The sequence below is a fragment of the Filicampus tigris genome, chromosome 1 (genome assembly GCF_054856515.1).
Source record: "Filicampus tigris isolate MCC_2025a chromosome 1, RoL_Ftig_1.0, whole genome shotgun sequence".
In the NCBI taxonomy this organism is placed as follows: Eukaryota; Metazoa; Chordata; class Actinopteri; order Syngnathiformes; family Syngnathidae; genus Filicampus; species Filicampus tigris.
In genome coordinates, this window is record NC_141217.1 from 12078596 (window position 1) to 12210000 (window position 131405).

The 131405-nt window shown below is 41.2% G+C and overlaps 11 protein-coding genes across 18 annotated transcripts in view; 6 read left to right on the plus strand and 5 right to left on the minus strand.

The window, feature by feature from the left end:
- Positions 1–518: 518 nt before the first annotated feature.
- Positions 519–5292, minus strand: LOC147152782 (insulin receptor substrate 2-A-like). Of its 6 annotated transcripts, XM_086042877.1 has the most exons (7): positions 5100–5291; positions 4534–4699; positions 4276–4389; positions 3739–3991; positions 2682–2931; positions 2163–2592; positions 519–998 (listed from the first exon to the last, which is right to left on the minus strand). In XM_086042877.1, exons 2-7 carry the CDS (start codon positions 4683–4685, stop codon positions 737–739), a joined length of 1461 nt encoding a protein of 486 aa, XP_085899003.1. In that variant the 5' UTR covers positions 4686–4699; positions 5100–5291; the 3' UTR covers positions 519–736. The 6 variants fall into 6 exon arrangements, with proteins under 6 accessions (XP_085899003.1, XP_085899776.1, XP_085898181.1 ...); XM_086043650.1 differs by having other exon boundaries at positions 2877–2931; positions 4276–4699; positions 5100–5292; XM_086042055.1 differs by having other exon boundaries at positions 3739–3934; positions 4276–4699.
- Positions 5293–6578: 1286 nt separating this feature from the next.
- On the plus strand, positions 6579–12647 carry cyp4f3 (cytochrome P450, family 4, subfamily F, polypeptide 3). Its single transcript, XM_086045972.1, is given in 15 exon segments — positions 6579–6708; positions 6842–6877; positions 7899–8102; positions 8210–8354; positions 8442–8495; positions 8855–8982; positions 9587–9708; positions 9787–9933; positions 10034–10148; positions 10576–10642; positions 11490–11662; positions 11665–11824; positions 11916–11980; positions 12140–12222; positions 12304–12647. Coding segments are annotated over 15 exon segments (1716 nt in total). The 5' UTR covers positions 6579–6705; the 3' UTR covers positions 12518–12647.
- Positions 12648–13088: 441 nt separating this feature from the next.
- On the plus strand, positions 13089–18424 carry LOC147152784 (uncharacterized). Its single transcript, XM_086049048.1, has 12 exons — positions 13089–13414; positions 13504–13583; positions 13814–13969; positions 14049–14174; positions 14959–15122; positions 15580–15670; positions 15749–15847; positions 16267–16287; positions 16371–16391; positions 17368–17394; positions 17469–17519; positions 17592–18424. Exons 2-12 carry the CDS (start codon positions 13532–13534, stop codon positions 17609–17611), a joined length of 828 nt encoding a protein of 275 aa, XP_085905174.1. The 5' UTR covers positions 13089–13414; positions 13504–13531; the 3' UTR covers positions 17612–18424.
- Positions 18425–18706: 282 nt separating this feature from the next.
- slc19a1 (solute carrier family 19 member 1) lies at positions 18707–28085 on the minus strand. 2 transcript variants are annotated; one of them, XM_086047175.1, is made up of 6 exons: positions 27998–28085; positions 26756–27320; positions 24847–25633; positions 24067–24259; positions 21355–21496; positions 18707–19837 (listed from the first exon to the last, which is right to left on the minus strand). In XM_086047175.1, the coding sequence occupies exons 2-6, from the start codon at positions 27029–27031 to the stop codon at positions 19646–19648; spliced, it is 1590 nt and encodes a 529-aa protein (XP_085903301.1). In that variant the 5' UTR covers positions 27032–27320; positions 27998–28085; the 3' UTR covers positions 18707–19645. The 2 variants fall into 2 exon arrangements, with proteins under 2 accessions (XP_085903301.1, XP_085904118.1); XM_086047992.1 differs by lacking the exon at positions 27998–28085 and adding an exon at positions 27757–27968.
- A 2452-nt stretch (positions 28086–30537) lies between these two features.
- arpc2 (actin related protein 2/3 complex, subunit 2) lies at positions 30538–41465 on the plus strand. Its single transcript, XM_086052694.1, has 10 exons — positions 30538–30814; positions 32637–32671; positions 33344–33456; positions 34499–34544; positions 34639–34825; positions 34904–34997; positions 36265–36391; positions 36470–36570; positions 39002–39102; positions 40647–41465. Exons 1-10 carry the CDS (start codon positions 30741–30743, stop codon positions 40666–40668), a joined length of 900 nt encoding a protein of 299 aa, XP_085908820.1. The 5' UTR covers positions 30538–30740; the 3' UTR covers positions 40669–41465.
- A 58-nt stretch (positions 41466–41523) lies between these two features.
- On the minus strand, positions 41524–46376 carry LOC147152787 (keratin, type I cytoskeletal 18-like). The gene is made up of 8 exons (XM_086050272.1): positions 45912–46376; positions 44908–44990; positions 44087–44243; positions 43858–44019; positions 43661–43786; positions 42983–43203; positions 42647–42681; positions 41524–41910 (listed from the first exon to the last, which is right to left on the minus strand). The coding sequence occupies exons 1-8, from the start codon at positions 46269–46271 to the stop codon at positions 41675–41677; spliced, it is 1380 nt and encodes a 459-aa protein (XP_085906398.1). The 5' UTR covers positions 46272–46376; the 3' UTR covers positions 41524–41674.
- LOC147152788 (intermediate filament protein ON3-like) lies at positions 45957–51737 on the plus strand. The gene is made up of 10 exons (XM_086051532.1): positions 45957–46334; positions 46962–47162; positions 47860–48068; positions 48143–48203; positions 48703–48798; positions 48866–49030; positions 49104–49232; positions 50156–50376; positions 50805–50830; positions 51363–51737. Exons 1-10 carry the CDS (start codon positions 46329–46331, stop codon positions 51557–51559), a joined length of 1311 nt encoding a protein of 436 aa, XP_085907658.1. The 5' UTR covers positions 45957–46328; the 3' UTR covers positions 51560–51737.
- A 3815-nt stretch (positions 51738–55552) lies between these two features.
- gpbar1 (G protein-coupled bile acid receptor 1) lies at positions 55553–59118 on the minus strand. The gene is made up of 2 exons (XM_086045383.1): positions 58958–59118; positions 55553–56759 (listed from the first exon to the last, which is right to left on the minus strand). Exon 2 carries the CDS (start codon positions 56707–56709, stop codon positions 55654–55656), a length of 1056 nt encoding a protein of 351 aa, XP_085901509.1. The 5' UTR covers positions 56710–56759; positions 58958–59118; the 3' UTR covers positions 55553–55653.
- Positions 59119–63124: 4006 nt separating this feature from the next.
- On the minus strand, positions 63125–67658 carry aamp (angio-associated, migratory cell protein). Its single transcript, XM_086042761.1, has 11 exons — positions 67132–67658; positions 66454–66588; positions 66225–66344; positions 65687–65826; positions 65420–65564; positions 65107–65190; positions 64651–64766; positions 64250–64344; positions 63763–63853; positions 63526–63680; positions 63125–63457 (listed from the first exon to the last, which is right to left on the minus strand). The coding sequence occupies exons 1-11, from the start codon at positions 67220–67222 to the stop codon at positions 63382–63384; spliced, it is 1248 nt and encodes a 415-aa protein (XP_085898887.1). The 5' UTR covers positions 67223–67658; the 3' UTR covers positions 63125–63381.
- A 6540-nt stretch (positions 67659–74198) lies between these two features.
- LOC147152791 (histone deacetylase 4-like) lies at positions 74199–124815 on the plus strand. 2 transcript variants are annotated; one of them, XM_086054690.1, is made up of 28 exons: positions 74199–74446; positions 78340–78395; positions 78496–78563; positions 90363–90431; positions 101409–101689; positions 103309–103459; positions 104090–104213; positions 105909–106027; positions 107948–108076; positions 108196–108305; positions 109332–109466; positions 109552–109735; positions 110400–110635; positions 114563–114781; positions 114864–115059; positions 115708–115841; positions 115913–116015; positions 116098–116144; positions 116260–116367; positions 117044–117099; positions 117279–117366; positions 117438–117557; positions 117666–117763; positions 117844–117962; positions 120092–120225; positions 120577–120661; positions 121567–121711; positions 121927–124815. In XM_086054690.1, exons 3-28 carry the CDS (start codon positions 78539–78541, stop codon positions 121964–121966), a joined length of 3255 nt encoding a protein of 1084 aa, XP_085910816.1. In that variant the 5' UTR covers positions 74199–74446; positions 78340–78395; positions 78496–78538; the 3' UTR covers positions 121967–124815. The 2 variants fall into 2 exon arrangements, with proteins under 2 accessions (XP_085910816.1, XP_085910036.1); XM_086053910.1 differs by lacking the exons at positions 74199–74446; positions 78340–78395; positions 78496–78563 and having other exon boundaries at positions 90093–90431.
- Positions 124816–125990: 1175 nt separating this feature from the next.
- The window catches only part of LOC147152792 (ribose-phosphate pyrophosphokinase 2), an 8996-nt gene continuing 3581 nt past the window's right edge, over positions 125991–131405 (plus strand). Inside the window, exons 1-3 of the mRNA XM_086055952.1 lie at positions 125991–126332; positions 130699–130882; positions 131144–131242. Of these exons, the coding sequence (XP_085912078.1) occupies positions 125992–126332; positions 130699–130882; positions 131144–131242 (624 nt within the window). The 5' untranslated portion in view covers position 125991. The remainder of the gene's footprint in view (positions 126333–130698; positions 130883–131143; positions 131243–131405) is intronic.

The window sequence follows — 131405 nt, forward strand, 5'->3', positions numbered from 1 at the left end:
GTTTTTTTTCTTTTACCCATTTTATTTATTTAACTCGTCCTAATTTATTTAATATTTTTTTTAAATACCTGAAGTGTGTGGTGTGAACGTGTGGTTGAGTGTGTTGTTCGGGTACAGTATGACAATTTTTTTTTGATGTTCTTTAACTCTGATGGAGACATACTTTGCTTCGCAGATTTGTACCTGTTGAAAAGTTTTTTCTTTTTTAGTATCTCCTGATAACTGAAAAATGTCAATAAAAATATTTGGAAAAAAAAAAAAAAAAGTCATAGAGAGTAACCAACCTAAATAAATTGAAATCTAATGACTCACTGCAAATACTAACCCGTAACTGTTCAAAATACTTGCCGTTCCACATGACATACCCAAAAAGTACCAATAGTTACCAAAAAAATGATACCCATTCTTCAAAACACATCCAGTTCCAATTGTTTTCCATTTCAAAGTATAGTGTAGTAGTTTCCCAACCATTGGGCAAAGCACATTACCAAAGAAAAGTCACAAAGTGGATACGACAGTTACATTCAAGTGACTTTAATTCATACATACTGTACATCCGTGAAACAATCTTCCAATGAAAGCCACACCCTGATGGTGATCAACTACTTTACAGTGTTCTGCACTCATTCTAAATGTGACCGCGTTCATGTTCATGGTATGACACGTCACATGGCACACTACTGTGACAATGTGCCAGGAAGCGTCACATTGAGAACACAAAAACGAGTGTTCCGCATCAGTCGTCGGCTTGCAGACACGACAGCAGACATGATGCGAGTCTAGACCTAACGGCGAACCGTTCTTCTGCTTGCAAGTGACGAGAGTGGGTACTAGATTGGAGCGGGGCAGTTTGGACAAATGGAGTCATTGGCCCAGAGGTATCCGCAGGTCCTTTGGCTGAGCGAGTGGATCCAAACTGCAGTGGGAGTCGTCCATTGAGGGTTGAAGTGCGCTGCGGCTGGTCGTTGGCTTGACAATGTGACGGGTACTGAGGAGATCTGTCAGAGGCAGAAAAGTTGATCAAATGTAAATTAAATGCAAAAAAGCTAGTCAAGAGGTTGTCAGCCCCTCCAAGATTTCATGGGTTTTTTTGTTTTGTGACTGATTGTGGAAATAAAACGATTTGAGAGCAGGATTTTTAAGAGCTTTTGCTGTGATGAAATATTAGCATTTAACTAGTTTTTCCTCCACTTCCCTCTGAGAATTTTCACTCTCAGGCGCCCCATCGCTAATTACATTACGCATTCAACTCAATATTTTAGCGTCATTCCATTTGAAAACATGCTCGTAAAATGCTGGTAACATGGTGGCTAGCACATCTTAAGAGTAATGATTCAGTAAATAAGTGGATCGGATAATGGATGGAGAATTTACTACACAATGAATGTGCACAGCTGATTATCGTCACTGTCCTGTGGAAAACACGCATCTCCAATTTTGGAAACTTAATTTTCACATTAATGCGATGTAACGCAGAAACACCATGTAAAAATAAGAAAAAAATGGAGATAAGTGTTTTTCACAGGACAGCGACGATATACTGAGTAGACGAGTGGAAAAAGAGTGATGTCAGTCATCTTCGTTGGTTTGATGGCAACATACAACCATTTCATTATATCATTTAATTATCTTGGGGGCAAACGATAACATACAGTACATACAGTTATACGGTACATTTAATGCAGTCCTTCTCAAATAGTGGGGTTAGGGGAGCGTGTGTGACCCCAGAGAACATGCATTGTACTTTGCCATACTAGAGTAAAAATAGTAGCACATCCACTGCAGTAGGTGGCAGTGGTGCTCAATTTCAGGGAATGTTCAAGAAATGTTTTCTTGTAGGTGGGGCGCAACAGAAAATAATTGTGAAGCGTTGACTGATTGCAAAAAGTGTAAAAGATTTTAATTAATTAAATGTCTTTTTATGTTTAACTTGCTAATAAAATAAACAAGTGTACATTACACACTTAATTTATTGTACGAAATCATTTGAACTGCAATGTTACAATCATGCAGAGAACAGCTATGATTGGAGGAAAGCTGCACTGATTGGTTTAATTCACGGAAAAGTCGCTCTGACTCACTTGCGTATGATTCACACCGGTCAATTGAATTTGCAACCATGAATTCCTGGCGGGACCACGGTAGTAAAATTTTAAATGTACCTGTTGACTCCACTTTGATGTGAAATGTCGGCTGGCAAGTCTTGTTTTTGAGGGCTTGACATAGCAGCATAAGCATCCAGAGGCAAGGCGCAAGAACTGCGGCTGACCTGTGGTGACATCATCATGTAACCCACGCCCTCCCCCTCACAGCATTCACCAGCACAGGGCTGCTTCCTCATGTCCATGTAGCGGTCGGGTTCAGGCAAGGCGATGCTATGCAAGCTGAGAGGAGATTGAGGTTCTGTTGTGTTGGGCTGTTGGCACTGCGTTGGGCCCGTCTGTACGTCCGGATTTTTTCTTTCTCTGCATTTGGGTCTGCAGCGTTTGGGGACCAGGAGCAGATTGCGGTTGGAGGTCGGGGACCGGCTGAAATCTGGAAGCGCCCGCAGCGCTCGGACCGTGTCCCGAACTACTTCGTGAATGTGCTGCGCTATCAAAGCAGAGGAGGAGGCAGGGTCACGCTCCGGTGGTGAAGCAGCAAGTGGCGAAATATCAACGCAGCGTGACGCTCATGAGCACCTTGGTCTCTCGCTTCAAACCAGAGCTCTCCAGGGCCGACTGGTGCCGATCGACCGAGCTCCAGGAAAAAGGAGCCCTCCAAGTGGCCGAAGCGACGGACGGCGAGCAAAGGTATTGTAACCGAGGGCAAATCGGTGCACACGCCCACTCGGAACAGGATGAGCGAGGTCGCGGTGAGGCAGAGGCGGAGCTCACCTGCCAGAGACTTGGAGCGACCCAGACCTCGCGGATTCACCGAGACAGGCCAAACCTTGAGCAAAACATGTTTCATGTTTTCATTGCTATAGGTGAACTTATTTTACACACTTGCACAACAGTGCAAGCATTTTAAACAGGTCATTTAAATCACACCTGTGCAGTTGGTTTTATAATGGTAGTTGACAAAACCGTTCCATTATTTGACAATGAGATTTTTAACAAATAAATTGAAAGCAACACTAACATTTTTTATTTGATTAAATTGGTAAATTTGTTGCCAATTAAACAGCAAAAAAATTGTATCACGTTTAGCATTGTTAATTATTAGTCTATTTATTGCCTAAATAAAACTAAAATATATATTTTTTTAGTTTTTGCATTTTTTTATTAAATAATTGAATATGTTGTAAATACAATTTTAAATAGGGAAGCAATAGTACATACACATTCATTTTTAATGTATTTGATTACACTGGTTAATTTGTTACAATTAAATCATAATCAAAAAATATAATGCAATTAAAACCGGAGAATTGATTGGACAATGTAATTCCCCAGAAATGTTTAAATGATCATTTGAAAATGTAAACACTTGCAGATATAAGTATTGCATATTGACATTTGTCCATTTCCTACCTTGTTAAATCCATCCATTCTCTGTACCGCTTGTTGATAGTGAGAAAAAAAATCAACACATGTTCAGTGTCTTCACACAGATGAACATCATTATATAATAATGATGATTAAAGGTAATGTAAGCAAATTTGTTGTCCTTCAGTAGCTTAAAGTTTCAAAAAGGTAATTAATTTACCCTTTGACAAGAGGGACCGCCGTATAAAAAGTGACAAGTTGATCAAACCTCTTTGAAGAAGGCTGCAGGTGTTAAAGTGCAATAACCATCATCCTCATCATCGCACGCCTGATCTTCATCTCGATGCTCCTCCATCATTTTCTTGATGCACAGGTACCACGCTTCTTGATCCTGCTGGTTATCCGCCACCAGCACCATCGTCTGGTCCTGGGCATACAGCGCCACCGTGAGGCCTTTCCTGGAACTACCCAGGCAGCCCACACCAATGCAGCACCTCAGGTAAATCACCCTGGGAAAGAAGCTTTATTTTTTTTAAAGCCAAAATGTTACCATTATCATTGTATCTTGAACAGTAAACCAGTACAACTGATTTGCCTTGTAGGTTTGAGGTTTCTTTTTTTCTGACAATGATCTTATTTCAAATAACTTCTTTTTTTTTTTAAATAAGGAGATTGTCAGAAAAAAAGAAAAAACCTACTTAACAAATAATACGACAAGTAAACATCATTACATGATTTGCCTTGTGTATGAATGGTGTTATACAACACCTGTTCTTGAAAAAAAAAAAATACAAAAAGAACAAACCCTTGCTTGCTCGGTCCAAACAGCGTAGCTTTTCCAGACAACTTCTCCATTGCTGCAAACTTTTCCTGAGACTTGTACCACTCAAGTCGACTGGGTCCGGTGTGACTTCCTGCTCTGAGGACAAAATATCTTCTGTGGCTCCGCTCAAGCTTGCCCAGGTAACCTTGTTTCACTACATCGCTGCGCTGCCCTGAGTAAGTCACAAGGGCACTGACCAGATGCATGCAAGTTTGGCCGCTGCAGAAGAATTCCTCGTACGAGTCAAAAGGTGTCACCTGCACCCCAACGTGATGGCCCAGCTCACAACCGCTTACTGGTGTCTGGCAGTCACTGTAGGAGGGTTTGGTCACCATAAGAGCTTGCTTTGAGCCAGCAGCCCTTCTGCTGGACCCGTCGACCATCTCCTTCATACTCTGAGAGAACCCTGCACAATTTTTAGGGAAGATGACTAGTCAGCAAAACAATACATTGCTCACAAATGAGTCACCTCCTATCATTTAGGTCTAAGGTCACCTTTATTTGTTTTTTTGCTAAATATACAGTAGAGAGTAAAGGGTCAAAGTTATTTTTTTTGCTCGACCATATGACATAATACTGAAACCATTGTTGTGAGTTCATTTAAACAGCATGCAACTAATTTGAAAGATTACAATTTACTTTATTCTGCTCCATCTCATGACCAACTTTGTTGGATATTTTCAAATTCAATACCGAATACAACACAAAACGATAATTTACGAAAATGTAACGTTAAACTAAAACTAGCTAGCGAACAAGTTAGCTAACTATGCCGCCTTCGCCCAAATTGTTGCGCTGAAATTTACCTGACTTGAACAGTTATGAATATTTCTGAATATATCCGTTTTCGTTTCATTTGTGGCTGCATGTAGAGGTCAACCGAGAATATTTAAAACGAGTTTTTCACACCAACATGTCTCAATTGTGGTCAGGTGTATCAGACCCCTAATCAGCGGTGGACTCCCCCACTTCTTCTGCTTCTCCTTCTTGTGGTTGTGGTTGACACATTTAGACGCATCCGTGGCGTATTGCTGCCCTCTGCTGTCAGCTCTTGGCATGGCAAGTTATTTCGATGGATAGATAGATAGATAGATAGATAGATAGATAGATAGATAGATAGATAGATAGATAGATAGATAGATAGATAGATAGATAGATAGATAGATAGATAGATAAATAGGGGTGTAATGGTACGCTAAATCAATTTTCGGTTCGGTTTTTGGGAAACTTGGGTTCGGTATATTTTCGGTACAAAAAACTGATTTTTTCCTTTAATATGTTTATTTTGGTGTCACTGATGGTGTAGTGGTACACACACCTGAGTTGTATGCAGGCAGTGTGGGATCGGTTCCCGCTCAGTGACGGTGTCTACGTGTGGGCCCTGCGACTGGCTGGCGACCAGTTCGGGGTGTAGTCTGCCTTTCGCCCATTGTCGGCTGGGATAGGCTCCAGCACCTTCCCACGATCCTGTACACTTGTACAGGATAAGCAGCTTGGAAGATGACATGTTTATTTTGAAAAGATAACAAATGGTAAATTTTTTTGAAAAAATAAAAGCGAACCATTCGGGTGATATTCTAAGGAATTACACCAGAATAAAAAAATAGTAACAATAAAGATCTCTTAATTTTGTAAATTATTAAGACACTGCAATCTTTAAGGCTGCACGGTGGTCGACTGGTTAGCACGTCCGTCTCACAGTTCAGAGGTCGTAGGTTCGATCCCAGCCTCGTCCTCCCTATGTGGAGTTTGCATGTTCTCCCCGTGCCTGCGTGGGTTTTCTCCGGGTACTCCGGTTTCCTCCCACATTCCAAAAACATGCATGGTAAGTTGATTGGACTCTCTAAAATTGCCCGTGGGTGTGATTGTGAGTACACATGTTTGTCTCTGTGTGCCCTGCGATTGGCTGGCAACCAATTCAGGGTGTCACCCGCCTACTGCCCAAAGACAGCTGGGGTAGGCTCCAGCACGCCCCGCGACCCTTGTGAGGATAAGCGGTATCGGTAATGGATGGATGGATGAAATCTTTAAATACTCAGCAGCAACAGCCTCTGACTATGATACATCTAAGTATTCAAGTTAAAGCCAAGTTGTCATTACAGTACATAAATACACTTTTTGTGTTAAAAAAAAAAAACCATACAATAACAGTTATAATTATTGCTAACTATATTAAAACTACTTTTATAATGAAAAAAATACAGTAACTTTAAAAAGTCTTTATGAAGTTGTATGTGTTGTTGTTATTTGTGTGTTGCTGAGTTATTATGTTTCCGAGGTTCATAAATGCATCGTACGGTAACGGCAAGTGAGTGGAGCAGCCAAGAAAGAAAAGCGCGAGCAGTTGTACTTGTAATAAAAACGTAATGATTAAACTACGTCTGACGGCGTGTTCCTGGAAGACGCTACAACATGGTAAATCTCGCTATTTAAGTTTGACGTTTTTGCTCCGTCGTCTAAGAAACATTCACAGTCGGATGATGCCGTACATGTTAGACGTGCTACCTGCCGCCAATCTCATGTAGCAATGTCGGAACTTAACTTTCAGACTCCTCCAAGGACGGACGGACGGACGGAGGCTCGGGTAAATGGCAGAGCGCTATAGCAGGCCAGGACAAGACACGTACAGAAACGTTTAAATTCTACGATGTATTTTGTTTTACACATGCCTTCAAGAGCTAGCAAGCAGATGACAATATCAAATGTGTGCATATCAAATATGTTTACATACAGTATATCATTATCATATGTGTATACACCAATAAATTATATACAGGTTGACCAATTAATTTTTAAGAAAACAAAATGTTAACAAGTTGGGTTCAAACCATCATTGAATCATCCTGTATTTATGCCAGTTGTTTTCGCAGTATACACTAGACTAGAAGTCCGCTAACCTGCTTTCAGGTCACGCTATATCACTATACCGGTAGGTGAATTTAAGGGGCGTGGCTTGATGAGTGACGTCAGGAATGGCAGTCAGGTCTGCCATTTGTTCTGTTCTGCCATCTAGTGTGGATAGACAGTCTGTCACTATGCGTCACTGGCGTAGATAGATGAACAAAGAGACATTGTTTGCAGGGAAAGAAATGTTCCATTGTAGTGGAGGTATTCCATCTATCCATCCATGTGGATCCTACCCCAGCTGACTTTGAGGGAGAAGCGGGCACACCGTGAACTGTTCGCAAGCCAGTCACAAGGCACAATGTGACAAACAATCATTTACACTCACACATACACAACTATGCACAATTTAGAGCCGTCAGTGAATCTAAAATGCATGTTTTTGGATTGTGGGAGGAAGCCGGAGTACTGAAGTCAGACCTGTTGAGCAGCTTTGTGAATTAATTGTCCAATGTGCCACCATCAGTATGGACGCATTTACAATTAATTCAAATAACATCACCATAGCCAATGTCAACCAAACGCTTAATTTTGAAACTAACAGCCACAACAGTAAAAGGAAGTGGTGTGTGTGACTATGATTACAAAGGAGGATGTGCATGTCCAAATAACTGCAAAAAACAGGTTTACCAAACAACATTACATAACAACATCTGTCGTTGCCGATCGTCACAAAACTGCTCTCTCTGTCTGGTGCCAAGATGTCTCTCCTCTTGCGCATCTCCTCTCAGGTGTTCTGCTGGGCCACCCTTTGCCAGGTCCTGCAGGTGGCTGCTGCAGGACTGGTTGCCATGGTTACAATCTGGACCGCCAGGTTGTTGCTTCAACATGTCTGGTTCACTCGTAGGCTGTCTTGTTTCAGCAAGCCTCATGCGGATTCTTGGCTGATAGGCCATCTGGGTCAGGTAGGTCACGCTGCTGTTAAAATAGATTCCTTGTAAACTTATTTTTTTTCGACCTCCATGATCAGTACTTCTACAACTGAGCTAATTCTTAATTGTCCGTGTATCAGATGCAGAGTACAGAGGAAGGTCTCCTCCAGGTGGATGAGTTAGTGCAGACATATAAGCATTCCTGCAGCTGGTTCCTCGGGCCTTTTTATCATCTGGTCAGAGTCTTCCACCCAGACTATGTCAAACCTCTGCTAATGGCACCTGGTAATGTAACATCTTCACTCTGATTGTTTATTATGGAGGAAAATATAAATCCATGCTGCGACAATGTATATTTTTCCCTCTGCGCAGCCAATATTACCATGAAAGATGAGTTCATATATGGTCATCTCCGTCCATGGCTTGGTGAGTCAAAAATGAAGAAGCTGATACAACATGTGGTAAACTGAGGTCATTTCAAATTTCAAAATACCCAGGAAGATATTGTCGTAACACAAGAATATATTTTTTCCTTAGATAGTTGTCTAAAGTGTCCTATCGGAATGTATCTAACCGTATTTTGCAACCAAAACATAGGTCAAAATGGACTTCACACACCTCATAAGAGAACGTCTCTAAGAAAGTCAGGAAAGAAAGATAATAACAGGGGCAATGAAAATGTTACATACCTAAGTATGATGATATAAGAGTGTATTATACTAGTATATCATTGTCCATCTATGGGTCTTGGGGATGTCCATCATCTTGATTCTCTTGTCTCTCAGGGGAGAGTCTGTTGCTCAGCAATGGCGAGGTGTGGTTCCGCAGGAGGCGTCTTCTAACCCCCGCTTTTCATTTCGACATACTGAAGAACTACATTGCAAGATTTAACACTTCAGCAGACGCCATGCATGTAAGATTAAAGACATTGTGATTAATCATAGTCTCTAAGTTGTTGCTTTCGGCTCTATAGTCACAAGGGCGAGTAACTTTTATGCCTTGTACAGCGTAGTTTTGACAGACCAGATGCAACCCTCCCATTTATACGGGCTTGGAAAGCTCCAGTGGCAAGGTTCTGGAAGCGGGCCAGGAATCAAACACCTGTGCCATTTACATGATGGACAGTATCTACCACTACACCAGTGATTCCCAAGCACAGCATCACAGCACATTAGTGTGGCCTGAGAAAGAGAAATTATCCAATTTCCCTTAATTCTGATCGATTGTATCGTTGTTCATCTATCTGTGCCAGCGATGTATAGTGGCAAGCAGAACAATTACTTACTCTTCCACTAGATGGCAGAATTGCATGAGTCGCCCCTGTGCCCACTACAACTTGAGCGCCTTGGTTCTCATCAGCAGTCATCCAGCACAGTTGTGACGTGTAGTTAGGTAGCTAGCTAGCCGCCTTATAAGATAAGACAAAATAAGACAAGATAAGATTTATTTTCACTTTACAGGGACTTTCATCTGTCATTTAGAAACTTTATGTGTCTTCCTCTCCACGTGTCACACAGGATAAGTGGCGGCGTCTGGTGGCCGAAGGCAGCACAAGTGTAGAGATATTTGACCACGTCACTCTGATGACATTGGACAGTTTACTGAAATGTGCCTTCAGCTTCAGCAGCAACTGTCAGGAGTGAGGATGTGCCAGTGTTCCATTATATTCTTTTGACATTTTTAGTTTGGTTGCTAACACATGGCTGTCTCGCTTCAGGTCAAGCAGTGAGTACGTGTCCGCCATAGTTGAGCTGAGTGATCAGATAATAGCGCGGCGCCAAAATATTCTGCACCACTGGGACTGGATTTACTGGATGACACAAGAGGGAAAACGCTTTAAGAGGGCTTTAAACATTGTGCACAGGTAACACACATGCACGGGTGGATATATTCAAGGTCTGTCAGAAATAATGCTGGGTCATCACTGATCATGTGACAGAATGACTATTGCTGTATTAATGCAGTTTTACAAGCGAAGTGGTTCAAAGGCGCCGCGCCCTCCTCAAGCAGACCTTATCTGATTCCACGTCAACATCTCGGAGGAAAAAGGATTTTGTGGACATCATTCTGCTGGCCAAGGTGTACATTGCACAGTGAGACAATTAGAAATGATTGTAATCCCCTCCAAAATAATTGGAAGAGTAAGGTCAAGTTATTTGTTTTTGCTGGAGATTGAATACATTCAGATTTGACATCGTCTTGTATTTATCTTTTCAGTATGAGATGAGAGATCAATATTTCAGTTTTCATCTCCACATAGTGTATTCATTTACATCTGGATCAGACACACAACACAAAAATAGGACTATTTCCTTCAAAACATGTTATTAGAAAAATATACATTTTATAAGATGGTTGTGTATCAGATGTAGATCTACTCGTAAATACCTGGAAATAAAAATTGAAATCGCGGTCTTATATTCATCTTTTGAAGTCAGAGCTAAATGCTTTCAGTCTACAGCAGAAATAAAGAAAGAGCATTTAAACATTGCATTAATCATTACAGGATGAAGATGGACAAGGCTTAACAGACGAGGAGATCGAAGCTGAGGCTAACACCTTCATGTTTGCGGGTAAGACTGTCAGAGGATGATGTTTGGGAATTGATAGTTCCTAACAACCAAAGGTGGGCATTTTACTAAAGTTTGCCGGTCCATCATTCGTCAGCAGCCTGGGTCCCCACTCCGTCGATCCGTCTATTTTTCAAGCCGAACCGAACTGTAATTGTGTCTCGGTTAGTCCGTCATGTTATTTTAACCGTGCTTCTGACAGTAAACATCAAAGGTCCGCCAGTCTGTCTATCATAAATTTTAAAAAAAGGGGCCAATAGAGGAAAAATCCATCCATCCATCCATCCATCTTAACCGATTTGATTAAAATGGTAAATGGCGTGCACTATGTACATCATGTGACGGCTTGCTGCTCAAACAGCCTTACACTCATACATGTTACATTTCACATAGCCTACACTTATTTGCCAATCTATTGAACTGTTAAGTGGGAGCCTTTAACTTTAACTATTTCAATTATTGAATTTTTTTTTTTCTTTGAATTTGTCTTCTCGTTCTTCTTCTTCTGTCTTATAGCGGTTGGCAAACAACTTTTGGTGCATTACTGTCACCTTCTGAAATGGAGTGTGGGCCTGCAAAACACCGTTTGACAACCTCAGTCTTAACCCTACTGTTTCTAAAAATAAAATACAAATGTAAAACTTAACTCACAAAAACTCCTCTGTAAAACTGTCTCTCTATGCAAAGCTAATTTATTACTTCTTATCTCATTAATAGCAGAGATGGACATTCGTCTATGCTTAACATCAGCAAACAATCAAGCGTCCGTCAGTGACGGACAGATGGACCAGTCCGTCTGCCAGACGAAATGCCCACCTCTGCTAACAACCACAGCCATGTATCTCTGCAGGTCACGACACCACAGCCAGTGCCATTTGCTGGACGCTTTATAATTTAGCACGTCATACACACTGCCAAGAAAAATGCAGGAAGGAGGTGTTGGAGCTCATGCAGGGGCGTGAAGGACAGCGAATTGAGTGGTCAGAAAGGACACAAATACTTTCTACTTTTAAAGTCTATATGTGATTTACTCGCACATGTTAATCCCCAGGGAAGATTTGTCCAACCTTCCTTTCACCACCATGTGCATCAAAGAGGCGCTGAGGTTACACTCGCCGGTCCAAGCCGTGACAAGGAAGTACACCCAAGACATGCCATTGCCAGGGAACCGGACAGTACCAAAGGGTGAGGCAGAGACAATCGAAAAGCTGAATCTGATGAGACGACTTGTGGGTATCCACTTGTGTGAAAGTATTTTTTCAAAAACCACCCACAGGTGCCATCTGTTTAGTCAGCATTTACGGGACACACCACAACCCTGCAGTATGGACAAATCCACATGTAAGAAACAAAATACAAACCTTTCTCATTACTGTTCATTTTTGTATATTATTGATTGTTACTGTAATTGCCACGTGTTAGTTGTGTTGTTAAGAGGTCAGGTAAGTCCGTTCTGAAGGCCAAGGTACTGGTTGACTGTGTTTGTGTACTCTCTCACAGGAGTTCAATCCTGAGCGTTTTGAACCAATTAACCAAGAGGGCCGCTCTTCCCACGCTTTTATTCCCTTCTCCTCAGGCCCCAGGTGCTGCTCTGTCCTTACCTCAGCTAAATCAGAGAACACCTATCTTGTGTTAACAAAACATGCGTGTTTTTGCCTCCACAGAAACTGCATCGGTCAGAAATTTGCGCTGGCAGAGCTCCGTGTTGTTGTGTCACTGACATTGCTCAGGTTCCGCTTGACACCAGGGGTGAACCCCAAACTTGGATCCGGTGAGGTTCGCCGTCTACCCCAGCTCGTTCTGAGGGCAGAGGGCGGCTTGTGGCTGCAGCTGGAACCTCTGACAACACCCAATTTGGATGCAATACAGGATACATGATGCTATTTTATTGCATTGTTGACCAAAATGGTTATCTTTAGTTTAAGTGAAGCTGAATGTGAATGCAAAGAAATTGTTTTTAAAATGCATGCACAGCTGGGAAAAGAGAAAAAGACCACTGGAAAATGTTCATTTGTCTGATATTGTTATTCATAGGTGCAGTATATGTTTGAGTAAAAAATCAAAAAGGTCCAGTGTATTCAAACCTCAACACACACGCACACAAAATATGTATTTTTGACGCTATTTAAACAACTTATTACTATTTTTTTCACTAAGGAAGTGTTTAGAAATCAATATTTGAGGGAATAACTGGACGGCAGTAGCTCATCTGTAAGGACTTGGGCTTTGGGGACAGAGCATCGTTGTTCATATGTTCTGCTGCTGAAAAATGTAAATATGGGAACTATTGTTGGAGAGATCTTCTTTCTGGGCACTGTGAGCAAGGCACTGCTTCCTCGCCCTAAAAAATGATTTCCTTGTAAAATACACTAATCTTAAAATTACATAATGTTATTATAATTTATTTATTTGTTCGATATTTATTACGGAAAGTCCATGCGTCGACATGCTACGTTGTAATTATGCGTCGGCGATGACGTCCCCGGAAGCGGCTCTATATTGTTCCAAAACTAACTTCATATTGTTCGAATGGCGAAAGGAAATAGTCCAAAACACGCCATAGTGGTCGGTTTGTAAGAGAACGAGTTAATGCTTCCGATACAATGTTTGGAGGATGATGCGGTGCTGGTTTAGGATTTTGGACTTTGAATTTGGCGCGTCGGATGAAGCTTCCAGAAAATTTCTTCAAGGGGATCTCTTGGAAAATTGGGCGGATCGTTTCCGGCACGTTAGCCTCCACGTTCCTCACTTCCTGAACCGTCCACCAGTGACAAGGTGAACATCTTAAACATTACCAGTGACTTATTTTTACGGTTCAAGAGTTTTCCCCCCCATTTATTGATTTATGACTACAATGTTTTCAGCTTTGTGGTGCCCTAACTGACGAAGAAGATGCAGCTGTGCCTGTCGATGATTCCTGTGATCCTGGCCGCTTGTTGCTCTGGTATGGTCAAGGGTTTTTTTCTCTCGAAAGCTTGTAAAACGCAGAAGTCCAGTTGAAGTAACGTATTTGCAACGAAATATGTTTTGCGTAGTTTATTGTATGTCGTATCGATGCTAGTTTCATTTTCACAGTGTCAAGGCTTTTAGTTAGCTTAACATTTAGCGTGCACAAAATAAATAACACAAGTAGCACAAGTACAGGTTGGTCAAGCTATTTCCCAACCTTTTCAGGCACAAAGGTTTACAGGAAGGTGGGCGAAGACGTTATCCTCAAGCCCGATGCAGGCCCTGATACCGGCCCATTCACAAGCATCTTGTGGAAGCACGGTTACGACATCGCCATCGAGTGGGACGCGGAAGGCGTGGAGGCGTATCGTCAGTTCAAACGTATGGAATGAAATGGAGAAGTGGTTGTAGGGTCATATCGTTTGCTAAAAGCTTCTTTCTAATTGGGCCTCTCTTTTAGACCGCACTACGCTGAACAGTGTGAGTGGGGAGCTGACCATCACTGGGTTGACTCAAAATGACAGTGGCACATACACACCTGAGATCAACTTTGTCTCCACCACTCCAATTCATCTTGTCGTTATTTGTGAGTGTATTGACCTTGTAATGTTTGTAAATAGTAGGCGCCAGGGTACTTCGGGGTGGCAGCAAGCAAAAAAAAAAAAAACTTCAACACTCAAACCTGTGTTTGAGTTTGTGCCAGCACATATAGCCCAAAAGATTTCGAATTTTTTTCATTTAAAATTGTGAAACATTATGACTAGCCTGCTAGCTAACAAAAGAGCTAGAGGACACAATCAATTTCAAAGGAGGTCTGTGCCATTAATCTGAGAAACAGAGAAGTAAATTACAGTGCTGCCTTGAGATACGAGTCAAATTTATCCGGTACCATGCTTATGACTCGAATTCTTGTATCTTAAATCATCTTTCCCTATTGAAATGAATGGAAATACCATTCATTTGTGAAAGGTTCCCCACAAAGCCCAACATGTATTTTTTACCTAATGTGTATTTAATAAGGAAAATAGCATTCCCATGTACTTTACTTAATAAAAACATTGCAATAAATAGTGCGTGTATCAAGATTAAATCATTGTGGCTTCTTCTGGTGTGTATGACATGGCCACCAGGGAGGGAGTATAATACACTCATACAGATGCTATCAAAAAAGTTTCACAGCTACTGTAAGTGACTCAGTAAGATGCAGTATTAGTCGTTTTTTGTAGACGATAAAGAATATATGCCTTTGAGTATTATGTCGTAAATGTGTTGCTGCCCCGTTTTTAGTCAAATAGTCATTGTTTAAAGTGTTATAACGCCGCCACATAAATGCTACAACAACCGTCATCACCCTTTTGTTCCTTCATCAGTGTCTGTTCCCGAGCCCACTATCTTAACATCCTGTGATGCTGAGAGGACAATTTGTGCTTTGACATGCGCCGGCAACACCACGGGGGCAGAACCTGTCACCTATACCTGGAAGTTTGGCCATTCATTGGAGACCAACTCATCCATGAAACGCATCATTCAAAAGGTCTATTGCTGCGCTTGTCAAACTTTTTACACCAAGTACCACCATCGTAACCATCATTGAAAAAGCATAATAGAGCTTAGTGTTCATCAACTCTGAACGGGAAATGCCGTCTTACTACTACTTACTGTACATGATTAAAATGTATTGCGCATTAAAGTTAAATAGAATTTGTAATTAAATGTTTAAAAAACAGTTTGAAAAGATGAAATGCAAATGTATTTTATTTCAAACAATCACTCGTCTCATGCTTTTAACTGTCTCTGTTTGTGGACACCTTTTGGTCGTGATGAGAAAATGAAGCTTCAGTCACAAGCTGAATGGTCTTAAACCAAGAGTGCCATTTCGAGGAGTCAAAAATGATCACAAGTGCTTCATAAAGCTTCATTTGTCCATCACTAACTTTTTGTCAGTATGAAAATGTGTCAGTAGGCTGCTTGCTCCTTCGTTCACCTTTCAGAATACTTCAAGCGCAGACGAGTTCATGTGCGAGCTGCGGAATCCAGTCAGCTTGAAATCCAGCCTGTCTTCACGCAACCCATTCCTCACTGGTAAGTTTTCACAACACAGTGTTCAGTTCAGTGTGTTATTTAAAAATAATTAGAACAATAATGTTTTTGTTTCAACAGAGAGCGAAGAGGGTCTGAAGGTCAATGCAGGCCTGACAGTCTTAATCTGTCTCCTGACTGCAGTTGTGGTGCTGGTGCTCATTCACAAATGTAGAACAGGTAACAGACCAAGTTCAAACCACCATCATTATTATTTTTTTTACATTGTTTTTTAATTGTTAGATGCAATTGTCTTGCGTTTTATGTTCAATTTGTATTTATGTACAGCGCCTTTTTTCAGATGAGGTTGTTTTTTAAGTGATCAATAAGCAAAATTGAGTTAGAGTTAAATACGCTTCTCAGTATTAGCCCCCCTGTTTTGCTTATTACTTTGCTTTTTTTGTGACGATTTCATCAAATTCAAAATGTCCCTCTGCACAGTGTCAGTCATCAACTTTAGTGCAATTTATAGTTAATAAAGGTTCTATGGCAACAGTTTGACCCAGATTAATTTAATTTCCATTATTTCCTGTAGGGGAATTGTATTCACAATGTATAACTTGTTTTCTGAGATTCTAATATCTGCTAATCTCACACAGGGATGTGGTTCTTTCAAAAAGGTAAGCGTGGAAGTTAAAATTGAACTTTGCATTATTCTTTTTTATATGGTGAATGAAAACATTTTTTTCCTTCCAATTCCTAGCATCGATGCCGTGGGAAGTAGGTAAGTATAAAGCAGAACGCTTCAACGTTTTGATATACCGTATTTTTCGGACTCTTAAGTCGTACTTTTTGTCATAGTTTGGCTGGTCTTGCAATTTATACTTAAGTGTGACTTGTATATCGTCGCTGTGCTGTGGAAAAAAAAAACATCTCCAATTTTGGAAACTTTTTTTAATTTTCACTTTAATGCGATGTCTGTAATGGGGGAACATGATTCATGTAAAAATAAGTGAATGAAAAAAAAATGGAGATAAGTGTTTTTCACATGACAGCGACGATATATTAAAATTAGAGCTCAGACTGGCACTCAAAATCTCCATTCCCTGATCATGTTGACGGCAGCGAACCAGTTCTAGTTGGATTTGAAAAGCCACTTCCAAGTTTTTTTTTTTTTTTAGTTTAAAACGTGCCGCATTGTGGCCAAAGGTAGAATCCTGGTTGGTTATTGCATCATTTGTTGCTGTAAATAGTAAATCCTTGTTGTGACTGATGCTACATGCTAAACTAGCGATACGTCACACATTAGTTGCCACGACTAGTACTTCTTGCATTGCTTCTTTTACCTTCTTTTGACGGTTTGAAAATACTTTTGGTGGATTACCGCCACTTTATTTTTACATGCATCATCTGCCAGAACAAGGATTTACTATTTTACAGCAGCGCGATTCTACCTTTTGGCCACAATGCGATGCAGGATTGTAGTTAAGGTAAGCCAGTTTCAATTAAAAAGAAAACCTTTGACTTATACTCCAGTGCTACTTGGTTTTTCTTTTTCATGATGCATTTTTGACTAGTGCGACACATACTCCAGAGCAACTTATTGTCTGAAAAATAAGGTAATCGGTCCCCAAAATTGAGGCTAATGGCCACATTACTCTTGTTTGAAATTATATTGGGGCCTATTTAAGTTTCCTCTTTCATAGGAAAAAATGCTGTGCAATTACATTTTGTGTCTCATGTTTTTGTCTCACCACCAGACTTCTGGAGGAGGCAGGAGAGGCAATGTAAGTGTCTCTCAATATATTGATTACAAACTTTTAAACAGTGTTTGATTAAAAAAAAAATACATGTTCTGTAGGTCGAGACGCAAACGGCACTACAACTCATCAAGAGAAAGCACAAGCTGAAGGTACTACTGTAAAAATCACCACTTTAAACAAGAGCTGTCACAACTCGATTCTTTACTCTTTGTCTTTTACAGAGGAAACACCAATGACGTAGACGAACCAAAACCCAAGACCACTCTTTTAGCAGTTCCACATGATTTTGTACACGTCATTTAGGATGTTTAGTGTGTGTCTGAGTGTGTCAGTGTCCACACAAAGACAAAAAAGGGAAAAGTGAACCCTAGACAATACCAGGAAATCCTCCAGCGTGTGCTATATTGTTGGCCAACGCGCCATGGGTCTGCACCGGGTGTGTCATCTGAGGATGTACTGTGGGTTGGAGCACCACTGTGGGGAGGGAATGCACTGATTAGAAGGATGGATTTTTTTTCCAGAATATGTTCTATGCAGGCCCACTAGTTGAAACGCGGCATTCTTATTGAGTTAAGCAGCAAAATCCATCCCTTTTTAGCCATCTCAGGAGCCGGCCATTTTGTCACTTCTGTCGACTCAAAATGACATCACAACTGCTCAGGTAACGACCAATCACGGCTCCGCTTCAGAAAACAGGTCAGCCGTGATTGGTCGTTACCTGAGCCCTGAGCAGTTGTGATGTCATTTTCAGTTGACAAAAGTGACAAAATGGCGCCCACAGAGATGGCCATAAATGGGTGGATTAACTCTTATTCCACAAATGCAATATTTATCAGAACGCCTTTCAACTAGTGGGCTTGCATAGAACATATTCTCGAAAAAAAATGCTTGGGCTGACTTCTACTTTAAAGTAACGCCACAGCAGTTTTTGTAGACTGCCTTGCCGCACATTTTCTTTTGTTATTCAATCTCATTTTAGTTTGTAAATAAATTAAAAGTATATGCACAGTATATTTTTCACTGTCTAATAAAACACCAAAATATCGATCTCAAAGCGTGGTGCATCAATTTCCACTTGAACCACTTGAGGGCAGCCAGTCAACACATCTTGCACAATGAAACTGCTTCAAACAAAAGAAACGGCACCAAAAGCTTAACGATTACAAGATGTATTGCCACATGTGGTCTTGTAACTGGTGATGGTTTGCCGTTGGGACATAAACTCGTTTGCACGGTTGAATGTGTTTTTGATAGTCACGTAAGAACATCTGATTCAAGCCTGCAGCTGCAAAAATAGTTTAGACCCTTCAAAAACTAAACAGATACTGTGGGGTGCTCATCAAAATAAACAAACAAAAATTTTATTACAGTAAAACAGTGTAGAAAAAGCTGACCAAACAACCGTAATGTACATGCCAGCTCACAGTCAGACTGAGAATTTGAATATTAACTACTTTCTTTAATCGTACATACACAAAAATACTTAAAAAAATAAAAAATAAACACCTGATTAAGTGTCTTTCAACATTCAGACAAGCTCACAGAAAACTATCGGCTATATTGTAACATTAACTCAAATCTCACACTACAGGTGAGTACTGTATAATCCTACTCAAAACCAGTCATATCATATACTCAAGTCATTGCTTGAAAAAAATAAAACTTGTTCCTGTTGCATTTGGCAACACTACATTCTGATAATTGTCCAGCACAAGTTCTTGTGGGAGTAAGAGCAGTGATTTTATCTTACAACCTTAAGCCCGCAGACTAGAAACAAATGCAAATTTAAGTCTACTCTACATAAAACAATGTCACAATTTCTTCCAGAGCATTTTCGTCTTACATGTTTTTCCTATATCATTGCATTTTTTTAACCCCCCCCCCCAAAAAAAAGAATAAAAATATGTGCTACTGACACCATCAATGCTGGGATGACACCGAAAGGATCTTCTAAAGTGACGTGAATGTTTGATTATTGATACAGACTGAAAAGAAACTCAATAGAGTGATTTCGATAGGTATAAACACATCACACTGACAACAGCAGTGCCATCATGATCACATTGGAATCATTAATTTGCTGTCGCTGAATCAAGGCAATCAAACTTGGCTCATTCGGGTCATCAATTGAGTGGTCCCACAACACTGAAGTTCGTTATTAAGTGCATTGAATTAAAAAAAAGGTGAAACCAGGCTCCTGCATCAGCCAGCAGTGGAGGCACTTCAGCATTCTTAAGGCTCATTAAAACAATTTGATGATATTAAGTGGTGCTCGCTATGTCTTGTCATTTTTGCCAATGGACAAAGGCTCTGCCTCGGGTACCATGTCTCTAGGTTCTGTAGACTTGGGCTGCTGGTCGATCTCTTGCCTCCTGGGCTGGTTTCTAAAGTGACGGAAGATGACGACAGCAGCACTTGTTAAGTAGATGACGGTCAGCAGGGCGAAGTAAATAAAGTACACAAGGAACTGTAAAAGAAAAAAAAAAACAGAAATGCAACAATTATGTGGAGCCTGAATCAGTCAAGGTTACAAGAATAGGTGTCATGTTGCATAAATAGGGCAGCATGTCAAGTTACATCAAGGAGGGCCAGGGTTTGAATCTGGGCTCGGACTTATAGTAACAGTCAAAAGTTTGGAAACACCCGATAATTCAGTGTGTTTTCATTATTTTAAAAATTCCCGACTTGTAGATTAATTTTTAAATTAACATTGTGAAGAAATATTGATGGAATTATTTGGTAAACAAAAAATGTTAATCAAAACAGATTGTTTTATCATTTTGATTCTTCAAAGAAAGCCCAGATAACGGCTTTGCACATTTTTGAATTTTTTTAGTCAGCTTTATGACGTGGATGATGCTTTATGACCTGGAATGACATTCAGTTCAGATTATTACGAGTTAATATCTTGAATTTCTTGGCCTGTTAATGTGTTTGAGACCATTTGAATTTGAAGATGTTTCCAATGTATGAGAAAATTATAGCAACGTTTAGCTACAAGAAAAATAGGATGTGTTCACAATCCCAACCATACAAGCTCATCTATGAAATGAAGGTAATGTCATACAGTCCTGCTCACAGTTATTGGCATCCCATCATTTTTTTGCATGATCTCTACAATATCTTCTGAAAAAAAAAAAGGAAATGTACCAAAACGTATATTATCATGATTTTTTAAATTGGATGTTCAAAGTAATTTGACAAAAGGAAAGTATTTTTTCAACTTACATATTGTAATTCCAAAGAAGAAACAGAAAACACAGCATGTGCAGCAATAATGGCACCCCACTTTCATATTTGGTTGCAGACCCCTTGGCAGTGATGAGAGCTTCCAAATGTTTTTTGTAGCCTTCTATCAGCTTCTTGCGCTTATCAGCTGGTGTTTTCTCCCACTCTTCCTTTGCAAGTTGTTCAAGTTCTTGATTGTTTCCAGATTTCGTTTCCCCAATGGCAGATTGCCGCTCATACCAAAGATTTTCAATCGGATTTAGACCAGGACTCACTGCTGCCCATTTTAAAATAGTCAATTTTTCCTTTTTAACGATTCCAGCATGCTTTTGGATGTGTGCTTTGGGTTTTTGTCTGGCTGGAGGTGTTTTCATTTTTTTCCTCCCATTGTTTGTTTTAAACTGTTGTCTATCATTTGCTCTTTCATATAAAACACGAGTTCTATAGAAAATAAAATTAACTTTTATCAATATCTTTTTGTCTGCCAATTTTTAGAAAAAAATGCAACCAAATTGATTAGGAGATCCTGCATCATATAGCTCCAAAACAGCAAAGGAGATCACTGGGGCAAGAAGTGGAAGGTTTTCGATCGGCCAAGTCAATTTCCAGACTTAAACCCTACAGGGACTGTACTTTTGCCCAGACTTAAACCCTACAGGGACTGTACTTTTGCTGCTAAAGAGGACACAGTGCTGGAACAGAAAATAGCTTGAAATCCACGAACCATGTAATTCAAGTCGTTGCTTGTCCACATACCTGACTGTGTACATCCAAAGCCAGCCCCCTCTTGTCAGAAAAAATCAGGTTGATGATGCTCTTCAGGATGGTCCCCAGGAAGGTGTTGATGCCAAACACCAAGGCACAAAGCTCCTTGGTGAGCGACGATGCTATCTGGAAACTACACATTAAATCAAACCATCAGGCCCAAAGGTTACACATAGTATTTCATTGAAATGTGTTGTTTAGTCCGCATTCAAGAAAACTGAAAACCCATAGACCTACACAAGGCTCGACATAAGCGGTTTCGCATAGCAGTTTGTGGGGCAAAGTTAGCATTTTGCGCCTCATTAAAACACAGTACATAGCAAAGCTGAGAATCAACCGCCAAGACATCCCAAAAAGCTTCGCAGGGCTGCCTCGCTCACGTCATGCACCGCATTTAGTGGGAGGTTCAGAAACAGCTCGATGCTACTTAGGCTGCGCCAGCTAGTTAGCAATAAGCGTATAATACGTTGCGGAGTCACTCCGAGGTCAATAACCTTTGCCTCTGTGAGGTTGAATACAGTACATTTCTGGCAAGTATCGTTCTGGTGAAGGGAGAAGCCATGCAAATTGCTATGCTAACCTAAGATTTGACACGTCTAGCGCGTTTAAGACTGGATTTAAGTGCTTGGGTGATTGAGTCCACTTTTCACAGACGTTTGGCTGGAGCCGCATTAAAGTGGAGAACTGCAAAATAGCAGGCAAATTAATAAGTGTCTGGGCTTTGGAGAGAAAATCCACTCGCAAAACAGAACTGGAAATGAATTACAGTACACTACGCCGGATGTCAGCCAGGAGGAGTGGACTATAAGGTTAAAAGTATTATATACTAATATACAGATCTGGGAATTTTACTACAATTTCCGTTTAGCGCCTTCCGCCTGCAGCCGGGGTACCCTTCCGTCGTCCGTCAAACCGCTTTTTGTCCGGCCGGAACAAATTAGTGATCGCCCATAGGCCGGTCCGCCTATCACGAGAGCGCATAACCGTGTTCCTACCACTACAGCCAGGAGCGCTGTTGCATCATTCTACCTTTAAAGCCGGGAGAGCGGATACGTCGGTGTCTTGTTTTTAATCCAATTCTCCGTCTCTTAGCCCATTTAATGCATCGGAATATACACGTGATGGTATATTGGCCTAGTGGCGGACGCCGACGATCGGCGGGAGCTCTGAAATAAGTAACGGCAGTGATATATAGACGACGCGCTTGTGGGCTTTGAACCAGTGGAACCAATCGAACGTGATATGATATGGTTTGTAGACAATGACGATATTGACGTCTTTGTAACAGAATAGAGGATGGTAATTACCACTCGATTTTTCTTTTAATTAAAATAGTGCTTCTCTTACACTGACACTATTTTTACATCTTTGATTGAAACAATAAATAATAATTTACTTTGCCTGTGTGAAAGCCACACGTCTAAGCTCCCTAATTCTTTTGGAATTATGTTTCTGTCTGCTATAGGGTCTGAGATATTAATTATTTTGTAAGTGTCGAATTTCTGGGAAAACACCAGGTTTTTAAGGGTAATTCCAAAGGCGACCTTAGGTTTTGGGGAGCTGTTGAGCCAGGCGCTTTAGGCCTTAATGGGTTAAACGGGCTTCTGTTTGAGTTTCTGTCTACAGACTTGGACCAACTACCACTCGCCCCCACCTAGTGGTGGGCGATAAAATCACGATCATGATTTTATCATGATTCTTTTTTTACATCATTTTTTTGTCTAATTTGATCGTTTTGGACGATTTTCCCCATGTTAAACATATAAAACATATTTAAGAATAAGACAGCCTTTATTGATCCCACAATGGGGAAATTTTCATACATTTAAAATGTATATAAAACCCTAAAAGAAAAAAAAATGACATCTTAAGCTTTCTGAACAGGTTTTGATTTGAATAGTGCCAATTTTTATCAAAATGTGCAGTGAATGTAAACATAAAAGGTAACATAACATAAACATAAAAACACAGCTCGTAACACGGGTCTAGTACTTTGAAGAGTCTTTTAAACCCCTCGTTTTATAATAAGTCACTGCCTCAGTTACTTCTTTACACTGCTTGCTTGTTTTTTCATATGGAGTGCCCTTGTTAAATGACTGTGTTACCATGGGTTGTGTTAGCTTGGAGCTAGCGGCTGCCTCTGGCGACCATGTGTCTTGATCCCCGTTTGCTAGTAGTTTTTTGGGTGCTGTCTCCGCAAGTGATTACGGTAAACAGGTTTGTCGTGTTGCCATCTGACATCCGAACCGAGTCGCTGCAAACTTTGCAAATAACTGGTTTGCGCTTTCTCCTCCGAGGAAAAGCCAAACTAAATCGACACTGTGGATGTGGAGTTTCTTTTCGGGACCAACTCCGCTTCATGGTGACTTTCCGCTATACAAGCAAACAGGGAGGCGGGGAGTGTCATGTACGGTGCACTGTGCGCGATGTGATTGGTTGGTCGGGTATGCGTCAGCGCCATAGAGCTAAACTGTATAGAATGTGCCCTGTAGACAATCAAACGATCTTTCGGCTTTATGAGATCGTCAACACGTTAAAGCCCTTAACGATCTAATATCGCCCACCCCTACACCCACCTAAAACCTCATGCGGAATCTTAATGGGGACTTACCAACTCATGGAACAATGAAACAAGGCAAACTGATTTGGAGATTGGCCTTGGGCCCGCCCCTTTATATGCAAATATGACTGCCGTGCACTCACGTGGCAATGGGCACCAGGAACTGGTAGAAGCTTCTGAAGAGGACGTAGGCCGCGTAACAGACCCAGATATTGTCAGTGGTGCCCATGAGCAGCAGCAGGCCAGCCTGCAGAGCTGTGATCACACCAATGACAAGCTCTGACCAGATATTCCAGCGGATTTGAACAAAGCCTGCTATGAAGGAGGCCAATGCACCTGCAAAGAGGCAAAAGATTTCAATTTCTTTTCTGGGGGAAAAAATAAATACAGTTATGACAAAGCCCATATTTATTATTCTGATTTGTATCACAGCGTTTATTCGTGGTTTGATTTTTACAAATTTATCTCTTAACTTTTTTTTTATTTACTTTTTTTTCTGTACTGCGCTATGATGCCAAAGCCTTGGCTCAAAAAGAAAGAATAATTGGTGTCAAGGAAGGATGTTGAAGCTATAGAGTCTTGGCAGTACATCAAATAGTGCTACAAGATGGGTTTTATATATTAAACTGGTTTGGTATCATAGTTTGTAGGCAATTTAGAATATTTTGAGGAAGTCTATTACTCTTGATTTTTTTTTTTCTGCAATTTACTGCAGGGCTTGGCCCCTTGAGAATAGCGTGGATTTATTGCAAAGTATCGTTTATAAAGTGCATGCTCATTAATTTAAAAAACATTGCTCTCCAATTATTTTTGTACTGTGGCGATAACCTTAAATTCAATTCATGACGCAGAGGGTAAGACACTGGACCCTGTAATCTTTAACGGCGACTCACAGTGTAACACGAGGACTTCAAATTACTCACTGAGTAAGGTAGAAGCAGCCTCCACGGCGCCATTGTAAACATTCTTGTTCTCAGTGGCCGGGTAGACTTTGCTCCACAGGATGTGGACGTAGAATAACACCAGGTAGTATCCTGTGGAGTTGAAGACCCACCATAGGGACCACAGCCGCATGTTGGGTCTTTTCACCGCACTTCTCAGCTCCATCAGCATCTGCACAAAGATAGAATCCTTCCAGCGGGAGGCGGAGCACGACGAGACTGCTGTGGTCAACTCGTCATCCTTGGGGTTCATCTTATACAATTCCGCCTTGGTGGCTACTTGAGCGGCCACTTCGCTGGGCTCCCGTTTGCGCATCTGGTTGAAAAACAAGGAGCGTTTCGGCCAGGGCAGGCACAGCGACAGCACCAGACCAAAGCTGACAAAACCCAAAGAAATTGCACTGAGGGTCTTGTAGCGGATTTCTCCCACTGAAATGAAGAGCTGGCCTAGCACAGAGCTGGTAAACACTCCCAAGAGGACCGAGGCGCGTGAGTAGCTGGCCACGCGCTGATAGAGGTTCAGGCTGACCAGGGAGAAGATATAGGAGGAATACGCCACGCGGCACGCCATTGTGATCCCGTAGAAGAATTCCATGAACTGCATCTGAAGGAGGGAGGTGCCTAGGAGCAGAATGAGCCAGATGACCACCTGGCTGATGCCCTGGATGACCAGAACTGGCTTGTAGCGCAGAAGATCAGTCAGCAGGAAGGCAGGTACCAGCACTGCCATGTAGGAGTACGTCAGCACAGGAGTAATCTCGTTGGTCACCTAAAAATTCAAAAATGAAAGACAGCTTGAATCAGATCCAGAAACGGTTTACCTCTTTGGAGGATTGTAAGAGTTATTTCAATGTGTTTTATAGGACTCAATCGATATGGTTTTTTTTTGCATGATACAGATTCCCATATTGAATCTAAAAAAAATGTATCATGAATAAGTACTTTTCTGGTCCCATCCCATAACGCTTCCAACAATAAAGATTACAATTATGAACATTAGATTGTTTTACAATATTTTATCCTTTAGTATTTGTTTAGCTTTACCACTGTGAAAAAATAGGGGGGGGATGTTTGAATGCTATTATCTTTGTCTTGAAGTGGTTATTAGATAGATCCATTAGAAGATGTATTTTCACGCCCATACAGTAAACTATTTGTGCATATGGAATATGAAATTCCAATACATGACAGTTGTTGGATATTTACTTTATACTAGTCACTCACTTGGACAGTTTCCATTCCAATAATCACTGTTACTTCGTCATTTATCAATACAAACATTTAACATTGACCCACTGTGAGGAGCGTGAGCCTTAATTGCGATAAGGCGGACCAGTTAAACCCATCATAGGACAGTTAATTTCACCATGTCACAAAACGGCAAAACTTTCTTGGGTGTTGTCTTACAGACTTCTGCACAAATAACTTTTTTTACATCCTTAAAGTTGAAGTCAACCGTGAAAAAATTATTTGTAATAATATGTTCTATGCCCCTTCACTTGTCTAAACATGGCATTCAGCGGCCGACCATTTTGTCACTTTGTCAACTGAAAATGACATAACAGTTGCTCAGATAGCAACCAGTCATGACTCAGCTTCAGAAAACAGGTGATCTGTGATTTGTCAGTACTTGAGCCCTGAGCAATTGTGATGTAATTTTCAGGCGACAAAAGCAACAAAATACCTTGAGATGGCTAAAAACGGCTGGATTTTGCTGCTTAACTCACACAACACAAATGCAATATTAATCAGAATGCCATGTTTAGACTAGTGAAGGCCCATAGAACATATCATTGCAAATAATTTTGGGGGGTTGACTTATGATTTAATTATTACTTCAAATCAAATGCAAATTCAACAAAGTTCAATCAACCCTGAGGGCACAACAAACCTGCTGCCTGGTAAAGTTCTTTTCAGTGCTGAGTAGGTAAGGCGTGATGAAGGGTTCTCCAGGCTTGATGGATGCCATAAACCCATAGAAACACAAGAAGATTACAGCCCACATCCACTTTCTGGGCTCCTCTGGGAGACTCTGAGAGGCAGGAGGCTCCTCCGAAGTGCAGACAGCCATCTCTAAATCTCCATCCACATTTCCTTCAATGGCTTCAGCTGTAGGCAACTTCAGGTCCATCTCATTTTCTTGCTCTGCTGCGCTATCTGAAACCATTGTGTCAGCTGATCGAGGGGCACTCCAAAGTGAAACTGCACTGTGGAATCACCAAGTGTTTTGGTGTCAAAACCACTCAAACCCTGAATGGGTCTGGATCAACTGTGTGGGTCCTTGTCAACACATCAACCTTCCTTCCGTCCGTGACAAACAGCTTAAATAACGTGTTGGCAAATTGGTTAAAATGCTACTCGCTGTCAGCTTCACACAGAAGAATGTTGACCTTTGCTCCATTATGCACTGTGTCAATGCGCAAGTGTGCAGTCACTGGGCTTTTTTCATTGTCCACCTGAAAACACACAGTAACAACCATTCAGGCAGTGCTTGGTTGACTATAAGGAACTGGTCTATTAAAACTTTTAACGCTTCTGTCATGTTTGTTTCTTGGGCATACAAAAAATGTTAATGGTACAATATAATCTGCATTTTCTTTCCCAGGCATTTCGGCACCATTTTAGCCCCCTGTGAAAATTCAAAAATGTTTTAAACAACTATAGGCCAGTATACATTTTTGTTAATTTTGAAAACATAAATAAATAAATAAATAAATAAATAAATTATAACAATTTGACCAGGGGGTTAAAAGGTAAACACATTGTCAAATTTGTCACAGTCAGTGACATACTGGAAATAATAGGCGGGGTAAACAGGTTACACAAGCCTAGGCACAAGTGTCTTAAAACGGCAACTTACAACTCTGCCAATGTGGTCTTTCTGACACTTACTTCCCGCATGGTACGAACCCAGTCGTCGATTATCGAATAAACAGTAAATAAAACAGCAGCTAGCTGTCTTGGCTAACAACGACGTAAGAAAAATGCTACATTTATATTGTTTGTTAATACAAATGCACGACACGTTATTCACGGCAGGATACTTGCAACAAACACATTTGCCAAATAGTTTAGCATTCCGCTTTTAAATCACAAATTACAAGTAGTTTAACTTAAATTAACGTCTACATACCTCGTGCGTTACAGCAGAATATGCATCGCCCATTGGTCGAACGCCCTACTTTTTCATCGCATTGACTTCTGGGAATTGTAGTATAAGAGTGTAAAATGGCCGCTCGAAGACTACAAGCGATACATTTGATACAACTTTCGCTGGGTGGCAGCAGTGTAGCGTGACTCACGCACACACTATTATTAACATAAATTCTCAATAAAAATACTAATAAAACAAGATAATATGAAATAAGCAAAAAGTTCGAATTTCTGCTCTTTAACAAAGTATTTCCCTTGCAAGTTACATTATCGTACAATCACCTCCCTCCCCTTCTATTTTTCTTTACCAGTTTTAAAATTAGTGTTTTTGGTCAAGGTTCTTTTTGATAGCTGATGCTTTAAATATTTACGTCAGCTGTTAAATACATGAATCATAAACTGACATAAGATACAGTAAAAATTACGAGAAAGTATGGGGAAAGCAGAACAATTAGAAGGAATTACTGTGTCACTGTCAAAAATAGCCTCTAAAGCATGCATTACCTTTGTGTGAACATGATAATTGCGTGGTTGAAAATGAATAATGTAAAATCAAATGAAACATCCACATTTCTCAGCAATGGTCTTTTCTTTTGTGGGAAATGAAAAAACAGAGTACTTTGTCTTCTCTCTTTTTTAAAATCAACAATGTAGACAACTGCAAAGCAACTGTTTTCTCAGTCTGAATGATTTTAGTATAAAAACATCAAAAGTATTTGTTTTTGCTCTGGCTCTTCAACTGAGGGTGGAAGTTGTGTTTGCACATTGCTTTCTCTTTCATGCTGCAGTAATACTCATATTGGAGATTTCGAGAAACAAGATATTCCCTATTAAGGCATGATGACTGTTGTATCTTGTGCCAGCCTAAAGAAAAACAAAGCTCCAGCAGGATGCCAAATCTCTGTCTAATTTGAAAAATCACAAACAAGTAAATTTTTTTTCAGTTTTTATTATTTGCTAGTGTTTTTATTACTTTTGTTTTGTTGCAGGTTGTTTTGATCGCATATAAGTCGAGCCCATGCTAGCTAGTCCCACTTTTAAAAAACAACAACATGCAACAACACGATTATTTTTATATCCGATTCTCGTTATGAGCACTATGAGGGAAACTCATTTCAAAGAGGGAAACTATTTCAAAGTGGAATATTTATTTTTATTGTTGCGCCATGTTGTCAAAACGGGTATTGTATATAAAATGCTTTTTTGTCCGTTTGTTTGTTTGTTTGTTTTTGTTTTTTTACTTTTGTACTTAGGAACATTTTGAAATATGTACTTTTTCTCTACTTTTACTTTAGTACAGGAGTTGGATTAGTATTTGTGCTTTTACTGGAGTCTTTTATTTTACACACTATGTACTCGTACTTCTACGTAAGTTCAAAATGTGTCATCGGCTCATCCATTTGATGCAGATTCTTTCCATACAAGACATGGTACATGGACCCCTCTAGTGGTATGAGAATCACTGGCCAAATACAGTTCCGTTCTTGACGTTTGAATTCAACACATTTGCATTGACCTTTAAAAACGGTTTCTTTGTAAACATTTATTTATGTAAAGTAAGGACATTTCGATTAAGTGATAACTAATTGATTTTGAAATGAATCGACAAGCATTTTGATAATCGAATAATCGTTTAGAGACCGTGTTTAATTTAAAATTAGCCAAATCCTTAGAATTAAAGCCTTTCAAAAGTTAATATTCTCAGATTTCTGTATTCTTCTATGAAAGCAGACTGGTTATCTTTGTGTTTAATCAAAATACTGTAAAACAGAGGTGTCAAACTAATTTTTCACACACACATCGTGGTAATGGTGTCCCTCGGAGGGCTGTTATGACTGTGAACCTATGTAACTTCAAGTTCGCGTTATATTATCACATATACAACAACAAATTAATGGAAATCTAGTTTTGAAATCAGAAGCCAGTGAGTAATTGTTTGTTCGGCTATTTTGAAATGTATTTTAAAGGAAGGAACAAAAATGCTTGCAATATCTAATATCTCAGAAACATGAGGTCAATGTACATGATTTGCCTTTGTGTCGCGTGCCGGAAAACATGCAATCATCTGCCTTTATTTTGACAAACAATGATGAACTATTTGCCTATTTTCTGACATGTTACGGCCCAAGCCAATAACTGAATCATTATCAATTTCTGTTTGTGCATTTTCTGCATTGTTTAATAATTTGTCATTCCTGTTTTTTTATACAAAGGTATAGAGATTAAAATGTTATTTTATCTGAATCATTGATTATTCAAAAAACAATCAACAGATTAATTGTTTATCAAAGCAATCAATAGTTACAGCTCTTGTACAATTTTTATTATAATTTTATGTCCAAGACATCATAAATAAATTTTCAGTACTGTTTTTATTTTCCTATTATGTATTAAGTCAAAGGGTGTACTTTTTTGTGGTTATTTTACGTGTTATTTATTTTATTTTTTGTTAAAGTGGAACGGGAAAAGGTTCAAGAACCATTGATGAATCTGCTTCTGCCTTCTGGATGAAATGTCATCCCAAATTCATTACAGGCAACAGTGCGGACTACCATGGGGTCCAGAGTGCAAAATACGCGGAAGTGACAGACGGACGGAGCCTCGGCGGAAGCGGTCTGCTCTGTCAAGGGAGGAAACATTTAGCACCATTTAACACAAATACCGTAACTTCACAAAATTGCAGCGGTTATCTGTCCTCTTCGTCGACGTCACCATCCACTGCGATGATCCTGTTAGAAATCAATAACCGCATTATAGAAGAGACGCTGTCGTTGAAGTTCGACAGCGCATCAAACGGGTGAGAATCATTGTTACACCTGGCTAGCCTTGCTAACTCGCGCTAGCTTCCCTTGAGCGGCTCCGTAATTGCCCTAGCGGTAATTAATGGTGCAGGAAGGGGAGATTGGTGGGGCCGATGAACGCATACAGACCCGTAAGAGTCAGTAATATAGCGTTCTAGTGTGAGAAATGTCTAAATAGACTCTGATTGACCGTGCCGATCGGCTCCGACTGCTTTGCCTCTAGCTGGGGTGTGTCTCAACGATCTATGTGTCAACCCCGCTAACATCAAACCTCCTCGCAAGCATCTTAAAAGAGGAAGCATACATTCTAATTTTGTATCCGTTTGACATTGCTGGTTTGATAAATAAGATGTTTTACAAAACAGAAAACATAATACGTCACTTGTGATGGAAGCGATTTGATGCAGCGAGCTAACTGATTTCTTTGACGAAGGTTTTTTTGGGGGGCGGGGGGCTGTTTGATGTTTTGTGTTGATACTTAAACAAACACCAAATACGCTTTATTAACTATGCTTAGCTGTCTCCGATAAAAAATAAATAAATACAACTGAACGTACATGCTTTGCCAAAGCACCAGCAGACGTATTAGCAACTGGATGGTATTTTGTTTAAGCTTCCGCATTCCTGTAGTCAAGCTCAGTCAAGTCCGCTACAAAGCCAAATTCAGTCTCTTGGAGTCCTTACTGCGCCTAGGCACATATTTTACTTTGTGAATGCCCCCCAAAAGTTATATATATATACAGAAATAATAATGATGATTTCCTCTCAAATTCCTCACAAAATGCACGTACTCTTTGTAACATTTGGGCCTGTGTAGTTAAACACAACAAAGATGCTATACTTGCAGGAATGAAAGAAAGAAATATGCAGATAACCTAAATCGTTTTTGGACCAATAATGTTTGGGAATCACTGTCTTGGAATAAATACAAATTTCAACGTGGGCCAGCTGTAACAGCATCCACCTCTGTATCCTCATTATCCTCATCTGTGAGTTTTTTGGGGTTTTTTTAACCGAAAACAGCTGTGGTATGTTATAAGCCAGGAAAGACACATTATGAACATTCAGTGGTGGAACATTGCAGCCAGCCAGGCATTCTGTGCTGACCTGACCTTAACACCATCAGAAGCCATGACCAACATTTAACCCATTCACTGCCATTGACATATTTGTCGTTTCACAGCCCGGCCATTCAATCCCAAGAATTTGTGTATATTTTTTTCAAATTTTTTTCAAACGTTAGGGTAAAAGAGGGTCTGAAAATTTCTGGCAGGGAATGAGTTAATGTCTGTTTAGTGAAATTGTTTTAGTTGATTTTCTCGTCCAAAATTATGTTCCCTCCCTTCCATAGTGTTTTTCTTGTTCACTGTTTCCATTACGAATATGTGGATTTTTTTTTTTTTTTAAATTTTTGTCCATTCATAATGGTATTGCAGTTACAGCTTGAAAATGTAATATTTTAACACTTTAACAATATTTTATCTTGAACACGCTCCGGTTGTACATTGGAAAATGTATAAAAGAGAATAATCAATTGAATTTTTCTTAGTAAAATTAAAAATGTAGTACAACAGATATAAAGGCGTCACCGCTCTCCTCTACTTTGTGAAGTAAAGACAGAGCAGAAACAGTAATATTTTATATATTATAGTCTATTTTTTTGTATGACTGTAAAGTGTTGCAAATTGATATTTATCTATTTCATCACTTGTCGAAACATTGCTGATTGTTATTGTGATAAATCTTTAACATTATCAGTTCATTAATATAATATTTGCGGTTGGTGAGCCCTGCTCTAACGTAATATCTTCCTTGCAGAACAAAGCCCGAGGCTGTTGATGTGACGTTTGCTGGTAAGTTGGTGTTACGTAAAAGTCATCAAGTTATCATACCCCAAAATGGTGTGAAATAATATCCATTAGTGTTGTACACATTGTTTGACATCTGTGGAAAGGTATGAATCTGTTCATGGACACATTATCAATCATACATAATAAATGGAATCTGTCATTGGCAGCTATTTAGGTATATTTTAAGAATCCGCCCGTTATGTAGATAAGGCTCCGTTTTGGGTAATAGTAGCATGTGTTTACTGTTTTGGCTGTGTTTTGCATTGCAGTATTGTCGAAATGTATAGCGGCATACTGAGAGCAGATTCTAATATATTGCTTACCTAATTCAGCTACATGACAGCATCAAAATATAACATGCAGCTCTCAGTTTAACCTCAGCAATGATAATTACGTCTCGGATGGTACCACTCAAAGCTAAAATGAATGTGCCCACATTCATTAAAGACTCTAAACTGTCCATAGGTGTGAATGTGGGCATAAATGCTTGTTTATGAATAATGAACCCTGTCATTGGCTGGTGACCAGCCCAAGGTGTACCCCGCCTCTCGCTCAGCGTCCAGCTCACCCGTAAATCCGAATGAGGGCCGGGCCACTATAGAAACTGGATGGATGGTGCAAGACGTCTTAAGGTTGTGGCCGTTATGTGACAAATGTTGTCCTTCTCTTCCGTAGACTTCGATGGCGTGCTGTACCACATCTCCAACCCTAATGGCGATAAGACCAAAGTGATGGTCAGCATCTCCCTGAAGTTCTACAAGGAACTACAGGAGCATGGGGCTGACGAGGTATAACGCGCACACTCTCATAGCGGCACTGCTTCAATGGGGTTGCTAGTATCAGAAACAGTCGAATGAGGTCTACTCTTCATGTGCTGTGAACCGCCAAGAGAGATCTGCTGCCATGTAAGGAAAAAATGCAGCCACAGAGGCCCCTAGTAGAAACAGGAAGTGCGTTTGAGGCACACTCACCACAGGCGAGGAAGTGCTGACTGTGACTAGCGGCAAGTGTGTCAAGATGACTGTGACTAGCAGCAACTGTATGAATGCTTTGTCTGGAGTCGAGGCACTTTTTTCTTCTAAAGCCTGGTTCACACGGAAAGATTTTAAAATTGTCGTCCGACTTCCAAACTCTGACAGAACCCACACGTGACTAGAAAAGAATCACACGTACAATTTTGAGCGTAACAGTGTGTGGCGTGCAGACGGAAAATCTCGCAAAACCCCGCGAGATTAAACGAGACTTCGGAGTAAACAAACATGGCGGATGAAGAGGCAGCGGGGATCTCAGATCGTGTCTTGGCTAGATTGTGGCTTATTTTTGGTGGGAAAAAAAAGAAAACATCTTTTAATACTGACAGATTCAATTCAGGTTTATGTGGTGCGTGGCTGCCATATCCACATTATGTTTTGCATATTATGATGTGCTCTTCCGCTATTAATTTCAAAATGACATTTAGAGGGGGTGAGGCTTGGCAAAAGGCAGGATGAGAAACGGCAGTAAAATTCAGATGTGGGTGGGTGAGGCAGGGCAAAAGTTGCATCCCAAAGTATAATGATTGCTCTGAACTTGTACACAGACATTTTGAGGTGTTGGACTCTGAAGTAATTTCCCCCATAAACACCATAGAACTAAAGTAAAGTAAATTGTTTCTTATACCTTTGAAATGACTACAATGGTAGGTTTTTTAGCTTATAAAATGAAATAAAATAAAATAAAATGCTTATCTTTGAGCACACGATTCGGTTCCTGATTTTCTGGGCCAAATGTACCGTTGTACTTAGCCACTGTTCAATGATTTTATGTACTAATGCATGTTTTTGTTCTCAGCTGCTGAAGAGAGTGTACAGGAGCTTCCTTGTTTCCCCAGAGGCTGGTATGTTATGCACATTATGCTCATGTTAGCTTCATGCTAATGAAAGCGCTGTACCTGCTGCAACCGAATATCTATTTCCCAATTTTGATTTCAGGCTACAATGTGTCACTCCTCTATGACCTGGATGCCCTACCAGGCAACAAAGATGAGGTTGTGCACCAAGCAGGGATGCTGAAGAGAAACTGCTTTGCCTCCGTGTTTGAAAAGTACTTCAAGTTCCAGGAGGAGGGTAAAGAGGGCGAGAAGAGGGCTGTGGTCCACTACAGAGATGACGAGTCCATGTGCGTGCAAGAAAATTTGGAAGAATTCTCTCTTTGAACACTTCCCGGGGATTTTAAATAACTCTTTGATCGCCTCAGGTATGTGGAGGCCAAGAAAGACCGGGTGACGGTGGTGTTCAGCACGGTGTTCAAAGACGACGATGACGTCATCATTGGAAAAGTCTTCATGCAGGTTTGTGTGGCCACATGTAATCGATCAAAATGTCTTCATTTGTTGAGTGAGGTACAATGTACAAAGCTCACTATGTAATCAAGCATGGAAATAACATTTTATGAGCTAATTGGAATCAATAGATACATGGCAACAATATAGCCACTCAGATATGATTTGCATATATCAGGCAGACTTAGTTCAGTGGAAATACAGGTTTTGTGTTTAATCATCTGCTCGAAACGCTATCGGTGCTTGGTTGATTGCTGAAGTAAAGCGGGTCAATTTGCCGAGGAAAAAAGTAAAAATAAAGGTCTGAGGCAGAAGTACAGTTAGACTACTGTATATGACTCCGACAGCAAATGGAGATGAATCCGTGAATAATTTGTTGTTAAAACAAAAAAGAAACTTAAAAAAATGAAATAATTACTTGTTTTCTCAATATTTGTTCTAAAAACCATAATTTAAAAAAATGGTTAATGACTCGTTCTCTGATTTCTGAAATGAAATTCCAAATATTGGGGCAATCGTTCTGATGAGTTCTGAGCTTCAAGGGGGTGTCCACGTAAATTCTGGTGACGTTTGTTGGCAGTGTTCTGGCATTACGCATAGATTTAGGCTGTCCCCGTAGAGATACTAGTAAATATCCACTAGAGGGAGCCTCGCCATCTTGAACGGCGAGTATCCCAGGCCATTTCTTGCAGTCACTTGCATCGAGGGTGAGTTGTTTGGCGCCAGTAAATTCATCATAACTCGTTGAGTTCTTTACCGATTTTGACACGGATTGTTATTGTTAGAAATAACAAACACACATGCCGTAATCATACTAAATATGTGGGTACGTTTCTAATCTAGGCTTTCGTGACAGATTGCATCCATGTTTCCATTCAAGTGCCTCTAAGGTATGGATGGCGTCATTGTATTGTCTCTTACACGGCTTCAAGGTCTCGCCTGTTAGGTAATAGTCACCGAGGATGTGCTTCTGCAGTGCAGGGGGAGCCGGAGTCATTTGAAAAGACAATACCGTCTTGACAACCACCTTTTTATGTTGTTGTCATTGGTTGTATCCACCTTTTAGCAAAATCTGACTGCACCACATTTCAAAACTGACATCATTACAATTACAAAGTGGCAGCACTAGGACTCAAAAGATGGACGAAATGGTGCTATTTCAAGAAATTTACTGACGTGTAACAATGTCATTTGAAATTGGAAATCACATCAATCATTTGTCTTTCAAAAATATGCTGTGCTGTGTTAATTGTATTTTTGTATTCTGTCCATCTAGGAGTTCAAAGAGGGTCGGAGAGCAAGCCACACGGCCCCACAGGTGCTGTTCAGCCACAGGGAGCCTCCTCTGGAACTCAAGGACACAGACGCAGCTATCGGGGACAACATCGGATACATCACTTTTGGTCAGTTAGCTGAGGAGTATCTCCTCATGACATCACTGACGGATACTGACGTACCTGTTGCGTTTGTTTTTTTTCTAGTCCTTTTCCCACGTCACACCAATGCCAATGCCAGAGACAACACCATCAACCTCATCCACACCTTCAGGGACTATCTGCATTACCACATAAAGTGCTCCAAGGTGAGTTTGAATGGAGCACACTTGGTGATCTCACCAGAAGCCTTTTTTTTTTTTTTTTCCTTTTTTTTTAAATCTAAGGTCTGGACAGTGTCAGAGTTTTTGTTTGGATAAGTCACTAGTTGACAAACTGGGGCTCACGAACCATAGCTGAACTATTATATGGTGGTATTTCAAAAATTTGCCCGGAGCTGAGTTTACATAATTTGTTTTGTGACCACATTTGCAACTCAAAAACCCTTTCATCTGCCCTTACAAAGGAATGGAAATGCCATGAATCCTTCCAGCGCCCCCAAAAACGGCAACAAAATCTTTTGCGTAGCGTTGCTTATAAGGTTTACCGCATCATCAGTGCTAATTTCTTTAGCCTGTCCATTGTGCTTTGTATCGTGACTCTCTATTAAACTAGTCGGCTTTCGGTCGATAAAACTCACTGTTTTGTTAAATACAAAATGTGTAATTCTATTTGTTTTATGTTTAGTTTTACAGTCAACCTCAATAGGGAGTGCGATTTAACAGCTTGAAGCTACTTGGCCTATTTGTGAAGAATTGTGTTGCTTGTTCGCGGTAGGGGTAAGATCGGGCCTAAAAAATCCAGCCCGACCCGACCCAGCCCGAGCCCGACCAATTAACTTGCTTTGAAAGCCCGAGCTCGAAGCAATCCCGAAATTTCATACTTTATTTGTGAGGACTCGGGAGGAGGACGGGTGATTTATGATAACAAATGAAAGGCTATCTTTTGTAACGAAATCTAAGTTAAACAAGACTGTATAAACATTTACGTCTTTTATATTTCTGTGTCTGCATTAACCGACAATTTTCCATCATTGACAGATTTTTTTAATAGTTGACGGGAAAAATTTAAGGCCGTCCGTCATTTTGACGGGTTGAAAATTGGGCCATAAACCACAGCAGCAGTATGTCCTTAAGAATGTAGCGCGGCACTTTGAGAGAGAGAGAGAGAGAGAGAGAGAGGCAGAGAGACAAAGAAGAACAATGACGGGTGGATAATAGACAGAGACAGGAAGGAGTTCTTTGAATTGTCATTGCAAGACTTTTTTAGTACAGTATGTGTTGTGATGAGGCGACTTCTGTTTTTTTGCGGACCTTAGTTTCCTTACTTTAGTATCCACACATTGTTTTAGTATACATTTTTCTAAACATATATTTATTTTTTAAAAAAAGGCAGCGAGAGAGAAGCCCGACCCGACCCGAACGTAATGATTGACATTTTCGGGCCGGGTCGGACTCGGACTCGGGCTGAAGATATTACCGCTAGTTCGCAGGCGATATTTAAAAAAAAAATTTTCTTTCAATAGTAAGAAAAGAACCTACCAAATCACTAAGTTGGCATCGCCGACCTGTTTTTGTAACCTAGCTCCATTCTGTTGATAACCATGTTAGTGGAAGCTGTGCACATCAGCTAGCAACGATAGATCAATATTGAATTAAATTAAGAAAGAAAAAAAAAGTTTACACCGATCAATATTTAGGTTGAAACAGTATAAAATGAATAATTGCTGATGTGATTTAGGGCTGCGTGTGCTAGTTTAATTGAACTGGCGTTGCCATTACAAGAGTTTCTCAGAAAAGTTAAGAGAATTCCTTTTATAGTTAGTTTCGGACAAAAGTTGAGGAGTTGCGCCATGCGGCAGAGTCTCCGTTTGTTTCACAATAGAGTTTCAAGGGGTCATCTGTCTCCTTTTAATTACACACTTTTAAAGAGTCACTGTCATGGTATGTTCCATCCGCCACTCTTCTCAACAGAAAGTCCCATCCGTGCTGCCACACACATTCATCATACAGGTTTCGGGGCGGCTGATGGGCGTTTGAGTACACATGACTACAACTTCCCTAATGGACTTTTTGCGATCGTAAATGCTACTCAGACATTTTTGAGCAACTTTAATTTCAGGCGCATATGTTTGGCTTTTGTGAGCTGGTCCGCTGCTAGATAATGAGGTAGGATGGGTTTTTTTTGCGCAGACAGACGGGAGTCAGTGTGGGCAGGTTTATGGATGGGTGTGTGTCTGTGTGTGTGTCTGTTGAGAAACAGGAAGGTAAATGCACAATACAGTGTTTTCTTTGCATCCTTATCTGCACTGTTTCCCAATCGTGATTGAGCTAGCTAAGGCACATATTTTGCATGAGTCGAAATCTCACAGCACACCACCTAAGGAAAACTGTCACAAAAATTGAAATGATGATCTGGTCTCAGTTTACTCTGTGTGAAATCATTTAATTGTTCTGCCTGTCACTATTTATCACTGGCATAGATAAATAGATAAAGATAATGTACATTATTTGTTGTGAGTAAATTATCAGTCAGAATGGCGTTTTGTATGTAAATGTAAGTTCGTTAACATTTGTTTTGCACAAATAAATGACGCTAGAGGGAAACTGATATTTAATTGTATACTTTGTCCTTCTACAGGCCTACATTCACACACGCATGAGGGCCAAGACGTCAGACTTCCTCAAGGTTCTCAACCGTGCCCGACCAGACGCTGAGAAGAAGGAAATGAAGACCATTAGGTACGTAGCCTCTACACTACCTTTCCTCATAAATGCCAACGGTTGTCAAATTTACAGATAGGGCAAAATGTCTATAGTTTTAGTTATTTCTTTTATAAGAATTAAAGAGCAAGTCAAACCAAACATATTTTTTTTCCCAGAATATGTTCTATGCACCTTCACTAGTCTAAACATGGCATTCTGATTAATATTGCGTTTGTGGAATATGAGCAATTCACCCAATTTTAGCTAACTCAGGGGACTGCCATTTTGTCTGACTTTGACTTTGAAGTTGCTCAGGGCTCAGATAACGACCAATCATGACTCAGCTTCAGAGAACAGGTGAGCTGTGATTGGTCGTTATCTGAGCCCTGAGCAACTTCGACGTTATCTGCACCCGACAGGAGTGACAAAATGGCAGCCCCTTGAGATGGCTAAAAGCCGGTGAATTTTGCTGCTTAATTTATATTCCACAAACGCAATATTAATCAGAATGCCATATTTCAACCAGTGGGCCTGCATAGAACATATTCTGGAAAAAATAATAAACATTTTTTAAATATTGAAATCATGATTAATAAAATGATTAGTCATTGATTTTAACACAATGTATTTATTCAGCTACTAAAATTCAACTACTCAAAACTACCATCGTAGCCTCATGCCTATTCATCCCTGTACATTGAACACTTGGCAAGTACAAACTGACCTTGTATATACCATGTCAAATTCAAGCCTCTTATATTTCATTCTGCTGCTCAACACCTTTGCTGCATGCCTTGCAACATTTGCATACATTCAAACCATAAATAAGCATCTCCTTTATCAGATTTGTTTTAATATTATTCTGCTACTTTTTTTCACAAGTCTTGGACCTTGGAGATCATATTTCATGCCATATCTTGTGGGAATATGTATTGCTGTGTTAGAATTCCTTGGATCCTTGAAAACGCCACTTTAAATAACTTGAAAGAGGAACCAGAAATTCATTCATTGACTGCAGTTGTGTAGACTCATCACGCTTTGCTTTTTAGCCAAAGGTAGATATCGTCGCTGTCCTGTGAAAAACACTTATGTCCACTTTTGAAATTGTTCTTATTTTTACGTGAATAGCGTTTTCGCGTTACAGACATCGCATAATCACAAAAATTAAAAAAAAAAAAATAAATTGGACACTCACTGTTCCCATCACTCGCTTTTGCAGCGGGCCCTTGGTGCAAAAACGCAGATTTTATAAGCTTCAGTTAGACAGTGTTGTTATCGTTGGCTAAATATTGTGGCAATGTCATACTTAGAGTTAGTGTTGTGATTCCCACCCCTAGTTCAAACTTGTTTTCATTGGCTAAGAAGGATTTTTTATTGGGGGAAACCCTTCAAAGTTGCAAAAAGAGAGCAGATCCTTTTTATGCTGTTAATGTGTAACTGAAGCCCATAATTCCTTTCAGATTTCTTTTGTCCTTAAAATAATTTCACATTTCTCAAGTAATCAGCAGAAGTTAAATCCTAAAGGTTAAATGTGTGCAACACACCGCTAATGTGAATTCTTTTTGCTGTTGCGTTCTCAGTGGAAAGACCTTCTGTCGCTGATGGCCAGCCCCAGGACAGTTCAGCTGAAGCCACGGTCTGTGGCCACACGCTAACGCACCACGCCGCGACTCAACGGCACATTGGACAGACCTCCAGGATGCCGCTAAACGCCCCACACAGCCCACTCAAAATTGTCACTTTTTTCTTTCTTTCTTTCTTTCTTTTTAACAAATAATAAAGTTGACATGAAAAGCCAAGGCTCAAGATAATGAAAACAGGGCATTCCTTGCTTTGCATAGTTTAAGAGCACTATTAGTCCTTATTATATATATATATATATATATATATATATATATATATATATATATATATATATATATATATATATATATGAAAAAAACATTTTTGATACAATATCTTTTATTCCATTTGGTACTCTTACTTGACCTCCACCTCTTAATTTTATGTGATGGTTTCAACACCCTTTCTGCGCTTTCATGTCATTGTCATTTGAGGGAAAAAAATAAAACACTCAAATTATACCACAAAATTTATCTTTGGTTGTGTGTGTATAATATACAGAGGTGGAAAAATTACTTGCACTCTGTACTTAAGTAGAAATTTGGTGGGGTTGAGGGGGTGTATTTTCCCAGGCAGAACAATTAAATGTTACAATTAAAGTTGACCTGCATATCTGCCTGTTGCCATTGAATAATGTCTTTGTGTTCAGGTAAACAGGCCAAAAGTAAATTTGGGAGGGAAATTATATCATCTTAGTGTGTATATACTTTTTGTCATTTTTGTTTGGTGGATTTAAAATATGTGCCTTGGCTTAATAAACGTTTGGAAACACTGAATTAGAGAGATTGATGATGAGACTCAAACCCAACAAATGTCACGCTGAAGAAAAGGACATTTGAGATAAATTGAATTCTTTATTTTGAAAACGTAAGAGTGATATCAACCAAGAACAATAGCATTTATCATTCTTTATTTGAGCAGAATTTAAATTTGCAGGTTCATTCATGTGACCGCAAGAAACCACTGGCTCAAGCTTTTTCCTCATCTACTGTTTCTTGGCTTTCTCCTCGTCAGACTCAGAAGAGGAGGATGAGGATGATGAGGAAGAGGAGCTCTTCTTAATTTTTTGTTTTTTCTTGACAGCAAGGCCGTCAGCTGGCTTGGTGGAAGCTTCTTCCTTGACTTCAAGGCTTTCTGGGGGAGCTGATTCATTTTCTTGCTTCAAAACTTCTCTTGCAGCTTCCTGTTCGTCACAGACCTCCCTGTCAAGCTTTTGCTGATCTTTGGAGGAAAACAAATACATGGTCAGATTACCTCTCACACCGGCACAATATTCCTCTGGGTCACCCTGCTTGCTAATTCTGTCCCAGGAAGTATTCAAATCATGTTGCATGCAGTGACACAAAGTGCACTTAAAGGGGAAGTCCTCCAATTTTCTTTAAAATATGTTCTATGTAGCCCCAATAGACTAAACTTAAACTAACCAAAACATTCTGATTAATATTCAGTCAAATCCACCTGTTTTTGTCCATTTCAGGGTGGGGGTGGGGGGGGGCATTTGCCACTTTCTGTCGACTGAAAATGACATCACAGTTGCTCAGGTGACAACCAATCATGGCTCAGATTCAGAAAACAGGTGAGCAGTGATTGATCGTTACCTGAGCAACCGTGATGCCATTTTCAGTCGACAGAAAGTGACAAAATGGCCGCCCCTGAGCTAGCTAAAAATGAGTGGATTTCTCATATTCCACAAACTTATTCCATTAATCAGAATGCCGTGTTTAGACTAGTGGGGGCACGTAGAACATTTTATTGTCAAGAAATTTTGGGGGTTGACTATCGTTTTAAGTTTGATTAAAACAAAAAGTTCACATGCACATGAATGGGTACCGGACCCCCAAAATTCTGAACTACTTGTACGTTTCGCTCGGCTAATGTGATGAGGCTTAGGTTTGCTCTAACCAGGGATCAGGTCACTCATGCTTAATTTGCTCTACCAATTGGATCCAGGACTTACCGTGGGGCAGCACATCCTCGAAAGAAAAGTCCAGGCTGTCAACAAAGAGGATACAAACAATAATGCACTCAATGTGAAACACACTAATCCCATCACATAAAAATTACAGCCACGGGAAATGACACAGGAGGAAAACATTAAAACTGTGACCACAAAATAGATCAAATGTGCGCACAAAATAGTCATTAGTGGCCATGAAGTAGGCTTATCACAAAAAAAAAAAACGTCAAATCCCCGCCCACCCCGCCCCGCACCGCCAAGTCATGTCTGGGGTTACATAGAAACCCGTGAGTGTGACTTTTTTAAAAAAAAAAGACGTCATCCTACCGCTCCCACCTGTCAACAATGCCACACATCAGCTGCTGGTAGTTATTGATCTCGGCCTCCAGTCTCATTTTGACGCACAGCAGGTCCTTGTTCGTCTCCAACTGGCTCTCCACATGTGCCCTCACCTTCCTCAGTTGCTGCTCCAAGTCCAAGATTGTCCGGTTGAGCGGGCCTAGCCGATGCCCGTTCTCCATCTTGGTGAACCTCAGGCTTTCCTCCACATTGTAAATCTGCGCAAACTCAATCGAGGGTGAGGGTGTTCCAAAAATCATGGCAGTATACACTTCCTTTTTTCCATTTCACTTGAGGTATTATTCAGACAGACTTCAGGCCATCATAATTGACAGCATAGGCTTTATCTCATCTTTAGCATATCATCACTGAAACAAAATAGAAAGAAGTGAATGGTGACTTTCGGGATACTTTCTGGAAATTGGACAGACACATAAAAGGTTAGAGGTGTCATGATGGGGCAATTAAGGGATGTAGTGGGGCGTACTTAAACATCCCTGCTGGCCTTTTGACACTATAATCAAATGTGCTATTATTTTGATTTTGGATTTATAAATGTCCTGTGTGCGGTTAGCGAGGAGTACACAGTGTACCTAAAGTCACCTAGCATAAGCTTCAACTCACCCTAATGGGAAGAAACACTTTTCTGGATCTTTGAATTTTGGAATGGCTCACCGTGCTGTGCGCAGCCTGAACCTTGACCTCAAGATGATGTTTCTGCTTGAGCAAATCTTTGAGCTGCGTCTTGCCCGACTGCAGCGCTTCAGCATTGTGAGCCTCTTCAACTTTGATGTTTTCGAACTGAAGAGGAAGCACACAGTGAGGCGAGTACAGCTACAGAGGAAGGGACTTCGCGTCTGGATGTCAGGTACCTTGCTCCGGTACCACTCCTCGGTCTCTTTCAAGTTCTTTGCGGCAAGTTTGTCGTACTGCTTGCGGATATTGACGACAATCTCGGGCAAGTTGGAGTTTGGAGTTTCAATCTCCACATTGACTTCAGCGTTCTTGATCTGCTCAAGCAGGTGGTCTACTGCCTACAAACATGAGGCACAGGAGTTACAAAGTGGTTTCAGCCCTTCATTTGTGGATGTTGAAACTGACATTTTTGTGGTCCCGCTCAACGATGGCCAGTTCTTCCTTCACCAGATCAATCTCCTTCTGCGTCTCCTTGTTGCTCAGCTTGGTGTCCTCGATGTTCTTCTGGAGCTCATCCAGGTCGTTTTCAATCGCCTTCCGCGCCTTCGTCTCATCGTTTAGCCTAGCATTCAACAACGGGAATGGAATTATTATTACTTCAAAGTCCGCAAAAGTTGAGTCAAGGCAACTGAACTCCTCTTGGATTTTTATGACCTTTCTCCTTTAATCCCAAAAGTCTTTTTCAAGTCTACATTTTAGATACATTTAAAACTAATGAAGCCAAATCAAAAGGAACATCCAAACAGCTTTTTGAGGTAGAGAACATTTTAGAACTGAAGAAGCCTTTTTGACTAAAGGTTAAAACAATCAAGAAGAGTCCAGTTGCCTTGACTCAATTTTTGTGGATTATCTGACCTGGATGACTGAGAATGCATACGGACATACTTCATTTAATTTTATTTTCTATTTTGGCTACACCAGTGTTTCCCAACCTTACTGGGCCAAAGCACGTATTTCACATATGACAAAAAATGAAAAACAACTCAGTTATACTTTAATAATGATCGTGTCTTACTCGGCGTGAAATCTGGATGTGTTTAGTTTGTCACAAAGCTAGTCTGCTGTATGACTGCAGACACAGGTTCATTTTTGCTCCTTCCATATCGATGACCAAAGATACATGACTAGTTTTCAATCAAATTTCGTAATAGTGGCTCATTCTCTGATGAAATCTCACGGCACAGTGATTGGTTGGGAAACACTGAGGTACACGCCAGGAGACCGACTTGTTCATGAAATCAGCGTTGGCCAGTTTGGTGTTGTCAATTTGGAGCAGAAGCTTGGCATTGTGCATGGTGACGTCCTTTATCTGAGGAAGAAAAGACACATTAGATGAGGTACTTCAAGACAAACTCAAAGCAGTGATTTTGAAAACCTGCGTGGAAAAGTATCCAATTTTGCAAAAGTGGTCTGAAATTTGTAATCAATTTGGTACAAAAAAAAACCGCCCTGCCGTGAATAACAAAAAGTAACGGACGCCCGTCACGGGTTTATCATTGTCTATAGATGCCACAAGATGGTGGTAAAGCACTACTTTTGTCTCAGTGAAGCTCCTCAACTCACTTTAGAATATGCACAGTAATTCGTTGGCGCCAAGATGCCACCAAACAGTGACAAAGGAATACTTTTTACTGCTTTGGCCTCACTAAACCTGTGAGATTTTCTGCGAAGGATAGGGGTTTATGAAGGCAAATATGCGGGGGTCCATTATATCTTTTTTTGTTCATCTGTCTGTGCCAGCGTGTATAGTGGTCACAATGAAATACTCTTCCACTCTACGGCAGAAGTAAATTAGCCGCTTATTGCCAATCATACACAGAATAACAGCTGTGTGTTCAACTACACGGGCTGAGATTTCACATCGAGTAAATAAAGATTATGATTTTATTTCAATGTACATACAGGTGATGTGAGATTCTAATAATACAATGTAGCTGCCGACACCAGGCTCCTTGTAAAGAGAACGCTAGTTTTGTGCAAAAAGTAGTCTTCTGAAACATATTGAACGGCTTGAAATGAAGAAGTTTAGACAAGATGACAGTCAGTTTAGCTTTAAAGATTGTAGTGCAAATCTCACCCTTTTTTAAAGTTAGTAGTGCACATACAGTACTTTTTGTGACATTTTTGTTTGGTGGTGTGCCAAGAGATTTTTCTATTGTAAAAGACGTGCCTTATTTGGCTCAATAAAAGTTGCGAAACATTGTACTAAATATTAGAGAGTGACGGTCACCTTATTCTTGAGGTGATTCAGCGGCTTTTCAAGATCTTCCCAGTCGCGGCCCTCTGCTGTTTGCCTTCTCACCAAAATCTCATTGATCTCTTCCTTCAGCTGCTGGTTCTCCTTCTCCAGCTGCGTCACTCTGCCCAGGTAGCCGGACAGCCTGTCGTTCAAAGCTCGCAGGGTCTGTCTGTCATCGGCAGGGACCACGAGGGTCGTGGCAGGAACGGCGGCACGGGCCGGAGCCGGAGAGGAGTCCCGCTCCGTCTCGTTAAGCAGCACATTGCGCAGACCCTCCAAGCTGGCCACCGACGCCCTGGAGCCTCTTCCGCCCGCCCCACCGAACATGCTTGAAGCCGTGTTGGAAGGCATGATGAGATGATCAACTAGTGAACGTACGCGACGGCTCGGGGACAGCAACAAAACTTGATGCAGGTGACGAAAGAAATCAGGTGGGGTTTTATAGCACTTTTGCGCACCAATCCAATCCGCCCCCTGGTGATGCGATTGGTTTATGGATAACAAGGGTTCAACACTCAAATTCAGGTATTTCTATTCCGCTCTTTCTGTTTTTTTCCATGATCAGTGGGAGTAAATAACGAAGTATACTGCGTTACTCTAGGCTACTTTATTTTATTTATTTTTTTAAGCTTTTTCAGGTAACTTTACTTGCGTACTTATTTTTCTGTTGAATTTCCTTTTACTCTCCGGGTGGGCCTATGGATTTTTTTTTAAATCACTAGCTAATTTTCTTGAAGAAAATGTCATATGCAACATGTAGTAAAGCTTTTACATCCACAATAAAAATAATTTCACTTTTGCATACTTTTCTTTCTTTCTTTCATTACATCTTTACTTTTGTACTTTTACTAACGGAGTACCAGCCTTTCCCCTGTTTTTTTTTAAAAACACAAGTATCTGTATTTCTACTTTTGCCACCTACACTCGTTCCTCTTTGGATTGGATGCTGGCAGAGCTGGAGGGAGGCAAGGCAACAAGAGTGGCCCTCCCACGCTTTAAATGGGGGTGAGCCGGTGATCTCAACCCATTCTGCTCCGATAGGTTCTCACTGTGTGGTCATTTCACTGTCCTCGGCGCCTCACGATGTCCAGAGGCAAAGATTACAGCAGCCAGTCGTACACCCCCAGCGGCAGCGCGACGCCGGCCAGTAGTTACCCGAGCAACGACGTCTCGGCGGGCAAGTTCAGAGAGAAGGACGACATGGTGGGACTCAACGACAAGTTCGTCATGTTGATTGAAAAGGTCAGTTATGACAAATTGACATTGACATACTTCCAAAGGAAGGAAGAGGGGATCCACAATCAGCCTGTGTTTAGGAAACGTGCCAAAACCAGCCCAACAGACGGTATAGGTCAATATATGCCAATCAGTTAAAAGATGTATTGAAAGAAAACAAAATAGGATACGTCTCAGCTTTCTTTGTTTCAAAGCAAAAAAAAAGTTATTAACAAGACACATAGTTGATTTCGATATTAAAAAAAAAAAGTGATATAGTTAAATTCAAAATTTCAATTTTTTTTATTCCTATAAAAAAAGGGAAACTTCAACTTATTTTTTTTACATTTTTACAAAATATTGTACGATGTGTGATCTTGCAACATCATCCTTGGCGTTTGATAAAAGTAACGAAATGATCTAAGAAAGTAAGGAGGAGAACTTAAACATATAAAGCCATTGTAAAATTGTAAAAAACGTTTATCACAGTGTAAATCTACTGTTCTGGACCGTACGTAACCAAAACTCTTGTATACCGTGTTGGATTTTATTGTGGAAGTGAGCATCTGTAGGTTAGTAAGTGACATTTTCGAAACTTCTTATCAATCTTAGTTCAGATAGTTAAGTCCGTGTAAAAGAGGGATTGTTTCTGTGATTTTGTGATTATTATTGAGACATGCGTATAAACGTTTATTACCAATCGTCGCCTCCCTTGGTGTGTCAGGTGAAGAACCAGGAGGATGAAAACAAAAAACTGGACACGAAGTTGAAGATCCTCAAAGACCATGAGGCTTATGAGTCCAAGATTGAGGGCGTCGTGAAGCAAATGGAGACGGCGCTGAAGCAACAGATTGACAAATTATTCAGTGACCAGACAAAACTTGAGGATGAGCTCTTTCAGAACCAGGAGGAGGCAGAGAACAGCAAGAAGAGGTGAGAGTCGCCGGCACGTCCTGTCTACTACTACACAGGAGTGAGATGCAATTCCGATTTCATTTTGGCCTCAGGTATGAGGATGAGTTGCTGAAGAAAGCAGAATTGGAGAATGAATTTGTTGTCACCAAAAAGGTACGGTAGATACTCCTGTTGCGTCTATATTCGGACAGTGCTCCCCAACCTTTAGAACACACATGTAAAACGTACTTTGTATTTGAACACAAAAAATTGCCAGAACAAAAATTGAGGAAAATACCGTACGGTGGAGGATCTCAGAGTGGTAAGATGAGCGAGACCATTTCAAGATTTAAAGACAAATAAATAATCTTAAAATGAACTCTAAAATATACAAGGAACCACATTTGGAGTTATGAGCTCCCTCATACAAGCTCTAGTTAGGAGGCGAACAGCAGCATTTTGGACCAACTGGAGATGTTTGAAGGAGGTTTCTCTGACTCCCAAATAAAATGCCTAATCCAGTGGAGCCGAGTGCAGGGGCGTTTATTTGTTCTCCCTGTCACTACTGCACACCTGATGATCTACCACAGCACCCTGGTTGGGAATCACTGCATTAGGACACTAATGGAGAATAAGTCCTGAATCTTATTTACGAAATTGTGCTTTACAAAAGGATGCAGATGAAAGTCACTTGGAAGCTGTCAACTTAGCTCTGGAGTTGGAAGATCTGATAGGCCAGCTGGATTTCCTCAGGGTTGGCTATGATGAGGTAACAAGGAAGTATATTATTCCCTGTTTTGTTTTTACCCCCACTAACATTGCGACACCGCTCGCAGGAGATCAAAGAGCTGGAATGTCAAATCCAGAACGAGACGGTGGTTATACATGAGAACAGCAGGCGGTCTCTCGACATGAATGAGATTGTCGAGAGTGTCAAGAGTCAGTACGCCAACATCGGTGCTCGCACCAGGGAGGAAGCCGAGCACTGGAACCAGAAGAAGGTGAGGAGGAAGATGTTACAAGTTAGAAGATACCTGGTTATTAACACTATTGATTGATTTCTCTTGCGTTTAGATGGATGTGATGGTTTTGAAAGCAGGACAGCAAGAAGAAGAAGAAATGAGGGATGTACGCAGGGAGATCTCAGACATGGTGCGCTGCATCCAGAGGCTGAATGGAGACTTAGATGCTCTCAAAAGAAAGGTTTGTTTCCAGATGAGGCAAAAGTACTCACAGAGGACGTCAACCCCAAAAACGTCTTGACAAGAATATGTTCCATGCAGGCCCACTAGTCAAAACATGGCATTCTGGTTAATATTGCGTTTGTGGAATATGAGTTAAGCAGTAAAACCCATCCGTTTTTAACTCATTCTACCCCAAAGACACATTTACAGTTTATGTAATTTCACAGAGGGTCTGAAAAAGTCTGGTACTGAACCATCTCAGGGGGCACTTCCGGCGACTGAAAATGACATCACAGTTGCTCAGGGCTCAGGTAATGACCAATCACGGCTCACCTGTTTTCTGAGGCTGAAGTGACAGAAGTGACAAAATGGCCGCCCCCTGAGATGGCTAAAAACGGGTGAAATGTTGCTGCATAACTCATATTCCACAAACGCAGTATTAATCAGTCGACTTCCTCTTTAAGTAGAAGTACACATACAGAAAAAGACTGGTCAAAGTAAAGGTACAATGGACAACCTTTGTGGGTTTTGCAGGTAACCCCTCAACTGGTGGTTAGAATAGAGGGTGCTGCTTGTGCACTTCAAATACACTAAAAAAAAGTACGCTCTTGGACGACCTGCTGATTGCTTCAACTGACACCGTCACTGAACACCAGAGTGGTGAACTAGCCAATTAACAGCCAGCCTATTCTATAAATCACATCAACATGCCACAATTGTCGCCCAGACTACACTACAGTGTAGAATGTGAGGATGGCGACCCCAAGTGGGCAAAAATAATAGCTGCACCTCAAATGCTTTCTGCGTAGTATTGGCATTCTGTGTGAAGTCTCAGATAGAAAGATACATTCTTTAAGGACCTCTCAGCCCAATTCTAGAAAAGCTTGAAAGAGCGGGTTTGTGAGATGGACTACATCCATTTGCATATTGTTTTGCTTGTAGGAAGAGTCTCTTAACAAGGACATCAATGACGCAATCATGGAAGGCGACGAAAGCTTGGAGATGGCCCGCAAGGAGATCGTCCAGCTGGAGGAGGCCCTGAGGCGCGCCAAGCATGACTTGGCCGGCCAGCTCCGCGAACACCAAGAGCTGATGAACCTCAAACTGGCCATGGATATTGAGATCGCCACCTATCGCAAGCTGCTGGAAGGCGAGGAGCTGAGGTACACTTGAGCCGAGGGGAAATGCAGCTTGTTTTAAACAAAGGCAAAGATTTCAGTGGTGGAAAGTAATCAAGTGCAATAGAGCTGAATGATTTCGAGAAAACATCTAATTCCGATTTTTTTCTTTTTTCCCCACACAATATTGCGATTTAATATATGATTATTTTCTCAAGGTCCTCTTCCCATGTGTTTGTGTAGACAGGATAGTCAACATTCAAAATTTTTCTTCAATAGTTGGGTGGGTGGTGATGCCCAATTTGTCCCCCTCTTAGCATGTCACTGACTTTGACTTTTATGGCAGTTTTTTTTTTTTTTTTACACAAATCTCTGTACTTCTATTTAAGTACAGAATGTGAGTGCTTTTGCCATATCTGCTGAAAGTTGAAATGTAGCACTTACCCCAATATGTTTGCTTTGTTTCTTTGCAGGATGAACAAACTCATACGCAACTCAGGTGAGAATTCATCGAGAGAGAGTGTCCAAAATGACAAAGAGTCCTGTGCAAATTCACACACTTTGTATTTTAGCAACCTATTTCTATTACCTTTACCTACTAAATTGTCCACTTCCACTTAATTGTCCTGAAAATTATTTTCTCCAATTAATGTATCGTTGTTCCTCAGTTGATCCTCATGATACAGTGACCACTATCAGCACGAACATGCAAAACTTTTTAATCTGTGAAAAGAAGCCAATACAATTTAGGGGGAAAAAAATAATTAAAGTGGATGACAGGAATTATTAACCACCATTTGATTTGTCGCTGAAATTCATAATGGCACATTCCAGATGACCTTTGCACTGTACTCTAGTTGAGGGGGAAATCATTCAAAGAATTTTTTTGAGTATAAAAAGGAATAAAACAGTATTTTAAACAAATCCTGCATTCATTTTATTCCAGCATTGTGTTCCACTAAATCCAAACCTCTCTTTTGCTCAGATTTCTAAAAACAAACCAACCAATCCACCTCCTTACTTGCACGCAGACCTTCAGCTGCTTGCCCAGCGAGCAGAACGTGAGAAGCCGAAAGCCCCAAAAGCAACCGCTATCATCACACCTCACCTCACCCAAGCAGCAATTCCCCAAGCCGAGAGACGACTGCTCATCCAAGTGCACGTGGAGGCAGGGAGAGTGGTGTCCCAAAGTTCCCATTATGCAGATGATTACAAGAGCCAAATGTGAATTTGGGAATCATCATGCAGCAATGTCGTGCTACAAGATCAAATTGACATTTTGGGGAGTTTGTGCATTTGTTTTTTAATTATATATTGTCATCTTCAGTTTTTGCTTCAGAAATAAGTAAAGAAAAGTTTGTGTTCATGTAAATTGATTTTGGCAGTAAAGCAGTACTTGTTTATGATTATTTTTTATTTGGCTAACTGTGACATATGGCTCAATAACTGTGGCAGTACCTTTTAGTTGCTTCATTATGCAATAGGTAACATTTGTTAATTGGCAGTGGTTTGTCTTATGGACAATAAATAAAGAAGCTGACTGACTAAAAAACAAGTTTGCGTTATATTCAAACAGACAGCAGAAAACAAGCCAAGTACTGTACTGCAAATCGATATAAGTGGGTGTTTTCAATGTCTGTGACAGTCTGCTGGCTGTGGATGGGTTTGAAAACCTAACCCTAATTTAAAACCCTTCTGTGAAACCCTCACCCAACCTGAAACCCTAACTTGAAACTCTAGCTCTAATTTAAAACCCTACTTTGAAAAATTGATGTGGTGTAAAACCCTACTTTGAAAATCTAACCCTACTTTGAAACCCTACTTGGAAACACTAAACCAAGTTTATAACTCTAATTTGAAACCTCAAGATTAGTTTAAAACCCTACTTTGAAATCCTAATACTACCTTAAACCGTACTTTCAAATGCTAACCCTAATTTGAAAGCCTAATCCAAGTTTATAACCCTAATTTGAAACCCTAACCCTGGTTTAATGAAACCCTAACTCAAATTTAAAACTGTACTTTGAACCTAGTACCTATTTCAAAACCCCAATTTGAAACCCTAATCCTAGTTTAAAACTCAAATTTGAAACCCTAATCCTGGTTTGAACCCCAATTTGACATTTAGACCCTAACCCTAGTTTAAAACCCCTGCTTAAAAACATTAACCCTAGTTTATTACCCTACTTTCAAACCCTAATCCTACTCTGAAACACCTACTTGGAAACTCTAATCCAAATTTCTAACGGTAATTTGAAGAAGAGGAAGAATTGAAGAAAAACAAAAGAAGAAAAAAACCTAGTAACCCTATTCCGAAACTGTACTTCAAAACCCTAACCTAAATTTAAAACCCCAATTTGAAAGCCTAGTGTTTGAAATTAGGCAGATGGATGTTTCCAAAGTTGTTGTCCCTCAATCCCAGCCGGATGCCCCTTCAACTATACTATATCAAATGTGAAATTTCATGTTGATCGGGGGTGGGTGGTGCGGACAGAACTTTTCCTAATTTGTGGCCATTGGTAACAGCAGGATTAGGCTGACCTTCCAACATGCCCTTTCATCTACAATCAGAGACTGGCATGCCCCAAAAGGCAACACTTTGTGGAGTTGTTGGGTGAATTTAAATCAAAATGCTTGTATTTGTTTATGACGTCCCCCAGGGGTCAGTGTTGGAACCAAAATTGTTTATATCATGTTTGTTAATGATTTATGCAATATGTTCCATTTATTGGAATTGGTGTTGTTTGCAGATGACACTAATATTCTGCTTCTGGTGAGACAAATTCCTCAAAGTGCAAGGAAGTTAGAACATGGTTCGAAAGAATATAGAATAAATAAGACAACCGTAATTGTCTTTGGAAATGTTGAAAAAATAAACCACGTAAGACCACATATAGACGATGTGAACATAGAAAGACATTCAATTCCCAGGGGTAATTGTTAGCAATAAAACCTGCTTGAAAAAGGTAATATAACAGTTTGCTCCTTCGATATATACATGGTGGAAATAAGCAAAGGGCGGGCGGGGGCAACTAGTTGTTGAATGAAACTCATATTCCCTCCAGCGTCTCAGTCTTTGTGACATGTGTTCTTCCTATATGGAAAACATATTTGTACATGGACTAAACATGCTGGAAGAACACCCAGATCCCACGAGGGCATCCCATCTCTCCTCACGCCATGCATAATTTCAGACCTTGTTTGCAACTAATTTCATTCATTAAAGTCTGCTCTTCCTCCTCGCTCCATCTTTGTGCTCTGTCTTCTTTCCACCCACGTGCTACATGCTACACATTTAAATGCCCATTTTCAGTCAGGAAAACACATAAGACGTGCATTATTCCACATTTATTTCAACATGTAATCTCTTCCTTAAGGGCTTTGCCTTGCAAGCCAACACATCTTTGAAGCAACAAAGCTGCGGCCCTTATCGTGACATTTCTAGCCTCCTAATAAATGTCTGCATGGAAAAAAGGTCAATGTTATTCCTTGTGTCTTCTTACAGTAGATGGGCTATCCTAGGGAGTGTATCCCTCTCTCCTCTTCAGCTTGCATACCAGTACATAGATAAACACTGCTGGGGAAGTGGGAGTAAACAGTGCAGGCAGGAGGTAAAGGGAAAGTGGTTACAATCATTTCAAGTGAAGCCAAAATCACAAGAATATGGCGCTCAATCGACATTATGTGACAATTAATTGTCATGAGTAGGTTTTCCTGCGTGAAATGTAACAATGCCCCAGTCACATTCGCCCTGCCATTCATTGGCAACCTGTCCAATCTGCTACAACTACTACTATTACTGGCCTACTATTTCTACTACTACGACTACTACTGCTAGATGAGTGTTTACGACAAAAAAAACCCCAAAAAAAACTGTGCAAAATATTCAATTCAGACACTGGAAACCTGCTAGTGAGCATCCAGTACTGTACAGCATGGGTTTTCTTTTTTTTTTTTTTTGCTCCAGGGACCCCTTACACGAGTGAAATCTTTCCAATGAAACATGACTACGATGTGTACCCCTACATGCTATAGGAATGAAAAAGTTGCCTATTTTCAACCAAAATAAAAATATGTCGGATTTATGTGATATGTAACAATCATATGAGAAATTTTAATTTGGCTAAAGCTTATGTAGGGAGGATTCATTGGAGTTTTTAAAATTGGCACGAAAAGCCTACTAGAACATCTGAACTGTACCTGGGGGTTAATAAAAGGCACTTTAAATGATGGCAGGTGTGTGCTCATTCCCATTTAGCATGAGTTTGAATGTGATTGGTTAATTCTGAGCACAGCGCATTCCCATTTATGAGGGTGTGCACACTTGTGCAACCACATTATCTCAGTTGTTTATTTTGACTTCTCCTCTTGAAAATATTTTTTAAAAAATCTATGAGGTTACATAAAAAAACGTTCTGAAATGATTCATCTAGGTGACACTTTTTATATCACAAAAAAATGCCTTTTGACCAGGGGCGTGTAAACTTTTGAAATTCACTGTAGATGTGCAATTCTTGAAATATGACACAACCATATGCTGTAAATTATCTCTAGCACCCCCAAGCTAGCGGACTCCATTTTGAGAACCACCGCTGTACAGTTCATGACATGAATTGACGAGAACAAAAGCGGACAGGCGTCATTTAGACAAAAGTAGAGCCACGTCTACGAGCAGACTGTCTATCATCCTTTCTTGGTGTGGTTTAGTTTTATGATGAAATGAAAGGCTTTTTCAATGAATGTTTCCACATTAGCCTCCCTGGAATCAGACATGAAAAAACAACAACCTCATTTTACTTAAAGAGGAAAACACCCTAAAAATTGTCTATACAAGAAATGTAAAAAATGTAGCCCCACTCGTTTAAACGCGGCATTCTGATTAATATTGTGTTTGTGGATTATGAGATACTAATTAAAATCCATGAAAATGACATCACAGTTGCTCAGGGCTTAGGTAACGACCAATCACAGCTCAGCTTCAGAAAACAGGTGAGCCGTGATTGGTCGATAACTGAGCAACTCTGATGTCATTTTCAGTAGACAGAAAGTGGCAGAATGGCCGCCCCCTGAGATAGCTAAAAATGGTTTGATTCTGCTGGTTAACTCATATTCCACAAATGCTATATTAATCAGAATGCCGTGTTTAGATTAGTGAAGGTGCAAAGAACATGTTATTGAAAAGAAATGTTTTGGGTTGACTACCTCTTTAATTCGCCAAAAAATGGAGATGTCTATTTTGCTTTTGAACCCTTCAATTGTTTTAAGCAAAAACCAAATGTTTCCATAAATAATGTATTTCTACAGATGCAACTGCAAGAAGAGCTACTCAATATTGTCATTGGTATGACTATTTTCCCTGACTGCAGACTCTCTTGACATGTGCATCTTCTGCCTCAACCTGTCTCGAAGTTTCTGTTGCAGCTTGTACGCCGGTTCCGTGTACTGCCTGTTGGCGAGGCCCAACACCAGCGGCACCACAGCCATGCTCCCGATACCGGTGCAGGAGAGTACGATGAGCGTGTTGGAGTTCCATTTGGTGTCGCTGATCAAGAAAGCGATGCACACGTGCATGTAGATGAGGTAGGGAACCCAGCACGCAAGAAAAGTCAGAGACACGGCCACCACGCAGCGAGTGTAGCGCATGTTCAGCCGCTGCTCCCGGTCCGAGGCCTGGCCGCGCTCCACCGAGCGATGGAGCCGGCAGATGTCTTTCAGTTGGCCCCGCGTGATCCACAGCACGCGTCCCGTCATGGCGGCAATGGTGAGAATGGCGGGCAGGACCAGACCGTAGACCTCCAGGTAGATGAAGGCGTTGGGGAACACGCGTCTGTACGAGCAGCACGCGGTGACATTGGCGGAACAATTGGACGGCAGGCTCGAGTTTGGGCCGCGTGCGCAACAGCCGTTCCAATCCGGGCCGCTCCAGTTGTTCCAGCCGAAAGCGGGCAGCGACGCGTACAGAAGAGGCGGCGCCCACGCCAGCAGCAGGGCCAGGGGGAAACTTCGGTGCATCCACAAGTTGCTGTAGCGCAGCGGTTCGGCGATACAAATGTAACGCTCGTAGTGGACCATCACCAGATTGAGCAGAAAGGCCAGGAAGAGGAAGTTGGGGAAAATGTGCGCCACCAGGCAAGAGCCGAAGCTCAGCTCGCGGTTCAGCCCCATCAGAGGTATGAAAGGCAGCGCCACGCCCGTGCACAGGTCCGCCACTAACAGGCTGAGGAAGAAGTAGTTGGGCGTGTTGTGGAGCTGGCGGTTGCACGCGATGCCCAAGATGATGACCAGGTTGGCCAGGATGATGGAGGTCGACAGCGGGACCGTGATGGCGTAGATGAGGTGTTCCCGGCCGAGCAGAGCGCCAGGGTTGCCGCAGTCCATCGTTGGCGATATGAACACGGCGGCTCCGCTCCCATCAACGGGTGCTGACCCTGCGGGACGCCCAAGTCGCACAGATGTTGACACCGCAATTCAAGTGTGAGTGAAAGTGTCTATCATTGCTTCATTTTCATTCTGCTTTTCCTCTTCTTGGCCACAGGGAAAATAAAGCCAATGCCATCTTACTTGTGGGAGGTGGATTTATTAACCTCAGACTAGAGACAGACAACCAACCATCAATAGTCGCATTCACACCTACGGACAAAGATTTAGCAGTGGAGGGCCGTACATTTGGTACCTGTGCCTTTCAGTGGGGACAGAATTCATCTCGTAATACCACAAACATCACGTCACAAGTATAGAAACCATCAATACACTACAAACATACAATCTATGGATGGAGCAGTGAAAATGTTAGTCAACACAAACATATTTTTTTCAAGAATATGTTCCACGCAGCCTAGCCATTAGTTGAAACAAGCCATTCTGCATTTGCGGATTTAAGAGTGAATCCAGCAGTTGTTAGCCATCTCCGGGGGCGGCCATTTTGTCACTTCTGTCCACTAAAAATGACATCACTGTTGCTCGGGTAACAACCAATCACAGCTCACCTGTCTGCTGAAGCTGAGCCACGATTGGTCGTTGTCTGAGCCCTGAACATTTGTGATGTCATTTTAAGTCGATAGAAGTGACAAAATGGCCACCCCCCAGAGATGGCTAACAACACGTAGATTAGCTCTTATTCCGCAAACACAATATTTATCAAAATGCCTTGGTTCAACTAGCGGGCCTACATATTCTTGAAAAAAATATGTATGGGTTGACTTCCACTTTAAGAATCAATATTTATTTATTAACATGAAAAAAAGTTTAAAAATGGAAATAAATACTCACCAAAGATGCTGATTATTAAATGCATTCATGTGTGCAGATCGTGACAGAAACTTGGCTTGTTCTGATCAAATAATCAGATGACGGAAAAATGCTGAAGTTATTTTGAGTCTAATCTGATTGGTAGAAGAAACAGTACAGCTGCTAATAAAAAATCCTATTCAGAAAGTCTGATCTCATAAACTTAATAACACCATTATTTAACCGCTGTGAAAAATGTCAAGGTGTCGATGTGAGATGAAAAGGTGCTTCCTTTCAAACATAGGAAAAGACAGCCCTGTTTAAAGAGGGAAGTCAAGTCGAATTTTTTCTTTACAATAATATGTTGTGCTGACCCATCTAAACACGGTATTGTGATTTATTGCATATGTGGAATATGAATTAAGCACCACAATCCATTCCACAAATTCCACAAATGCAATATTAATCAGAATGCACAATTGGGGCCGCATAGATCATATAGAACATTTTTGGGTTGACTTTTTCTTTGAAATTAATTTGGCTTCACTTTTCCTGTCATAGCACGACGGCGAGTATTCGTTCAATCCTTGTTCTTTGTCGTATTGAACTCAATGGTGCTGTTGACAACAGTGAAGAGTACGAAGGAGGCTAAACTTAAGGTGATGTGGAAATTAACTGCTACCATTATTCCTTCTCTTTTTCTCTGCTTCTTACTTTTAAGAGTCTTGGTCAGGGGCGTGCGGTTAGGGCAGGCAGGGGAGGCAGTGCCGCCCTTGTATCCTCAGTTACCTGGCGCGCGGGTAATTTAATAACATTGGAGGTAAGCGCAAATATTTTTTTTTACAATACAAAAAAGAAAGGTAAATCCAAAAGCAAAAAAAAATAACAGAATGTGTAGAGGCCCGTTGTTTCATTAACTTCGGCTCGTGCACTACTGGTTCTGTGATTGTGAAGGCAGTGGGTAGATTAGATTGACATGAAAGTGCATATACTAAAATCTGACTGGACAGAAAAAAAAAAAATCTAATATCCACTTAACATTTGCTGCGAGTAGTGCAGCTAAAAGAAACTATATAATGAAGACAATAGACAAATACTAAATTCATAGATTTGAAATGTAGCTCAGTGCTTATGACCGCGTTATGTCCATCAAAAAAAGATCCTCACATAGCCTCCTTTTTATTTTTAATTATTGAATCAAACTGCAGTTTATGAAGCAGGGATGATGTTTGCAGAACCTGTCAATAAAACCTCGCTTCTGCCATCTGCCATCCAGTTTCACACCCGTCCGTCCATTCACTGCCGTGTTAGCTTAACCTGTAAATCGTCAACCTACGCAATGTTACGCAGGGAACTTTTTGAAACAAAACGATAGATCAGTGAAATCAATCACGTTTACCTTTCAGTTTCAGTGATCCGTCCGGTCTTATCAAGTCAGCTTGTTATCATCCCTTTGCCTGTCACATCTGCGGTCAGACGATCATTGCTGCTTCCTTTTTAATCCTTTTAGTGGATCCCAAATTCTGGAAAGGTCACAAGACAGTGCACGCGAGCAGCCGAGACGTCTCTCTGGCTGTCCACACGCTGCAAAAAGGAAGATGAGGAGGAGGAGGAGGAAGAGGAGAGGCACCAGTCTTCTGACCCACTGACTTGCTCTCTCAGCCCCTTGCATCTGTTTCCCCCTCCCATGCAGGGTGTACATTTGTTCCTCTCATAATAAGATTCCGGCTTAAGATTGGTCAGCAGCCAGTTTTTGAAACGGCTCCGAGCTACACCGCAATCGAAAGTCGCGTAATCGAGTTACAGGTGGATGCACACTCGGAGAACACTCAATTTGTGGAGCAGATTACCGGAACACGGAGAACCAAACGGAGGTGGGAAAAGGTCCTCACTATTTGTACTTAAGTAGAAGTACACGAGAGGAAAAAAAGACTGGTAAATGGAGACGGTGAAATTTAGGATACTTACAAGTACAAATGTATGAATGATGTCATTTGTAGACGCTCTTTGATAACTTGGCACAATGAATAGAATTATGCACATAACAAAAGTTTCCCTCGTATTAACTTACAGAGTGCTTGCATTGATAGGAAAAAAAGTTTGTTTGTGTGTTTGTGCTGGCTTTGACTTTAATGTGATCAGCACAACATGCTCCTAAAGTGTGCTGTACAGTGTAAAAGTAAAAGGCACAGAAAAGTAAAGTAACAAAGTATTTGTACTTTGAAACACTAAAGTAAAGTAACCAAGTATTACATAGTACTGTACTTTATTACCTCCGACTACCTGAGAACACAAAAAATGGAAGACAGTGCACACAAACACACACACACGCTTTTTCACCCCACTCATTCTCATAAACACTCACTCATTCACTCACTCACTCACTCACATGCTTATTTTCACTCACTCAACCATACTTTCTCTCCCACTCACTTACTCATGCTCTCACACGCCAACACACAGCCCTATACACTCGTTCACTCTTGATCTCACACACACGCTCGTTCAAGCTCACGCTCTCTCTCTCACTAACATATACTCACACATTCTCATACACAGAATAACTTGCTCACTATCATCCCTCCCTCACATGCACGCACGCACGCACGCACGCACACGCGCGCACGGTGTACAGTACGTCGTATGTCCGAAATTCACAACAGCTGTCATGCCCGTCTCGTATGTAAACAGCGTCTGATGGAAAGTCGCGGAGGCTTGCTTTGTTTTCCAAACACTCTTTCCATGACAGTTTGGAACCGAGCTGGTCGGCGGCCCAGCGCCTGTCAGATAATGGCTTTAAACACGTCCGAAGCTTCCCTGAGCGAGCCTGCGCGCGTCTGCAAAGACACTACACAGGAAGAGCAGGCTGGACGGGACATCACAACATGAGAAAAGAAGACAAAGCATAGGGCCATTCACATTCAGTTTCACACACAGCCAACATTCACCGGACCACCAGCCCCTGCGCGTTAACAAAACAAATGTTTTTAAAAGGGGGGAACACTTTTTCATTTGAAATGTATCCACATTTCAAACATCAGACTTTTACCATGAAGCTGGAACCTACCTCAGTTTCTTACAATGGCCAAGCACGCATTGTAACTATTCACGCTCATGTCTGGATGACTTACAGCACACAACCAGATACAATGAGCTCAGGGCCACAGAAATGTTGGTGTGAGGAAGGCGCACAGGATGTTTATCCTCGTTTGTGGATGGTACGCACCGAAGGGAGGTAGGACAAGAAACAAAGATCGGGCCTTGAACAACGGTCGGTATACCTATTCAAATAGAGAATGCAATTTCACTCTAAAAACAGTTGGGTTAAATATAACACAATTCTGGGTCGGAAAATGGACTGATCCACTATTTGGGTCAATTGGACCCTATTTTCTGGGTTGTTTTTGCAGAAAAGAAATCCCCAAAATGGTAGTTTTGGACAAAACAACAAGAGAGTGGGTCAAATTGACCCAATTTGTGTATCGGTCCATTTTTTTACCCCAAATTGTGTTACTTTGAACCCAACTGTTTTTAGAGTGAACGTTTGCTTTCATGGGAATCTTGTCATGCAAAATGTGGAATTCTGAAATATGTGAAAGTCTTGCGAAATCGGCTTCCCAAGATGTGTCGAATAAGCTAAACAATTTGAAGTAACATGTAACGGTTTGAATCGGTTGAGAAATGTGGAAAGAATTGTATGTCGGACAACTGTCAGCAATAATAACAATTTGTTCCAGAAAAACATGAATACTCTTTATTAATTGCGTATGTTTTTTTGAATTAGAATCAAGAAAGCCTTGCAAAGAAATAGAACTCCCATGGATCGCCACCAAGGGAAAATATGATCTAAAAGTTTCTGTATTCAAGTTGAAATCTGATAACAGAAGAGAACACAACCGCCATTTTACCAACACAGATATAATTCTGATCGCTGGGCCTCAAGTGCAGTTTTTGGTGCCAGGCAGGCCGACTCGTTAAGAAGAAATCAAATAAATGAAGATAATCTTTACGATCAGTCGTGATGAGGTCGGGACCCAGACAGCCAGGGAAGATTTGTCCTACTCAGTTGCATAGTCCGTTCAATTAGAGTTGATAATAATCTCCAATCTTGAACAAAAGCCCGCTTAGGTTTAAATTGAGTTTAAGAATTAAACCAAGACTTTTCCCTCAAAGGACCACTTTCTTCCTTTATGAATAACATAGTGTACTTAAAGTGGAAGTCAACCCAAACATTTTTTTAAGAATATGTTCTATGCAAGCCCACTAGTTGAAACAAGACATTCTGATAAATATTGCGTTTGTGGAATAAGAGTTAATCCACTCGTTTTTAGGCATCTCCGGGGGCGGCCATTTTGTCACTTATGTCGACTGTAAATGACATCACAACTAATGAGGGCTCAGGTAACGACCAATCACGGCTGACATGTTTTCTGAAGCTGAGCCGTGATTGGTCGATGAGTCTGCTTGTCCCCCAACAGTAGCTCCTTTTGTTCTGAACTGATAAAATGTCAACATTACAAACAAGATGCCACGAGAAACCAATCAGGTAGGGCAGTGGTTCTCAAAGTGCGGTCCGGGGACCTCGGGGGGCGGTAGTGACTATAAAGTAAAGAGCATACATATCTACAATGAATATAAAAAGCCGACACACCCCTGTTCAAAGGCCAAGCTTTTGTCATATAAACAAATGAGACCGAGATAAATCATTTCAAAATGTTTTCTTAATGTAAGATCAACGCAATTTAAGGAAAATCTTTTAGTTCAGGCAGGTAAAATTAACAGAGTACACAAGTATGCAAAGCCTCGTAGCCTCCATTAACTTGTGCTGTGTTCAGAATTACTAGTCACTTTCAAACTCATGTTGAATGAAAGTGCTTTTGATTAACCCCAAGCAAGGTTTGGCTGTTCTAGTAGACTTATCCTGCCATGTTCATAGTCACATCTTAATGTATAAAGGGGACAACCCTCTCAAAAAAAGCTTAGCTTTGGGCCAATTAAAAGCTGATATAAATGTGACATCAGTATATCATCACATAAAGCTGTAAAGATTTTTCATAAAAAATACAACTTTCTGCAATTTTTAATTTGTTTGGTATTTAAAGCAGAAGTCAACGCAAACATATTTTTTTCAAGAATATGTTTTATGCAAGGCATTCTGATAAATATTGAGTTTGTGGAATAAGTGTTAATCCACTCACCAATCACGGCTCAGATTCAGAGAACAGGTCAGCTGTGATTGGTCGTTGTAAGCAGTTGTGATGTCATTTTCAGTCGACAGAAGACAAAATGGCCACCCCCAGAGATGGCTAAAAACAAATGCATTTTGCTATTTAACTTATATTCCACAAACGCAAAATTAATCAGAAGGCTGTGTTTCAACTAGTTGGCCTGCTGGGAACATATTCTTGAAAAAAATATGCTTGGGTTGACTTCCGCTTTAAGCATACACTTGCTAGGATTATAAGGGGGGGTCTTCTTAAAAATGTCACTGTTTAAAGCGCTGTGAAGCATCCCAACAATTTGTCTTAACATGACTGTTACAAGAGAATAACGACACAAAAACAGCTGGAGTAAAATGTATTTTAGTATATTTTTCATGTTGTATTTACAATTAAGTTGACAAAGGCCGGATCATTCAAATACAGAATTTGAATTTGACCATTCAAACATGATGAGAAATTATTTCAGCAAGGTTCATCACATGGAGACCATGCCAAGGTTCAACAAGCACAAGCAAGGAGTTAAAATCTTTTTCTGTTGGAAATCTCTGTCCTGAATTTAAGTTTCTCTCTCCATCTCTTTTTAATTAAAAAAAAAAAAAAATTATCGATTGGGCCTTTGGAGGCAGAAGACTTTGACTTGGTTGTCTCCTGAGGCAGTGACTGCCACTGTCGCTTCCCTGCAGGAGATGAACACAATCAATCTGCAGCCAAGTCAGGAGTAACGATGAATAACGCCATGTCATACCTGTTAATTATGAAGTCTAAGATCTCCGCGGCGTGACCGCGGTACTCCGACACCATTTTGCCAGAGCGAGCGTCCCACTGCCGCAGCGCTCCGTCCAAACCGCAGGTGGACACCAGTGAAGAAGACTCCTCCCACTGCAGGTGGACAACGCCAGCCTGGAGAAACGGAGAGTCAAGGATTTTATAGGCCAAATTTCACATTGCTAAGTTTGTGAGAGCCGAAACGGCAAATGCAAACCTCGTGTCGGCAGCTGTGTCGTAGCGCCTGTGTGGAAAGATCATAAATGGCTAAAGTGCCATCCAGATATGCCACAGCGACGAGTGGGAGGCTGCAGGAGACAACAGGTGGGTCACGTTATTATGAGGGGCCATCAGAAACGTGATTCAGGATTACATCTCATGACTGAATCTTTCCCCCTACTCATATTCATTACTTAAATAAGCACAAATACTACTGAAACTGCCAATCAGACTACTGAAAAGGAGATGTCAGATTCCAGTTTGTGTGGGAAAGGATTTCAATCAGTAGTGTGCATGAGCATGGAGAAAAAAATAAATTAAAAAAAAAATAATAATAATTCACAGTGACATTCAATACCACCTTTGTTCTGACCGATACCAGTACAAGTATTTTGATTTTGATTTTAATTATGTGAAGCACTTTAAGTTACATTGTCATGTATGCAAAGTGCCCTCTAAGTAAAGTGATATGTTGTCCAACTTACATGTTGCAAAATCCCACCGATTCCACAGAGTTGGATTCTTCCTCGCCTTTCGATCCTTTGGTTTTGCATCCGTCCAAAGAAAACACGCCCACCACCTGATACCACAGGTAGAAAAAGTGCTCACAATCTGTCCTCAAATAAAAGTACAAATAATTTTGCTGAAAAAAAACAATAATAATAAAAGAGAAGTGCTGAATCAAATCCTGTATTTACGTACAAAAAAGTAGAAACTCAAAAGTATAAAGACAAAAACGAATTTTTACTGTCAATTACATAAGTACAACGCCTGTTTTGATTACATGGCACAATGAAAAAGAAAACTTTTCAGCACACAAAAGAGTTTCTCTTTTATTAACTTGGTGTGCATCCAGCTTTCCAATTGTGTTGCTATGGCAACGTACCTTGCCGGTAGCAGTGTTGATGAGCTTGACACAACCATCCACTGAGCCAGTTAGTACCAAAGAGCTGTCCTTGTTGCATGCAAGGCATGTCAGCGCCCCCTGGTGCCCATCCTGACCTTTTTTTTTCAACATGGAGACAATTCAAACACTGTACTTACTGTAATAAGGTACTTAAATATTGATTGAATTAAAATATACTTTGTATGAACGTTAAATAAAAAGTCTACTGAAATAAATGTTGAAAAAAAATTTTTTTATAGATGAAATACAAACTGAATTCAAAGTTAAATACGACTGCAGTGTACTTAGGCAGTGATTCTTTCATGTGCTCGAAAAGAAGGTTTTAGTGGTGTGTTTAACGCTGGACGCCCTACTATCTCATTTCTTCCATCCTTCTATAAATGTGTTTTAGCTCAATTCTTGTGTTCTTCCATGAAACAACAAGCACAAATTCACCTTTAATGACATGGATGCTGTTGCCCTGCTTCAAATCCCACAAGCGCACGGTTCCGTCCTCATAACCCACCACAGCACGTTTACCTGAGGAGAAGTTTGCAAAAATAAAAATAAACATCACTTTTTAAAATGGTTGTAAAAGTATTTGAACACACAAAATTAATGTGGAAGCATAAAATGTATGGAAGCCACATAATAATGGACACTTTTTTTTGGGGGGGGTTAATAGCGTTTCCATTCATTTCGATGAGTGAGCATGATTTGAAATATGTGCTAAATGAAGGCATCTCCGTATCTCCCTTGTGTGGTTTACCATCAGGAAAGACTTTGCCACTGGTGCACTGGCATGCAGAACTCTGGAAGGTTTTACAGTCTCCACTGGGGATCTTCCACATCCACATGTTACCATCATTTGTTCCCGCCAGGAGAACTGGAGCACAGGGATGCCACTCCAACCACTGAAGGGCCAGATGACCAAAACCAACACGGACCAAGATTTCAGCTTTCACTGCACTTTTTTTTTTAATTATTTAAAGCTGATCAAAATGTACATCAAGGAGTTGAATCAAATATGCTTTACCTCCAGATCTCCGACTTCATAAGACCAGATCTCTTCTTTCGTCTGTACTTTCCAGACTTTAATCAGGCCACTCATGTCACCTGAAGCCACAAGCGAGGAGTCGTGGCTGAACACGGCACACGTGACTGAGTCTTTGTGACCTGCGCAGGAGAAAGAACGGTTGTTGTCAGGTTTTCCATGTGATGCGTCTCGGTGTACAGTGGCTGTAAGGGTACAACATGTCTATTGTAGGAATCTGCCATTTATAGTGATCAGTTTTTGTGCGCTTATATATACAGTGGTCCCTCGTTTACTACGGGGGTTACGTAGAAACGTTCAGTAAAGTAATGACTAGTAATGACCATTCAAACAGCAGCTTTCGCGATTACATAATCGTCTTTTCTCAAATCGCGATTATATTTCAAATGCAATTAGTCATTCAGCCCTATATTTAAATGTATACGGTCACCAATTGCGAGTGGGTCTGGAAAATATCCCGGGGGTTCACTGTACTGAAGAGTGAGAATGTGTGCCTGCATTTGTATTTGTGTAGATTCACCTGTACACTCCAAGACAACTTCGCCATCGCTCACCCTCCACACATACGCCTTATCGTCTTCTCCTCCCGTCACTGCCAAGTTGTTGGTGGCTGGGTCCAAGCTCACGCAAAACACAGAGCCTGAGCGGAGGGAAAAAAAAACAAAAACAAAAACAAAAAAAAACAGGGAAATTCAAACTCAAATGCTTTCTCGATCGCAGAGAATGACCACAGTGCGTGCCACCGATACCGGTGTGTTTGGAGAAAGTCAACTCGCTATCATCCTGCTCCAACTCCATCTCGTCCTCCGTCTCCCAGCCTTCATTGTTGTCTGCATCGGCAGCCTCCTCAAAGTCGATGTCCTCCAAGTTGTCTGCCAAGTTGTCTGTGAGCACAAGCCAAACGTTAAAGCTGATTCATCCATTTTCCATAGTGGTTACCCTCATTAGAGTTGCAGGTGAGCTGGAGCCTATCCTAGCTGACTTTGAGTGAGACCACCAGTCGAACACAGGACAAGTGTAGACAAAGATCATTCCCACTAAGTTGTAAATCTTCACTTGACCAAACGTGCATGTTTAGGAATGTAGGAGGATGCCCGTGTGGCACAAGGAGAACAAACAGAAAGAAAGATGAAAAGAAAGAAAGAAAAGAGCAATTGTGAGTCGTTACAAGTTTGACAAGCACAGTAGCTCAGAATCTCATGCTCAAATCCTCTAGTAGGAGAGTAGAATACGATTAATGGATCTTGTTATTTGAGAGACGGTAATTTATCAAGACACAATTGAGCTGATATCCGTCCATCAATATTTATAATACAATAATACGACTCATATGCTCTTAAAACTTATGACAATAAGGTAATTCAATTCAAAACATTCTAAAGACCTAGTTGGTTGAAGATTGTGTCCAGTTTATATTTTCAACGCACCTGGGCCGTCTTCCGTGTCGTTCAGGTCGATGACTTCAATGATTTCTTCGTCTCCGTGAAGTTCTAACAAATTTTCCTCCGTGTTAGCCATGCTTTTTAGCACGTCTCGAGTTAAACCAACCGGGGAGCTAACCTCTGCAGAACGTTAATGAAAACACTGTTATATTTCCAACAGAGCTAATGTCGCATATGGTGTTGAAGGAAAATATATCATCGTGAGCTGCATGTAAAAAACAAAACAAAAAACAGCACGGGATATCAGACTTTTTCCTTCCCACGTTGCTTACACGGTCCAATACTTTTGCCCTGACTCTGTTTTGCCAGGGTACTTCGGATTTCTGGTGGCCGAATTTTGATGACGCTCGCGTTACATAAAAGGCCGTATTTGCTTGTTCTATTAAAGGTGAATGATGTTGAAACGGTTGGAAAACGAATGTCTAAAATTAGTGCGTGTTTCAGTGGTAAAAAAAAAAGACCGCCTGAAAACAGCACTCGGGATAAAGCATGCTGGTTAAAGGCGCAGAGTGATGACATCATAAACAGCCACTGCGCCATAACAGTCAAATCCACTAGATGTCAGTGTTAACAACAACATTACACGGCCGCACTAAGACATGTACTTTTGTTATATTTTGATTTTAAAACAAGCAATAAGCTATGATGATTTCATTCATCCAGCTGAAACATCAACAGTGTTCCTTTATGAGATATTTTATTTTCCATGTCATATATTTTTCAGTTTTGACCCTGTTACTGATACTCAGGTACCTGAAAAGCAATATAACAAAACAAAATATGGCGAATGTAAGTCATTGACATTTAAATAAATGTAAATTGTGTTTAACTTCATACTATATTATAGTATATAATTTTACAATTCATTGATTGTATTCATTACAGTTAGAGGGTTGCAAATCAATGCTAATGTTAGAGCTTTTGCTCAAGATAACATACTAGCTGTGTAAATTGCTATGCTAACTGGTCTAGAATCAACTTGGCTGCTACAGTATATATTTTTTAAAAAGTTGAATAATATTACTATATCATTAATAATTATTTTTCTGGTAATATGAGTAACAGATGGCTGCATTGATTTTAATGACACTCTCTGCATGCAGAAAACAAGCCTTGATTGTGTCATTTGACAGTCATTGCTGCTGAGTCATGTAGCTCACTTTAGTTTCTGTGGCTAAAATGGTTTTAGTAAGTAAAGGGTTGCATGCATGTTGAGAGATACAAGATCAAAGCATAATTATCACAATTTTGAATATGTCTGTGATTAAAAACAAAATGTTTGAATAATTACAAGGAACACAGCAAAATCCTACAAAGAAAATAAAAACATTAAACTTCATTTTATCTATTATAATTGAGCAAGAGGAAGGGATGGATGCAAGATCTGGTGGAAGAAGTCTTTTTGTGGTATTATTGTTGTTTTTAAACTGCTTACAGCGGTTTCTTCTTCTGGCACAGTTACTCCTTTGACCATTTGCTAAACGTGCATTTAATATTGTACAATTTATGACAATTTGTTAATATATAAAACATCTGTTGGGCATTTTATGGCATCTTATTTTGACTGATAATGTCAATGCTGAGTTACAGATCTGACATTTCTCCGGTCTGTAATTTAATTTTCTGGTTTCATGGTTAAATGTGTCTAAGTCACTCTACTTCCCAGAAAAGCCTTCGAACCAGCAGTTAGACCATCATGACACATACATCTGTTTAAGAAATTATTTAAGGATTGGCAGCTCCTTCAGACAATATTGCGTAAAAATATAGCATATGTCAGAAAACGTACAGAAAATTTGTACAGAAAATTTGTACAAAAGACTAGTCTTCTCTAACATGAATGATTCAAGCGCTGAGAATCAGTTGGATTTGGACTATGTTGTTAAACCAGGATAAATTACATGTTATAATGAATGAAGTTGTTTAATATATCTCTGTGGTTCAATTTTCTGATCTCAAATATCAACTTATTGACTCTCATTAATAGTTTTGGACATCCAGAGTAGCTTCTCTTCAACGCAATTGATAGGACCAAGATGTGGTGCTATGTATGCTTCAGCACCCCAAGATGGCTGACATCACATCCAACTTTGCAGTGTGTATGGAAATAATAAAGAATAATTGAATTAGTTGTTGACAGAACTGTAATATTATCAAACAATTACTGAGTGGAGTTAGTGCCACACCGTGCTGATTGATGCCGACTCTGGAACTGGGCCTGGCAGGGGAGCTCCATTAGATTTTTTACAATCCAGGTCACCCGCTACCCCGAAGAGGCTAAGCGGTAAAAAAAAAAAAAAAAAAAAAAAAGGATGGATGTTTGATGTTTTCAAAAGCTACTTTTTAACAAAACATTCTCTTTATTGTTCTTTACTACAGTACTATAGAAAAAAACAACTATAACATTATTTCTAAATATTGGCAAAAATATTTGCAAAACAGATGACTGTATATGATGGGAATCTTTGGATTACACAGAGCAACTCTGGAGTGAAAAAGATGCTGTAATGCCTTATTATGCCGATCTGATTAATGATGTCATTGAGCCATCGGCAATTACACCCGATCACCGACTTTGCATTTTTAAAATTGCTAAATAGCTGCCGATCCGATCCAGCCAATCAGATCTGCGTAAAGTCTACTTCAGCTTCCTAACATCCGAGTGTTTGTTTTTCAATTCAATTGTTACTTTTTTACATTGTGTGTCATGTCGCCATGTTTGCATTTGTGCAGGAAAAAGCAACACTGAGGTCTTCCTACTTTGTCTGCACGCTGCATCTGACTCATGTGGGAGCGTGCTGGGTGAGACGAAAGCTTCCCCTCTCAAACCACTAACAGCCAGTTGTGTGTGTCTTGCAAGTGGTCTGGTCCGCAGCCCGTGTGTGATGTGTCTGCTGTGGTGGCAGGCTGGTAGTTTACGCTCGCCTGTTGACTTTTCTGGCCCGATTGCTGTTCCTCATCCAGCCACTGGCCAAAACGTGATTTATTTTAAGACCGCTCCAAATTTTTGGTGTGTGTCGTGTGATATTTTGGTGCATATGCTTTGGCAGTGGTTGACCCCTTTGGATGGAAAACGGTTAAACTGACATCAGCTACTTGGCAACATGAACACGACACTCACTAAACTGCACATGTGCCGCTCTGGGCAAAATAAACCAGTCTAATCCGTGTTTTGGCATCACTGCTACCGCTGCACATGCATGTACGCACCCTTGTGTATTTTATGTGAGTGTGCATCATTCAAAGCCCTTCATGAGAACAATACAGATGCAGATGTCCATAACCAATCTGGGTTTTACAACAAATCTGGATTAAATCCTTCATTTTGTGTGTGTGTGTGTGTGTGTGTGTGTAATAATGATGACCTCTTATGGCCATTTATCACTTACATGCGGTAAAAACAATTAATGGAGATATTTGTCAGCCGTATGAGAGCGGCACACATTAAGGCCAGAATGATATGTTTTAAAAAGTTTATTTTAATTTTGAACTTTCATTTGACACTGAACAAAAATATGAATGCAACACTTTGGTGTTTGCGTCCATTTTTCATGAGCTGAATGCACACAGAGGGACTATTTGGTTCACAAACCTGTTAGTGAGCACTTCTACTTTGCCGAGAGGTGTTGCATCTAAAATGCTGATTAGGCGGCATGATTATTGCACAGGTGTGACATAGGTTGCCCACAATAAAAGGCCACTTTAAAATGTGCAGTCAACTCTATTTGAAGGGGCAAATTGTCTTGTGAGGCAAATTGTAGCCACACAAGATTGACTGATTTTCTGACACCCCCTTGAACCCCTTATGCAATAAAATTGCACTTTTTAGAGTGGTGTTTTATTTTGGGCAGCCTAAAGCACACATGTGCAATAATCATGCTGCCCAATTAGCATCTTGATATGCCACACCTGTGAGGTTGATGGCAGATGTCTTGGCAAAGGAGAAGTGCTCACTAACAGGCCTTTGTGGACATAGAAAGCGTCTTAGAGATGAAGTGCTACGTACCTTTTTTCGGTTATATGTACAGTATATGTAATGTTTAAAAGTAAGTACTTTTTATGTAATGCTAAAAATTAGGGATGTAACAATTCACTCGAGCTCCAATTGGATTCGGTTTTCAATTTTCAGTTCCCAATTTCAATGCGATTTTTTTTTTTTAACAAACGAATGACTTTTCTAACCAAAAGACGTTTTTATTTTCACATCTGCATTTTGTCCTTGTTACAAACTGTAACTTTTTGTAACTTTTCAAAAAAATCCTTGAAAATTAACTAAGTTTGACTGTCTAACTTTCTCTAATAAGTGTTTTGTTAGAGCCAGAACTAAACATGAAAATAAATACATTTACAAGAGATTTGACTGCCATCATTACAAATCCTTTTTGATCAAAATTTCGATATTGATTCTTTTAATTTTTGTTGAAGCAGTTTAAATCAATTTTAAATCGATTTTCTATGAATCGTTACATCCCTACTAAAAATATTTCCGCCCGCCAAGCTAATTAGTAAATGCTAACAAACTGCTTTGAAATACTGAAATTAAAACGGCTGCACATCATCTTAAATTTATTTTGTGGCCGTGTGTAGCCTCACAAAGCTGCAACTTACACTCTTCTTAGTCATTAGCTAACATCTGATGATATTTTCTTGTGTCACTTTACCAATTTTTGGAAGAGGTCCAAACAGTCAGCCATGCAGGTTTCTGTCGACTCTCACGAGCACGGAGCGAGCTCGGGTCTCGTGGCTTTCAAGCGTGCACTCAAGCAGCACAACAAGACGCGGTCACCTTACATAACTGATGCTCTGTTGCCGAACACAAATGACAATTCTCTGTTGCCATGGTTACGCCTATCCCAACAGACCTCCCTTGTATTCCAAAAGAGGAACGACCTCGATTCATAAATGCAAGTCAAGCAGCAGAAAGCTGCGCCTGAGTTAAAAATAATAAAGACAGGAAGATGATATATAAATGATTTCCTCTTAATGATGGGAAACAATAAACATGACCTGTATGCATATTGTAATGACTTTATGATTATGACGCAAGATATCGCAACACTCTGAAGGAGTAGTCGTTCCAGATTGTCAACAGCACTTGACCGTTGACCTCATGGCCTGCATGGTTGAGAAAAGAAGCACAGGAGCGGAAAATGGTGTGTTGATTTGCCACCATCCGAGGATGTGTTCTACATAGCAACTGTTTAGCATATTACAATAATCAAACCAGCAAAACAAGGTGGTGGCAATAGAGTGCCTGATGTGGGCGGCTGTGTAAGAGGCAAAATCCAATATGAAGTAGTGGAAATGAACATTCATTGCACTCCAGCAGGGAATGGGGAAGGCCCCTCATGTTGTTTTGAGCAAGAATTTGATAACGCTTGTTTCATTTTGTCATGTGTGTCAAATGCTAAGTAGCATGAGCCAGTGGTTCTTAAACTGGGGTCCATGAACTATAGATTGGGGGACAGCAAACGCATTTACTAGAGATCATGATGTCATTTTCACAAAAGTGCACACCTACACGTTGGGAAGAAATAATGAAACAAACATACTAGTGGTACACCCTGCGATTGGCTGGCGACCACTTCGGGATGTTGTCCGCCTTTCGCCCAAAGTCAGCTGGGATAGGCTCCAGCACCTCCCCGCGATCCTACAGGATAAGCGGTGTAGAAGATGACACGTGGTACAGTATGTGAAAGAATCACTCCCTGAGTACAGTTCAGTTGTATTTAACTTTAATGTACAATTCATTTCAATTGCATAGGTAATGTACATAATATACAGCATTAGTTACATGGGTGCAATCCCGCATAATTCTTTACAATATTGTACCATAGGGCCCAGTAGTCTCAACGCGGGATTCTGATCAATATTCCAATTGTGAATTTGAATTAAGCAGCATAATCCACCATTTTTTTTATCCATCAAGGGGGTGGTCATTTTGCCACTTGCTGTTGACTGAAAAAGACATCACAGCGCCTAAGGACTCAGCATGCGAATGTCACATGACCAAACCTTAGGCACAGTCATGTCATTTTCAGTCGACAGGCGACAGCAAGTTACAAAATGGCTGCCCCCTGAGATCAATAAAAACGGGTGGATTTTGTTGCTTGAAATGCAATATTATTCAGAATGATTAGATGAATGATTTAAAAAAAATTTTTTTTTTTTTTTACAAATTGTCCTTTTTTCTGTATTTAGTACAATTTAAAGTACAAACAAGCAAGAGCTAGTCAGGCTTTCATTTTTACAAATACAAATACATGAAAAGTCCACTATCCATAGGTTACTTGAGTATTTATTTTTTTGATCAGCATGCAATGGCACAACATAAAAAAAAGACATGAATGAAGAGCGGTAAATTCAACCACGATTGAGCTTTTAATTGATCCATCCATCTATCTATCTATCTATCTATCTATCTATCTATCTATCTATCTATCTATCTATCTATCTATCTATCTATCTATCTATCTATCTATCTATCTATCTATCTATCGATCTATCTATCCCTTAAAAGAGGGAAACAGTTTTATGTTTTGTAATTGTACAGTTATCAATGATCATAATCGGTATTATGTATAAATCATAGTAAAACAAAAGTCATTTATACTGTTGTACTTAAGTACATTTTAGTCTGTGCTCATATACTTTTACTTAAGTATATTCTTTTAGTAATTTTAGTAAGTTACTTTTTATTCCTGTACTTTGTAAATGCTTTTACATGTACTTTAATTATGCAGAGCACAGTGAGTTACAGTTACCTTGTTTGTGAAATATGTTCTGTACCAATAAAGCTGCCTTGCCTAAATAAATGAGTAAATTGAGTATTTTTTACTTTGACCAGTATTTTTTGTTTTACACAAGTAGCCTATCTTTACTGAGTGCAGCGTGTGAGTACTTTTGCCACTTCTGAGTATTTATACTTCGTTACTTCAATGCCACTACAGGTTCCTGTGTACACGTACATAGGCACGTTTCACACGCGCACGCAGGATGTTTACGTTGGTTGACGCACACGCACGCACACAGTACGCACGCACGCGCAGGCACAGGCCGGTCTGACCCCGCCCCTCTTAGCGCGCAGGGGCGCTCCTCCATGTGACGCTGGGCCTGAACACAAAAATCCAGTATGGCGGAATCTGTCAGGAGATGAAATTTTCGTGCCCCCTCCTCCTCCTCCTCCTCTCACCAAGTGGAGAAAAAAGCCCGGCAGTGTCGCATGGGAGAGGACTAAAACCCGCGCGGGACGAACGTCGGGACGACTTGTCGCCTCCGGGCCCGTTGAGTGGAGCTTCCGGTGAGTTTTCTGGGGGCTGTACGTGAACGTGTCGCCACTTTGATCATCCGGCAGGGATGCGATGCGCGGACGCGGCTTCATCTCAGAAATGACGAGCTCAACTTTTCTCCCCGCGTTGCCGTTGCCTGCTTGTTTATTTCTCGACACTTCTCAGGCGAAAGGTTGATCTTGAAAGCGTTCCTCGGTGGTTCGTTGCACTGTTGAGGGCGGGAAGTGTCCAGGCAACAAGGAGGGTGGGGGTGGGACAGCACAGGCGACGTTTATTATGCCGATTGTTGCTCGGCTATTTTTAGTGCACCTCGGGCTTCAGCTTCACTGCGCCACTTTTGCGTGATAGCGCTGTTATTTTGTTGTGCAGACGAGAAGATAAAGCCCAAGGCCTGTGCAACTGTGTGTGTGTGTGTGTGAATGGTTTCGGGATGGGCGGTGGTAATTCTCTGCATGCGTCAATCTTTTTTTTTTTTTTTTTTTTTTTTTTTTTGTGAATGGGGGCGTTGAAGCAGTTACAGCAAAGCGGCTCTCATCGTGACTGTTTTTACAACTGCCCTCCATTACAATCTTCTACGTTCTCACCGACCTTTCAATTGGTGTTCTTACAAGATCTTACAAATGTATTTACTCTAAAAGTATGTTTTATTAAAAAAATATATTTCGAGTGGGGCAGTACAGTGAACGGTGGTTCGTACGTTTGCCTCGCAGCTGTGAAGGTCAGGGTTCAAATCTTGGCTCAGCCGTCATTGCGTCTTGTTCCAAAAAGATGCATTGAAGACTCGAAATTGTCCAGAAGGGTGATGGTGAGCCAGTCCAAGATGTGTCCTCATGTCTCTCACCCATAGTCAGCTGGGGTAGCAAGGTTCTGCGTTAAAAGTGGCTCAGTACCACTACGTGATTGTGTAGGACCACTCGAAGTTCACCGCCCAGTACAAATTTCACAAATAAAAATGATGAAATCAACACAGACTTTCTTTTTAAATATTTAATATTCAATATTTTGGGATTCATCCACTTAAAGGGAAGTCAAGTCAAACATTTTCTTTACATGTTCTAATAGGCTCCACTAGTCTAAACACGACACTTTGATTAATATTGCATTTGTGGAATATATACACGTAGTAGGGTTTTTGTAAAACTGAATATCCTGCCCCCTCCGTCTAAAAAAGGAAAAAAAAAACTTTTATACACAGAACCTCGATTTATGGCGCCAGCCTCGTTTGTGTGGAGTAATCTGGCTTTGTCAGCTAAATAGTAAAGTGTGCATACAATTATCGCCTGACAGTAAACTGCTCTTCAATATGAGGATGCTATAACTCCAATGACTGGAGTGAAGACTAGGACATACCTATTTTATTTCTACGCCATTCCTCCAGGAGCACAATTTCTGGATGTCAGGATAATTTGTTGTGGCGTAGAAAAGACTGCATCGTATCATAATGAAACGTGTTCAACATTTTGCCTCTCTGATCACATTTAGCTTCATAGCTAATCAAAACATTAACGCCCTTCAAGTTGTGCTCGGACAACATTGCAAAGTATAATCACAATAATAAGCCTTTTGTTTGGTATACCTCTTAACAGTAGCAATCACGAGTGAGAATTGTTTTTTAAAGCGTCCTTGTAAAGACGCATGTTTTTATTTTCTTGTTCTGGATCTCGTTAGATTGATTTTCTTTATAATAGTGATTATGATCCCTCAAGGGGAAATGCAATTTACATGCTGATGTACATTTTTTTTATTTCGCTTCACATGATGAACTAGTCCAACCTTTTTTCTGCCACGGACCGGTTCATACAAGTTTATACCCTTCGTGGGGGGGTTGGACTTTCCAAATATGTCTGTTTATTTTACTTATTTGCTAGCTTGTGCATTTAATACTAGCGTTACGCGATGGAGACAACTTGACATGCGTTAAGAGTCAGTCATAGATGGATGAAGTAAAATGTGAAAAACTGGAAGTACTGTACGTTTTATTTTTTTCTTTCATCTGTCCGACCACGGCCTGGTCTAAAGTGGCCTGCGGCCCGGTACTGGTCCGCGGCCCGGTGGTTGGGGTCCCCTGAACTAGACCACACACGTGCAAGTATGAAATGAGAGATTTTAGAGTCATAGAACAAACAAGGTTGGGGGGATTTCAAGTTTGGGGTTAGTACAGGCGAGGCATTTGTTGCAACTAGTGTGAAAGTCAAGACTATTTTTGGTGTCAAATAGCTTTTGTTTTGTACATTTCGGATAGCTATGAGCTCACCGATGCGATCAATGTGTTTAAGCTTCATAACTGTGTTTGAACTCGTTTTCGGCCTTTCATGATTTTTCTTGAGGGCTCCCCAGATCTGTCACCCTGCATCAAGCGAAGTCTTTCTGGGGACAATGGCCGAGCACACACACACCGCCCCCCACCCACTCGAGACAGATGCCCCGGGAGAATGGTGTCGCACGAACGCCCCCCACCCCCACCCCTCGGCGAGGCTACTATTGCCCATGACACTCACCCCTCCTTCTTTATCCATCACAAAACAACACGTGCGGCGCAATGACCGACTTTTTTTTTGGGGTGGGGAAGAGCAATTTGTCCCACTGTCTGGCCTTCTTGTCATGAACTCGGCCCCTCCCTACTATCAAAACACACGCACACACACATATCCATCCTACTTCCGAGGATACTAGAGACCTCTGCCAATACACACAAGGGCTTGAACACATTTGCATCCCCCATCTACCTTGCCCTCAGGCAGTTTTGCCCCCACCTCTTTTTTTTGTGGTGAAGTGGACTTGGCATTTCAGCCTCTTGTCTTGATTACATCTGACACGCTTTGCTCGGGGCGCCAGGAATTCAGGCTACGCTTGAAAATTGAAGAAGAGAAACATCTTTTTTTGTTTTTGTTTTGTTATTACTACGTTCTCATAGATCAAACAGGTCATCTTTTCATACTTGCTTATTTCCCTTTCTAGTTAATTTAGGACACATATCATTTTCAGAGCTAGAATCAGAATTGTCTTTGTCGGTCAAGTATCTAAAAACGGACAAGATGTAGATGAATAGATGAATATCCTAACATAAAAGGAGCAACAGTAAATTGGGCAAATGTTGCACAGTGACAGCTAAAACAATGAATAAAGTAAGAATGGCACAGTATAGATGTTCACATTGGCAGAATGTCCCTAAAGTCATCTGTAAGAGAGCTACTCTCCACTTTATTTCCAGAGTACGTACTTCAACAGCAACTTTAGCTAAAATACTCTAAAATACTACTGCACAAGCGCTCCCTTTTAAGTTTGCATTTAATGTAAAAGAGTTTTAGTGCCTCTTGTTGCACTTGTTGTGTGATGCTGTTAGTAGATGAGAAAGCGGAATAAGACCAAAGTCTCCAATAACCAGTATGAGGGTGCCGGGATACTGAAATTGTAATCTCGCAATCACAGCATGCATGACGTCACTGCAGGTTTGCAGTGGGCTGAGTTTGAATGGAACCATAACAAATGCAGTTTTCTAACAGTTGTCGTGTAGCACAAATACAAAAAAAATTGGTTCAATTCGCCGGTCCCATTTAATCCTCTCTTGCTTCGCAATACTTCATCTTAAGGCTTGTAATTTTTAATGAGAATTTTAGTTTTATTATTAATTATAATAAATGATTGCTTCTAAGAAGGCCAACGAGGCTGTTGAAAAGTCTGCTTGCTTTGGTGTACATTGTTCAATAGTGCCTACTAGTGGGAACTGGGAAGGAGCTCAAAAAGGTGGCGTTCGGGAAACAACAAAAACAAAGGAAGTACTAGAAAGCGCATTATTGACGCGAGCAACCACGGCGCCATGTTGGATATATTTCTCCATGTATCTATATTTGTATATTTTCATGTTTCAACTTTTTAAAAAGCTTGTTTTCTTTCTCCCTGATAGGTTGGCACCAGTATTTGACACTCTTGGTTGGAGTAGCCAAATACCAAAGGCTAATGGCAAGTTTCTAGTCTTGAGACATTCTGGAGGCACGGCCCAGATCTCACACACACACACACACACACTCACTCCGAGTTGTCTGTTTTGGCCCGAAACCAGCCTGCTCATTAGGCCTGCTCGCACTCGCCACGTCTCACCTTCGATGATGACGTCGCACAATCATCAAGGTAAGACGCTGTCATTATGTCATGATAATGCCTCATGAAAATTGTGCTGTCCAAAAGAGTGTGAGTGTGAAAAATGGCTGGTGACCAGTTCAGTGTGTGCCCCGCCTCTCGCCCAAAGTCAGCTGCGATCATCTCTCGCTCACCCGTGACACAAATGAGGATAAGTGGAATAGAAAATGGATGAAAATGGTGTCAATGTTACAACTGGGAACTGCGTGCTGCGCTAGCTGCAATTCGTTACCGCCGCTGAGAAGAGCTGGGAAGCTTCGCGTGAAATAGTCACCACCAAGCCCCGTTGTAATGAGCAGTTGAGTGCTGCAGTAATCCCTCCCATCGCAGCCACATCTGCCATATTGATAGATGTGAACATTTCTTTGATGAACGTAGACAAAGTGCAGAAAGATTAAACACAGTAGAACACTATAATCTGTTTTCATGAGTACTAATTGGTTCAATTCAATATGAATGATCTTGAGAGGGAACGAATGTATCACTGCTTAAATTTAGACGCTATATTAATCTTGTTCTTAAAGGAGACCCCAGTCTGTATGTTTTCAGTCTATATCTGTAAGTGCGTGTAGTCACCAATTGATGACAGTGGAAAACCGGTGGTGGGCATTTCACCAGTTTTGACGGAAGATCCGTCAGCACATCACTGACAGACGACCACTCGGCTGATGATTGGATTAAAGAAGGAGGTCAACCCAAACATATTTTTTTCCATAATATGTTCTGTGCAGGCCCACTAGTTGAGACAAGGCATTCTAATTTATATTGCGTTTGTGGAATATGACTTAAGCAGCAAAATCCACCTGCCATCTCAGGGGCGGCCATTTTGTCACTTCTGTCGACTGAAAATAACATCACAGTGTCTCAGGGCTCAGATAATGACCAATCATGGCTCAGCTTCAGAAAACAGGTGAGATGTGATTGGTCGTTGCCTGAGCCCTTAGGCACTGTGATGTCATTTTCAGTTGACAGAAGTGAAAAAATGGCTGCCCCCAGAGATGGCTAAAAACGGGTGGATTAACTCTTATTCCACAAACGCAATATTTATCAGAATACCTTGTTTCAACTAGTGGGCCAGCATAGAACATATTCTTGAAAAAAAATACGTTTGGGTTACTTCCCTTTAAAAAAAAAAAAAAAAAGGCGGACTAAGCACTGATGGAGGTGGGTTTTCATCCGTCATTGTAATCGTAACCACCCGTGTCAAGTACCGACAGACCTCTCAGTCTGTCGCTAACAAACACCCGTTTTGCTGACCACTGAGAGAAAAATGCCCTGTCTGTCTCATGTGTTTGTTTGAGGGGCTAAATACACGCATGGTTACTTCCATTGCCTATGTATGGAAATGCTTTGCGCTTGCTGTACAATAGGTGGCGGTATGCACCAAAGAGCTGTAATGCGCCGATGAACCAAGAAGAAGAAGGCGAGCATTATTTATAGGCAGGAGTATGAGTGTGAGCTAGCTACTTGGATTGGATTTTACCGTTGGCCAATGTGGAGCGGGATTCTGGTTAAGATGACACATTTTAAACTTTAAACTAAAAACTCCTCGGCGGTTTGGGAGTTAAGACAGCTGCAGGCAGCCACCAGCATGCTCCCGCTGTGCTTAACAGTTCAGTGCATTGGCAAATAAGTGTATGTGAGTGTGTATCCATTGTGAGCACTTTCAGTGTGCGGATTATTATTATGTATGTGTAAAGCTCCTTTGGCAGCCACTGTATGACATTGATATATAGTGCACTCCATTTATCATTTTAATCAAATTAAATTTTTCATCTGTTGGAGTATGACAGGTTTTTTTTTTGGTGGCTGGAGGACCGGCGTGGATTGGTGGAATTTACTGCCTGGAGCGCGGTTAAAATAACATGATGAATTGACCGATTGATGATCACAGTTTGGTTTGCCTTGAAAAAAAATGACGGACGGACCATGACAGACGGGTGCCCGGACCGCTGACGAATGACAAATGACGGACTGACAACATTTTATACATTTCCCGCCTCTGTGGAAAACCTCAAAGGTAGAACATAATCTTTCTGCGACCCTGCTATTTTGGGGGATTTAAAATGTATTTGTCCCATCGGCAATTGGGAATAAAACAATCACAATTTAATTCTTGTGCTTGGTAGTAAAGTCGCTTCACGTAAAGACTAAAAACATAGCTCACTTTCTGGATATTTTGTTCTTTTATTATTATAGCCGATTTTCACATATTTTACTGAGCAACCAGGACAGAGATTTGTACCACTTTCCTGCTGGCAATAAGTTGCTTTTCCATTCAGTGTAGTAGTAAATTTCCCCTTCTTTGTCATTACAAGTATACACTTCGGCATTGGAATCACAAAAACAAAAACCAAACGATTAACAATCAAAACACTCGATTGAAATGTCAGTAGCTCTACTTGTAGCTCGTGTGATGCCATTTGACCTCTTTATGTAACCCGTTGAGGCATATTTTTCCAGAAAAATGCGGTCAAATTGTACAACCTTGTCGGCATTTGTTTTTAGAGGTTCCATTGTAAATGAAGAAAAATGTTATTTCAGATTTATTTTGACTTTAGCTGCAGTTAAGAGCTCAATTCACACTTTTTGCCTCGTTACAGGGCCTTCAAAAGTCTGTGCGTTCGTGCGTGCGTGCAACCTCAGCAGTGGGTTAGCAAGCACGTGAGGTGCAAGCTGCTGGTGGGCCATTTTTATAATATGTACAGTAAATGAGCTTAGCAACGCGCACACTTTTGATCCCGGACATTTTCTTTATTACAGCAGCTATGGGATTTTTAGATTAAATATCATTTAACATAAATCTCTTCAGAGAAAAAGCAAAATGCTTTGTCGGGTTATCTTTCCCAGAACAAAAGCAGGTCACGCTGATAAGGCCTGCGCATCAGTTGTTGTTCCGTTTGTATCAGTTACAGGCCGACGTGTTTGCATAGGACTGTGGGCCGAGCGCTTGAGCATATGTTGCAGGCTTTTATCTTACACTTCAGCATGTTAACTCTACTGGCGTATAATAAACTGTGTTCGGATACAAAAGACAGTACAAAACAGGAAGATTTAATTGTGTCATACTCAACTCAATTAAGGGGAAATAGCTGGGTGAAACCTAGAACCGTCTGAAAATAAACTGTCATGCAGATTTTTTTTTTTCTTTCTGGGAAATATGGATTTAAACAATGCTGCAATGCTGCAGATTGATGTTTTGTTGATAACATTTTTAATTGATGTTGTCATTGTCAATTAATGTCATTTGTGTATTTCAAAGAAATGACCTTAGACAGCAGTTCCAAAACTGGAGTCCCTGGACCCAAAATGTTTGCAAACCCCTGGCCGAGGATGCGCCTCATGCACAAGTGAACTGTCAGAGAAAACATGCGTACAAAGCGCAGTCGGAGTCAGTAGTTAACATTGATGAAGTATAGTGTTGCCGCAAGCTGACAGTGATTTGCTTTTACGCCAGTCAGGCTTTGTAAGCTTTCGAGGACCGTCTGCACTTTTTCCCGCCAATAGGAACAACCGAGTCTGCACGAATCACTGCAACACACAATCATGCAGCGGGGTAATAAGTGAACATTTGTTATTATTTGCAAATTAGTTTTCACCTTTTGCTTATGCAAATACTGAATCAGAAGCACATTTACACAATGATTGTAAACAACTGAGTGTTATTTTATTTTAAAATTTGTTTTTGCAATGTGTGGGCATAAAGACATCTGTGCTTTTTTATTTTTTCTTTGATGGCTTTGCAGTATCTAGGTTTTACATAGAGGCGCATTGGAAAATACGCAGTAGTTATGCTAAGTCAAATTGGCGGGAAGATACAGATTTTTCCGCCAAGTTTGACAATTGTTGTGGCAACCTTTAAAAACATTTCTTCATCTTATATATGGTATTTTTTCAGTACAGAATAAATTCAATACAATTATCTTTTAACATTACCTGTAGCCACTACTGTCAAATGCATTTAATATGTGGCACTGTATGAGGAAAAAAAAAACAGTAAAAGAATACACTCTAAAAAGTAAGAATGTAACAAAAAATCGACTTGAATCGGAAAATATCACAGACAACAAAGAAAATGTCCTTTTGTTTGCAAAATAGTGTATTTACAATGAATCACATTTGTAACAATTTGACATTTGACAAACTTTGAAAACTATTTCCACGCTATTTAGGAGTAGTAGTATTCAGTAGTGTGCGTGCATCGTGCCATGCGTGTATATTTGTGTATGTACATTGTCGTCTCTTCTACTTCTAAATTTAAATAATTGGCATCATCTTTTCTTTTTTTTGTGGCACTCTTTGTAGTAGATTTTACATGGGGCACACTTTGATCAATGACAAGCTGTTTGTAACGGTCGCATTTCCAGAGGTCTGCCATGTTCAAGTGTCAATCATTGTTTTGCTACATGGTGATACACATCCAAGTAATTTTTGTTTTCTTTCCTGGCTTAATGAACAAACCAGAACTGGCCAAGATTTTTCTCCACCCATCCCATAAAAACGTAGTTGACTGCAATTGACGTCGCTGGCGCTCCTAGTTAAGGATCCTGTTAATGGCATCTCACTTTAACACCGCTCAATGTTAAAATATATCGATATGTATCGAATCGTCTTTTATATATGTTCCATATATGATATATATCTTTGAAGGAAATGCCACTTTTACAGTGCTGACAAGTTCATTTATATATGTATGTAAAATGACAACAAGAAACGTATTGCCTCAATCCCCAAACTGAGCCGTACCATAAAAATAAAAATCGTAAAATCCCACTGAATTGGACAGAATCGAATCATTCCAGTTTTAAATCCAACCTGTCCTTGAATTGTATTGCACGCCATGTATTGAGATACCTTCTGTATCAAATATTTTTATTGGAGAGATGCGCACCTCTACTAACAAGCATATACGTAGTCTGTTTGTAAACACAACTTTCACTCTTAATTATATTATTATTATTATTTATTTTCTGTGTGTCACCTAGTCAAAAGTATATTTGTTTTTCCATTGTGAGTTCCGTGTGTGCTGCATAAGCAAATCTGAAACACTCCCCCATCAGGACCCAACACCCGCCACCCACACCCCCACACACACACACCACATTTCAGCTGAGGATCAAGTGATACATGATGCAAAATATTACCGAAGACGCAAATTAGATTCATTTTTAATGATACTCCACGTCAGTGAGCGGCGGCGTGTTATTTTTGGACACCGATCAGCCAAATTCCGATTGACGCAACCTCTGATGCGAGATGATGCTGTAGTGTGCGTTTGGCTCTCCATAGCGCCGATTTTGTTATTGTACACCTTTGCATCACTGTCGTCCGTGGGGAGCTTTGCCGCATTGGCGAGGGCCTGCTGCTGACGTAAACGGTACCATGGATAACACACGTGTCAATGCCCAGGTGTGTTGATGTCCTTGGCTGCTGCGGGAAACCTAAACAAACATGGACACGTTTCTGTAAGCGACTTCAATGAGCGCTGACAAGATAAGACCACAAGAATGCAACAAATCAATGCTGGAATGTTGGATTTTTTGTTTGTCACACAGGTCCTTGTAGAGATGCAGCAATTAATCCATTAACTCAACTCCAATTGGGTCTGAAAATGTTCAACAGTGAATGAGTTTAGCAACATCTAAGCAATTACCAGATTAATTGACCGCTATTTTGATCATTAATAGTTTAGACCACAGGTGTCAAACTCAATGCCCGGGGGCCAGATCCGGCCCCGCGACAACATTTTATTTGGACCCGCAAAGGCTAATCATGTGCGTCGACTTCTTGTTTCTTGCAAATTGTCATCATTTTAACAACACTGAGCTATGAGATATTGCAAGCATTTGGCTACCTTTCAAATAAATTGAAAAACTGTTCAACTAACAAGTTTTTTAACAAGCTGCTGATTTCCAAAACTTCTTTATCCATTTGATGTGTATATGTGATAACATAAGGCGATGATACATGTTATATGGGTTCACAGTCATAACGTCCCTCCGAGGTAAACCGTTACTCCGATGTGGCCCGCGACAAAAATGAGTTTCGCGCATTTGGTTTAGACTTGTTTAGAATTGTCCAAATCCTTCTGATTCCAGCCTCTCAACACTAAATATTCAATTTCTGTGGTCTTGAAATGAAAGCAGACTGATTCTATTTGTGATTACTTCAAAGAAGACATTTCCAAACACACATTTGCAAACATCTGCTTTTACTTTGGAAAACAATTTTTGCATATTTCGCTGCCATAATATGGACCAAACCAGGTAGTGACTCATAATCAATTTATGGGAAAAACAATAGTCTGCTTAATCTATGACAGAAATCGTCGGTCTTTGCAGTCGTCGTGTAATAAACCAGTAGTTGGCGTGTAGTCAAATAGTTGGCCCATCGCATGAATCAATCAACAGAATAGCTCTGTTTCAGAAAAGTTGGTGAGGACAACATCACTCCCTCTTGTGTGATATTGCGAAATTTTTGTTGATTTTGTTTCATCATTAAACATTTCCAAATAAACAACAGTAATCAGTTAGTAAAGAGTAATCAGGGGGGAAAAATGATTTTGCCATAGACATTAATGCAAAACAAATTTTGCCTCTGAATATTCAATCAAGCGACGGAATAATTGCTGTCACTTCTAAAAATATCCGATAGCTGCAGTCCAGTTCCATTCTTGACCAGCTTGGTGCAAAAATGAAGGCTCATCTCTAGTGATTGTACAGAGGGCTATACGTGAGATGTCAAAGGTTGCTTCATTAAATTTCTATTTCTCTCATGCCGTTTTTCATTTTATGACAGCTTTTCCTCCTCCTCTCCAAATGCACGCAACGGCTCGTCGCACTGCTTAAATCCCGGGGTGAATGGGTTAAAAGCTCTTGCTGCAATAAAGAGGGCTTATCCCTATGTCTATTTTTAGAACCCCACACACAAGATATGTGGCACGTGCATGCATGCCGAGCAAACAATCATTATTTTTGGCCTCCTGTGTTGATTCTCCTCGTCACAATTGAGCGTTTTTGTTTGTTTTGTTTGGGGGTTTTTTTCCTGCCATGTGCCGAGAAGCTAAAAAAAAAAAAAGCAACAAGTGCACATGACGCAACAACGGTCTCTTTTGTGCGTCGATCATTGTGATGCGAGCGTGATGGGTCATTTGAAACCTTTTCACGATCCTGCCGCTGTCCACTTGTGCTGACAGTTTTTTTTTTTTTTAAGTTCTGTGCTACAAATTGCGAAATTGTGGCAGATTGCAAAATGTGGCTCGGCGGCGTGCAGACACCGTGCCACACCCTCCCTCCCCAGGCTGTGCAGCTCCTTCCAGGCAGATGATTCTGTGGCGGTAGGAGGCATCGGGGGTGTTGACTTTTTGCGCACGCATCCTTTGACCCGAACTGGAGCACATCGCCCTCACTGGACGTGAACCTTACAGAGGCGATGTTAGCCATGCTTTTAATTGATTTTTGGGACGGCTTGCAAGCTTGAGCTAATGAAAGGAGCTGTGTGCATCTTTTGTCCGTGTCCTTTTTAGTCTCCGAGAAACGGGATACACTGTGTGCTGCCAACGAGCTGCCTGCTGCAATTAAGGTTTACACTGTATGCTCAGACCCCTGTCTCTAATGCTTTTTTATTTCACAGCCTGCAGGGCTCGCTTGGATGTCGACCAGTGGTTCCTGTTTTTTTTTTTTTTTTTTTCGGAATTATTAGGAAAAAAAATATGCAAATATTGCTCCTGGTGCAGTCTTTGGTCTAGTCATCGGTTCACCCGCCCGATTGCCATTTACAGAAACTTCTTGCCAATCTGCCAACAGTTACAGTAGTGATAGTTGTGAGCACAAACTTGAGGTACAATAGGTGGCGGCGAATTGAGTTCAACTCACTTCACAGTAAGCAAAAGTTTGTCCAGGTTTGAACAATTCATCAAAATAAAGGCTTCTAGCTTTTTATTGCCACTCACAATTAACTGTACTGTACCAAACTAAACATCAAACAAAGAGAATTACCACCCAGACACCGCCTGATGCTGTCATTATAGGCGACAGCAATGGGAAATGCAAAGCTAGCCAAGAATCTGCCACAAAGGATGAAGCCTAGAGCGCAGGTGTTAAACTGAAGGCCCGCGGGCCAGATGCGGCTCGCGACATCATTTTATGTGGCCCGAGAAGTCAAATCATGTGTGTTGACTTGACAGGTTTTTTTTCCAAATTGTCTTCACTAGTATCACTAAATATGATATTTTGCAAACATATGTTACCAATCCCTCCTTTGGAATAAATTGAAAAATAGTTGCACAAACTATTTACTGGCTTCTGATTTCAAAACTAGTTATCCGTGAATGTATTTTGATAAGGCGATCCTACATTTATATGGGCTCACAGTCGTAACGGCCCTCCGAGGGACGCCGTAACTGTGATGTGGCCTGTGGCAAAAATGAGTTTGACACTCCTGGCCTAGAGTAATGGTCTGTGCAAAAATCATTCCTTAATTGGGGTTGTCTTGCTAATTGCACGATGGCATTCATTGATTCACAATCAATATTGCTTTGTAACTGTTTATATTGATATTCCAATTGACTTGGAGTTACGCTGCGATGATTATGTGTTCTCTTTATTTCTCCAACAATGTATCAGGTGTATCAGAAAAGTCCCATGACTGGTGTTACAAAAGATACATTTCAACTTCAAACAACAAACTAAATGTTTCCCCATTTGAAGTACTCCCCCCGGAGTCTAATGCATTTTCCCAGAATTCTTCCGGGATTCCGCGCAGCTCAGTCGTCATGGCCGTCCTGACGTTTTCGTATAGCCTCCTCGAGCTTGTCAAAGAGGAACTAATCCCAAAAGTTTGAATATTTACTATCTGTATGTTTTTCTTTAAAAAAAAAAAAAGTAAAGCGTTCAGGAATTCAGTTTAAAACAGTCAAAAGGTTCATGTTTTGATTACACTGGGGAACAATTTGGAATAAAAAAATGTTGAGTTACATTTTTATACAGATTAAAACTAAAATTGGAATGCTGATTCTAAAGTTGCATTCAGTTTTTTTCTCCACGAATTATCCCCCAGACGAGCAAAATTCCACTGATTAGCTGTAGTAAGATTGGAGTCATCTACAGTTGTGTGGCAACTTGTTTGTGCAGTCACGATCGAGACAGCGCGGTGAGAGGTGTGTCAGCTCCCAATAGCTCAGCACTATCCATATCTGACAACAGAAAAACTATCATAGTGGCAATTACAGGGGATTAGGTTTATGTTTTTCCTCTTAGCCGTTTACAGTTTTATGCTGTTTTTTTTTTTTTTTTTAGTTTTCAGAGCTTGCAACTATTCCATCTCGGTGTTTTATTTACATCCCTTACACATTCATTTCATTTTTAAGACAACGGGATTCCTTTAGCTCAAAAACTTGACCTGATAGAGAAAAAAAGTGAGATCAGTTTTGGATTCCCAAATCTTAGTCAAAAGCAGCTGCCACACTTAACAAAAATCGTGTTCCCCAGTGCTATTGATTTGCGAAATAAACAAACTGTTCCCATTAATTCAAGACACAAAGAAAACCCCAGGGTCGCCAGTGTTATTTATTTCTTTCTTTTTAAAAATAAAAGCATGAAATGATTTGTCTGCCTTGGGTTCACCCGCCCCGTTGACATCAGTTGCTATGACGTCAGCCAAATGCCATCGGGAAGTGCGTTTATGACCCCAGAGGGAAAGCATCCTCAAGGAGCGGCGTGCTTCATGACGTGCATTGTTCCTGTCAGGTTCACCTTGCTCATAGTGGAGTCAACACGGACAACTGCCAGAGCGGCGGCGCGGTCAATTCAATGACACCGGGGGGGGGGGGGGGCTGTGTTGGGGGCTCTCTCCACGCTGGATCAGAGCGACATTCAGCAATGCGGCAGACAAAGTGACCCAGCATCTCCTGCAACCTTCATTTATGGCACCGTCCATCACATGCTTGCCCCTTGACGAGCATGAGAGCTGCGTTCGCTTGATTTGACCGACTGTGTGCCCGAGGCGAGCCGAGGCTATTTATAGCTCGCCGTCTCTTTTGTATGCGCTCCCATTGGGGATGTGAGTGGAGGATGAGGAGAAAGGGAGTGCTGCATAACCAGGTTTTGTTGGAGCTGATCGGGCCCCTGTTGCACAGGGCAGTTGCGGTTTCGCGGACACCTGTGCTCCGCGCTGGCGTCTCAGATATCAACGCTGCGGTTTGGACTAAAAGTCATGTTTTGTCAATCTTTACCGCAGACAAGACACCTGGCCAGCCCGCCCCATCCCAGGGCCCCCTCATTTTCCTTCATTAACATCGGAGATGTAAAGCTGCTCCGGGTAATTTGTGCAAAAGCGGCTTCAAATTACTCACCGAGCCACAGGTGTCAAATGCAGTCATTTGGATTGCAAACTCCGGTAGCGTGCGAGTGATTTGAATACGCTCATCAGGAGATATCCTCAAAGGGGATGTGTTTGTTTTGGAGAGGCGAGGCCGGACGGACCGCCGCGACGACGTGTTTGTTGCCCTCACCCCACGACCCCACGGCTGCAAATGCCACCCGTTTCTCCCTATTTTGAAAGGGAGCTATTTCCAAGTTACATAAACGTCGGGATGGACCCCGGGACCGAATGTCCCATCTCAACTCGGGTCATCACGGGGATTGGTGCAGCGCAAGACAAATCAGTGGAGGATGCGATGCGTCCTCGAGCTTGGCTGCTAATTAAGCGTACGTGCCAGCCCGGTCCAGAGAGAGTTCCAGAAATAGCGAGACGCTCGCCTGTTTTCCTCTTTTCGCCGTCCAAAGGGATTTTACATGGGTTTCCTCTCCCATGCGAAGAATAATTGCATGTTTTGCCTCAGATGTCTCGATGTGGATCAGGTGATTAAAGATGAAAATATGAGTACCAAATATTATAATATTAAATATCATACATATATATATATATATATATATATATATATATATATATATATATATATATATATATATATATATATATATATATATATATATACACACAGTGTGTGCGTGCGTGCGTGTTGGTGTGAAAGCGTGTGTACCATTTCCTTCCCTCCTCCCTTTTTTTGCAGCCCTTTGGTGTTTTGCCTCCATTCCTCCTTGCCTCATCCTCCCCTCCTCTTGCCTCCTTACCTCTTGTCTTCCCCTGCACCTCCTCCTTCGCCTCCATCGCTCTCTGTCACTCTGCTTTTTATAGCCATTTCTTCCCAGGGCTCGGCAGCTACAAAAGCCTTTTCATGTTGCCACTATAATTACAGCCTACACGCACACACACACTGAGGAGTGCACCAGCAGCCGTGTGTCTTTGTGTTTGCATGTGTGTGCGTGCTCCGAATGTGCTGTTATACACAAAAGGGTGAGCTATTTTTACCTCCGACGCACCCCCTCCCCTTTTCCTCCCCTAAAGCACCCCCCCCCCCCCCCATCCCTCTTTGCTGCTGCCAGCCACGTTTGCTATGCTGAGCACAGGCGGTATCAGTCGAGCCCCAACATCCCCCCCCCTTCCGCCCCCCCACCACCATTCGCACGCTGAACTCCCGGCGATGCAGGCTGCTCTTCACTTCACCACCCCTGACATCCAAGTGTGTTTTTGGGCGCCTCTGAAAATTCTTCATGTCACAGCCAGATGCCGGTGCAGTCGTCGCGGCACCAGGATATACGCTTGCCGTCAGGCGGATCGCTTGAAGCCCGCTCGCTCAGACCGAAGCGCCTAATTATCAGGGTTGTAGCTGCAAGCGCATCCCAATGTTGCGGACCATATTTGAAGCGGAGTGTTCTCTCTCTCCCACAGAGGGGATCCTGGGAAAGGAACAGTCGCTGGAGGTGCTCAAGACGTCGGCGCTCAACCACATCCCAACAGGTTGGACACCCATGCGTGCTTATTTTTGTGCATCAGCCTGTGCGAGCGCGTGTTTGTGAGTCTACTACAAACCACATCCTGTGCAGCTTTTCATTGAATCGGGTGATCTGCATTTCATGAATGCATTAAAACAAAACGTATTTGTATGAATTTAGTTTGTTTTTGGGAGTAATACGAAATTGCTCTTTGTTATTTGAAAAGGAAAGCTCAGCTGTCCAAAAATAGCAAAGCACTTTGTGCATCATCTCGCTGGCTTCTGCTGCTGCACAGCGAAGAAGAGGATGGCTGTCCTTTTCTGTTTATTTTTCTTGTCTCATAATCTAAGAGACCATTGTCGAAACAACACCATCACTAAAGACTTTAATTTCCTCTAGAAAAAAACCCTCAAACTTAACTGTTAAGAGTCCACCGCATAATTTGACTCCCATTGCTACTTTTTAGCATTCTGCAGCTGAGCTTCAAGCAGTCAGAGGTCAGTTAGCTTGCTGCTTTGAAAGAAGTTCCATCACCAGCTTGTCTCAAACCTCACAGAGGCTTTTCATACTCCCTGCATGCTGTCAAGGGTACTTCCCGCCTGCTGCCAGTTAAGCTGATTAAATATTGAGACTCAGTGGAATCACCGCTTTAAAAATTCTCATAGTCTGTTGTTTTGGATGCAAAGCTGAACTTGGCTATGCTGGTAGTGTCTTTGAACCGCTCCCGTCCGTCCGTATAAGTCAAATGTAGTTTCCCTGTTGGTGCAAATTGAGGGTTTAGCGTTAATCAATCTTTGTTGTTTTGAATTACAAAGCAGGGATAGCTGAAGCAACAAGGTAAGGAAACACCGGTTTGGTTTAGACAAATTCATGTGATTTTTGGACCAATTATTAATCCAACCAGTCTACGCCATTGCTTTGAATCCATCTGTAGAGGTATAGATGGTTGTATGGAGCATGTGGCAAGTTGGAACTCGCCTTTGGCAGAATGCTCCAGCTTGCCACGACCTCGACAAGGGTGTCATGATTACAATCAGACTTGCTGCTTGGTTGGGACCAGGCTGAGCTTTTCCCATCTTCATGACTTGCACTTACATGCAGGCAAAAATGACTATTTTCAATGTCATTCAGTTTCAGCTTTTATTTAAAATCTCAAAAAAATCATTGATGGGCAAGCCCTCACTTTTAATGACGTTGACGGGACAAAGGACAGAAACAAAGCAACAACGGAGCAAATGGTAAAACGTAAAATGGTTAGACTCTAATCAAAATAGTTCTTGATCATATTATTGATATTATATATTCAACGGGATTCCAGGAAGATGTTTTTAGTGTGGAGACAGAGACATGCCTTTGGATATTTTTCTTTGCTTTGAAACTTATTAAAAAAAAAAATAAAAAAAACAACAACTTTGGTTTGACCAATCATTTCCGACACGGGAGCTCTGTTTTTGTATTTTTTTTATATATATATATATATATATATATATATATATATAAAAGGAAATGTGTATATATATGTGTGTATATGTGTATACGTATATACACATATATATGTATATAAATATATGTATGTGTATATGTATATACACATATATATGTATATAAATATATGTGTATGTGTATATGTGTACATATATGTATACATGTGTACATGTATATGTGCATATATATATATACATATATATGTATATATATATACATGTATATGTGCATATATATATATATATATATATATATATATATATATATATATATATATATATATATATATATATATATATGCACATATACATATATATATATATATATATATATATATATATATATATATATATATATATATATATATATATATATATATATATATATGTATGTGTGTGTATGTGTATATATGTATGTACATATATATGTATGAATGGACATACATACCGTAATGGACTGTGTCTTCGAGATGCAATCTGGTGGCACGACGTTGGTACAATAGATCAGTTTCCACAGTTGTTTGCGCGCACAATCAAATTTGTGCCCATTTTTGCATGTGCAAACCTCTAGCAAATCAGACCCTAAGAATCTCAAATCAAAGACGCCTGCTTTCTTGCATTGTCTGGTATAAATAGATCACCAATTGGAGCCAGAAGAAATGTGAAGTGTGCCTGAAGGGTTGTAAACATATTGTGGTTTGGTGCGGGGAATTGGCAGGACAGTACTGGGGGGGTGGGTTGAGGATTGGCAGATGTCTGAAAAGGTTTGGGATTAAGTTGGAAATTCCCTGAAAGAATTATATGGTGAAATCAGTTGTACTGATTTATTTATTTTTTTTCCCAAAAATTAATGGTCCACTGACATTTAGGAAAATGAGGAAAAACCATCAGTATTCAGTCAGCTAACCGACAAACACCTCAGTGATGCATGCAAAAACACAAAGTTAATATTAATTCTAGGGCTGTCCCAAAGGTTATTTTTCTCCCGATTAATATATCGACTACTTTTACGATTAGTCGATTAGTCTAACAATTAATTTTTTTACTAATCTAGCGATTATTTTTGACTTGGCGATGATTAATTCCAAATAACACTTCTGAAAACTTATTTAAATTCTTTGTTTATTAAAGTAAAAAAAAACATTTGAAATTGAATGAACAGTCAGATCTCTTTTAGTAAGGCATCATGACGTGGGAACATGAATGAGGTATTTAGTCATACATAACGGTGAAACAATGCGTGCGTGCATGTGCAGCAGCCCAAGTAAAAGAATTAACAAAAATAAATAACTAAAAAATACATAAAATCAGTTTGTTTAAACCTGAAACAGATAAAGCAGTACATACTTAAATATTATAACAATGAAAAAGCACACATTATATAGTACAGTCACGGACTATGGTTAGTAGGCCAGTGTTTCCTCTAGGTTTTTTTTTTTTTTTTTTAAAGCAGCGGGAGCAGGACATCATCCTAAATACGATCTGCATGCTGTGCTGCGCCCAGTGCACAGAGAGCTTTTCGGAGCAGTTAACTGATGTCGCGTGTTACTGTGTATAGGTACATAGAGCAGCGGAACCAATATAACATTACCTACAAGCACCAACACAATTTGACTGGAGTAAAATAGCTCCGCGAACGTTAGCTACATAATGCACAAAGTTGAAACACAACACGGCGTAACTTTGACCGCAACCCGCTGCTTGAAACTTAACGATTAATACGTCGGACATAACAGCAATTTCAGTAAAACCGGGGGATATTAGTTAATTAGTTAGATGGATTTACGATACTCCAGCTTTCTGCTTTCTCTCGTTTTCCAGTAGTACTCCTGAGTGACGTCGCTTAACGTGTTCGTTCATGGCTGATGTGCCATGATGTGTGGTACGCCAAATCAGCTTTACAGAGGGTGTAGACGACCAACTCGCTGGGACGCTGGTATCCGGCGCCTCCGCCATTTCAACTGTGCGCACTTGTTTACAACTGTCGCAATGGCACTCTCAACATTTCCACAATTCCAATTTCAAATTCACAAGATTCAACTCATTCAACTCACATTGGTAAAGCTTTTCAACACACCCACAATTCCTACTTCCCAAAAATTCAATTTATTCACCCGTAAAAACCCCCACAAAATTCCACCATTCATTCCCATTGCCATATTCAACAATTCACATTTACATCATTCCTATTTGAAATTCACAACATTCATCTCATTCAACTCATATTGGTCAAGATTTTCATCACACCCCAAATTTCCCACATATTCAACTCATTCACTCTTAAAAAAAACACAAAAATTCAACTATTCACCATCCATTTCCATTGGCACATTCAACTTTTTACATTTACACCATTTCAAATTCCACAAATTCAAGTCATTTAACTCATTCAGCTCACATTCAGCTTTTCAACACCCCCAAATTCCTACTTCACACACATTCAACTCATTCACCCTTAAAAAAGCCACACAATTTCACCATTCGTTTCCAGTGGATCGGTGTTATTGCCCCTTGGTCTCCCCAGTGCGGCCGCCATCTTGGACAGAGACATTAGCTAGACTGGGGATACTCACCCCGAGGTCTCCCCAGTGCGGCGGCCATCTTGGACAGGGACATTAGCTAGACTGGGGATAATCCCCCCGAGGTCTCCCCATTGCGGTGGCCATCTTGGGCTGGGACATTGGCTGTCTTGGTTCCTTATTTCCTCCCTTAATTTGATTCCCACATTCGTTGTTTTCCTTTTTTTTTTTTTCTGACTTCCCACTTTATTTTTTCCTTACTTCCTCTTTTCTTGCCTCCCTTCTGATTTTTTAATAGATTTTTTTAATTGAGGTCATTCAACTTCATTCCACTTAATTCAACTTCATTCAACTTTACTCCATTTTATCCAACATCATTCCACTTCATTCAACTTCAACGCATTCCAAAGTTTTCCTTCAGCTCCCTTCGCCTTCACACGCAATGTGATAATTGGCGCTCGCCTGTCTCAGAGCAGTTTTCTGGGTATACTGTCCCACGTTAACACGCAATGTTATGCATCCACACAGTTGTCAGAGTCTGTAAAATGGAACAAAACATGACTTTTATGCAGTTGCCGGTTTCGCCAAAATGATCAGAGCAATCGATTTAGTAATATGCTGTTTGCCTCTGCCACTAACTCTTCCAATTTCATCAATTCAAACTTTTTGCGCTTGCAGTCACCTCCCAGATTTTCTATGGTGGCCAAAGACCTTTTAAAGACCAGATACGACCACAGAGACGACAAGCCGGGTCGCTGTCCTCCTTACTTATTATCTTATTAACTGTCCCTAATAAAGTGTCCTTACGGATACAAAAACCCGTGCAAGAAGTTCTTTGTTGCTTGTCTGAAGTGCTATAGTTCATATTCAGTGGACCCTAACATATTTGTAGTTCAGCATTCGCCAATTCTATGCACAGATTTTTTTTTTTTGGGGGCTTTATGTGTGAAAACACATTCATGGCAATTATAAGGGGCGTGTTGATTTGCAGTTGGGCCAGGCCCTGATCTCCCATGAATAGTGTTGCGTTAATCTAATTTGCTGGAAAGATTTCAACGAACGTCTCATATACAGTTTAGTTTAGTTTAGCAGTCCTTTTTGCAGCTCTTGCCAACGCGTCACACAATCTGTTAGAGTGAGTGAACACGCAATTTAGCGCCTGCTATTTAGGATCTCAGTAAATCAGGCCCTTAGTGTGTACCCCACTGTCTGACCACAGCAGCTTCACACTCATTAGGGGAAATAGATGCCATGCTGGGTGGAGCGGAGCTGTTTAGTAAAATGTGGCAGACATTTTTTCCGTTAACCAATTGTAGACATGGTGAGGAGAGTCTCTGAGAAGATATGTTGAATTTAGCAACAGGGGAATTTAGAAGGGGGAAAGAACAGGTTTTTATTTTATGGAGAATAACAGTGGCAGGCAGCTTGCTTATTGGCCTCCGAGGGGGGGCTGCATGTGCACTGGGAGTGAAACAAAATCACATTTTTTTCATATATGTTCATTGTAGTGATCGCAATTATTGTGTGAAGGGGAATTATTCTATTATTCTATTTCATTCGGACCACTTTTTCGGTGTCTGACTCCTTCCACGTCATCGACACTCGAGCGTACGTACGTGCCGACGTATTTTACGTCATCGATACTTGACATCGACGGTATGTTGTGCGTCCCGACGTATTTACGTCATCTGCCACGTCGGGACAGCTCTAATTAAGTCCCATGGCCATCTCAGTCCCATCTCAGTCCCCAGACCCCAACCCCATTGAAAGTTTGCGGAGTGAGCTGAAGAGGAGAGTGCAGAGGACAGGGCCCAGGTGGCTGGATGATTCAGAGAGATTGCACCCAGAGGAATGGTCCAAGATCCCTCTTTCTCTATTCTCCCATCTTGTGAAACATTACAAGAGATGATTCGGTGCTGCTTTGTTGGCAAAAGGGCGTTGTACAAAGTATTAACATCAGGCGTGCTAATAATTGGGACACATGATTTGATGTAAAAGAATTATTTCCAAATGTGGGATTTTTTGACACTGAATAAATGCACTTGAATTAAAGGTTTTATTGTGGTCTTATATTATTTAGAAAAAGACGATTAGACTCTAAAGAATGCATCTTTAACCCATCAAGGCCTAAAGCGCCTGGCGAAACATCGCTCTAAAACCGAAGGGCAACTTTAGAATCATCCTCTAAAACCTGAAGTTTCCCCTGAAATTTAACACCTACAAACGAATTGATACCTCAGCCTCTCTGGCAGATAGAAGCAAAATTCCAAAATAATTTGAGAGCTTACACCTGTGGCTTTCACCCAGGCCTGAGTTATTTTTCATATATTTATTTCATTATAATAAAATAATAATTATTATGATTAATGTTATATATTATAAGCCAAGTCAACTAGATAATTCAAAAGCTCCAAAATTAAATTGCTGAGTTGATGATTTGTCCATGATTTTTGTTTCTGGCATTTCAAAAAACTTTCACATGTGGGAAAATATCTATATTCTGTCATCTCTCATTTTGCCTGTGCCTGCTCCACTAACCTTCAATATATGTATTTTTAAAAAATCACCAAACTTCACGAGGTAAGCCAATAAAACAATCAAAATAATGTGTGAATAATACATATTTCTGAGTGAAAACAGTTCACAAGAGGTTGGCTATAAAGTAGCACCCAAAACTGCACTTGGTATATTTACCTTCAAATTTTCGTATTTACCTTATTCATCCCGGGAGCGGTTGAAATAATCTTGGCGATTCTGGTACTAATTATATTTATCATAATAGCATACAATAGTTGACAAATCTTGGTCGACATCGTCATTGTCTACAAACATATTTTTTAACCATATATCACGTTTGACTGCAGATTCCACTGGTTCATGGTCCACAACCGTGCCATCCATATCACTATGGTCGCTTATTTCAGAGCTCCTGCGATCGTCTGCGTCCGCCATTCCTGCTCGAAAAAATTCCAGGATATCATACGAACGTGCATGTGTATATTCTTATGCATTTCATTGGACAAGAAACCGAGAATTGGTTTTAAAAAAAAATGACGTATCCGCTTTCCCAGCTGGAAAGGTAGAAGTATGCGACAGTGCTCCCGGATCTAGTGGTAGAAATGCGGTAATGCACTCCCGTCCTAAATGGGTTAACCAGTGCTGCCAATAATTAGGGAGGGAACTGTATATCTCGCTGGCTTCTCCGCATTTTAAGTCCTTCGATGGCTCCATGCGGAACCATTTTGTAGGTCTATTTATTTGGGAAGATGCGGTAAAAAATTCCACGCCAGGAATTTGAGCTCGCAGTACTAAACCACTCAGGAGGAGAGTGGGGGGCGGGAAGGGAGGGACAATATTGTTAACAGCATGATGATGACTGCGAGCAAGAGGCAGGCCCAGATAGATTTGATTGCCCTTGTGAAGTGAACGCTGTGTTTACAATCAATGGCAAGAGGAAGCCACACTGAGCGACGAGGTGTGAGTGCGTATTTGAGAGCTGTTAGTTCCTGGAAAAGCGCAGGGCTGCGTAATAAACCAACTGCATGCTCTGTGATGTCACCGCTGGGGAAATGAGGCAGGAGAGAGAGCGAGACAGTGGCTTAGCAGGTTAAAGATGGCAAGATGATGAACACAGAGTGAAAATTGCCAGCCGTGGAACGCAATAAGGGCGCTCCGATGAGCAGGAAGGGGAGTTCCCTCGCAGAGGCAAGATGGCAAAAAGGCAAAACACTGATGGGTAATAACATCTCTGCGCTTCCATGTGATGTGAGCATTTGTCATGCATGCCTTACGAGGTTCTTGACATTTGTGTTCAGGCGAAGGCCAGGAACTCACCACCCGCACAGGAACATTTTGTACAGAAAGAGTGGGAGTGTTACTTATGCCTTCGCATTAGCCAAGAGTGGACTGACTGGCTCGCTGCTCTGCTTCCTTAAACTATTTTATAGAAAGGAGAAAAAACGAAAATTACAGGAAATTAAAGAAGTCAACCCAAACATATTTTTTTCAAGAATATGTTCTATGCAGGCCCACTAGTTGAAACAGGGCATTCGGATTAATATTGTGTTTGTGGAATATGAGTTAAGCAGCAAAGTCCACCCGTTTTTAGCCATCTCAGGGGGCGGCCATTTTGTCACTTCAGTCGGCAGAAGTGACAAATTGGACATCCCCTGCGATGGCTAAAAGCGGGTGGATTTTGCTATATTCCATAAATACAATATTAATCATAATTCCCTGTTTAAACTAGCGGGCCTGCATAGAACATATTCTGGAAAGAATATGTTTGGGTTGACTTCCCTCTCCAGGTGTTCTTCAGCAAAGAAGCTGTAGAGTGGGGGTCACCAAGTCCCTCAAGAGCACCCATCCTGCATGTTTTCCATCTCTCCCCGCTGCAACACACCTGATAGAAATGATCAGCTCATCAGCAAGCTTTTCAGAAGCCTGGTAACGATACAGATCATTTGAAACAGGTGTGTTGCAACAGGGAGAGATGGAAAACATGCAGGAAAGGTGCCCGCGAGGACCGGACTTGGTGACCCCTGTTCTACTATTGACATCTGTGTAAGGTGCGTCAAAATTCAGTCTGGAGTACAGGAAGCCTTCAAACCTGACACAGCTGGAACAGTTTCCTCATGAGGAGGGGGCCTAAATACATTTAAAATGTGGGGTATCATCATTTTTGTCCAAGCCACTTTCACAAGGTTGTTTTTTTAAAAATATTTATCAGCCCATAAAAGCAAAGCACTGCCTGGTTTTCATTCATTAATTGTCAGTACTTTTGTTTTTTGTTTTTTATACTACTTTTGTCAGTTTTAAGTTATTCTTTGATATTTACCGATCAGCTCTCATTTCATCCCGCTGCTCAGACACATTTTGTGAGGCGGACATGAAGGAGCCTTTTTGGATCAGTGTGATGTGCAGATTGATTAAGACAACCCCTTGCCTTTGGTTTTCTACCTGTTGCTGTTCTGTCTGGTTCCAAAAGGAAAATAATATAATAAATATTATCAGGAATCATTTCTTAGTGTTAGAGTTTAAATTCAACTTTAATCATTTGATCTACACTATATGGACATTAGCGTTTGAAGCATTAAAATACTTTATCATGATTCTTCACATAAGCAAAACAGAATTTTAACTTTGTGGGAACAGTTTGGGGAAAGCCCGTTTCCTTTCCGGCACGATTTGGGAGCCCACCACAACCCCAAAATATGGTGTGAAGTGATGGAATTGGAAGTGTTAGTGGAAGGCATACATTACTAACGCATTAGTAATGACATTACTAAGTCACAGAAAATAAATCTATTGCTCCGATAGTTTAGGAGTTGCAAGGAGGTTTGTCAAAGGCCATATGGCATGACTCCTTCTTATGACTGGCTCCAAGTCAGCTAGATAATTCAAAAGCTCCAAAATTACATTGCCGAGTTGATGATTTGTCGAGGATTTTTATTTCTGGCGTTTCAAAAAAAACTTTCACATGTGGGAAAATATCTACTAAACTGTCATCTCTCATTTTGCCTGTGCCTGCTCCTCGCTACAACAACCACAATCATCATTACGCACAGCAGTGCCGGTCAGTCAGTCGGACACACACTCAGAATCTCAAATCAAAGATGTCAGCCTTCTTGCATTGTCTGGTATAAATAGATCAGCAATTGGAGGCAGAAGAGTTGTGGAGTGCGCCTGGGGGGTCGTAGACGTATAGTGATTTGTTGCAGGGAAATGGCAGGACAGAATGTGGGGCCGGGGGGGAGGATTGGAAGATGCTGAAAGGGTTTGGGATGAAGTTGGAAACTTACTGAAAGAACTATTACAGTGAAATCAATTGTAGTGATTTTCCTCTGACAAAATCATTTGTCATGCTGATGTTTCAGAGGATGAGGAAAAGCATCAATAAGAGGGAATACCAATCGGGAAATCCTGTGTGCCAAATACCAATTTGAAGGGAGCTTTTCTTAGACATTCTTAGACATGTATTTATAATTATTTATATTTGTATTATTTATTGTGTTTGTTTCTTCTTATATACAACAGTTTGTTAGCGCTGTTTTTTTAATGTATTCTGTAAATGAAGTTGATTATAGAGTTGTATTTTACAGATTAATTCTGTAGCGTTCTGAGAATGTGAATGAATAAAGCAATGTAAAATAATGACCAGTTGATGTACTGCATTTTTAATTAGTAATTCATTTTACTCATAGTTTAATTATTCAAAGCATGAATAAACAAACTGAAAAAAAATGAAACAAGTAGCCCAGCCAAAAGCAGCGTCTCTCGAAAAAGAGATGAAATTTCCGTCGATGAGATTGGTGTCGGTGAAAAGGTCCACAGATTCTTCGAGGAAGCCATTGCTGATTTTGCTTGCCATCGAGTGGGTCGACAGGCTCTTGAGGATAGCAACAACAAATACACATAACTGACTCTTCAATCATTGTGACTTCTCTCCTCATTTTGAGGGGTTATAAGTGATCATTTAAATGAAAGTCAAGGGTGAGTTAGAGAGGGAGAGAATAGTTCCATTACTCAATTCACAAAAATGGAGACATCTGCTTTTGCATTTGAACTCATTTGGATATCATTATATTACACACATGGTCATAATGTTGTGGCTGCCCGGTGCATAGTGCGTTGTTTTAAGTCCTAATTGGCTATGTTTACATGAACAACATTTCTTTGACCCGATCGGAGTTTGGATTGGAATTATGAACAGAAAGATGGTTTGCTCCGAAAATGTCGGAATAAGTGTTTTCATGCGCGCCGTTCACAATAACAATCGACACAAACTACCTCTCCCGTTCGGAATAAAATCTTTATCGGAATGCGCTTGATCGGGTCAGGGTATTCCGAATGGGGTGTGTACATGAAGAATTGTCATTCTGATCAGGCATTTAATCCGAATAAATGTGTCCATGTAAACGTAGCCACTGTTTATCTGTCGCTCCTTCAATGTGGCTGCGAGGTTTGGCCTCACGTCTCTTCGTCTGTCCGTCGTCTCAACAGTGGATATCAATTCGGCTCTGCCGCTGCGCCTCCCGCCCGCCGCCATCCCCATGGACCTGCGCGTGGACCAGCAGCAACAGGTGTCCCCTCTGTCCCCACCCCGCCAGCAGGCCGGTGGGGGCGTCGCCTCCGCTCCGGTACGCGAGCAACAGCTGCAACAGGAGTTGCTTAGCCTGAAGCAGAAGCAGCAAATCCAGAGGCAGATCCTCATCGCCGAGTTCCAGAGGCAGCACGAGCAGCTTTCCCGCCAGCACGAGGCCCAGCTCCAGGAACACATAAAGGTAAATCACGATTTACCATGGCTTAAATTGCCCCTTTAACTCCCTTTGGGTCGAAGCGAGCAAGTCATTTTGGCTCCACGTACTCAAACGGGGATGGAAAATGTGTGCACACTGTTGGTGGCCCGTCTTAGCCAAGTATATTTCTGTTAAGATGCTGAAAATATGAGGCAAAACTCCATATGAGGACTCCACATGGCACACATCAAGCTCACTGGACTGGAAAGTGAATCTCCATCAGCACACCCACACTCGCTGCCGCTTTCCTGCGGGGCGGAGATGTCTGAAAAATATTCCTGAGCTCATTTAGTAACCGTTCTCACAGTACACTTGTAAATGTGCTCCTAAAGCTGAATAAAATGCTTGCGAGGCAGGAGATAAGATTGCGGTATGGAGTATCATATGAGCTAGTATGAGTCGTTGTCTCTTTGACCACACGCTCCTCCTTGCCCCGACTTCCTTTCCGCTTTATCGTCCTTTCTTCCTCCCTTACGGGTTTATTCTCATTTCCTTCCTTTGTTGCTACTTTCCTACATTTTTCTTTCCTCCCCTTTTTTCCTCGTCCCCTTCCTTCTCATTTCCGCTTTTCTGACCTCCCTTCTGTCCTAATGTACCTTTTCGCTATTTTCCTTTCATCCTTTCTTTTCTTCCACGTTCCTTCTTGAGGGATGGGCTCTGTTGACGGGAGGTCCTTCCGCTTCCGGTCGGGCTGCGAGATCACTCGGGTGGAAGCCAGTGACCACAGCCCTGCCAGGGAAGCCCGTCCTCAATCAGCCCCACCCGCACACACATCAGCAGCGACCATTCACTTGCTCTCAAACGCCTGCAAAGACATGGTTACACAAATGTACATTTACAGGGGGGAGTTGCTGGGAAATAGCTCGCGCTTCGGCTTGTCTCACGAGTCCCGCCTCACCTTCGAGTCACCCTCAGCCAATTATTTATTCACAGACTTATTTGCTGCTTTTGGTATGTTCCTGTCGCTTTGTAGGGCCCATTGATGAATCCTGAAGTCAGTTCCATTTCAGGCACCTGATTTCCAGCCCCAGGTCATCTACAACAGTGGTTCCCAACCTTTATTGAGCCAAGGCACAAAGATAATGATGATGATGTGTTGTTAGTGGAAAAGAATTTAATTGGTCTGCCTGTTATTATTCATCACTGCCATAGACAGATGAACAAAGATACATTATTTGGAGTAAATAAATCATTTTTGGCCCCCTTAAAAGTTAAGTTGGATAATTTGTTGCAGCGCATCTGATGATTTCTCAAGGCATGTGTAAAAAGGTGTAAATAGTTTTGGTTTGTTTATACTTGCTGCTAGCTTCCTGCTCTTATCTGGATGGATCAAGATGGTTTATTTAATTCCTGAAGCTAGTTGACAAAGTTTTTTTTTTAAGCTTTTCCAAACGCTTCATAAGCCTGCCAGACATAATTATTTTGCATGGCAACTAAAACACACCGCATGTACAATGTGGAAGAGGAAGAAATCCACTGGTGAGACTTGTGGTGCAAGACAACTCGATTCAAAATTTTGAAACGGGTCAAAGACCTTCTCTCCTTGGGTCTTTGCTAATTTGGATATTGCTTCTTTTTTTTGTTGTTGTTATTAATTCCTGCAGCAACAACAGGAGCTGCTGGCAATCAAGCACCAACAGGAGCTGCTGGAGCACCAGAGGAAAATGGAAAACCATCGCCTGGAGCAAGAACTGGAGAAGCAACAGCGTGAACAGAAGTTGCAGCTGCTGAAGAACAAGGAAAGGGGGCAGGAAAGTAAGTTGTTCTGATCACAAATCACTGATCCCTGTCCCGTTACAGATGAATGTACGGAGTAGGGCTGTCACCATCGAATATTTGTAGAGTCCATCTATCGATGATTCCATCATTTAATCGAAAAGCGGTACTCCGGTTTCTACCCACATTCCAATGTACTGAATATTTGGTTAATCTGACTCTCCCTAAATGAAGAAAAAAGATGAATGAAAGATGATGATCGATTAAAAATATTTGTCCATATACCGTAGCAGACGAAGTGAGGAAATGACACAACTTCTGTACTGCAAGTTGCAAGTGCGTGCGTGCGTGTGTTTCCATTTCCGTGCATGTCGGTCTATTTCCATTTTGCTTGGAGATGCTGCTTACAAATCGGTCCAGGAGCTGTCTAATCTGGTGGCCTTGGCGCGAGGCAAGTCCAGTTATTAAATGCTGGCTGCCCTAAGTGGACAGGAGTCCTTGAGCACCGCTTGCACTCAGTATGACTGGAAAGTGAAGGCGGTTGCATTTGTGTGTGTTGTTTTAAAAAGTTGGCAGTATGCTAACACTTTCCAGCACACCATTTTCATATTCAGTTTCCTTCGCACGTTTCATACCTTATGCTTGGCTTATTTGGTCTTGTCCGCACAGGTGCTGTGGCAAGTACGGAGGTCAAGATGCGTCTACAGGAGTTTGTCCTCAACAAAAAAAAGGCCCTGGCCCAACGGAGCCTCAACCAGGGCGGCCCCCTCAACGATGCTCCCTACTGGTACAGGTGAGGGGACAGCACTTTTTCAATGCTTATACAATGGGGAAATCCTGTGTGCCAAATATAGACTGGAAAAAGTCTATAGCCCCCTGTTCAAATGCCAGGTTTTTGTGATATTAAAAAAAAGACCAAGATCAGAGCCTTTTCCACCATAATGTGACTTATAACCTGTGTAATAAAAAAAAAATGAGAGAGGGGAAATTACAACACACTTGTTTATAAGCAGCACACACCTGCCAACATTTAAAGTGCCTCCGAGGAACCTCCAATAAATGTCAGCTGTTCTAGTAGGCTTTTCAGACATGTTCTTTTCTTTCTAGCAGAAGCCTGAAGGTTTTATGCCAACGCTGACTGCTATTTGATCTGTTCATAATTCCCTCCACCTTGATTAAGGTTCCTGCTCAGGATAAACAGCCATAGAAAATAATGCTGCCACCACCATGCTTTGCTCTAGATGATGTATAAAGGTCAACCATGGTTTTGTCGGACCACAACGATTTTCCCACATGCATTTGGGAGATTTCAAGTGCCTTTTTGCAACATTTTGAAACTATGGTCAAACCTTTTGGCCATTATGCCAAAAGGAGTGTTTGGCGCAAACGCAACATTGCTTATTGCTAAAAGTACATATAGTGAAGCATAGGGATGGTGTGGTGTCCCTCTTTGGAGCTGTTTTTCTTCATCTGGCACTGAGGCCTTAAACAGGAAGTCAACCCCAAAAAATTCTTTACAAAAATATGTTCTATGAGCTTTCACTAATCAAAACACATCCTTCTGATCAATGTTGCGATTGTGGAATAAGAGTTAATCCAACTGTTTTTAGCCATCTCAGGGGGCGGCCATTTTGTCACTTCTGTCGACTGAAAATGACATCACAGTCGCTCTGGGCTTAGGTAACAACCAATCACGGCTGACCTGTTTGCTAGAACTGAGCCGTGATTGGTCCTTAGTGGCCACCCGCTGAGATGAACAAAAACGGCTGGATTTTACTGCTTCACTCACATTCCACAAACACAATATTAATCAGAATGCCATGTTTTGACTAGTGGAGGCATATAAAACATCTTCTTTCAAAGAATTTTTTGGGTTGACTTCCTTTTAAACAAGTTGGAGGTCTTTATAAACAGCTCCAAGAACCGGGCAGCTTTAGCACAAAACGTTCAAGCTCCTGCTAGAAAGACAAAAAAAAACCCCAGAAAGTCAGGGCAAGCCGACTAGAACTGAACTTTATTTTAGATTAGTCAGAAGCTCTTAAAATGGTGGCAGCTGTGTGCTGACTGCCATTTAACATGACTTTCAATGTCTTTGGTGAATTCTGACCACAGGCACACTTGTGTTAGAGGTTGTGCATACTTGTACCACCATATTATCTCAAAGCTTCTGATTCTGTCTATGCTGAGTGATGGATGGAGTCAGGCTATTAACAAAAACCATGTGGACAAACAGACTCATACACAAGTGAGTGCAGGTTATTGGAACTTGATGATAGGGGCTCTTAACTTTGATGCTCGGCCCTGAGTCCTTATTGTAGCATCTCTCAAGCTCTTAGCAGGTGTGCACACTTTGCTGTTTCCACTCTGCAGTCCCTCATTGCGTGCAGGCATGATTCCTATCAGCACACATTTACCACAACACACCTGACTTTAACGTTAGTAGGTGGTTATGACGGGTTTTGATACGTTGCTTTTTTTCCTGCCGTAGAAAAACTCAGCACAGCTCTCTAGACCAGAGCTCACCTCCACAGACTGTTATGTCCACCTATAATCACCCGGTGCTGGGCGTCTACAATCCACGGGATGACTTCCCGCTTCGGAAAACAGGTGTGACACGCATCACACGCACGCGCGCACCCACACGTACACCCACACACACACACACACACACACTAATGCAATGGTTCAAAAGCACAGTAGCAACTCCTGTGCTCATTTCCCATTTTTCTTTTGAGAGACGAGCGGAAGCAGGTAGTGTACGCCACAGCACAATTAAAATGTCAACACTGTAACCTGAGAAATAACATCTGGCAGATGTTAATAGTCCACTATGTGCAAACACATTACGGAAGCTTCCGGAGGCTACAGGCACCAGCAAATGTTGTCGCTTTGTGCTTTTTGAAAGAAGAGATGCAAGGCGTGCTTGTCTGTCTTTTCACTGAAGAGTGACTGCCGGAGTCAGAAGGCAGACAACTTCATAGAACGTCGGCAGGCTTTTACATGAGTGTGACCTCCTGGTGATGTTCTGTCTAAATGTGGATTGTCACTTAATTTGACTTCAGAGGAACGTTTTAAACAGCGGCAATGTGCATTTTGATTAGTGATGAGAATAAAAGCATGCTGTGCAGCAAAGCATGTGTTTTTCCGAGTAAGTGGGACCTCTTTTCGCAGACAGGTGCATTTTGGGGAATTTGGCAGACTGCGTGAAACCGGGTGAAAGTTTTGGCGCGGTAGTGGAACGTGATTCGGGTGGATGTGATTCAGGCGCAGGGAGAAAGGTTCTGTGCTCCTCAGACTTGTGTGGTGGATGCAATCGTTATTTCATTAGTAAAATTGACAAAATCCATTTATTTTATGAATTATTATGACCATCTTTAATGTATTTTTAAAAGCACAAACCCTGGCCGTGGCACAACTGGTGTGTGGGAGCGCGGGGGAGGTTGTCACACGCAAGCTTAGCATCAATGAATCTATGGTGAGATGCTAGAGGTGGCAGTGAGAGTGTAATGAAGATAAGTAGCGGTTATTTTCTCTTGGTTCTGTTCCGTTTTAATCAGCAAAGTTGCTGCTGTGTTAAAAGGCAGTGTTAGGAAAGAAGCTGTTCAGGTACATACATGTACATTTACAGTCAAAATCGTTTTGTAAATGCAGTAAATATCTCATTTTTCAACATAGATAGGTACGGTTTATGACCTGGTGCGGCTTATATTGTATATAGTGTTTTTCATTATTAAAAAAGAAAAAAACAGAGAGGATGCGGCTCATACAAAGGTGCGTCTTATAGTCCAGAAAATATATTAATTTGTGTGTATATGCTTTTCCCTAATCATACCCTGACGTAAATGAGCTTCACAAAGACAAACCTTGTTTAGAGGCCATTTGGGCTATCCCGTTTTTCTGTACATTTTCCATCCCATACTTTGAATATGTTTGAGATGAATCAGGCCTAAATATAATACACCAGGCAAATCTTTAATATCAGAAATGTAGGCGGAGACTATCACAGTGTGTTTAAAAGTTTTTGGTTGACTGTGTTTGTACTTAGCTGCCCTTTGATGGCTCAAAACAATTGAATTCATCTACTGGTGGTGGTTCGCGAGGTCGGAAGTGCGTTGTAAACAGGGCATTGGTTTTGTATGAGTGGCGCCAAGGTGACATGCTGTGCTCTCCTCTCTGTCGCCATTCACAAGTCTTTGACAGCACATACAAAAGAGCAAAAAAAGAGTCCCGAATTTGAGCTAATTGCCTTTCAGCTACATCGAAATTGGATCACAGTTTGCCTTGGATAGAAAGCATCTAAACAGGAAGAATTGTACACTAGTGAATAGTGGCATGTGACCAAACGGGTTTTATACTAAAGAGCTTCTACGGCTGGTGGGGACCGACATGAAGCGCTTGAATCCAAAGACTACAGTGTATAGCTCATGGGATGACACATGTATTGGTCATATCAATAAAGGTGCAACCAGTAGCGCTCAAGCACCCTTTAGGTCCCTAAAGCTCTTTTGAAAAACGTCCTTCTTTCAGCCTCCGAACCCAACTTGAAGCTGCGCTCCAGACTGAAGCAGAAGGTCAGCGAGCGGAGGAGCAGTCCACTCCTCCGCCGTCGAGACAGCCCCATCACCTCTGCAAAAAAGCGCTCTCTCGACATGGCAGGTAGCAGCTTTTCAGTGTTTAATTTCCCATCATTGCGTTTTGCTTTGTGGACTGGATGCATTCAGTGTTTTTTTTTTTTTCTTTCTTTTTTTTTTTCTCCATGTATGCGCTCGATGCAGATTCTGCATGTAGCAGTGCTCCGGGCTCGGGCCCCAGCTCCCCGAACAACAGTTCCAACAACATCCCCAATGAAAACGGCATCACTGTGTCAGTCTCCAACAGCAAAGAGGTAATTTGCGCTCGGTGTTAACCACTCAGCCCATAAAAGATCACCATGAAACCTTCAGACTATCTCATGCTCTGCCAGGTTAGTTGGGCATTTTTGTGCTAGTGCTAAGATCCAGGTGCTTGTTAGTGCTTTTAATCCCAGCAGTGTGTGTGTGAAGGCAAAGAGTGAAAGAATGAGCGTTTGGATGACGAGTCAGCAGAGGAGGACCGTTGAGGAGGTTCTATTTGTGGCAGCCATTAGGAGCACTAGTGGTGTGTGGAGGAGGCTTGTGAACATCACGGCTCTATAGCAGTCATTTTGCCATCATCTCTACGTTTTCTAGTCCAGACTTGAACATTTGCCACTTCAGTCATAACCTTTGCCAGAAGTTTTTTTTTTTTTTTATGCGATACTTTAATTGTGAGTTTACACTTGTCTTCAGTTTTTGATACATTGGCCTTTTTTCAGAATAATTATTTGGTAGGTAGGTATGATGTTATTATTATTATTATTTAAAAAATAATTACGTATGTAGTCTTCCATGGGTTTAGGGTTAGAATTTGTTCCACATTGTTAAATGATTATTCAGGGTCGTTTGTCATTGGTGGCCTGGGGTTATCCGTGGTAATTATTTTGTGGCAAATTGGTTTGTTGTGTGGCTGTAGGCTGTCCCACCTGTCCGTACAGATTCTTTGTTTCCTGATAAACCCAGAAAGACAAAAAGTTAAGCTATAAAGGGAGATTTAGCATCATTAACTTGAACAGATGAGTAATGAATTGATTTTGTGTCATAAATGATCATTTTTGAAAAGGGACATCTCCCGGAACACGGATGAGACACCTATCGCCGTCAAAAGTTATAATTATGATTCTTATTGTGCTTCTGTAGACTTACTACATTTTGTTCCCTGGGATTCAAAAGAAATTGTGGATCTATTTCCTGCTTTAACCTATTAAGATTTTCGAGTATACCCTTTCATGCATTGATTTTGCAGGTTGTCAAAGGTCCGCCCACTCTGAGTGTTTGTTTATTAAATGTATTTCCAGGCACCCATGAGCCAGAGGGTTTGTAGTGGTGCTGAGCGGGGCTCTATTAGCCAGCTATCCCTCTACACGTCACCATCCTTACCAAACATCACCTTGGGCTTACCTGCCACTGCCACCGCCACTGCTGCCTCCAATGTAAGAACCCGGCTTTGCCGTAGCAGGCTGTAGATGAGCAACACTAACACCCTTTTGCTCTTTTTCTTTTCCTTCCCTCCCTCAGGTGACATCCACTCAGCAAGATGGCAGTCTGCAGCCAGCGCTCTCCCTCAGCCCTCCTTTCCTCTCAGGTGGCCACTTGACACCCTACATGGCTGAAGCGGCAGCAGGGACAGGCGGGCACAGTCCGCTGCTTCAGCACATGGTACTCATGGAGCAGACTCCTGCACAGAGCCCCCTAGTGACAGGTAGGAAAAGTCCCCATAGGCCAGTTAATTGAGATTAAAAATCCTAACGACTGCAGTGTGGATGTCCACTGTGTGCCCGTGTACTCTCACGGAGGTCCATTCATAATCCTGAATTTAGGACCTCTTTTTTTGTCTGCGTGTGCAGTGAGAGAACGTACATGGATGCATTAGCACATCCATTGACGGGCATATCTTTCCGTTTTGCAGACATTAGCAAAGCACAGTTGGTAATGCACATGAAGACACATCACTGTATGTGCCCGTACAGGAATTTCGAATCAGACAAGCACACAAGCATACACAGGCTGTGGAGAGAGAGAGTGAATTTTGCTGTGCGAATGACATTACTTCTCAGTTTAGTCGCACAAAGCAATTAGCGAACATGTTAATGAAAACAAATGAAATGGAATACAAATAATTTTCCTAGTATATGTGTGTCAGTGCTGAGTGGTAGCTTGCCCACGAACCTCTTGAAAAGGAACTAAGCTGTTCATTTTTCTCATTGTGTCATCAGTGTAAAAGAGTTGCAGTCTGGCAGGCCAGATGGTAGTTTTTTTTTTTTTTATTACGTCTGCTAACCCATATTAAGTCTGGAAGACTTAAGAACATGTGTTGTCGTATTTTACGGCCCCCGTCACCCCCGTCTTCTCTGGCTGCACCCCAGGTGTAAGTGGCTTGACCATGTCGCCGGCAGCCTCCATGGCCAAGCTGCAGCGCCAGCACCGACCTCTGGGCCGCACCCAGTCAGCGCCGCTGCCTCAAGGCAGCGCTGCCCAAGCCCACGCCCAGGCGCTAGCTCTGCAACAGCTAGTGGTCCAGCAGCAGCACCAACAGTTCCTGGAGAAGCACAAGCAGCAGTTCCAGCAGCAGCAGCAGCAGCAACAGCTTCAGTTCAACAAAGTAAGATAGTAGGGGTGGAGATAACGAGAGTAGGTAGAGAACAGATATCCACCCAGGTTTTAGCATTTGCCATTTGTGAAATAAGTGCGTGAATGGCTATTATATGGCATTCTTAATAGCTATAAGGATATCAAGTCTACTGGGGTAGGCTCAAGTACACCTGTTAGGATGAGAAGTAAAGTTACATCCAGGTCCGGAATTTATAACTTAATGCAAGCAATATGTAATTTTAAGTATTGAAAATAGCTTGAGGGAAAATATTTTGTCACTCTTTTGAATGATAAAATATCTGAGAAGTGTTGTCAAACTCCGCCTCTTCCTTCACTCTGCAGGAGATGTCAGGCATTATGTCGCATTACAATTGAAAATCTGGATGTTTCTCAAACAAAAACAAGTGAAAATGGTTAGTTTAGATACAATCAAGTGAGACTATTTGGTTAAAAATGGATCACTGTATTGCTTCTAGGAGGAATGAATGCAGTTTCATTTCTGCCTATTTAACTATTAAGTCAGCACGTGATTTTAGTTATTGCTTCACTTCACAATAAGGGACTCCATGAATAACGCCCCTTGTTAATGAGGAGAATGGCCTCGCCCCCTACCATTCTATCCTTGTTCGGCCGGAGTCACGCGAGGGACCGATTCCAAACCCTCCATTGGAAATCATTGTCCTTTCATTGCTTATAACGTCCAAAAACGGCGATCAATTTTATGTGGACATCCCTACTAATGCCCACTTCAACATATCAAAAGGATTAACCTCTCCATGGCTGATTTTTATGAGAATGAGGAAATGTGGAAGTCAGCAGAGCTACATAGGCTGGGACCAGCACACACTGCTTCTTTGCTTAAAAAACAAAACAAAACAAAAAAAACGGTTAGGACGAGCGAGGCATTTAATACCAGTCAGGATATTTACAGAGACTGAAGTGGGAATGAGTAGACGTGCACATTTATTTGGATGAGGAATGGCCCCATTTTCTCGACAGACAACACACTGTCCAATTTGGAACGTAAAAAGCCGAAAAAGTACGTTCCAATGCGGCCACACTCGGTTGCACACTCGCTGGAACTTTTTGTTCGCTCAACATTGACGCTTGTTCGATGAGGGCTTACCTCACTCTCTGGCGGCTACAAGCAGTGTCTTGGCGACTGCTGGGAGGCAACCCCGTGACATGAAGATCGACAGAGGCTGGATGCAGAGTAAGGAGCTAATGTTGTTGTGCTAACCTTTTGTTTTAACGACCTGAAGCTAGTTGTTGCTATTAGCCGTCCTATTATCCTACCTTTAGCCAGGGAGGGAAGAGGGGGTCGTAAAGCTCCAATCTGCCTGCTGCTGCTGCAAGCCGCGTCTCTTTCCCTCCTGAGACATGAGTTTAGTGTCGCTAAATGTCCGAAATAATAACCAGTCGGGGTTCGTGTGCGCATTCATGCTCTTGTCCGCTTCAGCTTGTGAAAGCGGAGGAGCAATCGCCACAGTATTTTTGATCAATGACAGCATCATAAATGATCAGTTTTACCTTATTAATAAGCAGTTGAACATGATTTACTTATTAATAAGCAGTTGAACATGATTTACGGGTTGGTGTTGTGTTAATGTAGCAAGATGCTCAAGAAAGATGGATTTTTTGTTCTGTGTTGTAAAAAGTAGTAACTTTGGAGATGTGAGGATTCAGCACAACAGCTACGATAAGCAGAAGAAGTTACATCCTAATATGCGCAGATGTTGTTTTTTTTGTGTGTGTGTGTGATCGTTTTAGGGCATATCAATCTGTGACTGTCAAAAAATAAATGGCAACATCCTTCCTCAGAAATTCATATTGTTCATAAGAAAAAAAACAAAAAAACAAATCCAGGCCGATGTAGCAGTACACACAAACAAAATAGAGTAAGGTAACAAACGTAAGCTGTGTGTATGTGTGTGAGTGAGCGTGTGTTTGAAGTGTTTCGCGTGTTCTTGATTTACACATTTCTTGTCCAAGTTTGCCTATTTTATGTTGATGAGTAGGTGGAAGCTGATTTGGGCTAAGTGACAGAGCACATGTTGCGTGTTTGTCCGTGTGTGTATACCGGTATGTGCATCAGTGGTCCACGTCCAAATGACCATGGCTAAGTTTCCATGCGCTGCGAGGTAATTGTTGGTTTCCATGGTAACAGAACAAAAGCTCGCGCCTCGTATATCCAGGGTGGAAGTGAGCAGATGTCGCTCTGATAGCTGTACCTATTGCAAGTGGGCGGATGAATCAAGGGATTTTCTCTGCTCTGCCTCCTCTGCTCTTCGCTCCTCCCAAGTGCTTACGAGCTCCCCAATGGCTGCTTTCCCCCCGACACACCAGAAACTGGTTTGACAGGAGTAAATAGTGGTGGGGTCTACCGGTCTGGTGGGTCTAGTTCGAGCTGTCAGAATCTTATGATGTCAATGTTGTCCCCTTGTGACAAGGGAGTCAAGGGATGGCAAGGCTTGTGAATTTTGGAAATACGCAAAGTTGCACGCCTCCATCTGACACTTGAGACTCCCTGCAAAACTATCTGCTCTGATTATAATACACACATACCCACACACATGCATCGCCAAGTTCCTTTAAGAATCAGCTGATTCACTGCTCTGTGAACAAGCCAGTTGTAGTTGTCTTGCAACCATATATGACAGTTCTTTGACGTCCGGGTTTAATTTGTTCTGTAGACATGTTTGTGGAAGATGATTTATTTTTACATTGATGTCTGTATTTGTGTTGAAATATTTTATTCCTTATTTGGTACTATACTATTGGAATTGTATTAGTGGAGGGATATACAGTATTTGTTAGCCGGTCTATTGTCTCTCCCATTATGTGTTAGTATTAAGCTAGTGGACTTCAAGGAAAGTGGTTGGGAGTGTGTAATTGTCTTAGTCTTATGTTAAGTTTGACAGTAAACTTCAACTGGGAGTGGCATTAAACAGGTTGAAGCCTCTTTTTTTTTTCCCCTGAAAAGTTCACTATCTACCCAACTGTTGCTTCTGGTCAAGTGAATTGAGTTCACTTCTCCCATACAATGCTCTTACCACAAATGGCCACTCAAAGAAAAAAAATGAACCAAAAAATGATAAAAACAATAGGTTCATCTAAATAAATAAAAAAAACGGGCAAGCCGAGTGGCTTCTAAGGCACCGCTGTACTGTAGATTTTACCGTTGACCGAACTGAACTTGCATTCAGTTAACAGAGCGGTGCATTGTGCCTATGTGATGGACCGGTCAGTCTATCTGTTTATGATGGACGCCCATTTTGTAGGCGATAAACGATAGATGGGAAACTTAAAAAATAGTTGGACTAAGCCTAGTCGGAAGCCCATTTTTTGCGTCTGTATTCGTCTATCGTCTATTTTCACGGTGAGGCTTCCGTTGGCCGCGGCTGAGGTCCATAAAGCTCCAGAAAGCCCCTCAAAGGTCCTTAAAGGAGACACATTTAGTTGCCATGCCGCCGTGAGTCTTTCGTTTCAAATATCGTCCAGGGGTTGGGAGGGTGCTAGTTGCAGTTTGTCAAAGTTGGTAGTCGATAACGCAAACGGAAGCCCATTTAAAATGATAGGCGGACTCGCCTTTAGGCAATTACTATTTGGTCCGGCCGGACAAAATGGCGGATAGACTGACGACGGAAGGGTACCCTGGCTGTAGGCGGAAGGAGATAAATGAACCGTGAATTTTTAGGATAATGCCCAGCTCTGACAGTTAAAAAAGAGAGAAGATTAGATGTACACCAGTCTGCTTGCATAATCCTCATTAAAGTTGTTATAAAAAGAATATTCCGGAGAAAAGACTCTCTTTGTAAAAAACAATTTCAGTCATCCAGAGTTTGTCTGCAGCGTCTCTGAATTCATTCAGCCTCACACCTTCAAGTGGACCCGTTAAATCCCACACCATTGCCCTCCCGCTTCTGCATCCGCACAGTTGATAGCCAAGCCCAGCGAGTCGCCCGTGGGCCGCCAGCACCAGAGCCACCCGGAGGAAACGGAGGAGGAGCTGAGAGAGCACCAAGATGTCGGCGCGCTCCCGCTAGGGGTCACCATCAAGCAGGAGCCTCCGGACCCGCAGGAGCTCCAGGAGGAAGCGCTGCAGCAGCACCGAGAGCGGGAGAGGCAGGCGGAGCAGGAGCTTCTCTTCAGACAGGTAAGAATGAGGTCGTCGGGAGAAGGAAGTAAGACAGCTGTGATTGATTTGTGTGTGTGTGTGTGTGTGTGCTTATGAGCAGCAGGCCCTGTTGTTGGAGCAGCAGCGAATTCATCAGCTGAGAAACTATCAGGCTTCCATGGAAGCGGCCGGGCTGTCTATCTCCTTCCCAGGACATCGGCCTCTATCCCGGGCCCAGTCGTCCCCAGCTTCAGCCTCCCCCTTCTCCATCAGTGTCCCACAATCTGATCCACCTATCAAGCCTCGCTTTACCACGGGTGAGCCCCGCCTCTCTGTTTTTGTGCTGGGAAGTAATGAAGTAAAAATATTTTGTTACTGCAGTATACTTGAATTTCAGGTATCTGGACTTGACCGTTTTGTCCAGAGTGAAGCATACTTTAAAAAAAATTATGAAAACAGCTCTCATCTATCACATATATGTCTATCTACCTGTCTATCTGCACACATAGACACATACGGTAGAGCTCCCTCTTAGCCAATGGGATGCCAGGAAGATGCTAGGTAATAGCCAATGGCAGAGCAGCTATGAGTATGTTGCGTTCAGGAAACTCTGGAGCTGCGAGTAGCAGCCCATACTTTTACCTTTGGTATCCTGAAATTTCTTTCGTAACAAGAGGCAATATTTTCCTGTTGATGCGTTTCGGAACTTGAACATTTCATATGAAGGGACGTTCGTAAGTAGAGGTACCACTGTATTCCACAAATAAAGTTGTAATCAGAATGCTGTGTTTAGACTACTGGGGACGCATACAATATATTATTGTAAAAATTGCTTGACTTCTTCTTTAAAGTTTTATAATTAAAGTTTAGATTTTTTTTTTTTAAATGTTGGTCCTATATTATTTAGAAAAAAAATGAATTTATTAGAAACTATAGAAGACATCTCTATGCATGTTTCCCCCCAGGCCTGGTGTACGATTCTCTCATGCAGAAGCACCAGTGCATGTGTGGCAACACCAACAGTCACCCAGAGCACGCGGGCCGGATCCAGAGCATTTGGTCCCGCTTGCAGGAAACCGGACTCAGGGCGCAGTGCGAGGTAGTATCTCCACATTTCTTCATGACACCAAGTTGTAAAGGCATACAGCATATGATTTGTTGTCTGTGTAGTGCATCCGTGGGAGAAAGGCCACACTGGAGGAACTGCAGACGGTTCACTCTGAAGCCCACGTCCTGCTGTATGGAACCAACCCTCTCAGACAGAAACTAGATTGTAAGTCCACACACACACACACACGCAAGGTTGCTAGGCTTCTCCATTTACTTGACCTGACTTCATTTTTCCCACTCGCCAGGTTCAATCACGCCCATGTTTGTGCGGCTACCGTGTGGCGGAGTGGGCGTAAGTGGCATAATACATGATTTGTGAAACACGAATGAAACCAGAGTAAACCCAGTCCATGCATGTAACCGTGTGTGTGCGCGCATGTGTGTGTGTGGGTGTGTGTGTGTTTCAGGTGGACAGTGACACTATTTGGAATGAAGTCCACTCCTCCAGCGCAGCTCGCCTCGCTGTCGGCTCCGTTGTAGAGCTCGTCTTCAAAGTGGCCACCGGGGAGCTGAAGGTATCACGATCGTGGCTTCATCATATTTTCATGAGCGATGCAATTCTTCACTTTGGGTATAAACAAGTATTACCATGCAAGTGTAAGATGTCTGAGCTGAGTCCCGCATACTTGTTTTTGTTTATTTTTTCAGCAATTTGTCGAACACGACCCCCCCCCCCCCCACACACACACACACACACACACACACACAGACACACACATTTCAAACCAACCCCACGTTTTTTTTTGTTGGAATACATATATTGAATGTTTATCAGTGTTTTTAGAAGAATCTTTTGAGTTCAGAATTTTTTTCTCCCAATGTATTTAAATGTTCGTCAGTTATCTGCGGCTTTTTGCTATTCACTCTATGATGTGCTCCGATACTACAACACTGATACTTGTACAATGTGCAGTTTAGCAGATAACAAACACATTTTTCAAAAAGAGTCCATGTGTGCTTGTTTCAGGCTGTTTATTGATGCTCCCAGTTAAGGTTAAATGTAACACAGACTAAATGGGCCTACTAGTACTTGGACTCGGTTTGAAAATAAAGTGACATTGGTTTAATTAGTCATATATTTTTTTTTTTTTGCGATTCATTGAATTTCCACAAAATCCATTTACTGCCACTCTTTTAGCATATTTCAAACTGTATTGCTGTGGTTGATGGCTTCTTGTTCCTCTTCCCCAGAATGGTTTCGCTGTGGTGCGACCTCCGGGACACCACGCAGAGGAAAGCACTCCCATGTAAGGCCACAGCTGTCATCACACTCAGTACGGCACTACAAATATCAGTGATACGGTGTACGGGATAGAAATGACACTTCAGTTCATTAGTACATTCCCCACAATAATTTGTTGTTTTTGTTACCTTTAAAAAAATTCAAACCAATTAGGCAGTAAACATCTGTCTTTTGACATTCCAGGGGCTTCTGCTACTTCAACTCTGTGGCCATCGCTGCCAAACTGCTGCAGCAGAGACTGAACATCAACAGGATCCTCATCGTCGACTGGGTAAGCACGTCATTCGTTTGACGATAACGCCCGCTTGTAGAAAGGCCGTTGCTCACAAACCTGTCATTTAGGATGTTCACCACGGCAACGGCACCCAGCAGGCCTTCTACGATGACCCCAATGTTCTGTACCTGTCTATTCATCGCTATGATGACGGCAATTTCTTTCCCGGTAGTGGCGCACCTGAGGAGGTGAGATAATGCGCATTGCAGAAAATAGCAGCTTGTCTGGCGTTTTATTCCAAGTAGTTGTTGTTGTTGAAAGTAGGATGTCATAAGTTGTTGCTGTCCCATGCGCAGGTGGGAAGTGGCCCAGGAGTCGGATTCAACGTCAATGTCGCCTTCACTGGAGGCCTTGACCCACCCATTGGAGATGTCGAATACCTGGCTGCCTTCAGGTGCCACCCTCAAAGACATACAGGTGATGTTTGAAAAGAATGCCAAAAGTCTAAAATTTGGTCTCGTTTTTTTTTTTTAGGTCGGTGGTGATGCCCATTGCCAATGAATTTGCTCCGGACATCGTGCTAGTGTCCTCTGGCTTCGACGCAGTGGAAGGACACCCTCCACCACTTGGAGGCTACACGCTGACATCCAAATGTGGGTACAAGCAGAAAATGCTTATTAGTTTTTGTCACATTTAGTCATTCCTATTAGTGATAGTTTAAGTCTAGTTTTAGTCGACGAAAACTCAAAAAGGTTCTAGTCTAGTTTTCGTAAATTTAGTCGACAAAAATTCAAAAAGGTTTTAGTCCGTTTTAGTTGAAAATAGGCACACAATGTTTCGTACATACATTCCGTACATACAGGCATACGTTTTTTAACTGATTCGTCAAAAAATGTAAGTACTTTGGCAGCTAACCGTGTTGCTAAGGCTAAAACGTCATTCAATATTGGTGAAATACAAAAAACTCTGGATTTGCGTTTATTATTGTACACACACACACACAAAATATCAGCGTGGTGAGCCCTCAGATGTCGCTTGAGATTTGTCATTCTTTCCACGTTTGTGGCCACAATCACCTTTACCGCTGTGTACAATGTTGTTCTTTCTGCTAGGTTGTACAGAAAGTATGTCCATATCTTTCCTTCGTTTCCGACCACCAAAGCGCATTTGCTGTCACTGTCGCCATGGTCCGTCAAAGGAAAGCGTGTCAGTGTGCGTGAGCCGGGACCAATGACCGCAGACCTGTTCGTATTTTGTCGTGCCGGTGTGTGCGATGCATGCGCTCTGCGTGCGTCCCGCCCTGCGTGCTGTCCCGGCGGTGGGCGTGCCCAAACGAGGATAGGTTGCACAAGCGTTGCAGTTTTTGGAAAGACAGATTACGTGTAAAGTGGTACCTCTACTTACGAAATTAATTGGTTCTGGAAGAAATTTCCGAAGTAGAAAAATTTGTACGTAGAGACGTGTTTTCCATGTAAATGCCCTAATCCGTTACAAGCCCCCCAATATTCAGACATAAATGTTTTATAAAGCATAAAAATGCATGAAAACATGTAACAAATACATGTTACAATTAGATTATTGCACAATAAATTAGAGTTGTGCATAATGTAAAAAAATCCAAGAATAGAGTAAGAAATAAAAATGATAGTTGTTTACCTTTTAATTGCTGTCCTCAGCGCTTTTTGCCCTCTTTAGGTCATGTTCTCTCTCAAAAGTGGTTTTTGCCTGGCGTTTTGTAAACAACTGATTTAATAACGTGGCGACTGTCGACCAATTACGGTCATATTCTTTGGCGAGATCAAACAAACGCATCCCCCTTTCATACTTTTCTATTATCTCTTGCTTTGTTTGTATGGACAAAAAAACAATTTTCTCCTTTTTTTTCTTTTCCTCGTTTCTAATTCACGTAAAACTATCGGAACACCTCATGGCCCGAGGGGCGAATGACGAGGACGCTGCATAGATATATCTATCTATCTACCTGTCTGTCCGCACACATAGACACATACGGTAGAGGCCCCTCTTAGCCAATGGGATGCCAGAAAGATGCTAGGCTAGCCAATGGCAGAGCAGCTATGAGTATGTTGCGTTCAGGAAACTCCGGAGCTGCGAGTAGCAGCCCATACTGCGAGTATCACCCCATACTTTTACCTTTCGTATCCTGAAATTTCTTTCGTAACTAGAGGCAATATTTTCCTCTTGAGGCGTTTCGTAACGTGAAAATTTCGTATGAAGAGACGTTCATAAGTAGAGGTATCACTGTACAATAGGAAGGGCATGTCATAAATTTTGAACGTCTGACGGACCACACGCTAACAATTTCGTCTCGTCACCGAAAATTCATGTACGTCACGTCGTGTTTTCGTCGTCAACGAGCCACGTTTAGGGGGTACAAGATCTTGTAAAGTAAGCTTCTCATCTCCTCATTTAGCCACAGTAGTATTTACTGTATAAAAGGATCAAGCAATGCCTGTAATAGTGAACCCCTGCAAGTAATTGATAAGTAGGTGATTATGAAACATTTTCATAATCGCCTATAATTAACTCATTCACTGCCAACCATTTCAGACCCTATTTTACCGTAATGTAATAAATTCCTGGGATTGAATGGCTGGACTGTGAAAAGACGTAGACGAGAAGTAAATTCGTCAATGGCAGTGAATGAGTTAATAGTTTAAGGGGTAATTATACCCAAATTCCAAATTTCAAACTCATCTTACAACACCGCTCTTTCAAACCATACCACAACCACCCTACTCACTCTGTCCTCGTTGTCTTGTAGGTTTCGGCTTTCTGACCCGCCAACTGATGAGCCTTGCCGGAGGCAGGTTGGTCCTGGCTCTGGAAGGGGGTCATGATCTAACGGCCATCTGTGACGCCTCAGAGGCCTGCGTCGCGGCACTGCTGGGACAAGAGGTGAGCGGGCCGCTTTCGAATGATCATTGAGACTCATTTCATGAGAAAATAGGAAATACTCTAAGTGGGCATGGTTGTTGAAGTTGGAATTCTTAATTTCGCCCATCACTTTACAAACTGTCACCTACAAATGTATAGTCATATCTGAAAAGAGCTTTGCTCATGAGCTTTGGAGAGAAATACATTTATCCTGTATGAAGTTTTAACCGCACAATCTTGGCCATTGTAAATCTAAACCTGACTGGTGAACATTTCAAGAAAAGGAGGCCGAAGGAGATGGTGCGCCCCCTTGTGGAAAGTTTGGAAAGGCAACATTAAATTTGTTTTTTTCCCTCATGTGTGCATGTGCAGCTGGACCCACTACCCAAAGCCGTCCTCGAGGACAGGCCCAACCCCAATGCCGTTCGTTCACTTGAGAAGGTTCTCGAGACTCACTGTAAGTTGTGCAAGAGGTTCTCAAACTTTTGGTGTCAAGGGCGCCTTATAGTGGTGCATTTTTTTCAAAGACCCCTCATTTTCCGTCAATATTTCTCCATCCTTGCTCCTCTGTTATTCTCCTTGTCTCCTCGATGGGATTTCTGGGAGGCACATGTAAAGCAGGGGTCGGAAACTATCTTGCGGGACAATTTTGTTTACTAACAATTCTATCGTGTGCCAAAATTACATTTCCATCAGGCAAACCCTTCTTTTCTTTTATCCATCCATCCATCATCTGAACCACTTGTGACAGTATTTGTCGTATGCTTCTTATTTATAAAATAAAAAAAATGTGATACCTGCATACTTAAAGTTGCTTAATTAAAAATCAAGTTAAGTAAGAAACACAGGAACACTTAATAAAAAAAAAGGCAACACAGGAATAGAAACAGCCAAGAAACTACATAAAATAATCAAGTAACATTTTTTCGCTTCTTTTTCTGTGCTTACTGCTATGCTTAAATTTGGATGGTTGTCTTGTCTGATGTGTTCCCGGACAGATGACGACGCGAAGCCACGCTCAGTCAGGGGAAACTTGTGTTTTTACATTACTTGTGAAATTAAGTCATGTCTCATGGGCCAATCAGCCAGTCATCAGTGTATTTCTTATGTGGCCACATCGTCACTTAAGTTAGGCAGTTAATCGGGTGCCTGTACAGTGAATAGAGGCACCCCATTGATTGGCTGCGTAACACAAGACACAGAAGTGGAGCGCTTCCAAGCGAATACTCAAGTTACAGCTCGCGAGCACCCTTGACCCCCATTTTGAGAGCCACCAAGTTACACTTCCCTGCATCTTCGGTCATTCTTCGTATCTACGTTGTCATTTCAACCCCACCGCCTGCTTGTCGTCGCTCCCCTCAGGTAAATACTGGCGATCGGTATGTCGCTATTCGCCACAGCTGGGCCTCTCGCTACTTGAGACCAAACGCGGTGACTCAGAGGAGGCTGAGGCTGTCAGTGCCATGGCTTCGCTGTCGGTGGCCAACACAAGTGTTGTGGATCACAGGTAAAAATTGGCAGAAAAAAAAAAAAATATATATATATATATATATATATATATACGCACATTTTTTTTTGTAAGGTTTGTGTAAATGTCATTATCTTTGTCTTAGGTTTTTAATGTGTTAATATGGGGGGAAATGGGCCAAATTATGCCAGTTTGAAAATGGCTAATATTGTCCAGGCCCAAATTTTTATTGCTGTATTATCTTTCCTCATCAGACCAGAGGAGGAACCAATGGAAGAGGAGGAACCACTGTAACGAGGGGTTGATAGGCAGCGGTGTCACACTGTTAGCATTGACCTCTCTGGAGGACACCTCTTTGAGGAGCAAGGAGTCTCGACTGATCCCTTCATTTAGCCCCCCCCGACGCCAAGCACCACTTTGATTGGAGGAGGGACAGGGGGTGGGCTCAGCCTCAGAGTAGGGAGCCAATCAGGAGACAGAGGACTGAAATAGACAAAAATAACAAAAACATAAGAGTTGCTTCATGGTGCTCGTTTGGAGATGTTTTTCTGTCTGTCTTCGCAACCCCTACGATGGCCTACAGTGGCGAGTGACCAAGGCAGCGTTTGCAGATGTGTTTTGAAGTGGGGCGGGGGGGCGAGTTCAGGTCTCATCACGGAAAAGTGAGATTCTGTGTGGAAACCAAACGGCTTCCATCTGATGCCAACACTGTATTGAACACCAGGGGACAGATGACGTCCCGTCTGCCAGTCACAGCTCGGGATTTTCTTTGTTCTCGACTAGCTCCGCGACGGGAAAAGAATTTACTACTTGCATTCACTGTGGACTTTCGGTCTTACAAACACTCGTTTTCATCAGAGGTTCTAAGAGGAGTGCCTTGGTGAGGGTCCGCTGGATTTCACGATTGTTCAGGAAAAGTTTGCCTTAAGATTTCCTTCTCGGAGATCAGCGCCAGGGAGGGATGAGAATTGGGACAATACAGCAAACAATCTTTCAGCATGTTTACTTGGAACGTGGCCATGCGCCTCTTAAAGATGTTATTTTACTTTTTGAATGGATCTATTTTTCTGTGGAGGAAAGGACAGGCTCTGTAAAGGTAGTTGCCAGCTTCAGCGGAAACGCACATCGTTAGAATGAACTGCTTTGACTCTTATGTAGCTTCCCTTTAAAAGATGGCTTTGTAGAATTAGCATGAGAGGAGGGGCCGAACATTTCCGCCCCGTTTGGAATGTTAAGCAAAGAAAGCCAAAGCATGACCCTGCATCCAACAAACATTTGACAGTACATTAGGAAAAGGCTTCCTAGGTCACTGAATTTGATCGAGGCTCTTCTGTGCTCTGCTGGCAACTACCTAGTTACTCGTGAAACTCCAGTCTTGTATATAAAATTGAGTATATTTTGTGGGGCGAGACGGCCTCTTCATATCGACATGTTTGATTTTTTTTTTTTTTTCCCCCACACCATCAATTTCCACCACTCATTTTCTAGTGTGTTTCATTTCTAACGTTTTTCACTCATAGATTTTTTTAAAATCCGTTTTCTGGATAGGTATAGGGCTGCCAGTCACAAAAATGGCATCACAGAATTTGTTCTTTTTGTATTTATCAAAAGTAAGGAGCAACTTTCTTTCTTTGTACGGCTCTTCAGGCCACTGCGTTTTTCATCGATTGTGTATTTATAACGTGCTGTTTATAGAAGATTTGTATTTGGAAAATTTCTAAATGTACTCTAATGACAGCTATGATATTGTGAACGGAACACAGTATGGTGTTTCTCCATGGACGTAGAAAAAAAATAAAAGAACACAAGAAGCAGCGTTATTTAGCTACTCATCGACTGCACTGTTTAGATGTAAAGACATCACACGGCACTGCTTTGGACTTCTCCTCATAGAGTCAATCACTTTGTTGCCTACGTGGTGGTCTTTTTCTCGTGCACGTATATGACATGCACTTACCTTACCTTGGTGACATGCCTGTGATCTCGCCGCAAGCAGGTCCAGAGGCCATTTTATGTAGCGAGCTGTTTTTGTGTCTTTCATTTTATTTTATTTTTTTGTTTTTTTACTTTTTGAGAAAAAGCAGGCATGCAAAGTTGAAAGGAGCCGACCATTTCATGGTTTGTGTCGGTTATTTTGGGTTGGCATCAAAGTGCGATAATCAATGTATTGCAAGACAATTTTTGTCACTACCTGCGTCCTAAGAGGAGGATTTCTTTTTTGATTTTGACAGTGGTGCAACTTACACTACACTGTGAGTAGTTTAACTATCTGGTGCCATTAAGTCATCAGTGTATTGTTCTGGTTTGCCCCACCCTTGTCTTCATATGTCTACAGCACTAATGCCTGATGATGACCATCACACTTATTTAAAGTCGTAAGTGATTTTTCAAACATGTAAAATGTGAGTTTTTACTTTATGGTCTAACAAAAACATTCCATTTGATTCATTCTTTGATATATATTTTTTAAATAAGACAAATTAGAATTTGTTTTGTTTTTGTAGACACATTTATTTGATACCGCTTTAAGTCTGTTTTTTTTTTTTTTTTTTTTTGCCCCCAGCTCGCAACAACTTTAACTCTTTGCATGGTTTGTGAGTCAGCATGCCTGCTTGTCTATGTAACAAAATGTATTTGCACAATAGAGGAAGAACAAAACAAAAACCTCTGGTGGCGTTTCAAGAGTTTTCTTCCTATCCGGTGTGCAAACATTTGAAAAGACTTTGTCCCAATGACTCCACTATGGTTCTTCTTGTTTCAGACAAGTGATTTCAGCACTTAAAGTGGATAGAGATGGACTGTGTTTGCTCTGCCAAACCTCTGCTACATTCATGAAAGACTCTCCCAAAGAATGTTCCTCTTTCAAAGATGTTTAAAACGGGCACTGTCGACGCTGGAGTAATGCTGCGCTTTTAATTGAGGAAACGGTTTGGAGGAGGACATTTGATTGTCACACCCACCTCGGCCAGTCCTACAAATAAATAACCACTGTGGCTCAAGAGCAATTCTTGGTTTACATGTAAATGGGAAAGAAGTTATTTTTTGTTTGCTGTCTGTCTCTAATGAAAAAAATGTTATTTCTTGGGGACCTACGCTTTGGACGTTTCATCTCTGACATCTATAAAATATATTTCTGAAAACTATCAGTGTCTTTGGTTGTTTGTTCAGTGGAATTGAATGGGAAAGTCGTCAACAGTGAGCAAATTATCAGTGAGCGTTTTGACATCGATGATCTGAAATTGATTTTATTTTCTTACTTATGTCTTGCGCTTGGTGGAATGTTCATTCTTCAGTCATGGAATCAGATTAGCTGTATGGCGCAAGATTGAAAATACTTGCAAAGTCCATGTTTGCTCAGTCCAACTTTAGATCAATAGTGTGTGTTGTGTAGCTGGCATTCATTTAAATGCATTCTTTTTGATTCAACTATCATCCGGATACGACTAACAACTCATTTGCTGCTTCGCACATGACTGAGATGATATGACACATGACAGGCATAAAAGCTCAGCTGACCACTCTGAGTGGAAAATCCAATTATGAGACTCAACATCACAACAGTCTCAAGACACAAGAAGTAACTATCAGATGACCACCTCAAATCACAACAGCAACAATAACAAATCAATTACAAACTACACATGTTCCCCTTTCCCACCATTCTCTGCCACGCCCTGATGCACCTGGAAGCATTAGACGTGCTGGTTGATGAAAATTCATACTCATAACGTGTAGTACGGGGTTGAAATACATAGTTTGCGACACCAGTCCTGGAACGTCGTTGCATATTTCGTATCTGCAATACAGCTATATCAATCTGTTGAAGAAAACGTGCAATGAAATACAAAACCTCAAATCTAAAAATACAATGAATGCAATGTCCCCAAACCTTTGAGCTGTGTATTTCTTTAAAAAAAAAGTATTAACTTTTCTTCTTATTGTGTCCTTATTATGCGCTTTTTTTTTTACCCTCAAGTGACATGATGTCAACCATTGGGTAGATCGAGGTTAATTTTAAAAACAATTTACAGTATTATACTGACTATTATGTTTGGAAATCAGGAATGTACATGTAATTTTACAATTAAAAAAAAAAAATTATATATATATATATATATATATATATATATATATATATATATATATATATATATATATATATTACACAAGTATTTGTAAAAGTACTCACAATCTACACTTAAGCAGAACTTAAGTGCAGAGTGTGAGCACTAATGCCACCTGTGTGAATTGGAGGGAATATTTTTGACAGTATTCTAAGGAGTTAATTCATCAAAGTGTGCGTTGACGCCCTGTAGCAGATGATTTGGCGTCCAATGAGGGGAGGCCACTTCCTTCCAGTATGCATTCACCCATGCGAGATCTCCCCTCTCTCTGCCATCTTCTTTCGGTGGTGCTGCAACACTGCAATACTGCAATGCAACATTAGCAGAAGCTCCCAGTTTTGCGACTATTTCGGCGGGGAGACCTGCTCTAACGTTCTCCTTTTTTTTTTTTTTAACCGAAAGACTTTTTGCAACATGCCGAACATAGTCCTCTTCAGCGGGAGCTCTCACCACGACCTGTCCCAGAAAGTGGCCGATCGGCTGGGACTGGAACTGGGCAAAGTGATAACCAAGAAGTTCAGCAACCAGGAGACATGGCAAGTATTTTCTCTCCATGCTCTCTCTGACAACTTGAAGTGAAGTGGAGTGGAGTGAGTGGATGGCTAGCCTCGATTTTACTTCCCGGGACATTAGCTCGAAGCTAACAATAGTTTACTATAGTGTCCACACGTGACCAGCTAGCCTCATGTAAACACACCAAGCTAGAAAGCTATTGTGAATGCATTTATTATCGGACACGGCTTTCCCGCTAATGTAAATGATACAGTAACATTAATTTAAAATTCCACTTGCAGGGTACACGTAAAATAAACTTCCGTCCTGAAGAATGATAAAGTAACATTTTAGCGCCTGTGTGCTTGCTAATGATGCTAGCTAGCTGGTTCCCGTTCCAATATGGAGGCACAAATGTTGGGCCAAAATGTTCGACAAACTAAATTGACCGTCGTCACAATGTTGCGAAATAACCTTTTGTGCCCATTTTTAAAATTAATTTATTTTCAATACAAAAGTGTGTTTGCCGACGGCGAGTTTGAACTATGAACACATTGTCACGAATGGCTAGTATTCCTCCGCGCTAGTAGCTTAGCCAGTCGTTGGCCACAGTAAACCTTTAAAAAAAAAAGTGACAAATTCTATTAAATATTATCCATTTGATTTCTACGTTGGACAAAAACAACAGCCCCATCGCGTAAGAGATGTTGAATTAATTCCAATGCAATCCAACTGTATTTATTAACCATTTTAAAAGCTGGCACAGTACACCAAAATGCTGTGCAAAATGATGAATACAAAAACAAAAACAGATTGATATGGGACACAAAGCTGTTTGAATACATAGAATTAAAAGATAACCCTGTCGGTTTTAAGAGGAGCATTAAAATCATTAGTAATAAGAATAATTTATGCCAAGTGAGTCGTTTTAAGAAGTCATTTGAAAACATGTTTTATTTTAGTACTGTGGTGAATGCATAACATTCAGCACTTGGTTGAATCACATGCACTTAATTTGTGCGCCTTTTCCCCCCAGAGTTGTCCATGGACTCACAGGGCACACTATCAAAATATGTTCGCGTGCTTTGCTAAAGTTGTAAACTGACAAACATAAAATGCTAAATAAGCAAGCTGGAAAAAAAGACACCTTACTAAGGATGCACTGGTACTGCACATCTGTCTGTACTCTGTATCGTAAAAATGCCCAATACTATGACACAGATACCAGTGAAACTAGGAATGGGCAATTAAAGCAATCGCTAATAGATACCACGCTTCATTAAAGAAAGAACTGCCGCTCAAATTTGCTAAAACAGAGTCCAGAGTAAAGACAAGTAAGCAATGGTGTGATATATCACTTCAATGATTCTGCCAGTTTTATTTTAGTACTTTTGTTATAGACTACATTTAAGTGAATGTGTGGTAAATATGTGGACAGTCCGAAAAAAACTTGCGATTGGATGTTAAAATGTCATCAATAAGAAGCTGTTACTCAAAAAAGCGTTACATTGGAGTAAAACTGATCTCACGTTCCCAAAACGGTTTTGTGTTTTTGAAAAATATTTGAATAAAATGAAACTTTGTTTTCAAGGTATAATGGTGTTACCAACTCGTACTCTGTATTGAATTTTTTTAATGCCTGAAGCTGGTGGTTTTAGACAGGGGCAAGACAACACATTTGGCACGAATCATTCTTGGAGCCGCCAACATCAAACAATTGTCCGAAACAAGGACATGGATGGAGAATATATGCGTTTCAAAATCTGTTGCGTCATCTTTGTTACCGCTGCCTGGTTCACCGTCCTCCATGTCGTTGCTGTCTTATCGGCCTTCTACCGTACATCTCCAAGACCTCAGTCAATCAAGATTTTTCACCACGGGTGACTTTATTTTCTTTCTTCTTTTTTTTAATGTTGTGTGATCATCTGTGGAAATTGAAATAAGTAACAAGCCTATAAAGTAAAGAAGTAGAAATTACGGATATCTAATTTTGGATGTATGGACTAAAAGGCAACTTTTTCAGAAAAATACATTCTCAAGTAAACTACAGACACCTAAAAAGCCTTCTTAAGTACATTGACAAAATGTTTGTACTTTGAGATGTCCCACAACAAAAAACCAAAGGGGTGAGGTTTTTAAAAAATATCCTATCGTGTTATCTTGGTGTCACATTTGGGAACTGGTGATTATCTTACCATTCCACAGTTTTCAACTTGGGAACTCAGCTGATTGGGCAACACACATTTAAAAACAATGACTTTTCTCACCGACTCAAACTGAAAGGAGGTGAGAAGTTTACACTTCTTCTCACAGCTCCCACACAAGCTTTCACCAGCTGACCTTTCCCGGTCAAGGTCTGCACTGCACTAACAGTGGCGGTTGCTTGCTTTGACAACATGATTGCACTTTTGTTGCTGTTTCCCAGTCGCGGAGAGATTTAATCGGACCATGTTCACCCCCTGCACCAAGGTGGAATGGAGATCTTCCATTCGGGCGAAATAAACCATTTGAGGATGGATTCTGTGGAAACTGTTACATTTCAGTGTGTGAGCGCGAAAGTAATCAGTGATCACATGCCTGAGGCCCAGTTGGCACAAGTCCAGAGCATCATCTCCCTAACAGGAATTTTTCACACACATGCTTGCTGCTCCTGCCGCCTTCACGATACCTCATTGGTGTTGCTGCACGGGGACTCGGCCCGGACGTGTTCGACAAGTATCCCTTCCGCAGGTTTTGTCTCGCTCTGTGCAGCGCAGGCAAGTGTCACTGGACATAATGCAAATGATGATTAATTGTGCCGTTTAAATGCAGTGGAAACACTAAGGACAAATACAATCCCTTGCCAGATGTTGGGTTTTGAGTCGGCAAAACACTTTTCCATTGGATATATAATGGAAATTGAAATAATCCATTCCAGGGTGCATGTCTAAAAATAACTTGCTATTTAAATGAAAAAAATTAAAGAGTCACGGAAGTGTAATGCAAAGGTGAGCTGATGTGTTGCACAACTATAAAAATGTGACCATTTGTCAAACAAAAATAGATTTTAAAAAATCCTAATTTTCGTACCAAGTGAGATTGTGTAGTTTCTAGTACAGTGGTACCTCTACTTACGAAATTAATTGGTTCTGGAAGAAATTTCTTAAAAGGAAAATTTTGTAAATAGAGACGTGTTTTCCAAATGCCCTAATATGTTCCAAGCTCCCCAATATTCAGACATAAAGGTTTTATAAAGCATAAAAATGCATGCAAACATGTAACAAATACATGTTACAATTAGATTATTGCACAATAAATGAGAGTTGTGCATAATGTAAAAAACAAAGAATAGAGTAAAGAATAAAAATGATGGTTGTTTACCTTTTAATTGCTGTCCTCATTGCTTTTTGCCCTCTTTGGTTCATGTTCTCTCTCAGAAGTGGTTTTTGCCTGGCGTTTTGTAAACAACTGATTTAATAATGTGGCAACTGTCGATACATTACGGTCATATTCTTTGGCGATGTCAACCAAATGCATCCCTTTTTCATACATTTCTATTATCTCTTTCTTTGATTGTATGGACAAAAAAACCCAGATTTTCTCCTTTTTTTCTTTTCCTCGTTTCTAATCCATGTAAAACTATCGGAACACCTCATGGCCCGACGGGCGAATGACGAGGACGGTGCATAGACATATCTACCTATCTACCTGTCTGTCTGCACACATAGACACGTACAGTAGAGATCCCTCTTAGCCAATGGGGTGCCAGGAAGATGCTAGGTAATAGCCAATGGCAGAGCAGCTATGAGTATGTTGCGTTCAGGAAACTCAGGAGCTGCGAGTAGCAGCCCATACTTTTACCTTTCGTATGCTGAAATTTCTTTCGTAACAAGAGGCAGTATGTTCCCGTTGATGCGTTTCGTAACTTGAAAATTTCGTATGAAGAGACGTTCGTAAGTAGAGCTACCACTGTTTACAGTATTGTTAACACGTCTCATATAAACTATGCCTTCTTTTAGAGTAAATGTTGGGAGGGAAAAAGCAAGTATAGTTAATCTTTTAATGAACACTGAAGTGATTAATTTGAGTAATCGAATAATTACACACAATTGCACACAATCAAGTCACCAATAGTGCAATGTATAACATAAGTATGGTGCCCCCAAGCGGTCAAAAACAATACCTGGACCTGACATGTGCTTTATTGTATTGGGTGTTAGTATTGTTGTTTAATAATGCGATAGCAAACTTTATCTGATTAACTAGTAGTTCTCAGAACGATCAGCCGTCAATCGTGATCGCTTGATTTCCGCGGAAAAGTATGTGGTCGGCAAATTCTGATTTAATGCCTTTCATTGCCGATCACAAAAAACGATCACCCGCACTGTACTTAATTTTCTGCCATTTTTTTCTCTCCCGTTGAACCAACAGCGTGGAGATCGGGGAGAGTGTGCGCGGCGAAGACGTATACATCGTGCAGAGCGGGTGTGGCGAGATTAACGACAACCTCATGGAGCTGTTGATTATGATCAACGCCTGCAAAATTGCCTCATCATCCCGCGTCACCGCCGTCATCCCCTGCTTCCCCTACGCCCGACAGGACAAGAAGGACAAGGTAAACGGAGGTTTTCATTGGGATTATTTGTCCTTTTTCCTCCCTAAATGCACAATTCAATGCAAAAACTTTACACTCTGGTCTAATGGAGTTGTTTCCCAACCTTTATTAAGCAATGAATAGTTTTTCTTGTCACTATATGTCACTGATGATGATGGATCCTCCTGCAGGAAAAACTTCCTGTGATTGTTGTCTTTAAAGTATGTATTTCCTCCTTTCCTCACTAACATGGGTTGCGACCGTGACGCATGTTTGTCCCAGAGCCGAGCGCCCATATCAGCCAAGCTGGTGGCAAACATGTTGTCTGTGGCTGGCGCCGACCACATCATCACCATGGACCTCCACGCCTCACAAATCCAGGTGAGTGCACGGAGCTCTACGCCCACGTGTTTAGTGTTGGCTCCAAAAATATCCATAGAATGGTGTAGTTTGGCAAGTAGTGAACAATTATTCACAAAAAAGGACTTCAAGCTGTTTGTTGCCACTCACAGAAGAGGTTTACTGCCAATTTGAACCAAAAGAA

Excerpts from the sequence above, each read along its gene's own strand:
- aamp (XM_086042761.1), bottom strand. The coding sequence starts at position 67,222 with ATGGCTAACACGGAGGAAAATTTGTTAGAACTTCACGGAGACGAAGAA. Across the intron at positions 66,589-67,131 it reads CGACACGGAAGACGGCCCAG|ACAACTTGGCAGACAACTTG; the intron begins GTGCGTTGAAAA and ends TTGTGCTCACAG. Across the intron at positions 64,345-64,650 it reads TCAACACTGCTACCGGCAAG|GTGGTGGGCGTGTTTTCTTT; the intron begins GTACGTTGCCAT and ends CTGTGGTATCAG.
- LOC147152791 (XM_086053910.1), top strand. The coding sequence starts at position 90,317 with ATGTTGCGGACCATATTTGAAGCGGAGTGTTCTCTCTCTCCCACAGAG. Across the intron at positions 116,145-116,259 it reads TACCGTGTGGCGGAGTGGGC|GTGGACAGTGACACTATTTG; the intron begins GTAAGTGGCATA and ends TGTGTGTTTCAG. Across the intron at positions 120,662-121,566 it reads GAAGGTTCTCGAGACTCACT|GTAAATACTGGCGATCGGTA; the intron begins GTAAGTTGTGCA and ends CGCTCCCCTCAG.
- arpc2 (XM_086052694.1), top strand. The coding sequence starts at position 30,741 with ATGATCCTGTTAGAAATCAATAACCGCATTATAGAAGAGACGCTGTCG. Across the intron at positions 36,392-36,469 it reads CATCGGATACATCACTTTTG|TCCTTTTCCCACGTCACACC; the intron begins GTCAGTTAGCTG and ends TTTTTTTTCTAG. Across the intron at positions 39,103-40,646 it reads AAGGAAATGAAGACCATTAG|TGGAAAGACCTTCTGTCGCT; the intron begins GTACGTAGCCTC and ends TTGCGTTCTCAG.
- slc19a1 (XM_086047175.1), bottom strand. The coding sequence starts at position 27,031 with ATGGTTTCAGATAGCGCAGCAGAGCAAGAAAATGAGATGGACCTGAAG. Across the intron at positions 24,260-24,846 it reads GGCTGCTTCTACCTTACTCA|GTGCATTGGCCTCCTTCATA; the intron begins GTGAGTAATTTG and ends GCCTCTTTGCAG. Across the intron at positions 19,838-21,354 it reads CTTTGGATGTACACAGTCAG|TTCCTTGTGTACTTTATTTA; the intron begins GTATGTGGACAA and ends TTTCTTTTACAG.
- LOC147152782 (XM_086039555.1), bottom strand. The coding sequence starts at position 4,685 with ATGAAGGAGATGGTCGACGGGTCCAGCAGAAGGGCTGCTGGCTCAAAG. Across the intron at positions 3,992-4,275 it reads TTTGGACCGAGCAAGCAAGG|CTTCTTTCCCAGGGTGATTT; the intron begins GTTTGTTCTTTT and ends AAAAAAATAAAG. Across the intron at positions 2,932-3,738 it reads CTGCAGCCTTCTTCAAAGAG|GTTTGGCCTGTCTCGGTGAA; the intron begins GTTTGATCAACT and ends GTTTTGCTCAAG.
- gpbar1 (XM_086045383.1), bottom strand. The coding sequence starts at position 56,709 with ATGGACTGCGGCAACCCTGGCGCTCTGCTCGGCCGGGAACACCTCATC.
- LOC147152788 (XM_086051532.1), top strand. Across the intron at positions 49,031-49,103 it reads AGCACTGGAACCAGAAGAAG|ATGGATGTGATGGTTTTGAA; the intron begins GTGAGGAGGAAG and ends TCTTGCGTTTAG. Across the intron at positions 50,377-50,804 it reads CTGGAAGGCGAGGAGCTGAG|GATGAACAAACTCATACGCA; the intron begins GTACACTTGAGC and ends GTTTCTTTGCAG.
- LOC147152784 (XM_086049048.1), top strand. The coding sequence starts at position 13,532 with ATGCAGCTGTGCCTGTCGATGATTCCTGTGATCCTGGCCGCTTGTTGC. Across the intron at positions 15,123-15,579 it reads TGAAACGCATCATTCAAAAG|AATACTTCAAGCGCAGACGA; the intron begins GTCTATTGCTGC and ends TTCACCTTTCAG. Across the intron at positions 16,392-17,367 it reads ATCGATGCCGTGGGAAGTAG|ACTTCTGGAGGAGGCAGGAG; the intron begins GTAAGTATAAAG and ends TCTCACCACCAG.
- LOC147152787 (XM_086050272.1), bottom strand. The coding sequence starts at position 46,271 with ATGCCTTCCAACACGGCTTCAAGCATGTTCGGTGGGGCGGGCGGAAGA. Across the intron at positions 43,787-43,857 it reads AGGAGTGGTACCGGAGCAAG|TTCGAAAACATCAAAGTTGA; the intron begins GTACCTGACATC and ends CTTCCTCTTCAG. Across the intron at positions 43,204-43,660 it reads TTCAGGCTGCGCACAGCACG|ATTTACAATGTGGAGGAAAG; the intron begins GTGAGCCATTCC and ends GAGTTTGCGCAG.